Raw genomic sequence first — 144179 nt, 5'->3', positions numbered from 1 at the left:
CACTGTTTGGTGTCGCAGCTTCATAGACAGAAAATAATATGCAATAATATGCAAATAAATCCCAACATTTACATCATTTTAAAAACGTATTTCTGCAGTTTTCATTTTAATAAGCATTACATTTTTAAAATGATGTGAATGTTGGGATATTCGGCTTTTGATTAGTAGGATGGATGGAAATAAAAGAGGACTGTAAACATAAAAGTCAGTAAAACATTCAGCTATTTAAGAAAAATAATTGAGTTGGAACAACTTGATTTCATGACATGAAATGATAAAGACTACATTTGGCCAAATCCAGTCCATTAGATCTACCATTATAGACATTTCTTTGCTACAAAGCACCCGAATGGCACGTCTGAACGTCATGCACGTCATTCAGCTCTGCAGCGGCCTGATAACTCTGCACTCATTAGATTCATGTGTGATGGAGAAGGAACGCTTCTATAAGTAGCTCTTTCAGATTGCACCTAGTCGCCCTGACCTGCAGATATCTCACAACAGATGAGCAGATGGAGCCTGGAGAAGCCGGTGGAGACAAACACAGAACACACCAGTGACATCTAGTGGTCAACTGCAGCTATAGCAGCTAAAAACTTCACAGTTTACATTATTCTACCACCAACACAAGTGTTGACTAAAGCAGTCATGAGTTCATTCTGGAATTAATTGCTCAATTGGGAAAATATTATTTTTTAATGTAAATTTAACATTAAAAATTGTGTTGCTTTATCGTTGCTTATAATTACTTGAAACATGATTAAAAATTGATCTGACAGGTTTGTGCTGTGAAGCGAAGTAGGTAGGTAGGCAGGTAGGACGCTGATATTACAGCCTTAATGATTGGTTTACTAAACAACCAGATCTGTCAGAAACTCCCTAAACGTTTATTATTTTTATTATTAATAATAATAATAATAATAATAATAATAATAATAATAATAATAATAATAATAATAATAAATTATTATTATTATTATTATTATTATTATTATTATTATTATATACATTTATATTATATATAATTAAATTTTTATATTCTACCATTCATTCATTTTCTGCAGCCATTTAATCCCCACAACGGTTGCAGGGAGACAATCATAAAAGTGAAATATCCCATAATACAACACAAGGTCAACATGTGACCATGCACTGCTGGATTGATTTATTTCTCCATCATTATAGTTCTCTCTCAATCTGCCCTTTTTTGGTCACATGATCACAGAGATTTGATACAAACCTCGGGCTTCGGAGTCTTAGTATTACACAACCCATCTAGATCTCACAATTAACTGCAACACTTCTATGTTTTGGATAATAAATCATAAAGTTTCTGGTGAACGACCGGCTGTCGAGAAAGAATTTGGGAATTCAACACACAACACGTGACTTTGTGGTAGAAATCTCTGCAAAGACTCGTCGATGCATCTGTTAATGAAAGCTAACCCTCTACCATGGACTGAAAGAAACGAAATGTATAAATTCAGAAATATTGCCAATTTTTACAGCCTGACTCTCAACTCGGGCGATAAACTGAGGTGAAGAGGAAAACCGTCCAGAATGGCTGCGTTTCAGGCGGTGTAAGCAGTCAACCAACTCATTGTAGACCAGAGAGTGTGTGGTCAACATGATCACTGGAAAATACATCATGTTCACATCATTTGTCAGTGATGTAATTGTTCAAATCATGAAAATGAACAAGGTTATTTCAGGGGTCCTCATCAAGCCATAAAAAGAGAGTGTAGGCAAAGGATTTAACATCAAGAGGACCCACATGAGGAGTCACATCAGCAGCGACTGCTTAGTTAAACCTTCATAAATTACTTGAAAGGTGAGGTGTAAGAAAAGGTGTTTAAGACTTTCTCTGTTAAACTGTCGCTGCTTCATTGATGGTTGCTCAGATTAAAGCCAATAAAAAGCTCGTTTGAACTTTAACTAACTTTTTAGCTTCATCTCTAAGGAAATTCAAGCAATGTTTCTGATGAAGATGATGTAGGCTGGAGCCCTATGATTTTCAATATTTTCAAAATAATTTAACTAATAAAATAACTACAATCATAATTAGTTTTTTGAACATGTAGGTTCCAGTCTGTCCATATTTGATGCGTTATTAAATTAGAAGTTTAATTAATGACAAATGAATAAAAAAAGCACTTTTTTTTACTGGTAGGCAAACATTTAAGAAGTGTCTTTGTCATTAATTAAACTTGTAATTTAATAACACATCAAATATGGACAGACTGGAACCTACATGTTTTAAAAAAACTATCTAATTATGACTGTAGTTATTTTATTAGTTAATTTATTTTGAAAATATTGAAAATCTTACATACTCCACCTTTAATGATTAGAACTACCTGGAGGAACAGCGCCATCTACCTGTTATGCGCTGTAACACAAACTGACTCAGCCTGGATGAAGGAAAGTGCAGAAGAGGCCGATTACTGTTCATCTTTACTTACCACTATGTCATACTGGGGCCTGGTGATGGTGGGCAGCACATAGACACAGTCAGCAGGGAAGTCCCCTCTCTGTTTGGTCCTGTCGTTGACTCCATGAGCCCACCCTGAGTTCATCACGTGTTCGCCATCGTGCTCGTCCAGGATGATCAGATCCCCTTTAGAGAAACTCAGGAAGGTGGAATTACCTCCTGCTATCAGACAGATAACAGAAATGGTCACAATTCAGCTCATAAAAGCCGCATTTTCAATCCACCACTGAAGCTCACCAGGGTTCAGACAGTCCAGCAGTCCCACAACATATTTGGACCTCCTCCTGAGACCCTCGAGGAAGGCGACCACCAGGTCCCGGATGTCCTCTGCGTTGTTGGAGGTGAACGTGTACTCGTCTCCTTTGATGGTGGCCAGTGTGAAACTCTGACCCTGGAGTTTACCCCCTCTGGAAAATGTGTTTTCCACAGTCAAACAAAAGATATTAACGCACTAAAAAGGATAATCTGAACAGGGGGCATACTGGAACAACTCAAAGTTTTTTACTGAACAGAAAAACATGAAATGTCAATTAAACCAATTTAAATAAAGAGATTACAAATAAAAAAAGTTGGAACTAAAAAAAAAAACATACACTACATACACACTAACATACAGTTGCTCATAATAAAAGCAGGAATATAAAAGAAAGATGCAGGTAAACCTTTCGAGTGTGTTCCAGGTGAATTTACTCGGACTCAGTAACATATCTTGAATCGGACTCTGAAGTAAACAGTGGGGTGATCGGGCCTTTGCAGTGGCCGGACCCAAACTGGAACTCTGCCCCTGGAGATGCACTCCGCCGCTGACCTGACCTGTTTAAGGCTCCGGTCAAGACACACTTATTTAGATCAGCCCTTGACTTATTAATAATGTTGTCGCTCCTGTACTGATCCTCATTTTAATAAACTTCCTTAAGTTTAGTGTATTATAATTTATTTATTTGTTTTTATCTCTTTCCAGCACTTCGATCAACTGTTGTTGTAAAGGGCTTTATAAATAAATTTGATTAAAGTAAGAATCTCACATTTCTCAGCTTTCTGTAGAGACCGGCATTATTTAAACTCCTTGTAGTTGTGAAGATATATTTAATTTCTTGTGGGTTTGTCATTTTGGACAGGATGCAGACTAACGGAGGAAGATGTTAATACATGGAAGAAAAGTTTAGTCATAAGCTGTGTATGTATGTCCACACTATTCCTGAAGCCCTCAGTGACCACACAGGGCTACACTGTCCAGCGTGCTACAAAGTAAACTCATTCTACTGGTGATTCGGACACCAAGCTGGCTAATTTCTCCGGTCGCAAATCATGTGACTGCTGACTGTCACTATGGCAACCACCACACGTTTCAAATCCAATCCAAACTTGTGAAAAATTTTTATTTTCTTATGTTGTATTTTATTCTTTGTTTTTTGCATATTTATTAAAAAAATAAGGATATAAAATGTAGTAGACCTGTAGTTTTTTTCTTATTCAGCTTTGATGTTTGTGTGACACTTTGAGCTCCTGCCTGCAACGCATTGTGGTCTATATTGACCCGTCTAGTGACCATTGATGCTCACTACTTTTCAAGATGCATTGTGGGTAATTTTGAGTTAACTACTTTATCTCTCTGGACGTTCGGACACCCCTAGAAAAAGGCGTGGGCACCATCCAGAGCACTATGTAGGGAATAGGTTGGACATTCGGACAGAGACATGGTCGAAAATGGCATCAGGGTCCCTTAGAGCTTCATTAGAAGCCAATGTGATGTTCATCTAGGTCTTCATGTTGCAGACACACTTCTGGAATTTAAGTGACTGGTTTGTTTCTTCAGGTTTTATTAATAAATAAAACGTTATCATCAGCATAGCAGTGGATAGTGAAAACAGACTGGGCTGAGTCCAGAACCCTGAGGAGTACCATAACCGACTCAGGCTTGTGAGGAGGACACATCATTTATAATAAACTGTCTGATAAATCTGATCCAAACCAGATCAAAGCCAAATCCCGATGACATGTTCAGATCTTTGCTACAAGATTGTTTCATCAGTAGTGTGTATTGTGGCTTCCAAACCACCTTAGCCGCTGAGAGTACCGGTCCTCGGGTTCACTTATTTGTGACACCTAAAGGAGTTCTTGGACAGATACGCTGAAATCCAGGTATGTGTTTTGGTACATTTATCGCACGCTTTGCCAAGCAATAGCAGCGCAACTAGGATGGATAAATGGATTGATTTAACCAGTAAGATAAACAGATAAAAATAATGACAAGGTCAACAAAATTATAGCAACTCCCCCACCGAAACTCTCTTATCTGCCTCCTAGGGGAGTTTGTGCCTATATAAGCTTCTATGAACCACCACCTCTACCACACACACTAATGCACCGTGCACCTCCTCCTCCTACAGTGTGAAAAGCAGATACAAGACTAGTGTCCCAAATCCAGACCATTGCTCTGTAAATGAGCATTTAGTTGATTTAACACAACTGGCAACACCTACCTGCTGCTGGAAACTGCTGTAATCTCTGGGAAAGACAGCTCCAGAAGGACCTGCTCCTGTTCGTCCACAAAGTAAACCCCGGTCCAGTTGACTGCCACGATGACGTCGTTCTTCGGAAGACTGGGCCCTAAGAACGGACAGTTGAACCCATGAAAACAAAGCTGTAAGAATATAGTTCCCTTAAGAACCCTGACTTTGTTCTCCCAACCTGAGAACTTGAAGGCCTCGTAGAAGCGTGAGAAGAGTAAAGGCCACTTTAAGCGAGCGAAATCCACCACGTCCTCCTTCACCTTCTGTGTGTTCTGCCTCCTTTTGTTGTGTAATCCCTGAACAGCGAGTTGTTTTCATTTAAAGCGGCACAGCAAAAAAGCACAAAGTGATGGGTTGGATAATAACAGCAGCATGGGGATACCTTTTTATGGGCACTGATGATGAGATGAGCCCATTTCTCTGCTGTCTTATTAGCGGTGATTTCTCTGTCGGGGATGTAAGACGGGATGAGGCTGAGCAGACGTTCCTGGAGGATCTCAGAGCCATAATCCACATAGTACTGCTGAGAGGCCAGCTCGGCCAGATCCTCCTCCTTCAGGACACACAGGGGGAAGACGAAATCTGATGAGAAACTGATGAACTCTTCTGCAGATCGGAGCTGATCCAGTCACGAGGACAGGATCAATTATTCACTCAGCAGCCACTTGATCAGATCCACCTGTTCAGCTGCTTCTTAACACATATATGTAATCAGTCTATCACACCGCAACGACTCGTTACACTTAGTGACGTAGACATGGTGAAGACCACTCGCTGAAGGTCAAACTGAGCATCAGGATGAGGAGGACAGGAGATTTAAGAGGCTGTCTCATCATTGTGGAGACTCTTCTTTCTAACGTTGCTTCGGTTTGTTGAAGTTTCTGCAGCTCTCTGCCTTTCCTAACCAAGCACCTCAGCCAGTTTTAGGTCTGGACTCTGACTAGATCATTTCAGCACCTTGATTCTGTTGTAGATCTGCTGCTGTGTTTAAGATCAATGTTCTGTAGCTTAATCTGTCAAGACACATGGACCCACATCTGAGTCAGCATACTTTGGTATCCAGAGTTCTTGGACCACTCAATCACTGTAAGGTGCAGAAGAAGCCCAGATTATTATCCCTCCACCACTGTGTTGCTATGAGGCAATTGTGCTGGTATTCTGTTTGTCTGGTCTGTCCAGAGGACATTGCTCCAGACGTTTTGCTGTCACGTGCCGTGAGCTTAAGGGTTTGGTAAGCAGACAGTCGCAAATTGTACCACACACACAAATGATCATTTAAATGTGTAGGCGGGTAAGTGTCGGTTTAATTTAACATAATGGAGATCACAAGACCCCGTGAAAATGTGCAAAATAAATTATTCAAAAGCAGTCCCCAGGCTATTTAACTCTGTATGTTATGACAACCAACAGTGTTTGTTGATGTTTTTACTCAAAAGAAAGACTTGAAAAATGTTTAAGCCTCACTAGCAGGATCATTCCTCCACTGAGCACGTTAACCAACCTTGTGTGTCAACCAATTCATTCATTCTCTGTGAAAGTATGTAGACCATTGGCTTTCTGCAGTAAGGTAAAAAGACAGCGTAGGGATCTGCCTTTTTACGTATATATGAGTTTGGATGGGGGGAACGGACTGTATGAAAAGGGAACGTTGAGATTATATGAGTGGAAAAGGCAGAGCAGCGCTGTCTGTGCCTTCAAATAGAACAGGGGTCGGCAACTCCGGTCCTCTAGTGCCACAGTCTTGAAAATGTTAGGAGTTTTCCTGCTGCAACACACCTGGCACACATCAGACATAATCAGCAGACTTTTGCAGAGCTTGACAAAGAAACTCTGCACAGGTCTACTATATGGCCATTGATTTGAATCAGGTTTGTTGCAGCTGGGAAACTTCTAACATTTGCAGGACTGTGGCACTAGAGGACCGGAGTTGCCGACCCCTGAAATAGAAGGTGCAGCTTTGACTATAATACGGCGTAAGGGTGAGTTGTGCAGCACCTCTGCTTAGCCAGGTGGAGGTGCTGTCGAGTCACTTTTATTGAGCTATGAAAAGCACTAAATGCAATCAGTTTTAAATCGATAGGTACTCCATCCTAAAGGAAACTATCATTTGAAAGATGGCACTAAAGATAATAAGTATAAAAGAGCGTGAAAAATATATAAACTAATTATTAAAATGGAATGATTCCATGTATTTCTTTCTGCCTTGGGTTGGCACTGCCTGCCCTGCACACCCTGACTGCACACCACCAAAGTTTGGTGGTTTAAGTCGTGCTGCCATGTTCTTACTAGATGAGAGGTTTTCTTCTAAACAAGGCATACTGGTTCAGTCTTTTTCTAACTGGACCATCATGAACGTGAACACTTACGATGCTAACTGAGGCCTAGAGAGTCTGACATGTAGTTTCTGTTTTGTTTTTTTTTACAGTTTTTCCAAGTCTGAACTTGGACTGAACTTGCTGGGCATCATCTCCTGGCAAGACTGACAGCTGTATGAAATGACCTGATAACCTTATGATTTAGTTTCTGTTAAATAAAAATTAATGAAACATCGCAATGTGCTCATCTGAGTTTGTACTTACCCAAGTTGTCTTTTTTTTACTATAAAAAAAACACATGAAAGCTGAAAATCTTTTTCCTTTTCAAATGACTTAGTGTGTTAAAACACTTGAAGACTTTGCAGAAATATCCAGAAACCCTTTCAACATTGACTTCAGACTTGACTTCCAGGTGCCATAAAGTAAAAGCCCTGTCTGGTAGCCGTCCCAACCAGTCACTAAACCAGCTGAATTTAATCGGCTCAGCTCCACTGCGAGGAAGATGAGCCTGTTAGCGAAAACACCTGTTCTAAATGCACAGGTAGATCCAAGAACATGGCAGGACTTCTACTTTATGGCACCTGGATTATCCACCTCTGGACTTGGTGCCAGCTGAATCAACCAGTTAGTGAATGGTATCATGTGACTGCTCACCCTCTCACAGCGGTACTCTCCAAATTTCACCCCTCGGACAATCTGCTGATAAATGAGGTTTGTGGCAATGTAGTCCTCAGCGGGGTTGTGCCAGGGGCTGAAGATCTCCTTCCTGAAGAACAGCCTCCAGGGGGCGTTCCTCTCCTGGGCTCCCTGCTCCTTCGCGTACTGCTCACACTGTGACACAGCGTCCATCACGTGGTCACTGCCGCTGCCCAGCGACGATACCTGAAAGACAGCCTCCATCACGTCTGGCTGCTTCTGCATGGTGTAAGAACATCAGCAGGTTGATCAGGTTGTACCTTGTCAAACAGAGCGATGTACAGCGAGAAGCCGAAGCGATCCCTCAGGTTGATCTTGTCTGCCAATGCGTTGCAGAGCTCCTTGGCTGTGGTGGCGGAGTCTGCCAGAAGGGTCTTTGTGGTGCCGTCCATGAACGTTACGGGCAGCATGATGGGTTTCTTAGATTTTGTGGCCTAAATAAGGATTAAATCAGATTATAGTTTAAGATTTGTAAAAGTATTGTTAGGTCCTGCATTATTTTAGACCCAAAGAATCCATGCTGTGGAGACTAAAAGGAAGGACAATGCCCAAAAATAATAAAATGATGAAAAAAAACCTTAATATATTTTTAATATTTGAAATAATTCTTTCCTCTTGATCCATAATAATAAAAAATAACGAAAATCTGGTTATTTTTAAATAAAATAAACTGATTTAACCTTGAACACTTCAAGCAGATTCTTGCTATTTTTTGGTCTGCCTGTTTTATTTTCTTCATATTTTTTATGTAAATCATCCTATAGAGGCTGAGCCTCTTTAATCCCAGTCAGCATGTAAACATGATGTTTTAAGGCAGACATGATGTTTTCAGCTTTCAGATTAGGAGACTAAAATGATGTAAAATGAATGTATCCATCGATACAGCAGCATAAAGAGCAACCAGAAGAAGAAAACAGGATTTATTTCTAACAGAACTTTGTAGAAATAACACACAGATCAACAATAACCAAGCCTATTTTTAATCTGCACATCGTTCTCTCACGTCTTCACTTTCAGGAGAAAAAATACTGACACTGAAACAAACAGAACGGAAACTATTTACATATTTACACTTTTTCCTCGTTTCCACCTATTTCTGCTACTATTTAGCTGCTATCCTCACTAAACCACCTCAGCTGCATCAGAAACATCTTTTTGGCTTTATTTCAGCCATAGAGGATCATTATTGTTCTTCTTTTCGGATCACTTGTTGATCTTCGGCTGCACCTGATTGGACATTATTGTCAACCTATCAACCTCCTTGACTGGTGGAACATTTGACAGTAAGTAGCTTCATCATCATTTCCAGGTGAAAGTAGATGTCTCTTAGTAACATAGTAGTGATTAAGATGTTTTTTAGGATCAAAATGTGATAAATAATTGTTATTATCAAGCGGCAACCTCCGGTGGTTAAAAGTGAAGCCAATGCAGAAGTGCATAAAACTGCAGTTCCCCCTTCATCCACTAGAGGCTCCAAAACAGAGCAAATCCCCATAGACTCCCATGTTAAAAAGACCAACTTCACTGCAGAAATAAACATGTTTACAGCCTGGTTCAAAAATCCATTTTCGGTTTAATAGGTCAGGTTTACCTTCATGACAACTGTGGGGGGAGTGAATTTTTTTTCTAACTCGCCCGTTTAAAAGTAATTCAATCTCGAAGTTCGGCATATTTAGGGGCGTTTCCTTTTGATTGACAGGTACCGATTTCCTGCTTCAAGTAAGAAGAACGGAAAACAACCGCGGTTTTTAGCCGGTTAACAACGTGACTTAGCTTTAGCCCGCTTACCTCCGTTAGCTGGTTAGCTCCTGTTATCTCCGGGTTAGCTCGGTTAGCTTTTAGCTACAGAAAGCTCAGAGTTCGCTCGATGTCAATCATCCGCCATGACGCTCACGGCTCCCCTCTCAGCTCCACCTCTTTGTCCATATTTGTATTTTCCGGGCAAGACGACGCGCATGCCTCTGCCAACATGGCGACGGTAGGAACTGTCCACCGAGCTTCAATTCAGCGCTTCAGAAACCTACGGGTGACGTCATGGAGGCTCCGCCCATCTCTTTATTTACAGTCTATGGTTATCATGGATAATTCTGGATTTACCATATAGACTCTGTGAGTAAACGCTTCATGTTGTGGCTGGATTGCAAATTTGGGGATTAAAGGGTTGATTAAAGTTGATAACATTAATTATTCCATCTAAATACAAACTTTTCAGCAAACAGAAACTTGGTGAGAGACTTTAACTTTATGTAGGAATGTCAGATCTACATTTATGATAAATTTGTCTTTATTCACAAATGATATTGAAGCAAGCAGCAAACATGATGGTCTGTACCTGCAGCTCCAACCATGATGGCGGTTGTGTCCGAGTGCGGTTCACAAATGTCCTCCTCAGCCTTTCCTCGCAGTACGGAGCGTAACCAGGAGGACCGTTATTCAAAAATGTGCGTAAATACTGACAGAAAGAGGAGAAAACAGACAATAAAGCTAAAAAAAAAAACATGAGCAGTGAAAACTTTCACTCAATCAACACATTTGTGTGATGCTTCTTCTCCAACTGAATGCATGGTTCCCATGGCAACGGGATGCAGAGCCTGCAGTTTGTTTTCCTGTTACAGTAAAATAAACTCAGCAGCATTTAACCTATTCATCACAACATTTCATAAAATATTTAATGTTCAGGTTAACAAATATCAGATGAAATGGTGGGAAGACTGTTGTGTGTGGTTAAAATCTACTGGCTGGTTTCAGATGACATTTAGATTACTGATATTTAGTTGAGATACACAAAGTGATGGTGGCTGTAATTAGAAAGAAGGTGAAAAACAGAGAAAACCTCGAGGAATGAGGTGTGTGTTTGTGTCTTCTGTCTGAAGTTGGTAAGAGTTTGTAACTGAGAGGAAAATATCACCTGTGTGTGAAGCTGTTAGGATGTGTTTCACCTGCTGTGACTGAAAGATCATCATCACCTTCAACACGTGACTGCAGAAGTGAGATTCTTACTTTGACAAACTTCTCAGAGGGGGCGAAGCAGCCCACGCAGAGGGACAGCAGGATCCATCCACGGGCATGGCTGCTTTTGGACGGGTTCTGGGTGAGCTGCTTACAGATCTGGCAGTAGATCTCATCCCTGACGGACACAACAGGTAAACCAAACCATCTGAAGCACCAAATACAGCTCATCTGGGTCACAATCAGCTCATTTAAAGTTAATTTAAGTAACAGGACGATCCATCATTAGCATCTTAGCAAAATGCAGTTTTCATGTAGTGAAGTGATGAAAAACAACCATTAAAAACACAATAATGACTCTTTATGATACCTCTCTCTGACCCCTGATGTGTGTACATCTACGTATTTAAATTAACTTATTTATGGAAGAAAAACAATCAACCATTTAGTTTAATCCAGATCGACATTTTTAAGATGTAGATGGTTTATAATGACATTTACAGAACACAAGCATGATGGATTTCTGCTGCTGAGGTATTTTTATTCAACAATTTTGAAGTCGTTTCAGGGGCAGTGATGTAAAAGGGCAGAGATGTGAACTTGTGGGTTGCAGTAACAAGCGATCCATACTTAAGTTAATAATAAACATTGGAGACATTTAGACAGGATTTAAATTGCCAGATTGTAATGAAGGGTGTCTGAATTCTGTTTGCTGAGCTGTATGAAAGGAGGATCTCCTGCAGGGAATCATTTGTAAGAATGATGACTGTCTTTGTCTGCTGCTGCAGGATTCAGAGTCCAGATTATTTCTCCTGACAGGTCTGCTTACAAATGTCAAACTAACAACTGGAAATCTGGATGCATTTTGGGACAGATCTTCCTTTAACAGATCGTCTTCCTCACTTGCATTGATCACGTAAACTCTGTCACCACTAGAACCTGCTCAGACTCCCTTTTCATCCAAAACTGCCTTAAGTCTTGGTAGATTTAACAAGATGGAAACTTTACTCAGAGGTCACACAGTTGCTGCACATCATGATGAGAATCTCCCAGAGCTGCTCTGCTGGACTGAGATCTGCTGACTGTGGAGGCCGTTGGAGGACAGTGAACTCATCGTCATGGTGACGATGAGCCAGAGTCAGACTAAACCAGATCAGGTTTTATTCTGGACCACCAAAAACCAAATCTTTGAACATTTTTATTGTGTCTTGCTGGGTTATGATTAGCTTCTATACTTGACCTGATTTTAATTAGTATTATTAAAAAAAAAATCTATATTTTAAGTCTCTTTGTATTAATAATAAAACAGTCTCTGTAATGTGGAGGAAATTTAATCTTTTTTTTCATTTCTGATTTTTTTTTGCTTAATAATTTACAACTTAGATTTAATGAAAGACACCAAACTGTATTGAACCATAGTTTCAGACCTCTGTAATGAACACACACCTCCTGTAATCGATAAAAGAGTGTGTTGCTCTCCTGTGAGCAGAGTCCTCATTCAGATGTCTTGTGGATCTGTGTGACAGCTCTCCTTTTACATAAGTCTTAATAAACTTCTGTTTGATTTTTCTCATCAAGACTTGTGATTAGCTTCTTTTTTTCCCACAACAGTAACTTTAAAATCTGCTTATTTCGCAGATTCACCACACCGGCGTTTCAGAAAATGAATGAATCATCTTTTAGATAAAAGCAGGAACTGCATTGTCTCTGCATCAAATCCTATTAAAACTGAACTGATAATCATCTAAAATCAAGAAGGTTTATGAATAAAAATCTTCATTTCTGGTCTTTTTTTTTTGTTTATATTGTGATAATGCTCCTAAAGTGCCACCAAAGTTCCCATGATGGATTCATACGATGGAAATGAAGACCCACGCTGCACACAGAAGCCTTCACATGATGGGATCTCACCTGAGGGCGGGCCGTAAGATGCCGTTTCCGATGATAAAGTGAAGCTTCTCCAGGTTGGAGGTGGGTCGGTCCTCCAGCATGCTGTTCCCCTGCAGGCTGTAGTCTCCCCCCTCCGTCAGCCGTCTGGCGACCTGCCACATCGAGAGAGAAGTTCCTCAAACTGTGAGACGTTCCTGGAAACTTGTCCTGATTAAGCTGGATTAACTTTTAATGGATAAAGAAGGATTGTCAGCTTGTGGCTGCCTACATGAGGAAACTGTCAATAAGTAGAAAATGACGTTTCTTTTTGTGTAAACAGTGATTTGACAGCGTAACAGTGTGTGTGTGTGGAGTAATAAGTAAACTGCTGGTTGAACATCTGAACAGGTTTGTACATATGCTCCAGATGTGGCTGCATCTCAGGAGGCAGCACAGCTGGAAGGTCGGTGGATTGATTCCTGGATGAGACGCTCGAGGTACGAGTGTATGTGTGGACGTGAAATGAGCTTTGAGTGGCCAGCATGACTGAAAAAGGGCTTTATAAGTACAGTCCATAATTACACTTTACGGCAATAATATAGTGTTCCTAAAGGGTTCGCCACAGCGGATCATTGCACTGTGGAACATTTGGCACATTTTCTACGCCAGACGCTCTTCTTGACGCAACCCTCTCTAATATAATGTGTTTTAATCAAATGCGTTGCAGTAAAGTAAGAGGTGTGTGAAACATTGATCTGGTTCCGGATGGAAGTCGAGAGGTGGAGGCCTGGACGATGCCCGGACCTCGGCCATCGCCGTGCCGACCAACTCAGGCCAGCAGCCACACGCCACGCTTGCCTTGTCTTCCACGTGATTCTTATCTTTGCAACTGGACTAAAATGATGCATTAAACCAGTGGTTCCAAAACTGGATGGCGGGCCCAGAGTTATCACGGGGGGGGGGGGGGGGGGGGGGCGCAGCAAGGATGAATAAAACTTGGGAGTTTTGAAGATAAATTTGTAAAAGTACTCATAGGAAATGATGATAAATCAACAAAAGACACAAGTAATAAAAACAGAGAACAAACTATGATGGAGCATATCTGTCCCTGCTTGACCAGTAATAATAATCACCAATGGTGGGTAATAATGAGACCACAGTCTTTTGCATGGACCAAAATATTATCATCTAATATAATGAAGTATGAAGCCAAACAAGTTACAACACCACTTTGGTACAATCATCCTGAACACAAAGAAAAGCCTGCAGGTTACTTTAGAAATAAACTATCCAACTATCATATCTAGTAAAGTTGTTTCCCTAAAGCAGCATCGTCTCATAGAAAACTGATCTGAAGCAGCTCGCGGAGATTCCTGGTTTAAAATGTTTCACACTGAAGCAGAAGAATGGATAATAAGACTGACACGGTTTTAATTCTAGTTACCTACAATCCAGCCACTAAAACTAAAGATGCATCTCTTAGTATGTTTCTTTGGTTCATATGACGGGAGGGGGGGCTCGACGTTATTGTTGCTGATGAAAAGGGGGCCCTGCAGACAGGGTTTAGAGACCAGTGCAGTAAAAGAAGGTTCTGGTTTGGTGACGGTCCGAACCAGGAGCACCAACAGTTCTCCTGCCGCCTCCTGCAGTCACAGCCGGCTACGACCCACCTCTAATGCACATTTCAGTAGAATGACATCTAAGATTCTGTTTCTCCGTTTGGACTCTCACCTCCTCTGTGATCTTAGATTTCCTCTTCAGGGTGAGAGACACAAGTTTGTGCCGGATGCTGTTTCTCTTCTGCGTCTCCATGGAGCTGTTCTGTAGACGGAAACATCAGATGAGGTTCAGCGAACGGCCTAACAGACCTGAGTGTCTGCACATCATCGCCTCACCTCCTCTTCCACCTGCAGCTCCTGCAGCTCCCTCTTGTAGGTCCTCTTGCCCAGAGTTTCGTAGATCTTGGTCATGACGGGGATCTTTTCGCTGCCATCGTTGATGACCAACTGGCATTTGGGTTCTGGGAGGTCCCCCATGAACCTCAGCACAGTGATCCAGACCGCTAGCGCTGCCTGGAGGAGGAGACAGGGTGATGCAGCGAGGTGGAGGAGGAGCTTGCATGGCTCATTCTACACATCTGCTAGAGAAGGTCTCACCAGCTGGTCTCCTTCATCCTCGTGGAAAAGCAGAGGTTGTTTCAGCGGCCGTCTGATGTAGGTGTGAGTGGAAACGCCCTGAAAGTAAGTTGCAGCAAACTTGGAGAATTTGTACTCTGACAAATCTTCCTCCTCCTCTTCAGGCAGCGGCGGCGCTTCGTTCAGCATCTCCTCTTCAGCTTCCTCACCACGAGGTATCTTCTCCAGATCCTGAGAAAACACAAGGTGTTACATCACAACCAGAGCCGGGTGGAGCTGAAAGGAGGATTTAAATGAGGCCATCATGCTCTACGTGTGTTTGGATCTGAAGTGTGACAGAAGAGTCGACACGCAGTACACGAGCTGCGACCTGAGATGTGAATTAGTCCATGGAGGTTAGAAATGTTCTCCAGGACTTTCACATCTTCCCGGCTTCCTGCCTGTTCAGCCTGAATGTCACATCAAACCATCCCAACATCTTTGAGTCAGACATCTGAACAGGAAAATAAAATAATACATACTTCAAAGCCAGCTGGCGCCTGTCCGTCCTGGTTTGGTAACGGCCCAGAGTCGCCGAGGAAACCAAACATACGGTCCACCATGTCGGAGTGGTCGACTGGCTGCTCCTTCTCCCTCTCCATCTGCTCCAACAGCTCCTTCTTCCTCCGGGCCTCCTCCTTTTCCTCCCGCTCCTGCTCCTCCTGCTGCTGGGCCAGCTGGATCAGCCGCTCCTGGTGTTTCCTCTCGGCCTCTGCTTTGGCCCGCCGGACGGTCATCTGGTTGAGCAGCTGCTCCTCCTCGGCCAGGCGCTGGCGCTCAGCTTCCAAGCGACGCTGCCGCTGTGGACGGAGGAAACACAGGGTTCACACAGGCAGGGAGGGGTTCTCTCTGAATCTGACTTCTATTGTTAGACTATTAGTATGTTTAGATCTACATGTGCAGGTAAAGGGGAAAACATCAACTACCTCACACTAAAATACTGACTGGGTACATAAAAGTTGTTAGAAAGATAGAAGAGCCTTTCACTTATTAACTGGAGGTGACAGCGAATGCAACAGAAGCATAAATCGACTTTTGTCACCAATGTGAGAAGCAGCCTATAAAATGTGTCTAATAACTGGCATTGTGCAAAATATTTACAAAGTAAAATAATTTATTCACAATTTTGCCGAAACATTAGAATAAAATATGTACGACTAAAAATAAAAGAGACAGACTGGTAATGTTCAGAAATTATACAAATAAATTCTTTATATTAAAAAAAAAAAGCGTACACATTTAGGCCCAAATAATTTAATAATAAATTTATAAATACGTTAATGTACAAAAGTTAATTGATGAAACAAATAAAAAAGCTCATGTCATGATTTGGACAAAAAAAAACAAAAACAAAAACAAAAACAATAAAAGCCACAAAAAAGCATTTGACACTTCCGTCAGAAGTTTTGGTTTATTTCAGAAATAATCATTTCAGATACTTTAGATGCTACCAGATTTTACTCATTATAGCAAATAAAATTACAATATTAAAAAATCCAAACACCCAGAAAAAATTCATTTTCTAAAAGTCCCTTAAATCAAATAGAAAAGTATTTTTCTTTAATAACCCAGCTGGGTGGGCTCTCATCAGCACATCCCTTCATCATGACATCAAGTACGATAATATGACATTGATTTAAAAATAAAACAACAAAAGAACCAGATGTAAAATACTGCTTTAAATCAAACTAAGAACAGAAACAAACCATGAGGTAGAGAGTTTGTTGTCAAAATGGTAAAAAAAAAAAAAAAAAAAAAGAATGATATGATAAATTGACACTGTGATTTAATCTGTTTTGGTCCAGACATGAAATTATGCAGCACCAGCGAAGGTCTTTACTGCAGCTCCTGACTCCCAATAAACTAATTTCCTGAACTAAAAACTCCTTTCACAAACTTTCAACATCACATCAAATATTTTATCAAAGTACAAATATTTACACCAAAATGTTGGTATTTAGTCATTTCTTATTTCCCAAACATTTCTTTTTTGGGAAATGAACAGATCATAAAAGATGGTGAAACCGTAAACAACCACAATGCTAGACCAGTATGCTTGAGCTTGAATAAAGGTATCTGGGCTTCTGTTTCACCTGAATGCCTTTCGGATGAGAGATTTAATGTTCTCATGAACCAAGAAAAAGAAGTCATGTTGTTTGTATTCAAGCTCCGTTGATGCTGAAGGCCAAGTTTTCAGCAGACTGAGATTTTCCACCAGAATCCTGACGTAGTCACCTCATGCACTGGCTCCAAAACCATAGGCATTATACTGCCATCACCGTGCTGGAACATAGCAGCAGTGTTTTGGTGGAAAAATACCATTTTATTTGAATGTGACCAACGTATATACACTGCTCAAAAAATGAAGGGAACACTAAAGTAACACGTTGTAGATCTAAATGAATGAAATATTTTTATTAAATACTTTGTTCTTTCCATAGTTCAATGTGCTGACAACAAAATCACACAAAAATAATCAATTAAAATCAAATGTATCAACCCATGGAGGTCCGGATTTGGAGTTTTACTTTTAAGTGGAAAAACACACCAATAGGCTGATCCAACTATGGTGTAATTTCCTTTAAACAAGTCAAAATGAAGCTCAGTAGTGTGTGTGGCCTCCACATGCCTGTATGACCTCCCTACAATTATTGGGCATGCTCCTGATGAGGCGGCTGATGTTCTCCTGAGGGATCTCCTCCCAGACCTGGACTAAAGCATCCGCCAACTCCTGGACAGTCTGTGGTGCAACTTGGCGTTGGTGGATGGAGCGAGACATGATGTCCCAGATGTGCTCAGCTGGATTCAGGTCTGGGGAACGGATGGGCCGGTCCATAACATCAATGTCTTTGTGTTGCAGGAAGTGCTGACACACTCCAGCCACATGAGGTCTAGCATTGGCTTGCATTAGGAAGAACCCAGGGCCAACCGCACCAGCATATGGTCCCACAAGGGGTCTGAGGATCTCATCTCGATGTTGGTCTGTAAGCACAACCCCCACCTGTGGACGTCGGGCCCTCATACCACCCTCATGGAGTCTGTTTCTGACTGTTGGAGCAGACACATGCACATTTGTGGCCTGCTGGAGCTCATTTTGCAGGGCTCTGGCAGTGCTCCTCCTGTTCCTCCTTGCACAAAGAAGGAGGTAGCGGTCCTGCTGCTGGGTTGTTGTCCTCCCACGGCCTCCTCCACATCTCCTGATGTACTGGCCTGTCTCCTGGTAGTGCCTCCATGCTCTGGACACAACGCTGACAGACACAGCAAACCTTCTTGGCACAGCTGGCATTGATGTGCCTCCTGGATGAGCTGCACTACCTGAGCCACTTGTGTGGGCTGTAGACTCCGTCTCATGCTACCACTAGAGTGAAAGCACCGCCAGCATTCAAAAGTGACCAAAACATCAACCAGAAAGCATCGGAGCTGAGAAGTGGTCTGTGGTCACCACCTGCAGAACCACTCCTTTATTGGGTGTATCTTGCCAATTATTTCCACCTGTTGTCTATTCCATTTGCACAACAGCATGTGGAATTGATTGTCAATCAGTGTTGCTTCCTAAGTGGACAGTTCCATTTCACAGAAGTCTGGTTGACTTGGAGTTACATTGTGTTGTTTGGGTGTTCCCTTATTCTTTTGAGCAGGGTATTATATACAGTTGTGCTCATATGTATTTTTACCATTTCATTAAAGAAAAGGCTGAATTTACAACAGTCGCTCAAATAACTGGAGACCTAAAAAAACGAACAATAACTAAAAATTTGCAAAAATATAATTTAGTAAAATAAGACACTGTTTTTTCATTTAATTTAGTTGAAAAAAGATTAAAAAAAACAAACAAACAAACAAATTGGTCTTGGACAAATTAGAGCACTTTTCTGTTGAACAGTGGGACAAAATACCTGTCAACAGGTGCAGAAGTCTGACTGAGAGGAACAGAAAACACCTGACTGGAGTGGAAACATTAAAGGATTGTTCAACCAAATATTAGTTTATGAGTGATGTAATATGTAATAAATGATCTGATTTGTTTGCTTTTTAAAAAAATGTTTCGATTGAAACAGAATTATAAAATATTGTCATAATTTGCATCACAAAGTGATGCAGAAAAACTAGTTTGTGCTTATGTTACTGACAGATTGGACTATTGGATTAATTCATGATTATTCTGTTTCAAATATGCCCTGAAAAACCTCCAGCTCATCCAGAATGCTTTGCCAAAGTGTTCTGATGACAACTAGCAGGAGAGATCATATTTCTCCAGTTTTAATGTCTCTTCATTGGCTTCCTGGTAAATCCATAGTACAATTTAAAATTCATCCATGGAGCTCCGGTAGTAACCAAGCTGCTTTGTGTATTAAAGATCTCATAGTTCGATATTCCCAAGCACTTCACTCTCAGACGGCAGCTTTACTTGTGGTTCCCAGAGTCTTTAATAGGGCTTTTCGACCAAAGAAGAGCTGGTGCAAGAGCCAGCGCTTGGATGGTTCAGCTCCAATGCTAACGAAGAACTGGTTTTGGTTTTGACCGAAAGTCACCAAGAACAGAATTTAGGATGTGGAAATGTGGGTTTCTTTTTGGTCGTTCATTACTGTTTCTGGTCCCCAGAAATCTTTTGTAAAATTTGTTCAACTAATTTGTTGACCAGTGGTGCTCCATTTGTAGCCAGATGCAGCCATCTCCTGTTGTAGCTGTGCTTTCTCCGATTTACCTTGGACCTCTGTGGGCGACCAAAGAGCCAGGAAACATCGAGTCTCCTCCTCGGACCATTTCTGCTTGTTCTTGTAGTCAATATTGTTAGCTGGTATGAAGATATCTGTCCAACTTTCAATGCTCATATCAGATAACCCTGACTCCAGCTGCTGACGCACACAACGTGAAGTGGTTCTCAACTATGGCCCAGCAAAGAGTTGATGCCAGAATAGAATCGGTTTTGAGAAGCCAGTGCTTAGGCAGTTGAAAGAACCGGTGCTAAGTCTGGTTCTGGCTCCGAACCAGCTCTGCAACCAGCTTGGTCAGAAAGCCACCCCTTGTACAATGGGATGCGAAGCCTTTGGCTCTCAGGCTCCTCTCTTATGGAACCGGTTTCCAGGTTGTGTTTGGGAGGCAGACACCCTCTCCACCATTAACATCAGGTTTAAAACCATTCTTATTGATAAATCTTATAGTTATGGGAGTTGAGACATCTCTTAGTTACGCTGCCATAGGCTTAGACTGCTAGAGGACATCCCATGATGCACTAGGCTCTTCCCTCTTTTTATTTTCAATGTATAAATTTATGACAAAATCAGCATCATTAACTTATTTAGACTCTCAGTGGGTCTCCCTGGATAAAAGCAGCAGTGCCCAGTCCGCCCTAACCAACTGGTCCAGGCAGATGGCCGCCCATCCCGAGTCTGCTTCTGAAGAAGTTCTTCTGCAAACTGTTGGTTTCCTCAGCTAAACCATTTTAGTCTTTTTGTGAATTAAAATGAGTTTAGTTTAGTTAATATAAACTGGACAACTGCAGATTTGCTTTGGTTGCATCTTGTTAATTGGTTTGAATAGATTATCTTTGCAAAGTGTCCTGAGATGACTTGGTTGTGAGCTGGAGCTAAAAGTGAAAATGGCAGAAGGGAAGCCATAAATCGTTCTCTTTTCTCGTATCGTTTCAATTTGGGGATCCACAAGTTTAAAAAAAATGAAAGATTTCCTGATATAGAGACACGAAAAGATCCTGAATCAAAGTGTTGCTCTTTTCGCCACCTAACAAGCTAGGCTAGAATAAACTATCATGTAAACATGCAGAGATGTACAGCTCTTACAGTTCACGTTAACCTCAAGTTATATCCTGCACACACACCATGACTTTGTTTCATCTGTTACAAATGCAGCAGTCAGGAACATTAATGCATGAAAAACCACAAACCATTTTTCACATACAAAACCGTTTCCTTGCCTGGAAAGAGCCAAAATGTGTGAATAAAAGGGGTGTAACAATACGTCTAAACTGAAAAAACTGATCAAACATGGATAAGATAACCCATCTGTAAGGCGTCTATAATGAAGAACATATTAAATTGTTTCCATAACAACCAAAATTTAGGTAAAATATCAGTAATTATTTTCTGATTTTAATCAGATGAGGAAAGCGTAGATATAAAATATGTGTGACTGTGATAAAGTCAGACTGTGCTGGTAATGAGGTTTCACATCAGTCGCTTCTATGCCAAAGCTGAGCTCAGCGTTACCTCGATTTCATTCAGCATTTGGAGATGTATTAATATTCTGGAGGAGCTCATCTTGTGCTTATTTATCCAGCATCCAGCACATACACATATAAATGAGAAACCATCCAGAAGAGAGCAGAACAACAGCTGATACTAAAACTGTGTGAGGAGGGAAAAAAAAACTTTTCATATAATCTTGAAAATGTCACTATAAAAACATTAATTTAATTTAATTTAATTTAATTTAATTTGATTTAATTTAATTTAATTTAATTTAATTATTTCAAATCAGGGCATTAGTACACAGGTAAAGTTTACCGAACATTAACTCGGCTTCATCCAACATGAGATCAGGTTTGGCTTCTAAGCTCAATCTGCTTTGAAAAGTTTCACTGGAGGCAATAAAAAAAAGCTGTAATTTGGTTAGATTTAGAGGCACTGGTAATTTTGGGCAGAACCACACTGTTTTGCATCAAATCCACTCTTTGCGTTAAGCTAAGCTAGCTAAACTTAGCACAAAAAGTCGGTAAATTAGTGGGGTTTTTTATTCCTAAAAAGGCCTCTAAGTTCAGTAATAAATCTTAACCTGCTGGAAAGTCTGTTTATTTCCCACATTTGAAGGAAAAAAGCATGTGTGGGATGAGCAGCAGAGATGAGTATTTGTGGTTGTCATGTCTGCCAAACAGCTTATTCTATTATTGCCTCTTGTTTGGTGTCGTTTATTGCAGCGTGTCTCGGTTCTCGGCCTCAGGCATGTCTTAGATGTAACCTTACTTTAACACACTTGAATGAGGTGAATGGCTCATAAACAGGCTTGTAATGGACGAGGATGTTTATTAATCTGATTCCGGTGTGTTGGAGCAGGAACACATCTAAAACATGCAGAGCAGAGGGTCCTCTTGACCTGGATTGGGAAACATTGTTTATTGGATTGGAGGAACTCCGATAGGTTCGAGGTCAGGGTTATTCAGTTCGGTCCGCAATTCCACAGGTTATCAATGTATCCCTGCTCCAGCAGCAGTAGAACTACAAATACCCTTAGTCTATGCCACCAGAGTCCAACTCCAGTCCTCGAGGGCCGGTCTCCTGCAGGTTTTTTTTGTCTCTATGCTCCAACACACCTGACCAAAATTCACATATAGGTTGACAAGAAGCCGATGGATCCATTTGATTTGAATCAGCTGTGTTGGTGCAGGGAAACAAACAGAAACCTGCCGGATACCGGCCCTCGAGGACTAGGGTTTGGCACCCCTAGGCTGTTGTGGCTGTGTATGGTTCTCCAACATGCTGAAGCCCCTGTTTGTTAATAATTTGCAGACTTCAAATAAGCTGTTTGGCAGAGAATATTTGTAAAGTTTTGACACACATACTCATCTCTGCTGCTCATCTCACAAATGCTGTTTCCTTCAAATACGCTCCAAATAAAAAGGGAAATAAACAGGCGTTGCAGGGGTATACGATTTCTTGGCAAGAGGTTTTTATTAAAGAAATAATCCACCAAAAACTAACTTCCGAACTAACACACTTCATGTGTTCAGTTATTTAATTGCTAAAGTTATTATTATTACGAAATGTAAAAATCCTCTCAGTCATCTTGGCATATAGAAAAAAAAAAAGAAAGAACCATAAGAACCAGTGATTGTAAAACATCCCATAGGTTGCATCTTTCAAGGCATTAAATGAACAAATATAGGAAAGGCATCACAATTTCTGTGACAAAGCACATTTGGCTATTTCTCCATCTTTGGCTTTTCTCTCAGTCCGTCCTCAGCACCAGCAGCCTTCTCTCTCCGGCATGTCAACAACAAGTAAGTAGCAGAAGTAAATATAATAACTGTTTACCTCTGCCCTGAGCCTCTGGCAGAGGCGCCTGGCTATCATGCCCCTGGTGTAGGCCTGGATGCGCAACACGGCTCGCAGGCGACGACAAAACATCTGCCGGATGAGGAAACCTCGGCAGCGAGCTTGGATGACGGTTACACACCGGCGCGTAATCTGGTAGCTTCTGTAGTACTTCCTGGACCTGGAGACCGCCTGGAGGCGGATGAAACCCGACTTCATCTGAAGAGAAAGGTCAGGTAGCAGCATTATTTATTTATTTTAGCATTATTTTTTGACTCTTCTGACTGACTATTTGTTTGTTCATTGTATAAAATGTCAGTTCAGTTAAATCCTGATCTAACACAAAACTTTTAATACTGAATTTTTCAGAGAACATTTCCCATGTAAGGTAAATTAATGATAAATCTGTGGAGTAAACACGTCAGACAAGACAGGTCTAGAGGGTATGCACCAGTCAGCGGCAAAAAAACCCCATCAAAAACTGTTTGTTTCCATGGAAACCAAAAATAGGACTCACAATTTGGTAATTCTTCTTGCACTGATAACCCCGCCAGACCTTCTGAATGAAAGTCACAGCCCTCCTGAGTCTGAGGAAGTTTGTCCTGTGAAGGAAAAAGATATAAATGCAGAATTCTCTCTTTAGAGATCAATACAAATCATTAACATATTAACTCTGATGACAAAAGCAACTCAAACCCTCCACATTTCAAGGAAATGTCTGAACGTCTTCTTAGATTTTTTAAATAAAATATTTAGAGCAATAAATTGTCTGGGACAAAAAGATTGGGGGGTTATTTCAGGCTTCTGAGACGGGATTTTCCCACTTCTCTTATGGTAGTTTGACTCTTTTGGAAGAAACCAGTAGTTTCTCCCAGCAGAGAAATATCCAGCTGGACTAAGACGTGGAAGAGGTTCATCCTGCTGGTTATTCTGCAGACATGTACAGGAAGGTTGACTTCAGTAAATATCACAATAACCACAAGCTGCTGCGATGTACTGGTGAGCTGTCCAGGGTGTACCCTGCCCATCGCCCACAGACTGCTGGGATGGGCTCCAGCTTCCCCGCAACCCTTCATCGGATTAAGTGGTTAGGATGATGAATGAATGAACCACAAGCTGCTTGATCTGCTCCTTCCCTGATAAATAACACCATCATCAACTTCTTCATTTTTGTTTGGTTAGTTTAGAACAGGGGTGCCCAAGTCCGGTCCGGAGAAAGGATCCTTACAATTAAAATAACAGGACACAAGTGTTCGGTCTTCTCCACAGACTGAACCTTCAACCACAAGTTTAAAAGCTGGAAAAAAGTTGGAATACCTTTTTCACTGTGCTAAAATTAGCTAATACACCACCTGTTTTTGCTATGTTTATTACTTGAGGCAGGTGACGTGGAAAAGAGGGTTTGGAAGTAATAAGAACTCCGGACAACACCTTGATGAATTATAAAAAGGTTTATTACAAAAAAGTCTAGGATCTAAAGCAGCATTAATCATTAATCTGTGAGAACTCCTAAAGCCAAAAGTAGAAGTCCCACTAACCATCTTTAGTAGCTGTCCTTAAATAAAACACAGACAAAGACATTCACATCTGGACCAGGACCACACATGAGACCTGCATGCAACAGGTGTGGAGCTGGAATCCATGTAATCCTGACAGAGAACGGAGGAGCACAGCTGATGTAGCATCCGAGTTTGGTAATGATGCCTGTGTAATGCTAAAGCTCAGACACTTCACTAGCGACAATGGACACTAACTTGCCTTACGCTGGAAGCGATGGGAACTCTGTGGTTTTTATCTGTGCTTGTGGAAATGAAATCTTGAATAAAAAATCCAAACCTAAGTCGTCTCTGTCTGCAACAGGCCCAGCTGGCCTCTGAAGCTCCCGGTTAATGCAGACATTGTGTCTGTATCCTCTTTCTGTGACGGTTAGCGCGTCACAGAAAGACTGTCAAGCTAGCACAATGCCGACGGATATGTCACATGTATGGGCTCACTTTAAGGTCATGAATATTTTGCAGCTGTAAATGAATGTTTGCAAATAGTTTCAGAGTTAATATTTGTGATCTGGGACTCTTGTTTATCATCTGTACCTTAAAAAAACAGCCACAACCCGATCCGTCTTTAAAACACGTCTACTCGTCCTTAAGAACCTCCAGCGGTGCAGAAAAACAGAAAGGTGTTGGCTCTCTGATTGGACAATTTGATTAGTTTCCAGAAAGAGCCATTTTAATCCATTTACAGCTACAACATACTTGCGACTGTATATTGAGCCCATACCATGACTAGCTGTGGCTTACATAACGACACCTCAGCCTGGGGGAGACCTTCTGAAACTGGATTAGTAGAAGGACAAACAGGAGATGAAATATTTATTTCTTCTACCCAAACTGCTGAAGCATTATGCACAGATGAAAAAGAAATGTCTTTATAGGTCTCCATCAAACAGTGATGAGGTGTGTTCTTGAAAACCTACCAAGTATCAATCAATAATACAAAATAAATATAGAAATAAAATAAAATTCAGAAAGTCAAGGGTATCATTATATCTATAAAGCTTCCCTTGGCAGAGAAAATTTGCTCAGCAGAACACAGCATCCAGATCATCATTCTGCTTGCCTAAATGCTGGACAAGACAAAAAGAAAAGAAAAAAAAAGAAAAGAAAACCTACCTAGCTTTCAGCCCACGCGCGGCCTTTTGGATAAGGATGACCTTGTCTGTGATGGCTTTGTCTCTCTCAATCTCCAGCTGCATGTCATGGTGGTCCTGACAGAGAAAATACACAACAGAGCTGATAAATGAAGTGTAAACAAGACAGATTCTTCACTGGGGGATTTATCATCATCAGCAAGGAGCTGAGAAGCAGCATCTCTACCGGGTCTGAGAGAAAACAGCGTCTGACTGAAGTTACGGGAAAGTCTCGTACCTCCGAAATGTCAGAGTGAGGCTGCAGTGCTGAATGTGTGGAAGTATGAGCATCATTATGTCACCATATTCTGTGTCTGCTAGTTTCTCCATCCACAAACAAATTGTTTTGAGATGGTTTGTTTTGCCATAACAAGCTGCAGAAAGATCAGATTAATGGATCAATAATAAAGTCATGCAGGAATTCAGAAAGAGAATTAGGAACCTTTAAGAATATCTTGGTTTTCCCAATCTGCCAGTCATCGTGTCCCCCCAGTCTGGCCAGCACGATCTGCTGGCAGGTCCCCCGTAAGTCCTCCTGGATGGAGACAAAACTGGGTAAAATCCTGGACCAGTAATAATGACAGTGAATGTTTTCAGAAAGGCTAATACAGATGATTTCTAACAGGAAACACATAAAAAATGTTATTTCCAGATGATCTGAGATATAAAATCGACCTGTATGTGAGCAGGTTTGATGCCAGGCATCAGGACTCGGTAGCGATCCACAAATTCAGCAAAGCTGTATCTGATAGGATAGCCGGCTCGCCTTATCCGGATGGTCTCCATCATGCCCGAGTAGCGCAGCTGGCGGATACACAACTCTCTGTCGAACAGCTGAGAGAAACACACAGATGACGTCAGAAGCTGAGTGTGTTTTATAAGCGTCTTCATGTGTGTGAAACAAGCTGCGACTCGAAACCGACAGAAAAGAGAGCGAATAAATAAAGACTGTCAAGCTGAATGGTTTAGAGAAAATCCTCTTAAGAGCAGAGAACTGCTCATTTTTCCTTTTTTTACTTAAAGTAGTTTGTTCTGATGTTACCAGATGGGAAATCATTGAAATCAGTAGAGAAGAAAAGACATTTTATCTTCTAACTCTGGTCAAGAGAAGAGCTGCCCTTTCCAACACTTTAAACCAATAAATCAGTTGACGTTAACAAAACTTGTCACAAACTGTTGTCAGGAAATATTTATAATGACCAAGATGTCATATTTTAATAAAATAAATCCTTTAAAGCAAACAGCACAGTGGAAAGACAGAAATTAATATAACGATGGGGAAATAAAAACTTATTCAAGAGTAAAATGACCTAATAATTAAAGAGATCAAAAGAGAAGTGAAACAGAAGCGTTTACATCCAGTCGTTGCTGCTTAGTGACTTAGAAACACCTACCATTGGTTTCTTGAGCTCATTGGGTTTTATGCAGCGGACGAAGAATGGTTGGCACACACTGAGCGTCCTCATCAGCATCTCCAGGGAACGTTTGAACTGGCTGCTCAGAGTGGGAGAGCGTTTCCTCGTCTCAACACCCTGAAAACACACACACACACACACACAGTTACACACTCAGCTCTACGACAAATGAACTTCCCAAAAGGAGTTTGGAAATTTTATTTCAGTCAGTTCAACATCATCAACTGCTGTTGTATTATTGAGTACAAGGATGTGTGGACAACAACAGCTTTCATGTTTTAGGCTCTGCATGACACCAGACTAAAATGAACCATTAAGTTTATTTAACCAGCTGGGTTTAATTCAGGAGGTTGAACAAAAATATTTGATAAAGCGTTCAGGAAATGCAACCATTTTTATACAGTCTCCTCACTTTATGGCTCCAAGTAACTGAATGCTTCAACATTACTGTCAGTGAAATAGTTATTTCTAATATTTTGTTCAGAATCGCTCTGATTCCTGAAGTCTAGAACCATGAACATCATAAGATACTGGTTTTCCTCCCAAAGTCTGGAACCATAAACATCACCAGACACTGGTTTTCCTCCCAAAGTCTGGAACCATGAACATCATAAGATACTGGTTTTTCTCCTGAAGTCTGGAACCATGAACATCATATGATACTGGTTTTTCTCCTGAAGTCTGGAACCATGAACATCATAAGATACTGGTTTTTCTCCTGAAGTCTGGAACCATGAACATCATAAGATACTGTTTTTCCTCCCAAAGTCTGGAACCATGAACATCATAAGATACTGGTTTTCCTCCCAAAGTCTGGAACCATGAACATCATAAGATACTGGTTTTCCTCCCAAAGTCTGGAACCATGAACATCATAAGATACTGGTTTTCCTCCCAAAGTCTGGAACCATGAACATCATAAGATACTGGTTTTCCTCCCAAAGTCTGGAACCATGAACATCATAAGATACTGGTTTTCCTCCCAAAGTCTGGAACCATGAACATCATAAGATACTGGTTTTCCTCCCAAAGTCTGGAACCATGAACATCATAAGATACTGGTTTTTCTCCTGAAGTCTGGAACCATGAACATCATAAGATACTGGTTTTCCTCCCAAAGCCTGGAACCATGAACATCATAAGATACTGGTTTTCCTCCCAAAGTCTGGAACCATGAACATCATAAGATACTGGTTTTCCTCCCAAAGTCTGGAACCATGAACATCATAAGATACTGGTTTTCCTCCCAAAGTCTGGAACCATGAACATCATAAGATACTGGTTTTCCTCCCAAAGTCCGGAACCATGAACATCATAAGATACTGGTTTTCCTCCCAAAGTCTGGAACCATGAACATCATAAGATACTGGTTTTCCTCCCAAAGCCTGGAACCATGAACATTTCCAGATACTGTTTTTTCTCCTGAAGTCTGGAACCATGAACATCATAAGATACTGGTTTTCCTCCCAAAGTCTGGAACCATGAACATCATAAGATACTGGTTTTCCTCCCAAAGTCTGGAACCATGAACATCATAAGATACTGGTTTTCCTCCCAAAGCCTGGAACCATGAACATTTCCAGATACTGTTTTTTCTCCTGAAGTCTGGAACCATGAACATCATAAGATACTGGTTTTCCTCCCAAAGCCTGGAACCATGAACATTTCCAGATACTGTTTTTTCTCCTAAAGTCTGGAACCATGAACATCACCAGACACTGGTTTTCCTCCCAAAGTCTGGAACCATGAACATCATAAGATACTGGTTTTCCTCCCAAAGTCTGGAACCATGAACATCATAAGATACTGGTTTTCCTCCCAAAGTCTGGAACCATGAACATCATAAGATACTGGTTTTCCTCCCAAAGTCTGGAACCATGAACATCATAAGATACTGTTTTTTCTCCTGAAGTCTGGAACCATGAACATCATAAGATACTGTTTTTTCTCCTGAAGTCTGGAACCATGAACATCATAAGATACTGGTTTTTCTCCTGAAGTCTGGAACCATGAACATCATAAGATACTGGTTTTCCTCCCAAAGTCTGGAACCATGAACATCATAAGATACTGTTTTTTCTCCTGAAGTCTGGAACCATGAACATCATAAGATACTGGTTTTCCTCCTGAAGTCTGGAACCATGAACATCATAAGATACTGGTTTTCCTCCCAAAGTCTGGAACCATGAACATCATAAGATACTGGTTTTCCTCCCAAAGTCTGGAACCATGAACATCATAAGATACTGGTTTTCCTCCCAAAGTCTGGAACCATGAACATCATAAGATACTGGTTTTCCTCCTGAAGTCTGGAACCATGAACATCATAAGATACTGGTTTTCCTCCCAAAGTCTGGAACCATGAACATCATAAGATACTGGTTTTCCTCCCAAAGTCTGGAACCATGAACATCATAAGATACTGGTTTTCCTCCCAAAGTCTGGAACCATGAACATCATAAGATACTGGTTTTCCTCCCAAAGTCTGGAACCATGAACATCATAAGATACTGGTTTTCCTCCCAAAGTCTGGAACCATGAACATCATAAGATACTGGTTTTCCTCCCAAAGTCTGGAACCATGAACATCATAAGATACTGGTTTTCCTCCCGAAGTCTGGAACCATGAACATCATAAGATACTGTTTTTTCTCCTGAAGTCTGGAACCATGAACATCATAAGATACTGGTTTTCCTCCCAAAGTCTGGAACCATGAACATCATAAGATACTGGTTTTCCTCCCAAAGTCTGGAACCATGAACATCATAAGATACTGGTTTTCCTCCCAAAGTCTGGAACCATGAACATCATAAGATACTGGTTTTCCTCCCAAAGCCTGGAACCATGAACATTTCCAGATACTGTTTTTTCTCCTGAAGTCTGGAACCATGAACATCATAAGATACTGGTTTTCCTCCCAAAGTCTGGAACCATGAACATCATAAGATACTGGTTTTCCTCCCAAAGTCTGGAACCATGAACATCATAAGATACTGTTTTTTCTCCTGAAGTCTGGAACCATGAACATCATAAGATACTGGTTTTCCTCCCAAAGTCTGGAACCATGAACATCACCAGACACTGGTTTTCCTCCCCAAGTTTGGACCAACCAACTCTTGTCTTACAGAGATGGAAAAAGAGAAAACATCCAGCTGTTGATGTGAAGAGGAAACAGACTGGTTGGAGATGATAGAAAGACAACAGGAAGTCCAATAAGCACTGGTTCCATCCAAGATGTGCAGAACTTCATGTCTGAACACACAACACATCCAGCCTTGACGCAGATGGTCTCCAGCAGCAGAAGACCACACCGGGTTCCCCTCTTGTCAGCAAAGAACAGGAAGCTGAGGCTACAATTCACACAGACCCACCAGAACTGGACAATAGAAGATGGAGAAACGTTGCTGGTCTGATGAGTCTCCAGTTCAGCTCCACATTCACATGGTAGGATCAGAATCTGCTGGAAACATCATGACAACATGGATCCATCCTGCCGTCAGGATCAAGGCTTCAGGCTGCTGCTGCTGGAATGGTGGGGGGAGGTTTTCTGGTCCCACTTTGGTCCCCTTAGTACCAGTATGACATGGTTTAACCAGCACAGCCTACCTGAGTCCTGCTGCTGACCATGTCCATCCCTTTCGGAGCACAGTGTAGCATCGTCTGATGGAAACTTCCAGCAGGATGATGCACCATGTCACAAAGCTCACATCATCTCCACCATGACGATGAGTTCACTGTCCTCCAACGGCTCCACAGTCACCAGATCTCAGTCCAGCAGAGCAGCTTTGGGATGTGGTGGAACGGGAGACTCTCATCATGATGTGATGCTTCATGTCAACATGGAGCAAAATCTCTGAGGAATGTTTCCACCTTATTCATTTATCACATCAAGAATTAAGTCAGTTCCTACGCAAAAAGGGGTCAGACCAGGCACTAGAAGGTGGACCTGAAGAAGTGGACAGTTAGTGGATTTTACACCGTGTGCAGGCACAGTTGAATTCTCTGGACACAAGCTCATTTCAGACAGACAGGACAATTCCCCTGTTCTGTAGCCGGCTTGTCTTCCAACAACATTGCTTTGCAGACATTGAAGGTCTGTGTTTGACAAGTCAGTCTGCACTATAAGGCGATTCAGACAACAACAACAGACTGGAGAGCAGTTTAAATGTTGTAGCATTGCAGCAAGAGGAGACACAAGAGTCACCAGAAAAACCACAGAAATGACTGTCTTCACTTCCCAAAACAAAGCTCAGATACACAACACAAAGACAGGTTCTCCTCTACACTGGCACAAGATAAATCTGTCCTGGTCAGCAGTATTTACAGTCTGGTTTATAAACCAACAAACTGCACACATGTGAGGTAAAAGCTCGAAGAAGCAGAAGGATGCTAGCTGCTTCACAAAACTTTGGATTCACTTCAGCAAACACACACTAAAGGCTGTTGATTACCTTGGGAGCAGGGGTGCTGGGCTGCTGATAGCCACACAGAAACTGAAGTTAGAGGTAAAGATGAAGGAAAGAAAGAGAAGAAAACAGCAGAGTGAGATAGTGCTGAGGAGGACAGCTGGAGAAGATCACCAGCGACATTATCACCTTAAAGAACAAAACAATAGCAAGCCAAGTGTAACCACACGTAGTAATGTGTAATTGTAAAAAGATGTTTGCTGGCCTCACCATGGCAACATCAGCCTGGAAGATCTGCTTGATGAACTTATTCTTGGATGAGTGGACGAGCTGGATGATGTCAGTGTGGAGGCTATCTCGGTTTTTCTCCAGGAATCCTAAAAAAGAGAAACGCGGCGGAAATGAGCAAAACTCATTCATTGGGTTAACCGTGAAGTTCCCGCCATCAGGAAAATTCCGCTCCGTATTACAGGCCTCGGTTCGTAATAGGTAACGTTGGAATTTGGATTATCTGATTGACAGAAGTGGGACTAATTAACTGGAACAAAGTCCTGCAAAACAACAGTTAACTGGCGATGAGATCAAGTTACTGCAAACCAGTAGAGAGATCAAATCCATTAATAATGAGATGATTTTACCAACTGGGCCAGAAAACCACCCAAGATACACCATCCCATAAAGGCACATTCAAATTAATGTTCAAGTGCTGTATTTTTCCTTCTATAGTTTAATACGTCATGGGCTTACTGGGACGACTCCTGTCACACATAATGGTCAGTACACAAAAGTCTTCCTGAAAAGTTTCTATCAGTCTATGTAAGGATTTAATGCAAAGTGAGTGTAAGTATGACTTCCTATGAACATCTATCAAACTGTATACTTCTCTGTTAACTTCAGTACTCTGACAAAATGTCATTTTTGCTGATCCAAGAATAAAATCTGAGAGAAGAAACAAAAGAAACTAAATAAAAAGCACCATCTTTAGATAGAAGAGAACGTACCTCTGGACTCATAATGAACCACTCCAGCAAAGTGTTGGATACCAAACTGGGTTTCATAGCTGTTTTTAGGAGGGATGTAGTTGGAGTTGAGTTTGTGCTGCGAGTTGAGCTTATATAACATCGTCGCATCTGTTCCCTGAGAAAATGAAAAATAGAGAAATAACCCATCAATCTTTATGGGTTCTTTTACAGACTGGAACTGCTAACATTAGTAACTGCAGTTTTCCCCGTCCGCTGTGTCCTTGTGCAGGCCAGGATGTTGGATTGACTTACTGTCTTTAGTGAGCTATTTACTGTTATGAACATGTTTATATGACACGGTCATTACCTCTGCCAAGGAGGTGGTGGAGCCGCTTATCTGTTTGTTAGTAACATTATGCAGAAACTACTGGACAGATGTGGTGAACATTTCATATGGTGTCTCATTAAATGTGGTATTTCATGTTACATGCATTCACATATATGTACTCATTATGGAAATGTTATTCCTTAGGCATTGGTTCACTCTATGTGGTAAAAGGTTCTCTCTAAGGGCATTTCTAAGGTGGGGTTGGGTCGACCTTAGTTATTTTCTAAAGGGACATTATGTTTTGCAATCTGTTTTTATTCTATGTTAACTTGGGATGAGCCCTGCGATGGACTGGTGAGCTGTCCAGGGTGTACCCTGCCTGTCGCCCAAAGCCAGCTGGGATAGGCTCCAGCTTCCCCGTGACCCTGAATTGGAATAAGTGGTTCGGAAAATGAATGAATGAATGAATGAACTTGGGATGACAAGCATCCAGCTATGAAAAACTACTCCGATAGAGGTTTTTTATTTACCAGAAGAGAAGTTGTCTGACTGCTGAGAGGTGCCAGAGACTCAGAACAATCAACCTTAAATTGGACCAACAACTAAAGCTTAAAACAGGTCCTTATCTGTTTGTCAGATCAGAACCCCTCCAGACTTCTGCTTGATCAGACTTCTGAACAGTTCCTGCAATTGTGATTGTAATCTTTTGTTCATTTTTCATTCTGTTCAATAACTTTGTCAATCATTTTTCACTCCAGTCCAGACTCCTCATCTTTTGACTGTTTAAAATTTAGTCCATAACACAGATTTTACTGATGTTTGGTTTTGGTCTAACTTAAGGTGCATTTCCATTACACGTAGAATTACGCAAAAACTACATATCGAAATTAAAAAACGCTAATGGAAACATCCACATTTTGGAAAAAGTCTCAAATATTTCTATAAAAAGTTTTCATAATCTCATGAGGTGTTTTTCAGACGTTTCTTATATAGAACTATATCTGAAAAGTGTAATGGAAACACTTTTTTTTTCCATTTATGTGACCCTGGACATGACATGGAGGGCCATGACCAGTTCATTTCTGGTAAAGATGGCACGGTGTGGATCAAACAACAATGGATTTTAAAGTTTTAGAAAAGAAAATGAGGGAAAAAAGCTTTACAAAGCCATGTCAAATTCTCTGCAGCAAGAAGTAAAATCCATAATAACGCTTCATGGCTAACTTACTTAAACGGCAAGTCTCGCAAAATCTTGTCACCCACACAAGATTTTACAAGAACTGAGGCTTATATGTTAAACACTGTTCAAACACCCGCAAATCACAATTGTTGTTTGTCAAAACTTTGAAATATAACTTGTAAATAACCACAAGTATTTTCTTAATGTAATATTTTATTTTAGCACATGCTATTGTTAACGTTTCGTCAACGCTTTTATTTTGAAGGTACTTCCGCCCAGTGCAAGCACACTTAACTAAAAAGATGGTAATAATGTTACGGATTTACAGAAGAACATATAGTTTTCTTTTCTTTTGATGATTAGCAGCCCCCTTGTTAGAGGAAAAGGCATGTTTAATATGTTTATAACAAGACTATTTGGATGTTTATATTGCCACATAAATCAATTTCATGAGTTTACTAACAGATTTAAATTTATTGTAAAGGATGTAAGAGTTGAATTGTTACTTATTTGCCTTTTTTGTGTATTTCCCAGCTCTTACGGTGAATTTGCGGGTTTACTGCCATTAAACCTAAAACAAAAATCATCAGTAAAGTGTCATCTTTGAGTCGGGGGGTCCGCTACATAGCTTTTATTTAGCAAAAAAATGTAATGGAAACTCAGCTTTATTAAATGACTTCATTAAATGTTGGGAGTGATCCGGATCCAGATGTGGATCCACAAATGTTTTGAAGGATTAATTTTCATTGTGAGACAGGACCATTTTGAGTATATGTCCATGTAACTCTAAAATAAATGGTCAGAAAATCCACGAGAAGTTCCGAACAGGTTTTACAAGATATCAATGATGGATCTGGATCCTGCCAACATTCCGGATGCTACCATCCAGAACAGGAACAACTTTTCATCACTGCAAGAGAACAAAGAGGCAAATAAATTGGACTATTGTGGACTTCTTATAATGTGATTATAACTGGATAAACTGGATTGGACTGAATCTTTAAGTGTCTTAATATGGCTGTAAGTAATTGGTGTTATGCCAATACACTTGTTTGAACTGAAATTGAATTGAGATTCCATTTAAAGTTGACTAAAGGTTGCTCTATATATCAATATGCATATTATGGAAGCTACAGACTATGAAAAAATATCTTTAGTTGTCAGCATTTCTCAAGGAAATTTGCTGAAATTAGTTTCTGCATCTGTAGTTACATCAGGACCAGTAGGCAGCCATGTAAGTGGGGGTGAAGGTTGGGGGTTAATTGTAAATGGACTTGTACTTATATAGTGCTTTTGCAATCACTCATAACCACTCAAATTGGTTTACACTACTTGTCACATTCACACTCACACACACTTATATTGCAATAGGCACATCGGGGGGCATCTTGGGGTTCAGTGTCTTGCCCAAGGACAAGAGTTAGGAGAATCGATCTCCCAACTTTCCAGTTGAAAGACAATTCTTCTTCCTTTTGAGCTGCAGCTGCAGCTAAATGGCATGGCTCATGGGCCTACAGTAGTTTAGTTTACAGTAGTTTTTGCCAGTCCAGGGACTTTAACTACCGCTGCCTTAGACTAATAATTGATCAGCTTTTATAGTCAGATTCATGATTAGAACCTGAAAGGAGCTGTTCTTCAGCAACATAATGTCGTACCTTGGGGAATTTGCTCTCTTCATCAATGAGGGAGATGATGTTCATGGGTTTGTTGGCAATCATGTCCAGTGCCTCCTGGTTATCCGTGAACTCAATGTGCTGCCAGCTGATGTCCTCCAGGTTGTACTCCTCTTGCTCCAGTTTAAAAACATGGCGAACGAAGAACTGCTGCAGGTTCTCGTTGGCGAAGTTGATGCACAGCTGCTCAAAACTAGAGAGAAACGATTGTTAGATGGTAGGATTTCTGGTAAAAAATAGATTTTGCACAGCTTCTAATCAAAGACAAGTGTAACACTCACCTGTTGACAACAAAGTTTTCAAAACCAAAAATGTCCAGTAGCCCAATTGACCTTTGTATGATGCTGCTTTCACAGGATGGAGGCCGAAATATGGCAGCGTTGATCTTATCTACTATCCAGACAAAAAGTCTCCCATAGATTCCCTGGATGATAACACACAATGCCAGTAAACAAATGTAAAAAACATTTTCACAGCATTTTTCAGGGCCTTAAGAAAGGTTAGACACAGTATCCAAAAACAACACTCAGAACAAATAAGTAACCAGGAGAGACTCATCTATCAATGGTGGAAGCACCATCTAAGCACTGACATCACAGCTCCATGTCAACCTCGGTCAGGACAGTCTCCACAGAACGAGAAGGGCGGTACCTTGACGAAGGCGTCCCGGACGTCCAGGCCTTGTTCAACACTGAGAGGCGTGGTGACGCTTTCACCTCGGGTGATGAGAGTTCGAGTGGTCAAACACACCATCACATCCTTCGGCTCCACCTTCAATACAAAGTAATGAGACCTTTGTGTTGTTTCTCCAGACATGATATTGGTAAGACTTTTATTTTGACGAGCACACCTTTATTTTGACAAATGGTAACAAGCTAATTTCCTGTCAGTCAAACTCATGGAAATAAGCTAGCCTGTCTACCTGCTTTGTACTCCATCCACACTGTGAATGCTACAGAAGCAATCTCATGAGTACATTTCATTTTTTATATTTAGATGAAATTTAAAAATGAATAAATGTATTTCATTGTAGTTAAAAAAATAGTAAGTTAAATGTGTTTGTAATGGAGAGATTTGATGTAAACATGATGGTAATTTTTTGCTGTGCTTGTTACAGTTTTCTGTCTTAGTGAAAAGATGTGAAGAGCCATAGTGAAGAGAAAAGAGTGATGATTACTATGATTTCTTTTAATTTCTGCAAACAGGAGTTTAGCTGCTTGTATAACTGTAGTTCCTGCACTGCAGTGAGGACTGTACAACCTTTATCGGGTTGGTCAATGTTTGTGTTAATCTGCTTGATACACACTAAACCAGACTCAGACAAGCTCTGTAGATGTCTGCTGAATACACGTGTTGCAGCAGGGACACTTGGAAGACCTGCTGTACACCAGCACTCGAGGACAAGGATTGAGTATCCCTGGACTAAAGGGTATTTGTGTTTAGTAAAATTTACTGTCACTGTGTTACATTTGGTTAGTCTTACACTCTACTGTGACTAGATTAGGATGAAAAAAAACCCCTGATAATCCAATAGATGGTGCAGTAAAGTGAAGAAACTGCCTTTTAAGACAAAAACAAGATGCTAGCTAGATAAAAAACTAATGCACAAAAACAAAACTATGAGAAAATGTGTTGATAATTCAATAAAAGAATACAATGGGATGAAAATATTCAGATTTACTGGCTTAGAAAGGTGTGATGGTCTAGCAAAGATTAAATCAGAGCCATCATGAGGATGGAAGAATCGCACGTTTGATCTAAGATCGTACATTTGGCTCCAATGTACTCATTAAACTAATGCCTGAAAATGTCAACACCTGGGAGAAAGGGATGAGCGCATTTAATATGTAATAATAGTAATAATAATTTAAAAAAAACAAACAAAAAAAACGGCGAACAAAACATAAATCTTGCAGGTCACCTTGTAATCTACAGGATTTAGCAAGCTAAAGCTAACTTTATTTCATGAGCTATGAATGTTTTGCACAGCTAAAAACCTAGAGATATCACACCTGTCAAGGTAAAATTACTAATTAGAGAAGAGACCATTAACCTTTATCAGGGAAGTGACTATTTCTGATCACTTTGTTGTCTTTCATTTTCAACAAAAACACATTTAAAAAAAAAAGTAACAGCAGAATGGAGGTCTTGGTACACACCAGAAGGACAATTTTAGGTTAAAATTTCTAATTTCAAGGTATTTTATTGAGTGCTCTATAAAGGGCTAATCTGAGATAAAAATGAACAATTGACAGGATCATACTGACAAAAGAGGTGTTTTCCTCACTCATATCACTGTTTGACATTTTTCATTATAGCTGATAAAACCTCCTGGAGAATCAGTTGAATAAATGATTGTAATTGTGACTAAAACTACATGACAAATCAAAAAGACTAAAATGAAATTGAACTGAACCGTCTGACTGACAGATTTAACAGTTATCTTGGCTGGTCTGCAGCATGCTGCGGCTAACAACGCACTGCACAGGCCTGAGGTCAAGTCACACCTTATTTACATATCCGCGCTCAAATTAAGAATCCCAAACGTTGAAGACCACGTGCATGCTGACTTGAAAATGCAGGCTTTCTGATACTCAGTCACTAAACCAGGGGAATTTTTTAAAGGGCTGCTATTATGGTATTTGGAGTTTTCTGAGCTTTCTACAGTGTTACAGTGTTGAATCCTCATCAGACATGTGAACGGCACTATTTTTTATCACCTAAACGCATGTTTGAGTTTGAGTTCCAGCACTCTCTCCGTTCAGTTTCCACGGCAACGAAAAATGCGTCGTTTTAGAGAGTTTTTTTTTTACTTTGAAATCCTTGTTACCGTCATCTGGTTAACAAGGGATAAAGGATAAAGTTATTTCCAACGATGGCTGGTGAGTTTACCAAAGAGAGACATCCTGCTGCATTCGTTGCTGTGGGTTGCTGTTTTCCACTTCGTTTTCAGGGTCTGATTCAGGTTCCAACATGTAGGGCTGTATGCTATGTGTTGACATTGTATTTTGTTTTTTTTATTGAGTTCATATTAGCCTAATCCTTCTGTTTATGAGATGTTACAATGACGGCTAAAGCAGTTGTGGTGCGCGCTCCCGATGTAGTGCCATGGCAGCTGACCAGTCAGTGGCAACTTATATCTGGCGGGAGGCGGGGCTTAATGTGGAAGAGTCTCAATCATAGACTGTATATAAAGAGACGTCTCTGTGACGTCACCCGTAGGTTCTGAAGAGGTGAATTGAAGCTCGGTGGGTGGTTCCTACCCTCGCCATCTTGGCAGTGTCATGCGTGTTGTCTCGCCCGGAAAATACAATTATGGGCAAAGAGGTGGAGCTGAGAGGGCAGCCTTGAGCGTCATGGCGGATGATTGACATCGAGCGAACTCCGAGCTTTCTGTAGCTAAAAGCTAACCGAGCTAACCCCGAGATAACGGGAGCTAACCAGCTAACAGAGGTAAGCGGGCTAAAGCTAAGTCACGTTGTTAACCGGCTAAAAACCGCAGTTGTTCTACGTTCTTCTTACTTGAAGCCAGAGGTTGGTACCTGTCAATCAAAAGGACACGCCCCTAAATATGCCGAACTTCGAGATTAAATTACTTTAAAACGGGCGAGTTAGGAAAAAAAGTCACTCTCTCCACAGTTTTCATGAAGGTAAACCTGACCTATTAAACCGAAAATGGATTTTTGAACCAGTCTGTAAACCAGTCTGTATGTTTATTTCTGTCATGAAGTTGGTTTTTTTAACATGGGAGTCTATGGGGATTTGCTCTGTTTTGGTGCCCCTAGCAGATGAAGGGGGAACTGCAGTTTTATGCACTTCCGCATACGCTTCACTTTTAACCGCCGGAGGTTGCCGCTTGTTCTCAATCCACTCGTTTTGCCCACAGGCTGATCTGACAGCCTACGGAGAGGGTCGGTCTGATTTGTGTCTGATCCCAGCCCTTCTGGGCTCCGAAATAAAAATAAATTAGCCTGAAATGCACATAATAGTTCAACTTTAAGCTCAGCTCCACTGCAGGTAGATGAGGCTGTCAGCAAAGACACCTGTTCTACATGTATTTTTTTTACTTTTACATCTACTTTATACACCTCTGATCTTATGCCGGATGGTTGATCTCCGTCACATCGGACACAGTAAGAACTGAGTGAATGATTATGGCTGTTCTGCCATGTAAATGACGTGGGTTGGACAGAGAGGACACTCTTTTAGGACACATTTAGCATCAACACACTGACAGTACTCACACACCTCCATGAGTGAAGCAGCAGTCACAAGGTCAGGTGATCTCACAACCACACAGGCATCCAGGTTGTCATACGTGCGAGCTGCAAGACACAAGACACAGGATTAAAAATCACAAGACTTTTCTGATTAACGTGTCAGACGTGAGCGTTTATTCACACACCCTCAAATCGCAGGTTGCCCATATGCAAGATGGCTGCCAGCAGCTTGGAGATCTCCCAGTTCTCTGTTTCAGTAAACATGAGGACCTTCATGGCGGACAGGATGCTGGAGTATTCACTCAGGTCGTCTCGACCATCACACTCTGTGCAGTTACCCTGCAACGTGCAAAAGACAGAAAACTTGAGCTTATCGGGCTTTGATGCAAAGTGGCTAAAACAGCCAAAGACAGCTGATCTGTTGGTTGTTGCTGCTGGAGTCTGGAGGCTTCTTACGAAGAAGCTTCGGAATGCAGGTGTCTGCTATTCTACATAGTGACATGACAAGAAGCAATAGCTGCAATAAATCATGTATTTCAGCTACAACCAGAAACACACCAAGGAAATGGACTGAAAATGGATGTTAGTGAATAAACCTACAGGACACACAGTGACTGTGTCAGCATGCAGAACATGGAGACCATTTATAATGAGGCTTCGGCTTTTAGCACATGGATCAACTGAAGGTCCAGCTCTATCTCTCGGATCCTGGTTTAGGTCTTTGCTGGATTTCTTCAGAACATTCTGTTGATCTGCTGTACTTTCTTCTTTTGTGCTCCATTTGTGTACACACCAAGCCAAGTTAAAACTCTCTTGCAGCCGCTTGTCGTTGCAAAATTACTTTTACATCAAACTTTTAACATTTTTCGTAAGTGAAATGAAAGAAACGGGAACAAATGACGTACCTTTGTGACAGGCTGTCCCTTAAAGGGGCTCTAGGATGCTAGTTCTAGTTTTCTGAGCTTTCTACAGAGTTATGGTGTAGAACAGTCATCAGACAAATGGGCGGCACTGTTTTTTTTTGTTTTTTGTTTTTTTTTTATCACCTAAACGCATGTTTGAGTTTTACAATGCCTCTCTACATTGGGTTTCCATGGCGATGGAAACGATCGGTTTTAGAGTTTTTTCTACGTCAAAATTTTAGTGATGTCCTGGGGGAGAGACTCAGTGATTGGTCATCTTCTCTAGGTTGTGCACATTCACAAGAAAAAAGCCACACACACTTTCACTGCTCAGTATAACTCCTCCTAGCTGTTGACCAATCAGACGCAGTCTGCAGGCAGGACATTAGGCGGAGTTTTCTCTGTTTGCTTGTTTCTGGCAGAGGCTGATCTGAGAGGACCAATACAAGATGAATGAAGGGGTTTGTGGAAAATGCTTGATTATTTCTTGCCCTTCTGGGCTTGCATATTAAAATAAATTAGACTCAAATGCACAATAGAGACACTTTAAGATCTAATTTAAAATTGGTCATTTACTTCATTTGATGGGCTGTACGGTGATGTAGTGGTTAGCACAGTGGCCTCATGTCAAAAGGTCACTGGTTAAAGCGGGTGTGTGGAGTTTGCATGTTCTCCCTGTGTAAGCGTGGGTTCTCTTCGGTACTGCACCGTCCAAAGACATGCATGTCGATTGGTTATTCCAAATTGTCCCGAGGTTGTTGTGAGGGTTGTTTCTCTCTCTGTGTTGGCCCTGTGATGGACCGGGAACCTGTCCAGATGTACCCTGTCTTTCACCCAATGACTGCAGGGATAGACTCCAACTTTCCCGCAACCCTGACTTCGATTACACAGTAAAGAAATTGGATGGATACTTAATTTGAGATAATATGTTGATACAACACTGGTCCACCTCTTGAGCTGTGGTGTTTCTCTATATTTAAACTTATATTTAAGTAGCTCAAACAAAAAAGCAAATTCCTCTGAAAACTGAGACCCACTTGCTTTGTAAAAGCATGACTTTGTTTTTTTGTTTTTTCTTTGTTGTTGATTGTAAACATAAAAAACTAGAAAAGCACTCGGAGAGCGCAGACCCCCGCCAAGCATATTGTGGTTAACACCCAAGATAACTTCAAAGTGATCCAGAATCCAGGATCTCTTCCGGATCTCCACCAAAATGCAACAATTGGTTCCTTGTGACACCCCCAACATATCCTGAAAATTTCATCAAAATCCATCCATAACTTTCTGAGTAATGTTGCAAACAGACAACCAACCAAACAAACAAACAAACTCGGCAAAAACGTAAACTCCTTGGCGGAGGTAATTAAAAGACCAAGTAAACAAAATCCACAAAATACATAGACAAATATTTGGGACCCTGGTGTCCAACCAGCGCCATGGAAACGGACAAACAGCACCTCTACTGAAAGCACACATCCCACAGATTCCAGTCATACACGTTTAATGTCGCAATAACCAAGATTCTCTCAACCAGAGTAAAAAGAAGGCTGAATTTATGCATCACGTTTGAAAAACATCATTACATATTCTGTCTTACCTTTGCTGTTTTGCCTCCAAAACGTTAATCCACCAACATAAAACTACATTCAGTAAAGCAACTACGTTTCCCACTGTGCTTCAGGAGTAGTTAGGCGGATAAAATCACAGTTTTGTGCCTGGTAACATCAGTTTGATTGGACAACAACAGGTGTCAGTCATTCAGCGTCACAAATTTCCTGCTTTGTCTGTGCCGATTGGTCACATTTATGCAATCATGATGACATCAGTGTGATTCTACTGTATCATACAATTAGAAAGAGGGGTCGGTCATACCGATCGGCTAATCATCGCCAAGGTTACGCGCATTACACACACGCCTACTGCATACAATGACGTGCTAGTCAGTGGCGCGACGTCTGCTTTGTACTTTTTAAAAAAAAAACAGAATCCAGGATCTTTTTCCAGATCTTCACCAAAATTTTATCAATAGTTCTTCGTGACACCCCCAATATATCCCGAAGATTTAATCAAAATCCATCCATAACTTTTTGAGCAATGTTGCTAACAGACAAACAAACAAACTCCGACGAAAACTTAACCTCCTTGGCGGAGGTAATAATGGACACGTTCTAAACATTTCTATTTATTTACAGTAATAAGTCACATAAATTGAGGGTAAAAGTTAACCGTTTATGGTTTAATTTGGTGAAGAAAAAGAAAATAATTAAGTTTCTTTATTGACAAAAATAACTTAATATAAATTTATGCAAGAGATCAACTTTCATGAACTAAAACACAAGTATAAAAATCTTCAAATTTTGACCAAATTCCAGATTATCTTACCTCAACTATGAGGTTTTAATGGACGAGTAATAGCGTGAAAATAATAACAAAAACAGCAGTGCGCTTTCAATAACTAAAGAACAACAATGCTACTATAAATGTTCTCATACTTGCTGTCTAATACAACACCGTGACCTGTTTTAGTTTGGTTTACTTTAGTTTTTACAACGAGGCGTCCACTCACTGCTCCAGCTGCTGATGACCACACAGCTGTAGACTCACCATGGTGAGGTAGGAGTAGTCTGTTGCGAGACCCAGACCCAGTTTGGCTTTCATCTCCGGGGCCATGCCCTTCAGCATGCAGTAGAAAACATGGTAGTTTCGCTCATCATGAGCCTGAAGGAGAAGCAAAAACAAAACATTAACTTTTTATGACATAAAGCTCATTTCACACTACGATGCGGTTGTACACAGTCTGAATATCTATTTCAAAATATTAATCTATAAATATGTATTTATATATATGTATGGTCTATTAATTATGTAAGCTGTTGTGTTAACTGATAAATAATATCAGGAATAATATCAGGTCTCTGTTTGGGTTCATTGGTCCTTTCCATGGACTTGTTTAGACCAAAGATATAGATATATCATCTTTTCCTCACATCGGGGGGGATTGGCGGGCGTTAAATTACAGCTGCACTAAGAAGTGCTGCATGAGTGTTGTGTTAAAGTCCATTTACTATCATACAACGCATTGGTTGAGTTTTTTGTATCTGCTTCATAGAAGGGAAAATACATGGATTCAACCTTCAAACGCTGACTGTACCACATCCAGAGGTGGCAATTCCTGGTCCAGAAAGTAAAAGTCCTGCCATGTTTTGGATCTACCTGTACATTTAGAACAGCTGTTTTCACGAACAGGCTTGTTTACCTGGCAAATAAACTAAGCTTGTTTGGTGGCTGGTCGGAACAGCTGCTGGACAGGACTTTTACTTTCTAGACCAAGAATTGCCACCTCTGCCCACATAATAGTTTAGTAAATCCTGACAGGGTGATGACATCATTCTGTCTCACCTGTCGGCAGACACGAGATTTCTCCAGCAGGTACTGCTCAATTTTGGCTCCTTCGATGGCCCCTCGTTTGTTGAAGTGGATATCTATGTACTTCCCGAAGCGACTGGAGTTGTCGTTGCGAATCGTCTTGGCGTTGCCAAAAGCTGAATGAAATACGTCACAAACACAGAAACGAAAGTAAAAGTGAACAGTTTTACCTCACATTATGAAAAGACATACAAATAAAATTCTCAGAAAAAAGAGAAAATGGATGGAAACCAAATGCAGGAGATGACGCTGACCTTCGAGGATGGGCGTAGCCTCCAGAACCTGCTGCTCTATCCAGGAGTGCTGGCCGCTGATGGCTGCCAGGAACTGCAGAATCAGCTTTGTGCTCTCTGTCTTCCCAGCTCCAGACTCTCCACTGGTAAAAACAAACCACGGTTCGTTGCTACAGGTGTAGGACCAGCAGACACATGAAACTCTGACTTCTGTTCCATGTCCTCAGCCATGTGAATTAGAATTTTATGAGCTTCTAAACAAAAAAATATTTCTTGTTGAGGTATTTTCAAAGTTTATATAAATGTTTTGCATTTGATAGCTTAAAAAAGTTCAGCTCTGCGGTGGCATGACCCTTATATGTTATCTGATAGAGGTAAGCTTTAAATTGGACAAATATCCTCTTGTTTAGACCCAGGATATAGGTATACATTTTGTGTTTTAAACAAGTTTCTATACAAACAAGAGCATGGAAATATGGAAAATCATGGAGGTCTGGAACTTCTTCATGTTGCAAGACACAATCTTTTAGCATTATTTCTGCTCCTATAAGTTAAAATTTTGTTTTTTTCGATGGCTTTGTTGCTACAACAAACCATGAATGACCAAATTGGCTACTGTCCCTGACGGTAATCAAATTCAGTAATTCTTTTCTTAATAAAAGATAATGAGGGTAAGAACACTCTTGTATGAAAAAAGAATACCTTCAAAATACCGTAAACTGATTTGATTTTTAATAAAACTGTGATATGAAAACCTTGCTGTTCAGCCCTAAGCTGTAGTTTACCCATAAAACTAACAGAGATGGACTCCAACCAACTGAAGTGATTTAAAGGGACAGTGTGCAAAGTTTCTGTTGTTTTCTGGCCAAAAATAACGTTTGTAAATAAATATGTGTTATCATTGATGTATTATGACCTCTGCTAATATTCTCTGACACATTTTAGTGAGCAAAAATTTTACTACTGTTTATCCACACAACAGGTTAGCCGCTAGGGAAGCGCCATGACAGTCTGCCATCTTGAAACTACAGCTGTCAATGAGGGACAAATAGCACCAATGTGGAATAGGAAGGTGTTTTCCCTGCAAGCCAGCACACAGTGATTGAGGTGCTGAAGATTGGTGAGAGAGGTTTTCCTACCCTTCAAGTTGGAAAATGTCATTTACAAAAATGCAGGAGCCGTTTTTACCGTTGACAAGAAAGAGAGAACCATAACTAAAAAAAGTAGCGGGATTGGAGGGTCCAAAAGGTGGATTAAAATGGTGCTAGCCTTCCTTCGATGGAAGGAGCTCAAGAAGGAAAAGGATTTTGAAAGACACGCTAAAGCTGCACATTTCTCCTCCACATGTAAGTCAACTGTGCAGCCTAAATTAGCATAAAGCCAACAGTTTTTTTGGGTGGGGCTTTGTTAGACATTAGGTGTGTTTCTATTACACCTAGAAAAATTCGCAAACGGAAACACCTACGGTTTGAAAAAAACTCTCAACTATTGCTAAAAGATTTTTATGCTCTCATGAGGTGGTTTTTCAGTCGTTTCGACATGGAAACATATTACAAAAGTATAATGGAAACACTTTTTTCACATTTCCGTGTCCCATGATGTGACATGAAGAGTTATGACCAGTTTATTTATGGTAAAGATGGCATAGTGTGAAACAAACAAGAGCAAATTTTTAGAATTTTAAAAAAGAAAATGAGGGAGAAAAGCTTTGAAAAGCTTCAGCAAATTATCCGCAGCAAGTGGAAATAACTACGCGGCTACCTTGCATAAGCCGTAATTCTCGCAAAATCTCGTCACACAAACAAGATTTTATGACAACTGTGGGTCTTTCCACTGTTCAATGGAAACACCCACAACTCGCAATTGTTAATTGTTGAAACTTAGAATTATTACTTTTATTTTGCAAAAAAATGTAATGGAAACGCAGCTAGTGTTTATCGTTACCATGGCAGCATGACAGGAGATTCTGCTAAAACACACGGGCCTCACAAGTACAGAAGTCCATGTTTACATGGTTCCAGTAGGTTTTAAAGTGACAGTAAATGCAGCTTATAAACCTTTCCCACCTGCTTTCCTGCCACTGAAACCACGTAAACACAGTTGCACCAGAGGATGAAACCCAGATGTAACTGTATGTGTTATTATATGTAAACTTATTGAATAGCACAGGTTGGAATTATGTTTTCATCTCAATTACATGAATTTGTTCTGCTCATTTACTTTATGAAGTGCTGGATGACATAAATGGAACTAATTCTTACACAATGTACCTTTAAAAACCTTTGACCACTGAAACTCTGCCATGCTTTCACTGCTTTGGTCATATGGAAGCTTTTTTTTTTCTCCATGTTTTCATTAAATGCTGTTTTGTTTTGTTTTTTTTAAAAATACCTTTAGAAACCTACAAGTAACTACAGTCAGTTTTATGAATAAAACTATTGACATGATTAGTTATGACTTACACTTAAAACTAGATAAAAATTTGCTGTTAAAGTGAAGAAGGCTTCATTATGGTTTTCACGCTGTGGTTGCAGAACTGAGTAAAGAAGAACAAAGTCAACTTAAAGTTGATGTGTGACTTTAGGCAGCGCAGACACACCTGATAATGCAGCACTGGTCCTTGTTGTTTCGCTGCATGTTGAAGTAACAGTTGTCTGCTATTGCGAATATGTGCGGCGGCATCTCGCCAATCTTCTTGTTGGTGTAGAGGCGGATCTGGTCTGGAGTGTAGATGGGCAGCAGCTGGTATGGATTAACGGCAACTAGGATTGAGCCTGTGTATGTCTGCAGGAGCCCAGAGACAAGAGACAGGACGTTTGAAACAAGGAACATTTCCACCTTTTCACTAAAATGGTGCTTAGTTACAAAAAACAGCTTTCTGAATAATACTGCACTATGGAAGATGGCTAAATGTGGTTTCCATCTCGTTGATCAATTTCAATCAAAGCTCTGATTTCATGAGGACTATTTTAGCTAATGAATTCAGATTTTATTCTATTAATAGAATCAAACTGTGAATCTTGCAGGTCATTTTTAGTCTGGCTTTAATTTATTGTGCATGATTAGATTGCACCATAGTATATGACAGTGACGAAAAGCCATAAATTCTTCTACATTTTATTATCCTGGCTATAAGTCAGAGCACTACCAGTCTGTGACAGACCAGGCCATCCCGATCTGGGGAATGCAAGATTATTTCAAGGGGTTGCCAGATTTCTTTTAAAAAATTGGGATTTTTATTAGGGCTGTCAAAATGAACACATTAATGCACAAACAGCAAAGTTATCATGGAATATAACAAATTTGAATTTGGTATTATCTTGGCAAGAGAAGCAGATTTTCTCAATGTAAGTGTCATGCACAGCTGTAAACCAATTCCACCAAAAATCACCTAATTCATGAATAAATTTTCCTTTTTTTATTTTTTTTTTATTTATTTATTTTTTTACTAAGCCTTACATTTAGATGATGTTTGCAGGTTGACCCACTAGATATATAATACAGGTAATCACTCAGTCGTTGTGCTGGTGGAGGCGGTTCACAAAGTTTGTGAACCACTCATATAACCTTTGTTTTACCTTTCATTATAAACTACATTTGAGTTGTGTGTATGGCATTTTTCCATGTGAAACAGCATATATAAAATGTGAGCCCACTAGATTCCACAGCCCATCAGACACAGCTCTGTATCTCTGCATTACAGTAAAAAACATCAGTTTTAAAGCAGCAAAAAGCAGAAATTCATCATTTCTGAATTGTAGTGATTTAAAAACGTCTATGTGAAGAACTAAAGGTTCAATTCATCCATAGTTTAGTATGATGTCACCAAAGACTGCATATAAAAAGATGGACGGAGCCTCCGTGACATCATCGGTAGGTTTCTGTAGAGCTGAAAAAAAGCTTGGTGGGTGGCTCCTACCATCGCCATCTTGGCAGCGTCATGCGTGTTGTCTCGCCCGGAAAATACAATTATGGGCAAAGAGGTGGAGCTGAGAGGGAGGCTGTGAGCGTCATGGTGGATGATTAACATTGAGCGAACTTCAAGTTGCCTGTGGCTAAGAGCTAACCGAGCTAACCCGGAGATAACAGGAGCTAACCAGCTAACGGAGGTAAACAGGCTAAAGCTAAGTCACGTTTTTAACCGACTAAAAATCACGGTTGTTCTACGTTCTTCTGACTTGAAGTGGGATATCTGGTACCTGTCAATCAAAAGGACACGCCCCTAAATATGTTGTATTTTGAGATTAAATTACTTTTAATTTAATAATAATAAAAGGAAAGTAATAAGGGAGTAATAATAAAATTTAACTCCCCCACACAGTTGTCATGACGGTAAACCTGACCTATTAAACCTAAAATGGATTTTTTTTTACCAGCCTGTAAACATGTTTATTTCTGCTGTGAAGTTGGTCTTTTTAACATGGGAGTCTATGGGGATTGGCTCTGTTGGATGACCCGGTGGATGAGGGGGGGAACTGCAGTTTTATGTACTTCCGCGTAAGCTTCACTTTTAACCGCCAGAGGTTGCCGCTTGGATGTCACACACTGTCTGTCTCTCGTTCTGGATCATGTATGTTCATGTCAATTGCCGTTTCCTTTCACAGCTCTCTGCCTTTCCTCCCTTAAAAAGGCTCCCACAAGTTAGCAATGTCACTGTCCATTTTTGAAGCGAAATGGTTGTGACAGATGATCAAAGCACTCATCTGAAGACAACCAGGACATGACATTACTACTGAAATAGCCAAGATTGCTGATGAAGGACTTGTCAGATAAAGACTAATAAACATGTTGTAACTCCCAGTTACACCACGTTAGCAAACAGCTAATAATGTTATTGACATTAAATAAACCTCGTTCCTGGTTTACAGATCTGACAACCTGAAAGTTAACAGAACTGGATGTTTGTTGTCACGCTCCGCGTCTACGGTGGCAGTATTTACTTGATTCAATTACAATATGTTCACTAGGATGTAAAAATAACACTTTACACTTAACCAGTGTTAGAAAACTTGACTTCATTTGACAAAATCCTCAATATACCTCTACATGGGAAAAGTACTGTTATTTATAGAGCTAATTACAACTGGAACACATTGCCAGGCAATATTATCAAAGCAAACAGTAAATATTTGTTTAAAATTCTTTTAAAAAGGCATCTCCAAAATCATTAAAATATTGTGCCCTAAATATAAACTTGATGATGATATATACCATTTAGTAGCCATTGCTTAGTAACCACTCTTATTACTGGGTAGATAACTGTAAGAGACCATAATGACGAAGGCTATCCCTCCTTTATTGCAGGAACAATAACAGAGTGTGTGTGTGTGTGTGTGAGTGTGTATGTATGCATGTGTGGGTTTGGGTGGGGGTGGGATGTGCTAGTTATGTGCTATCACTGTCAAGGTTGTGTAGAAAACTGGTGTTATCATTATATTATGAGAGGAACGTTGTATTGACTCCAGGAAGAATAGCTGTATTGCAACAGCTAATGGAGATCAAAATAAATACAAATACAAATGACAAGCAACAAGAACATAAAGCTTCTAATTATGCAGATAACTCATGTTTAACTGTCAGGTTTCTGTGAAATACCTCATACATCAGCATCAGGAAGGTCCTTACATTAGTGTTTATATGGAACTGAGCATCACAAGTAAGCCAGTGTGTTGAGTAATAAGAGTTTATAAGAAGATATTCGCAGCTGCTCTTAAGAAGTGCAGAAGAAATGTTAGGAGACTGTGACACTACTGATTATAATAAAAGGTGTTATAACATTTTTGGTTCATACTCACCCTCCCCCCACAATTGGTCTACATAGAGAGAAAAAACAGAACAACCAGAAACAATTATAGCACTAACTGGAGGAAAACATGCTAGTTACGTTTTTACTTTATCCCCTTGTAATCCTGCTTGGCAAGGTTATGAGACACTGTAGGTTAGCTCAGTCAGAGTGCCAAAAAGTTTAACTTCTGACCAGAGAAACCTCATTTTGGGCCAGCGCAAGTACGTTACAGGGTAGCGCCTGAAATCAATGGAAGCTCTCAGCTTTTAAAGAAATAAAACAAATGTTAGAATCTGGTTTTTCTGTCTCTGAGTTCTCATTCTGTCTCTTTATCAGTGATCTTTCAGGAGACGGTCAAGGAGCAGAAGGAAAGATTCAGTTTTATTTATAGCAGCAAGTAAACGATGCTGCTGCAGGGCGCTGAAAGTACAGGTAAACAGATTAACCTGAATAAAAGCTGAACTGGGCCACCGCCAGCTGCTGCTGCTTGCATCAAACTCTAGTTGGGGGGTAAAAACCTGGATGTGACAAAACTTCAACCTGAACATTTCTGTTGTTTCTGCTGAGGAACCTACATAGATGACACATTCGTTGTAGCGGATGAGCAGGTTGCGGAGGATGCCGGCTTCGTTGAGGTCGCCCAGACGGATCATGTCCTCCACCCCGTGGATGGAGGTCGGGTGCATGGGCTTGATGTTGGTGGCATTCTGAGGGGAAATCCAGTGTTCCTGTGGGAACGGGGAAAGACCATGTCCATAAAGCCACACTGACATCATTTTAAGTTCTTTTTTATTTTAATTGCCATTTGTTCCGGTCCATTTTGTAAGATTCCACCTTGTTTTGGAGAAAGGTAAGTATACTGTAGTGAGCTAAATACGCATAAGACGCGAACAGTTCTGAAGACTTACCCGGCCTTCATCGTCCAGAACCTGGATCTGCCCTGAATCACAGAGTTTGACCACTGCTCCCACTGGGACGTCAAATTCTCGTCCTGTCTTGAGGTCCAACCACACATAGTCCCCCTGCATCATCAAACACAATACTGATCATGTTTATCAGCATTTTAAGACAATGAAAAAAAAATCATGTTTTTTAATTGAGGGATGATTTTCTGGGATCTTTCAGGTAAAGTTAACTTTAAAAAACCCCAAACAAAACTTCTGTAGCCTGATGTGTTCACTTTTACACATTATACATAACCTGTAGAACAGGTCACACACCATTGTCCAGTCGGTAAAGCAAACACAGCACAGAAAGAACCTGGTTGCTAACAGGTCAGTCCTGACAGCAGCCATCAGGATGTTTAATCCTTAAAACTTCAAACCATTCTTTATAGCAGTTTATGCATAAACCGGGTCACGTGTGCATGAGGGAATTTTAGACTCCTTTCAGTCTCCTCACAGTTTACAAAGATATGGTGTGTTCAAGTGCCAGTGGAAAGTTAATTCATCTAAATTTGAATTCAATTTTGTTCTACAGTTATAATAAAGTAGGAAGAATGTTGTTTTATGACAGAACAGTGCATCACTTTCTGATTACACAGTTTCTGCATATACTGTTACACACAATTTACACATATCTATAATACTGTTAAAAGTCCATGCAAATGCATTACTGTATATACCAGATAAGTTACATAACTAACTCTTCATCTGTTCAAATTATATGATGCATGCTCATTTTACAACTAAATAATTCCATCCAGATGCCAGCAAGACAATGGCAAACCACTTACTACACATAATATGACAACATAGCTCTGTTGGAAAGGTTTCCAGTTGCTAAACTGTCCAGAACTTTCACCCACTGAAAGTATTTGGCAGATTATAAAACAAAACAAAACCTGCTACCTTGAATTGGACAAAGAACAATGAATGGATGAATGAATGAAACATGAAAAAGAGAAAAAGAAAAGAAGATGTAGGCCTACTCCATATAGTTAAAAAGAAAGGTTATCACTGTCCATTCAAAGCAGCACAAAGTAATTTTTTGACGTTAAAAATCAGTGTTTCTGACTTGTTTTGGTGACACAGTGACATTTATTATGTGTTGTACAGGAACCATTATTGATCTGCTGCATTGTGAGGTGTTTTGCACTTTGCAGAACTGCATCATATGCTAACAACTGGATATCAACACATTGATGTTTTGAAAGCACGAAATGGCTGATTCACCAAAGAAACTTAGGAGAACATAATTACAGGCAGAGATGAAAAAAGAGAGAAAAAGATAAAGAGGAAGACATGAGATTAGAATCATCATCAGATTGACTTTTACTGACTGGAGGGATCTCAGAGAAGAGACAGGATCATAGACTGCATAAAAGATGGACAGAGCCTCTGTGATGTTACCTGGAGGTTTCTAAAAAAAAAAAAACCAAAACAATACAAAAAGTGGGCAAAGAGGCAGAGATGAGGGGGCCCGTGAGTTTGGTGGATGATTGATTCCTATCTAACTCTGACCTGAGTGCAGCCAAGAGCTAACAGAGCTAACCCAGAGCTAAGTAAGGGATAATGCCCGACGAGGTGTCCATTATAAGAAATTAATGGACGACGCGGGGGCGTGAACCATCCGACGGGAAGCGGAGAAGGATAGTTAGACCCCTCAGATTACTGTAAATCTGTAAAAACTCTGACCAATCCAAATGTTTGGGCTTAAATGAAGTTGTTAATTTCTTATATTTCGTAAGCTTGATTTTCTCTTCCTCCCGCTAAAGAGCCGAGAAAGAGAAAATCGTTGGTGGAAAAAGCTGCGAATAAAAAAAGCCTTGGATCACGCAAGGAGCAAAACCAGAGGGGGAGGAGCCAAGACAGGGGGAGGGGCCAAGACAGGGCGCCGCTTTCACATCTTGCTAGCTCCCCAACATTACCTACCCCAGCTTTAAAACAACACATTTATATGGTTATGGCTATATAATATCATCAGTTGCTCTGTTAAAATCTGCCTGTATTTATTTCAGTATGTATGGTAAATAACTATGAAGTATCAGAGTTGCATCACAGATCCAGAGTTACCTACTTTTTCAGCTGGCAGCTGAGAAAATGTAAGGATTTAGACTGAAAAGGATTTAAAACTGACCGACTTCAGCCAAAAAAGACTATGATGTAACATCTTTCCCCCGACCAGTACCAGTCCATCGTCAACTTGGGAGCCTGTGTTCCCATATCCTGCCTTTGACCATTTCACCCAGATCTTTTGTAAATAAACTCGTCTTTGTCCCTCCAATGCCTGTCCAACATGAGTCCTTCCTCAAAACATGACACTGTATTTTTTATGTTCAAACTTCAAAACATTCAGCAGGTTGTCTAAGTGTACAGTATGTTGCAACTCTATGCTTCACATTTGAGTTTTTTTGTGCAGCAACAGGACAAAGTCTGTTTTCCTCATTTCTCCACAAAGTGTCACTTGTACAGAGATCTGAACTGTTTGCTGCTCATATGGTTGATCTTTTGAGGAAATGTTTTAACTCCTGCATCCATCATGATCCTAATGAGTAAAAGAATGAAGGAAATCAACCTTTTATCATATTAACCTTTTATTTTCCTTGACATCAGTTCATTCCCTAACATAGAACCCCGTTTCTGACCTTCACTTTTGTAGTTTTCCCTTCTTATCTTGTGAATCTTCTATTTAGACTAAAGATTCCTGTTCTGAGACTTTGGCGTCTTCCTTGGTCTGCCTGGACGTTTCTGTCCCACAACATAGAACAACTGAATAACCTCGTTTTTATAATCTTTCCTTTCTTTCTTTCAGGATAAAACTGGGCCTTGTTTTCCAAGTGCTGCATGCCAGCTCTTACATGCACCAGCAGTTTCTCGGCTCCATAATCTGCTCAGATTTGATTGTTGCGCTGTTTGCTGACATATTTTCATTTTCCAATACCCACATTAAGTTTGATGACTATGACTGAACCCAATCCTGCTTCCACTGAAGCCAAACAGCTGAATTCCAATATTTTTATGAATAATTTTTAAATCTATCCAGAAGTGGAGAAAAAACATGGAAACAACACTTTGGATAGTAAAAAAGAGGGTTTATTGTAAATGTTGTGATCAGTAGGGCCAACAGAGAGAAACACACATCTGTTTACACTTGCTCTAGAGTGCCAACATGTATGTGTTTGAGAATCCAGAATTAACGCATACACAGGTAGAACATGCTAACTTTACACAAAAAGGCCGCTGTTTGAACCTCCCCCCAGCTGAGGCTTGAACCAGTGACCTTCTTGCTGTAAGACCACAACTAACAATCCTGCAGCCCACAGTGATAAACATCAAAATGTTCATGTGCACAAAGCTACCCAGCATTGCTGCATGTTTTGTTTATCAGTCGACATTAAAATGTCCTGAAATAAAAGGACAGACAGAACATAGAGTAAAATCTAGAGTATGTAGATTTGCCTAAAAACATCTAATCACATGTCATACAAACAGTATCAGTAAGGGGGCTTTTACACCAGGATGGTCTGGTGGTCTCTGTTCTATTGGGGAGCGATTTCCTCTGGTTTGGTTTGTGCTCAAACTGTAATTATGTGGACCAAAAAGCCTGGACAACGTAGATGAAACAACTACTTGCTATGATGCTCCCACAAAAACACAGTTTAGCATGAAAAATGACAGATTAAATATGACTAATAATCATATAAATATGATTGTATGTGGATATGGTTGAGTTATATAACTAAAATCTCATATCCCAACAACAGACAAAATCAGGGATGATGCCATCTCCAACTGTTTTCTTCAACATGACAATGTGCTCACTGCACTCCCAAAGGCCTCCACAGTCCCCACATCTCAATCCAGAACAGCTTTCTTGTTGGTATCACAAAAAGAGCTGAATATACACACTCAAAAATAGAGGTACCAGCTTGTATCTAAAAAGATCGCTGGGGTGTACTCTTTTGAGAGACATTTCTGTACCCTTCAGTTCTGGTCTATTTTTGTACCTTATCTAGTTCAGCCTTACCTTATCAAGTTGTGTTTTTCACATTTTTTACAGCATTAGGCCTGGTCCATGCCACTTAGTAATATTATCGTATCTTTAATCTAGAAATAATCTTCAAAAACTCAAAATACTGACATTGTGGGCTACAGCAAGTGTTGTGCGTCTAAACCGGTCTTAACAATACATTTCTTTCGAGGCAAGTTTTTAAATTTATTTTTGATAAAATCATCAAATATCAGTTGTAATATGTGGTGAAGTCGTAGGAGGATATACTGATTGCTGAAGAAAAGCTGTTAAAAGTCCCAGTGTGCACTATACGCTGTAAAAAATAGTCTCGGTACGCAAAAGGATAGAATTTAAAAGTGCCGGTACTGTGTACCGCTGCGTACCAGCCCACTTAAAGCACTGCTGCTAACAATAGTTTTTGTCACAACAAACATTTTTCAATGCTGCAGGTACCCTTATGGTTAAAATGGTACAAATTTGTACTTTATGTCACTTTGAACCCTTTTTCATACTCTGAAGGTGTGCTTCTGGTCTCTTAAAGACCAGTATTGTACTTTTGAGAGAACATTTCCTTAAAATGTAGGTACAGAAATGTCCCTATCTTGTACCTCTATTTTTGAGAGTGTATCTAATCAGGTTCATGAGGCCTGTGGATATTTTATCAGTGCAGCGTATGACAATCACAAAACATTGTCTGGAAGGTAGATGTTAAGGAAAGTCAAGCTGTCTCTTAAAATCGGTGGCGAGAGCTCTTTTCTAAGCTTTCCAGGATTTTTAAGCAGATCAGGTTCTTTTAGGAGCACATTCAAGTGTGGAAACACTCTTTTCCAAAATAAAGTTTGACAGCTCACAGTACAGGTGCAGAACCACCAATAAACATCTTCCAGACATCCTGAGGGTTTCAACTCCTTCAAACCACATGTAACTCAGCTGTGTGAGAATAAATGCTTCCATAAATTAAAAAAAAAAAAAAACACACAGAAACTGTAAAACGTTAAAATGTGAATAACTGTTAATGTCAGCTGAAATATTTGAAGCAGCCATATTTTCCTGGACTCAACCTACGGTTGCTCCTGCTGCATTAAAGCAACATTGCACAAGTTTCCAACTCCAAAACTCAGATCTCACAACTTGTTTTGATGGAACATTGACCTTTCATTCAGTAAAATTTCTCAAACTGTTGTTGCCCTGCAAGGTCCCGAGGCTAAAATAAAAATAGAAATATAAAAAACACCCTTTGAAGCATTTTGTTGCATTCTGGGACATCACACTTCAGCTGTGTTTGGCTTCACGTGTATTTTTCACATGTAGAACAAACTTAAAAAAAACTTTAAGATGTTTAATTTCGTTTTAAAGTTTGTTTTATAAGCTTCTTCTACGCCACGCTGCAACGCTTCAATGTTTTATGAAAAGCACTTTGAATTGTCTTGGGCATGAAATTTGCCTGTACAGCAGAACATCTCAGAGCAGCAAGTAGATATCAACACAGTGGCCGCGCTGAACATTCACATAGCTAATTAAGCTAAGAAACCCAAGAGGACATGATGAGATGATGGGGGGAAAAGAAAGAGAGAAAGCCAGAGATATAAGATATAAGACAAGTGACAACACCAAACTGACTTTTACTGTCTGGAGAGAACTCAGAGAGGAGACAGGATGCAAGATGATGCTGAATTTTCCATTGTTAGGGGGAGGACAGCGTGGAAATCTACCAAAGAATTAGACAGTGATCAGTCTGCTGAGAGAAGTCTGTGTGTAAACTAACCTTCCACACTAAGTGCTCCAGCTGTAAAGGCTGACACCTTTTTGTGGATGGACAATCCACGACTTTACTTAAAAAGTTGACAAACTTGTGTAAACAGTGTCCCGGCTCTTGTCAAGTTACATTTATCTGTCTTTTCACTGTGAAAGCGCTCCTTTCATCTCCTTGCAAACTGTAAAGTCCAGAAGGAAGCTATTTGGAGAAGAAACTAATGCGTCATCAGCTGTAATTCACTGCAAAGTCTTCTCAGAATAACAAGCAAGCTTTTTAAATATAAAGCAAATGGGACCCTATTTCTCTTCCGGTTCTCTCTGGTAACCCCCCCCCCTTCAAACTTCACACTGAACTTACTTTAAACTGAACTATAATCTTGCATATGACATGCATAAAGGAAGTTTAAGCATGAAGTGGAATTTCCTGTGAAAACTGAAACCTAGCCATATTGGAGAAAGTAAGATGAAAACAGAAATCTGGAGCAGATCGAGGTGTCTTTTGGGGGCAGACTGATGACATACCTGCTGCAGAATGACCATGGTTCAACTGCAGGTTGATTCCAGGACATCAGAAGTCGGCATGTGTCGGCTCTGCAAAGCAGACCAGACACAGAAATCACACAACTGAAACTGGAAGCGGTTTTCAACTTTCAGTCACACATTTTCTACACATGTAAAACTGAGTCTGCTGCTACAAAGGCTTAAACAGATGAAGAGAAGGATGTTTCCTTGCATCACCAGATCATGCAGTAGCTAGTTTTGTCACACTTCTAATGCAGATGAAAAAAAAAACACCAAGTTTGATCAGTTGTGGGTTGACTAACAAATTGTGTGATTCTCCAGAGGTTAGGCTAAAAACAACTCATAAATAAACCTTTGGTACTTATTCATTTGAGGTTTTGCTGAAAAAAATGTTCCTGAAACATTTGGGAAAGTAAAAACTCTAACATTCTCTCAGAGTTTCTGTGCTCTTTCTAAAATGTTTCGACCTGCTTGTGTTTTGGTATTTCTGAATACAACCATAACAGAATTCTGCAAAAAGCACCAAGATTAAACCATGCTCACCATTCAGGTCTGAAGGTGTGGAGTTTCTGACATACAGTGAATCACTCATCCATTTTAAGACTATAGTTACAAGCCAGCAGATTCCAGCTTGTAAAAGTCAACACTGCTAAGTAATATGACTGTTCCACGGAGTATTTGTAAGTCAGTGGATTCATGATCCCCATTTTAACCAAGCTTTCATACAGAGTAGTCACATTACATGTGTAAAGACGAACAAATGAGATATAGATGTTAGTTTTTAATCATGGTTCCAAGCAATACTATATATATATATATATATATATATATATATATATATATATATATATATATATATACATATTTATATGTATATATGTATGGAAAATTTACCCATCCATCTATCCATCTTTTGCCATGCATCCAGGGCCATTTTGTGGGGATGTAATCCCTCCAGCATCTTCAAGTTTTTTTTTTAAAATTTGGCATGGATACATATTATATATGAGTACATATGAACAGACTTTGGGTTTATATCTCCACAAAGGGTTTACAATAAGAAGCGCAACATCTGTCCCTTTCTTTATATGAATAGCTTCAGTGAGTCACACATCTTTAAGAGAGAAGATACTGTGAAGTCATAATGTGACAGAAAAACTGATTAGATGCAGTTTGTTTAATAAAACCCTCATTAAAAGTTATGTCTGTAGTTTATGATTAAACTAACAAGTCAGTCATTTGTTTATTAGCTATTGTTAGCATGATAGCATGCTAAACTTAGTGACTGAAAACAGAGTACAAGTAGCGTGACATTCAGTGACCAATTCCACCGACTATAGTCTAATTCTGTCGACTCAACAAAATGGAAAACTATTTTTTTAAAAAAGCACTTTATAACGACGGGTAAGAGGATAAAAATTCAGCGGGACAAACTGCTAATAAACATTAAATGTTAAAATAGCATTTGGGGCTTATTATTTTCTAAATATTTGTAACTATAGACAAAAACATAAACTACATTCGTAATGCAAAAGGAATGCATGATCAGCGATGTTAAGAACTTTCAATGCAGATTGTTTAATAAAACGGCTTGTTCCATAACAGGAAATATCTGATCAGATAAGTAATTATTCTATCATTTATTAAAAAGCATTCATCTTTACAGATTCTTACGATTTGACTTAAAGCTGCATTTAATGATTTACCGACCACTTAAGACCAAAGTAAGAGCTTCATGTTACTGTTGTTTAAAAAAAGTCCTAACGTTGCTTTAGTCTCCACCACCTCCTTGCAACATGTCCAGGGGCTTTGTTTGGATAATGACAAATAAAAACAGGAGCTAAAAAAGTCAGAGAGGGCAGAGGAAACATTTCATAAGATTACTTGATAAAATAAACAATTAGAGACGGAGTGGGATTAAGAGGTGCAGCTGTATGTCAGGTTAACTGCAGAAATTAATCTCCATTGTAAGATTCAACTGAAAGCCAGACACCAATGAGGGAAATGGGGGGTCGAAGGGTCTGCTTGAGGCTGTTAAAAGGCTTACTCGGATTCCTGGGGCTAATCCCATCGTTTAAGTACGAGGCATGGTTGTTGCAGTTGTGACTACTAAATCATTTCTCCCCTACCGAGTCCTGTTTCCTTTGTTTCTTTACCCCCCACAGTGTTGTTGTGGTGCCATACAGGGAAGGATGACCCTTCCGTTTCCAGTTTAGCAAATCAGTAGAAGACCTTTGAACCTTTTTTTCATCCTGTTTTGCAGTAAATTTACAAACTGTGGTGAATATGGAGATTGGCTGGATGAAAATCAGCTGATGTGGTCTTTTTTTCTCCTCAATTCCCATTTTTCACATCAAACAAATTATAGTGTAAGTCCTTTGTGAGACTAAAAGCTTCAAACTGTGAGCGATGAAGATAAGCCACATCATGGAGGGCAGAAGCTACATGTATTAATGAGCCATTAGTCTTTCTATAAGTACATTAACATTTAGGCAACTGTGGCATATTGCTAATGAAAAGATCCTGCAATAAACACTAAAATAATATGAGATTATTTTTCTAAGAAAAAGAAAAAAAGTAACCATTATTTTATCTAAGAGAATACACATTTCAGATCTAAATTCCAGTCATCCATATGGGACCAGTCACAATATGATGAGCTTATGCCAAGACAGAGCCTCTTATCCTCAACCACAGGGTGCCAATCTGGACACTGTTCCAAATGGACACTCGTAGATCCAGTCTACTTTTGACTGTTCAGACTCTCCACAAATTACAACCCAAATTATACTTGAAAACATCGACCCATAGAGCCCAACGTTACATATTTGATATGTTTTTGTTTCAGTTTCTGAGACATTTTGCATCACGTTATGGTAAAAACTTTGCTCAAAAACCTGTTGAACAAAATCTGATACTTGCCTTCTGCCCTGTAACACACACCAAAAGCAGATTACACCACAATAATTTTGACATATCACATAGTGACAAATGGTAAATATCCCTGTTGATAAATATGTTTTGTTAAAGGGCCAAAAAAATACTTCATACAAAAAATATATATATTCTTACCCATGACTTAAATTCAACAACTTAACAAAACTTTAACAAAAAATGTGCTTATTAAAAGATAAAATAGCAAACAGTGATAAACTCTGCTTACAAAAAATAAAATTTACATGAGTCAATCTGACTCAATGTAACGACACAGAATTTGTTATTAAAAGAAAAGTTCACTTTTGTCATTATTATTCTCATTTAAATATTTAAATGTACAATGTTTTAATATGGCCAATTTTTTTGTAGGAATCTGTACAAAACAAAAACGACAAACTCACAACTGTGAGAAGTAAAGCTCACCAAGAGTCGTCACCTTTCAGAAATTAAATTATGGGATGCCCACCCATACAGCCCCAATCCAGTTGGTGGGGCGCGCACAGCAGTGATATAATTTATTTTTTTTTGCTACCATACTAAGTAAAGAGGAAATTAATAAGCAATTAATCAAACTTAAAGATCTGAATACTTTTAGCAATGAAAAGTATTTTAATCTTTATTGAATATTAGCAATGAATATTGAATTATTGCTCATTGCTAACATTAGCAATGAACACATTCTTTATTGTGCAAAATTCTTGGATATAAAGTGTGGCTAATCAGGCGACAAAAAGCTGTGATTACATGATTCATATGCATATGTATACATATACATATACATACTTTGCTTTTATGTAATTAGTTAATCTAGTTAATACCATGTGATAATCGCATGGCAACAGCACTAGTGGCACTTAAAAAAGATTTCCGTGTATAGAGTGTGCAACATTGAACTTTTAAAAAATAACATCTGTGTCGCTTCACCTGCGGTAAAAGAGGGGAGGAGTGGGATGACGAATGGTTCATATACTAATTTATACCATAGTCAGTGATAATTCTAATGACAACAGTCTTCCTTGATTTTGTATATTCATACACATAGTTCGGCAAATGAGGTCACTTTAATATCGCTCTGTTATAGTATGTCACCATAGCAACGCATTAATCAACTGATTCAAATCCGCTGCTTTTGACAGGTGAATGAGAGAAACGCTCTGCAGCTTGGGCTCCACGGTGGCGTAGTGGTTAGCACTGTGGCCTCACAAGCTGGAGGAGGTTTGAACGGTGCCCTTTCCGTGTGGAGTTTGCATGTTTTCCCCGCGTATGCGTGGGTTCTCTCCGGGTACTCCTCCGGCTTCCTGCCATGCATGCTAGGTTAATTAGTTAGTCTAAATTGTCCCTAGGAGCGAGTTTGAGTGTGAATGGTTGTTTGGCTATTTGTGTTGGCCCTGCAATGGATTGACAACCTGTCCAGGATGTACCCTGGTTTCCCACCACCCGAAGAGCACTGGGATAGACTCCAGCTCCCATGTGACTTGATCGGGTTAAGCGGTTCGGCTAAGGATGACTCTGCAGCTTGTTTATCGTAAAAACTGAATGGAGGCCAACATAAAAAGTTGTCATACTTCAGCATATTTAGCAAGTATTGTAAAAAGGAAATAAAAACTTGTTATAAAATGTTTACTGTGTGGGGCCATAGTGTTATAGACTCTGCATCATGCATTATAACCATAAATTTTTTTTAATACTTACAAATACCATAGCCAGTAAGAACTTTAATGCCAACTGTAGTTAATTATTTTTGTATATGTACACACACAGTTCAGGCGTCATAGCAACGCCTTAATCAACTGGTTCAGATCAGCTATTTTTGACAATGGTTGTTTAGCATAAAAACTAAACCAAGGCTAACATAAAATAGCACCATATTTGTGAAGTTTTGTAATTAAAAATATATATTTGTTATAAAATGTTTATCGTGTAGGACCATGGGGGACGCGCAGCCTCCACTCATACAGCCTCCAGTATTTTCTCACCCCTGTTTTGGTTCACCTCTGTTTTTTGTGTTTCAGACTTCCTGACGATCAGACTAAGCCAGACCACCTTTGACACCATCATTTCAATAAATCTCTTTAAACATCCTTTTTGGCTGAGTTTTGGGTTCTGGCTTCCTAAACTGTAACATCTTGAAGTGGGAGATCGGGTACCTGTCAATCAAAAGGACACTTCCCTAAATATGCCGAATTTCGATATGAAATTACTTTTAAATGGAGGAGTTACAAAAAATTCTTACAGTTGTCATGAAGGTAAACCTGATGTATTAAACCTAAAATGTTTTTTTTTTTTTTTTGTGCCAGGCTGTAAACATAGTCACTCACCTTTGTGTCTTTTGATTGGTGGACAAAGTGAAGGGCGGGACTAACAAAGAGAGCGAACGATGAGAGTGGAGGAGACCGAACAGGTGGGAGAGACATGAGGGAAGCGAAAAGTTTACCGCGTGGATTTTAACGCGGTACAAAGAGGCTTCTCGCTTAACGTGTGCGAGAGGGAGAGAAGAGGACTGAATGCTCGTACATTTTACGAGTAGGAAGACGTGGATTCGGACCCGAAGCAGCGCGAGGACGTTCGGGGAAAGGAGCCTCAAGGAGGAAAAAAGTGCGCGGGAAGGCAGTTAATGGCGGACAACGCATCCCGCCTGACGTCGCACGGATTCTCCATACATCGGTTGGATGTTTCAACGCTCTCAATGTTTTGAAAGGGGTATTTTAACGCACTTAATGTTTTGCAAGGGATATTTCAACGCACTCAATGTTTTGCAAGATCTACAGGCCAGCAACGTGTTTTTCCCCTGATACCTCAGATCCGTGAGTTCAGTACCAGCACGAGTAACCGTGTGTGTGGGCCCACGACCGTTCAATAATGGGGTTTTCAGACCAAACGCGTTTTGGGCGTCAAAAACGCTTAAAAAAACGCTCGACGCCGGTCACTAAACTGCCACTTTTGTGTCCGAAGCCCAAAACACTCCCAACGCTCCTGCCGCATTTGCCGCTTGTCTGGAGCGGGCGGAAAAGAGAGGAGGGAGGCGGCGCTTTCCTTCCGGTCAGTCTGAATGATGGTCGGATTCAGTAGAGAGATGGCATGGTTTTATTTAATAAATAGAGCTAGAGAACGTTGTCGTAGGACAGTGATGGTCACTGTTAATGCCACAAGTGCACTCAGCAGAGAGCCCCCCCAACAAAGCGTTGCTGGGCAACGTATCCTGCTACCTTGCCAAATCAGTAACGTTCAGCTTTTTAGCAAGGAATGGTTATGGAGTAATGGCATCTCAGCCCCGTGTCTGGGTTCGCCACAGGAATCCTCCAAGAGCTGCAAGCTGATCACTCTGATTGGTTGACGCGCTGCGTTAAGCTGCCAAAGTTCATCTTTGCCCATCTCTGACCTTTGACGCGTGTTCTGCGTAAAACGCCGACGCCCAAAACGCGACGCGAGAAAGCTCGACGCCCTGCATGCCGCGCCTCTTGATGCTCAAAACGCGTTTGGTCTGGACACACCGTAAGAGAGGGTTAAATTGCTTTAATGTGGTTTAGCTTTGGTTTATATTTGCATGTGTAAGACTGTGAATACTGATGGTATTGATATGGGTACACAGAAATGAGAAACCAGTGAGTCAAAGACACTTTATTGTGCAGATTAGAGGTTTTGAACCAGCAGGAAATCTTTGGTTTATTTGTTTTACTTTCTGGCTAAAGTTTTACGTTTACTAGCTTGGCCTACTGTTCCTGTTGACAAAATTGCGTGGTTGTTCAATAAAGGCCAGGCAGTTTGTTAAACTAAATCATCTCCGTGTCATATCTGTGTGAGAGACATTTTTGTATAACCTTAGTTTACTTTTAAGTTTGGAAAAATCCACTTTCAGGTGCACCTTCGTGGTATCCACCTTTAGTTAAAATGAACCCAAGTACCCGCTACTCACATATGCAAGAGAGACTGAACGAACGGGTGCTACATCTATATTACCACAATCAGTTCTTGTTTCCTAACTGTGACACTGGGTATGTTACACAACGTTTCTTTATTCGGAGTTAATCATTTGGAATGATTTAATTCCAAATTAACATTATTCTCCAACAAGTTTACATAAAGATAATAACTGAATGGAGGATTGCATGAAACGTCCTTACTTAATTTCACTTCCGATTGGCGGGTTGGGAAGGGTTCGGATTGGACGGGGGCGGGCGTGACATACTTACGTCTACCGGAAATTTAAAAAAAGTTCACTTCCTGCTTCTCATCTTTGTGGTTGTGACATGGAACACTACATAATAAGAAACATTTTTGGATTTTTTTTATTTTATTATAATTTTGAGACACCATCTCCACACGAGCATACTACTTCACTTTTATCAGCAACTGAGAAGGAGAAGGAAGACAAACTACCGAACACGGGAGGCAAACCAGCGAGAGGAATCTGTGCGTCATCTGGATGGGACAAGGTTAGGAGCATGCACAGATGATGGGAATCAACTTAGAGCTGAATTAAAGTTTACATGATAAAGGAATTAAGTAGTGTGGATGTAAAATACGAATAAACCAGCCACTTACTTTCGAATTAAGTTAAATTCCACATGGACTTTTTCATCAGGAATTAGGTGTTAACATGGTCATTTTTCGTCAGTTTAAAGCGGAATTAACTTTTATTTGGAATTAAAGAAGAATTATAAACTCCAATGTAAACATGGCCACTGTGTATCATTATGACAGTTATCATCGTGCAGCTCAGACCAGTCAGGAGTGAAGAACATCTTAGGGCTTTATTGAGTTTTGTGGTACTGAGATGTTGAGAATGAAAAGAATGCTTTATTTGTCATTTTATTTGCTACAGATTATTTGGCTCCTGCAGGTTGTGGCATAAGTTCTTTTATGCAATCTGTATTTGAGGAGGTACACCATGATGGAGAATGAGTTCTGAGCACACTGGAATATCAGCAATGCTACGTTACCTGTCAGTAGTTTAAACTGAGAGACTGATTGATGCACAAATCTGTGACGGGAACAAATAAACTGTGGTAATCGCCTGCATTGCATCTTCAATGCAGATGGAAGACGCACCAAAATACCAACACTGGTTGCTCCAGTGCTGGTGTTCTGTTTTATGAGGACAGGCTACTATTATATGGACATTTGTTCTGAAAGTTAGTGAAGAAGTTAAAAAAAAAAAAAATGGGTGCAGATTTGGTTATTTTAGTCTAGGAATACATTCTCTATATCTCTCCCTGTTTATGATCAACTGACCTCAAACACAAACTGTTACTGTAAAACTGCAAAATCAATAAAGAGCTTTTATCATGTTCTTTTTAATCAATATAAAATTAAAATGAACATTTCGCACTGAGAAGCCAGGTCTAGTCTACTGTCTAGGTTTTAAGAAAACAAGTTGTAAATGCTTCTTTTTACAGAAGATTCTTTCAAATGATGCTGTATTTCCTGCTTTGTATACAGTACATAATATACTGTATATTGCATTTCATTATATCAAAGGCTTATTGACAGGGTAGATCTCCATGGGAAAACAGGATATTGTAACATTATTCCTTAAACCAACATGATTAAATCATTAAATAAATAGAACTTTTACTTTAAACTTTCCGTCACTAACAAAAGTTAATTAGGAGATGATAAAGACTTTCACTTAAAAATACAAACACAAATCATCCTGTGGAGGAAAAGTTTGCACCATAATTTATTTGTAGTCAGTTTAAAAACTGATGAAGTATTTTGCAGAGTAAAAAATCCTGCCACACCATCTGGAGACAGCGATCCATGCATTTATTACCTCAAGACTAGATTACTGTAACTTGATTTTTATTGGAGTCAGCCAAAATGGGCTTTCTCGCCTGCAGCTGGTACAGAATGCCGGCGCAAGATTTTTAACTGGGACAAGAAAACGTTAGGACATTTCTCCGGTTTTAGCGTCCCTTCACTGGCTTCCTGTTCAGTTTAGGATCAATTTTAAGATTCTCTTATTTGTTTTTAAGTGTCTTAACGGCCTCGCCCCTCCTTATCTGGCTGACCTGCTGCATCCCTACGCACCACAGCGTGCTCTTAGATCAGCGGACCAGATGCTTTTAACTGTACCTAAGACATGCTGGACATCCAGAGGAGACAGAGCCTTTGCAGTTCTAGCTCCAATCTGGAACAGCATCGCTCTGCAGGTGAGACAGATCAACTCCCTTGCTGTTTTTAAAAGCCGTTTGAAAACACATTTTTATTCTTTGACATTTTGGCAAGACTTAGGCTACGTTCAGACTGCAGGGCTCGCTGCTCATATCGGATGTTTTTGTGAAATCCGAATTTTTTTGAAAGTCCGTTCACAGAAATGTATGTGATCTCCCGTATGAACGTCATGCGCACCAGAAGCGTCCCGCATGCATAGAAGACACGGCAACGTGCAGTGAGCGTGTGTGTGATGTCTTTGTGTTTGCAGAAGTAAATAAGGATGGCAGCAGAGCATTTGCTACTTTAAAAGTTTTGTCCAGCCGTAGCCACAACATTGTGAATGGGTTCGTTTTAAGGAGACGTGACGCAGTGAGAATTGGTGGGAGAGTGATGTGAGCGCATTTACTGATACAGAGTTCATAAACAACAAACGCAGAATAATGATGTTTGTTGCGTGTCAATGACGCGTCGGTCGGATTAATGCGACCTGACCGTTCAGACTGAAGTCACATGGCAAAAGATCAGATACATATCAGATTTAGGACCACATATCTAAGCGGCCTGGGTCGCATCCGAAAATATCAGATATATGTTCAGACTGCTATGAAAACATTGGTTACAGGTTGCATAGGGGCTAAAACATTGGATTTAAGTCACTTCAGCCTGTAGTGTGACGTAGCCTTAGTTGTCATCTTTATTATCATTTTATTGTCATTTTATTTTCTTATGCTGTTTTAATGTACTTGCTGTTACTGTACAGCATTTTGGTCAGCTCTTGTTTATAAAGTGCTTTAGAAATAAATATGGTATGGTATGTTATGGTATAGTAAAATACTGTATATGCATCATTGTGTAAGAGAATTCAGACAATGCAGCGCCATAGTCGCCACTTCGCGTGTTTTACTTCATGCAGTTTTCATGCAGGTGTTGCTAATATGAACCTGGAGCTGCAGGGATGGAGCTCGTATCATTGCAAAGCAATATGGGATATACAGACACAGAAGTAAAGGACACTTAACTGCCCTATAAATAGGCCCACTGACTGATTACAAGACTGTAGACACCTGGGATGCTAATTAGTGGACATGCCTCGGATTAACAAGTTCCTTTGGCAACATTATTTTCAGTCTTTTCTATGGGGAGGAGGAAAATGACTTTTAATTCATGAAAATCATTAAAAGATTTCTTACCAACAACCACCCCATTCACAATAGTTAAATTTAATTAAACTAGAAGTGCTACTGAACTAAGAGCATTTATGAGTCAAAAGAGTCAATGGGACGTTTCAATCCGCCAGATTTCATGATGTCAGATTTGGTGCTGAAGGCAGAACAGCAAGCAGGAAACTAAACCAAATGATAGCTCCAACTCGACTGAGGCTGAAAACTTTCATAAATTATATTATTTGTTGGATGATTTTGTTGTTCACTAGTTTATTTTAATTAAATTCGGTAAGAAGTAAGATTGCACAACATGCTAACTCTGTACTAACTTCAGCAATCTAACTCCTCCAGCTTTAGTTTCTTGCTTCTTATTTGCTAATTCTCAGTCAGATTTCCATTTGTGTGTGTTTCCCAGATCATCCATAATGATGGGAGCGGACCAATAAAAACTCAGAAAATCTTAGACTGAAACAAACGCTTTAATCATTGCAGCTCACAAGACCCCGAGTCAACCCGTGTGGAGATTTTCACAACAGCTTGCTAATGCTCCGCCTGCTAATCTGTGTGTGTGTGTGTGTGGTTTGTCATGTTTTCCAAACATGTGCACTTCACACACATATCACTGCTGACTCACATGGCCGCGATTCAGAGGTGCAGACACACAGGTGTGTGAAACGTTCATCATCTGTTGAGAAATCTCACTTCCATGAGCTCGGTAGTTTAGCGTCTGAAAAACAGAAGAAATGTGGAGCAGATGGAGGAAAGTGTCGTTTAGCAACAGTGATCAATTATTTATAATATTTCACACTTTTACCAAATAAAATGAGCTCATAAAGAATAATTTACACATGAAACTTTCCATTTAAAACCAAATAATGCCTTGACTCGGTTTGTCAGGGTTAAAGAGCTTTACATGATCTCTGAGGAGGCAACATGCTCCACATCTGCACCGGCCATTTGTCCAGTAAATACTGCTGCAAGTTGCATTAAATGTATTCTTTACATTTCAGGGCACAGTTTCTTTTTCTTTCTTTTTTTTTTTTTCCATGTTTCTTGTTTAAACAAAATTCATGTTTTACAAATTTTATCACACAAAATGTGTGAAATGAGTACATTTAAAAAAAATTTAAAAAAGTAATTTGATTAAATTCTGACAGTTTAAGACTGAGATATGATCAGTTCAGCCATTTGTTCCTGTGACTCCTCCTGAAATGCTTTTGTTCACTTATTTTAAGTGAACAAAAAAGGTCCAATTTTATAGTTTAGGTTTTTTTAAAGTGTTATTCAGAAAATTTGACAGTTTGTAATGCAGTCGTCTACGAGACTGCAGGGCACTGAAACGGTGAGAAGAAATGAAATCACCTGAGAATGAACTGTATGAAAGATTTCTGCCTTGTTTTTATTCAAAAACAACAAACATGCTCTGATATCTGTGCAGTTGGAAGGCTACAAGTAGATGAACCCTTTTAAAATCATGCAGTTTTCATCTACAACAGTTTTTGATGAATAAAAGACTTATTGTAGACCAGCAATTTTACTGGACCTTTGCTGATGTAACCAGATTATTTGTTACACAGTATCACCTGCTGTATTATTTTGAAGGTACCTTACTTTTGCATTTGCATCAGGTCTGAAATGAGTGTTTACTGAAACTACAGTTATGACTGTAGCCTGGAATAACAGCTTTCCAGTGGTGTATAAATAACGTGTAGGTAGCCTAATTGAATTAGAAAATGAGTAAAAAACATGTTTATATATGAAATTACATCATATCCTACACTCAGGATACCAAGAAACTGATCAGTAAAACCGTCAAACAGCACCACTGCTGTACAAATGTAAACAGTGAGGAAACAACACAGACGAGACGAGTGCACAAAATGGGATATCAGTCCATTTTTTTATTTTTCCTTTTTAGATTAGAAAACAACAAACAACAAAATACAAGTTTGTTTTTTAGTTTTTTATATTTCCTTTTAAATAAAAAAACAAATTAAAATAAAAACAATCTGTTTTAAAAATGACAGACTAGTAATAAATAAAATGACTTGCCAGTCAAAATAAAGCCAATTCCAAAATAAAAGCATGTTTGGTAAGTGAATATAGTACTAATTTTAGGACAATGTTTGCATTTTGGATCAATCTCATAGGCTCATTGACCACATAACTTATGTATTATTTTCCACCTCTAGTTGGCACCTGTCTTATCTGTGAATAAGATTCTTTTACAAACACAAAAGTTGTTTTGTTCAGGTGTATTATTTAAGATACGACAGAGTTATCACCATGAAGCAGTCCCAGTAAATTATTCCCACCATAGCAAACTATGGTGTTACAAGAGCTTAGAAGTGACTTTTTTTCATTTGCCATTAACCATACAACTCTTACATTTATTTACAATTATATAAAAGATAAATAAATACAGAAAAAGAGAAAAAAAATGGAATGAAATTCATTACAATTAAATACTAAATAAATTCATAACACTAATTAGAATATGCATATTATAAACATAATAGTAAATTAAGAAAAATATAAGATAAAAAAGCAATCTTCCTTTAAATGTCAGAATTAGCATGTAGCTAATTAGCATGAATATATGTTATGGGGTAAATGGTCCTTAATAGCACTTTTATAGTCATGTTGACCACTTAAGGCGCTTTATATCCACAGAACACACTCACCCATTCATAAACACAACTATAAATGTTCACACACACACACACACCTCAACACGCACATTGGGGGCGGCAATGCAGGGTTCAGTGTTTTTTATTGCTTCTGGGTGGAAATTTATGTTTACTCGAAAACACTCAAAGAGAACAAATAATTATTCTTTTTTTGTGTGTTTTTACCTCAGAAAACAACAAACATACATCAAATCTAAACAACCATTGTGTGTTTGTACACTTTGAGAAGCTTAAACCGGACATTTCCTGTGACTTCAGGAAAAACTTCTGGATATTTGACTTTACACTCAGCAGGAACTAAACAATGTAAAACCTGCTGGCTCAGAAAGCGTCTGCGCTGGAGAGGTGTATGGTCTAAAGCTACAGCACTGAGGCACAGCCAACATTGTGCAGGAAGAGTCAGGGATTATGCATGAAGTGTTGTCTCTTAACATGCTCTTTACAATGTCTTTTCAACATGTATATCAACTTTATTTCCAGTGTATGAATTCATACTTCATAGAACAATAAATAAAAAAAACTGGAGTTTAACCTGCTGCCTGTTGGTTTGTTTGCCTCTAAAATCCTGATCTAAGCTTGAGACAATAAAAACTCTGGATTGGTCTGATTTAACATGATAAATAAGGTTCACAACCATCTGGTTATTCAAAGGCTGCATTATGGCTGCTTAAGTTCTGGCACGGGACAAAATAAGCAATAAGAGGCTTTGGCCTAAAGCTACAGCAGAGTACAGTGGCTGGACTACGGGCTAATAAGCCCTCAGGTTTGACCCATATACACCTTACCTCACAACACCGTGAAGCTTCCTTTCCTCCTGGTTTCCGTCTTGCTCGCTGTGTTATCTTGTGGTAAATGTCCCAGAGTTGACGGTGATGGTTGAGCACAGATCAGAGAAGATTTTTGTTCAGATCATTCCCCCAGAATTCACTGCCTTCGTGGCTCCTGCAGGTGGTTGAGTGTTGCAGCCCGCTTACAGTTTGGCGTCTGGGGCAGTGACAGGACTGTCCAGACTCTGTTGCAGGGTCTCATTCATGGCTGCTGATCCTGATTAGCTGGGAGGTGGAGCTTGTCGGTGTCAGATACAGAGACCAGCTGGGAGGAAGGTGGCAGGGGTCATGATTTACATGCTGTTTGCTGCATTGTGAATTTTCAAAGGGTCAGTTAACAAAACAATAAAAAATATCTGTTCTGTACATAAAAACAGGGGAAAATTAAACCTGTATCAACACCTTAACACAGTAACATCACTGAATATTTTATTGGACTTTTACACAGATTAGAGATGAATTATGTCCATCTAAAACTGTTCTAGTTATATATTGTGATGACAGATTTGCAGTTTCAAAACAAATCCATCATAATCTTGTACCAGCTTCTGAAGACCACCTCTTCTGAAAGCCTGATAAGCTGACTCCTGGAAGCCAAGGTGTTGGACACATTCCTCAGAGATTTTCCACCATGTTGACATGAAGCTTCACACAGTTGTTTCACATCATGATGAGATTCATAGATGTGCAGCAAGATGAGGGTTCTTATTAGATTTTTCTTCCTTCTGCTCCTTTGAATTTTTGTGTTGGAGCCTGGGTGTGTGGGTGTGTTTTGTTTCAAGAATGAATAGAATAAGTTCTGACCTGAAAATGAATAGACCAGTGTCAGTCAGTTTGGTATGAGTCAGCATAGGGCCGGGCGATGTGATTATGTATGTTCTTTGGACGATGGAAAATGCCGTATTAGGCTATATCGTTTACGCCGCGATTACTTGCTTTACTGCAGTATTTTATGCACTTTACAGCATGCACGCTGCAATACATAAACAAACATGGAGGAAGACGGTAGCAGACGTGTTTCAGAGCAGGATAATTCTCTAAAAGATGACCAGCCGACCCAAACTGAAGAGTTGGTTCCTAAAAGAGGGGAAATTTGGATCCGATTTGGATATAAAAAAGACTGACGTGGAACCGACAACAGACTAGCTCACAGTCCCAACAACAGACTCCGACACAACTAACTCATTTTATCACGTGTGCAGGAATCAGGATAAAGAATACCGAGAGTCAACGAGCAAAAGCTGCAAAAGCAACGTTGAGTGGTGGCGAAAGAAAAGCTGCAACAGGTGAAACGCCATACGGCTATAGTTCCCACAGATGGAAGGAGATCACCGCTGCTGTTGCCAAGAACATCTGACACATAACTGATGATGACTGACATAAAATTACACAAACAATTTTATATCTTTATGTATGTTTTTATGTGGATTAAAAATGAGCTAAATATGAGATATAAGATTTTGGTCATATCACGCAGCCCCAAGTCTGCATAAAATAACATATTCAACATATTCTAAGACAGTAATTCCTCCTGGAATAGCATGGTGCACATTAACTATTTAAATGCAGAATAATTCGCATATATTTGTTTTCATTCACAAAAAGGAATCGAAAATAGCAAATATTTAATACTGACTTCGTGCTGAGTAAGTGTTAACAAGCTGTCATTCAATGACCACAAACCCAAACAAGGTTTTCCCTTTTTATTTCAAAGTCATGCCACAAGTTGACATTAAATACAAAAGAAAATCAGTCATTTCAGATTGTAGCTATAAAATAACCACAGTGTAACCGAGAACCAAATATAACGAACACGCTTTGAAAAAAAAAGAGTAAAGCTCACACTGACAAGCACACAGTACAGAACATACAGCACGGCTCTCTGATACCTAGCTATCTGTAAACATAACGGTCGGGAAGGTCAACTGGATATAGAAAATCAACAAGCTTATAAAATACTGATAAAAGATACTTGTTATAAAGATGGTTGCATCTTCTAGAAGAGTCACCATGCAGTAGGTTTTCCAGTCTGCAGCTGATAAACGACGGCAGAAAAGTACAAGAAGAATCACAAGCTCATTCCTTGAGTGGACAAGACTTAATGGGAGATAAAAATGTTGGTGTTTTGATTTGTACACAGTCTGTGTGATGCAGTCAAGTGATGAAGGTAAGACTGAGTGAAACGGTCTCTCTGGAAGTCTGATCCAGCTAAACGCATGCAGCGATGTGGAAGCTGAGGAGGCATGCGAGCACTCTTTCTGGTGAGAAATGGGGAAAGAAAACTGATCATTTGAATCCTTTTATTTTTCCTACTTCCATCATATAAGGTATGAATTGTTCGATCTGTTTAGAATAACGTCCATCCGCCAAAGTTTAAGAAGCTAGCTTCTCAATAAGTCATTCATTCATAGGAGTCGTCACCTCCATTCTACACTTAATTTGAGGTTTCCTTAAACAAAGGGGTCAAAGCTACAATTATGGGCTAAGATAAAATTTATCGACATTTGTTCCTAAAATCTGAATGACTGAGAAGCTGTTAACAAGCTCCTGAAGAGTCCATCTTGCCAGACTTCTTGCTAGCAATATAAAACTACAACACAGTAGATGGATGAGTCGTCCTACAGGCAGCGACAGGCGGTTCTTAGATGCCGGCGTACCACCGGTTTATATCTAAACAGAAAGATTTTTCAGATGAAAAGACCCATCTTTTGCAAGTTGACTATGGCAACAATTCCAGCCATCTTATGTCACTGCTTCTCTGTGAAATTGAAGATAAAACAATCCAAACAATTGTCCAATTAGTTCCTATATAACAGCCGTTCGGATGGTTCAGTGCAGCAAATCCACGCATTGGGTTAGTTATCTGACTTTCCAAGCCAACACAACTGAGCATATTTCAACACATCCAACATCACTCTTAATCCCAATCCCCAATCTGAGGTCATATCTTCATTGTCTCTCCTTCTGTAAACTGTAGAGAGGGATAAGAATCGCAGTATTTATTACTGGAGGGGAATTGAAGCTGCTTGCTACCTGTAAACAATAATCACCTCAGTTCAGGACAAACTGATTCAACAACAGCATATAGTGACACATATTCCCCCAGTTTGCTGTCTGGTGAATTAAACTGAGTATTACATTTCTACAAAAGATAAAGATGAAACCAGTTCTTGCTGCTGGCCTTGTAGTCCCTTCTTTTAGCAGTAGCTGCCCTGCAGTGTCTTCAGGCCAAGAAGTCTTGAGCATCACGCTTAAGCTATGTTTTGCTGTCAAACACTACATCACACACCAGCAACTGGATATCAACGCACACTGATTCAGCAAAGAAACTCAATAGGACATTATCTGAGAACTTTTATTAACTGGAGAGAGCTCAGAGAAGAGACAGGATGAAGATAATACTGGATTAGCCTTTGTCAAAGTGCAAAAATCTGCTAAAGTTCAGTAGTGCGACTTCAATACTTTATATTGTAATTAATCTTTCTAGAAAAAGAGAAAAAGAACCATTTCTCAACCAGTTATCCGATAGGCTGGACTGAACATGACAGGACGACGAATGATTATCTCATCAATACTATAGGAGTGACATCTGTGGGATCAGCCGGAAGTTGAATGAGGAAAACTGAATCCCCGATGTCAATCACCAATTCTTTCATCTCACGGTTAGAAATTTATTTAACTTAGATAACATAATCTACATGATATATCTCTGAAGAATCTCTGAAAATCTGTAGCATTTTCTAACTGCTAATTACAAAAAATATCATAGTGTTAAAAACTGTACACAAGTCATCATGGGACGTTGTCTTTAGCTGATTATTTCAGCTGATTCCTCTAAATCTTCTAGTTCATTAGAAAGGAAAATTAAAAAAAAAAACCTGCTAACTGAGTCAAAACATGGAAAGCACAACAGATCATTCAGTTGCTGCTACTTTTACATACATACTGCATACTGCAGGTTATCGGGTACAAAATATTAGAAAACTTGATAATGTTTAGGTGCATGCAAGTGTGCAACATGAGCCTTTTATTCTACATAGTATGTTTATCAAAGTAGCAACAATGAATGATGTTTGAACGCTTGGTGGGAAACTAGAACATGTTTTATGATTTAAAAGCAGATGCAAGCAGATTTCAACGGATTTGTTTGCTACATGCACTGCAGTTTTTGGAGTCATACAACTGCTGTGAAAAGTTCAGCTTCACTTGAATGGTACAGAGTTATTCAAACCTGCTTTGGCATTTACATGCAGAAAATATATACAGGACAGATAAGCTCAGCTAATTAAAAAATCTCAAGGTACAAATGCTCCAATCAGTCCTGGTTAGTTCAGTAGCTGGAGTGTTTGTGTATGCATGTGTTTCTGTGCGTGTCTGTGTGTGTGTGTGTGTGTGTGTGTGTGTGTGTGTGTGTGTGTGTGTGTGTGTGTGTGTGTGTGTGTGTGTGCATTTGGGTGTGTGTCAGTGTGTTTATTTCTTAACAGTGAAAGCCGTAACACTTTTGGCAAAGGTTCACAATGTGCAACAATTACAAAGTGTAACATAACAACGCAGTAAAAATCAACTGACAGAAAGAAAAACATTTTGAAAAGCAAAACATTTGTTCAGCATTTACACAGCAAACATCTTTTCAGCTCACACATGCACCTCATCACAAAAGGGCCATTAGATTTTCTTGGCACTGTTGTGGCACAAATAGAGAAAGAAACGCCTCAAAACATTTTTAAAAAAAAGGCATTGACAGATGGCTAACTTTATGGTTTCTGTGGTGTTCGGAGTCATATAGTTAAGCCCGGATATCATAAAAGTGTCAGGTTGTAAATTAGTTATTATATATTTATGTTAAAACAGAATGAAGAGATGGAATAACAAATGTAGCCATTAGCAAACGCCTAACATAGCATTACACAGATCCACCCCAACATCATTAGAAAATAAATACAAAACAAATCAAGACTTCAGGAATGTTTAGACTGTCAAAACAAAATGATGATGTACATTCATGAATGCCAGTTCACACAAATTTGAAAGATATTGATGTGGAAACTGAAGGATTAGCCACAGCTAAGCTAAAGATACCTAGTGTTAGCTTAGCTTAACCTGTACACTGAAAGAAATCTGCATTAAGAGGAACATTAACAATGAAGACGGATGTGGTTCGAATCCCCCTGAGGGTGGCAGGTTTAGAGGGCGTTAACGTTTTACTTTTAGTGTAAAAAAATAACTAGTAATAAGTAGTTGATGACCCTCATGTCAAATTTATTTGAGACAAATATTAAACACTTAGATAAATAATCTGGTATTTACATCTGCTTCTCTAAATGTGAAGTCACAAAACATAATTTTTTTTCCATTGAACTGGAACTGGCATTCACAAATGAACCATGCAGTTAACAAAAACTTTCTCAAATGAAGAGTTATAATTTTGCCTCTGACACTGTATGCAACTTTTCTGTAAGTATGCATGGATACAAAAGACAATAAGTTGTAATTACACTGTAATAAAATACTCTGCTGACAAGCTGAACCACTTTACTGTACCCCGGTTGTAAGTCATCGTGTTGTGCTCACAGTTTTATAAATGTAATGCTGATGTTATCAACAAGCTCCCACAGGCTCAGCTGACAACTGATCGACATGCCGCATCAAACTGCAAAACTCTGGTTTACTTCATGGTAAGAAGGCATCGTTGGGCAACATATGAACGATAAAGAGAGCGATCCATACAGTGGCAATGGGAAAAACTGACCACATGCACAAACCTGATGCACAAACTGCATATGGTGTAACATAAAAGAAAATATTTGTCTGCATTTAGTTGATGCTAGTTCCTCTTTCACAATTTGTGCTTTCAGTTTATTTGAATCAAAAAGCTGAAGTTAATTTCTTGAAATACCAACAGGAACTCTCTCTGTAACACCATTAAATAAAGAAAATGTGAAGGCATTTCCAGAATACTGAAAAAGACTCTCCAATGATGCTGAATTTCACCCATTTTTCCAGCTGTGGCTCATCCAAGACCCTGAAAACATTTTCTTAATTTGTTGTGATTTTCTGACAGTAACAGATATACTGTCCATCATGGTCTCATTTGTCAGACTCTAAAACACTGGTAGCTGTTATTGTTTACCTGTATCTGCCCTTAAACATCACATTAACTCAGATCCAGACTCCCTCCCATGCAGGGAAGAGCTTTGGAGGCAGAGCTGAAGCACAGGAGAGAGGAAGGGGAAAGTCAACCTGCAATTATTTCCTCTGTCTTTCAGGAGTGACATGAGTCCAAATGGTTAAAAACCAGATATGCAACATCTCTCTGGCACATATACCTTTGGCACCGCTTATGTTCCCTTTTATCCACTGATCAGCTCATCTGTTGTTGGTTTTAATAAATACATGATACTGAGACAGTGGAAGACATTAACAATGGTTTAGGAAACTATAATTATATTATTTTAATGCTTTGCACCTGGAAACATTAAACCTTTATAGGGCACTCAATAATTAATACCTTTAAATTAGAAACCTAAAATTGTCCGTCTGGTATGAACCAAGACCTCCATTCTGTTGTTACATAAACAAAAAAATAGTTTCATGCTGAATATGAAAGAAAACAAAGTGATATAAAATAGTCACTTGCCCCATAAAGGGTTAAAGATGATTTAGGAGGGAGGGCTTGTTCTACTTCCTACATGTCTGCAAATGTAATTCACTGCTTGGCACTCAGTTTGTAACTCCAGCTCATTTTCTGTCAGACTAAAAAACAACAAAAGAGCACAGAGAAGATAAGTAGCACCTAAATAGTAGCCAACAACTGCTGCTAATGTTCACAAGTGCTAGAGGCATTATGAATGCATACAAGACCTAACTGGTTTAAACCGGTTGATATGATCAGGCTGACTGAGGTGCAATAGTGTCGACATGCTGACTCTTGAAAACTAGCATTTTAAAGATGCTTGAGATAGAAAGAACAAATATATATAGTAAGAATTAAACAGTACACAACAAGGCTGTGAACGCATTGAAAAAATAACACATGCAAGACACATTTATAAAGATGCTGTACACAAGTATGTGTGACCACTTAAATGCCATGTGTGACAGTTCAAGTAATGGAAAAGTCCACGAACCGTCTTACATTCAAAGGAAATGTCTGGATAAGGACGGTAACTCACATTTTAAACTCAGATTTCGAAACACAAAACTCGGATTGCCCTTCGAGTTCATGAAAACAAAACACAGGTGGTGATTTCTGTTTGGGCTTCTGTCACAAAAAGCCCACCAGGTGCTAGAAAACATGAGCTTGAGTGGTCACATGATCTACATAGGAACTGTCATGGTTAATAAGAGAGAGGATAAATAGTACCACTTGTGGTTCAATATGCAAAATCATCTCAGATCAGCAGTTCATCCATGCTGTTGTTCCTGCAGCGGAGGCAAAGCCAGGACCAAGGCGATAGCACAGGTTGTTTGGCAGGACGTCTCCTCTGCTAGTCCTCCTCTCTTCTGTCTTTCTGGGTCTTTTTATGCCTCAAACTAAAGTGCAAGGTGTGTTTTCCCATGAAGGGCCTTCTTTCCCCCTTAATTCACACCTTTCCACAGGTTTTTTGATTTTCCTCCAGATACAACGTGGATTAACAAATGAACATTCACCCACACACACACACATACGCACACACACACACACACAACACAATCTCACTGTCACACACACACACACACGCTCATGTCTGTTCTGTGCCAACAGCAGAAGCTGTCTTTTGGGGTCACGTGGCGCAGGATTGGGCCAGAAGACTCTCATCAGAGGAAGCGTCAGGCAGTGGTGTCGCCATTAAGAGAAGATGCGGCACAGGGGGTGGTGATTTGTAGCTCGGGCTAGACCAGGCCATGCTAGGCTAGGCCAGGCCAGGCCAGGCCAGGGCGGTCTAAAGGGGGACTAAGAGAGCGGAGGGCCTGGCTCGTCTTTGGTCCCATAAAGCACTTGATTTATGTGTGAACGCCTGTACTCCACCGGACGGGGAAACGATGCACATGGAGGATGGGGGGGTCGGGTCACAGAGTGGAACTATCAGAAGCACCGGTTGCTAAGCTACGACTACAGAGATGTGCAGCACAGGCAGTTTGTTTCTTATCTTTAAGCCATGCAGTTTAGAGATCGTCCATAGCAACCGGCGGCGAAGCATCTCGGGAGAGTTTCAAACGGGAGTCGGGAGTGATGGAAGACGAGACGTCACACACAAGCACACACACACACGGAACACAGGAGAGCTCTTAGGAGGAGGGGGAGGAAGAATCTGCTGTTGGCTCAGGGCTGCTTCGTGGACAGTAAAGGTGACAGACATTGCTGCATGCTCTCCAGAAGCACCGCAAACTGCTGAAGACTGCTGAGACAGTCAGCTGGGCGGGAGGAAGGAAAGATGGCGGGAAAGAGACAAAAAGCATGCAGGCATGTAGACGTTAAGGAGCCAACGCAGATCCTGTTAAATATAAACCCCCCCCCCTCGTCTCCTCAAGCTGGAGAGACCGAGTCAGCCTTAAGGCAACGCATAGCCCTTGGAAACATTGGCACATGCATGGAGAGTGCAGACATGTCTGCATACGTGTTAGACTTCATGTGGATGCGAACATACATGTGTTGGAGTTTTACAGAAGATGCAGAGAAATGAGCGACTTGATGACACTTCCAACTTTAACTGTCCTGTTCATGTGGTGCAGCCGGCTTCCAGCTAAACTTCCTGGGGAAACTCTGATTAATCACCAGTTTTGGCAGGAATGTGTTCAGAGATTCACCCCCACCCCACCCCTACTTCCATCTACTTTCTATTCACATCTAGACATGCAGGCCTTCAGAACCCCCAACGAAACCGGTCAGATTTAGGTACTAAGGTAAAGAAAGTGAAGCAAAGCATGAAAAGACAGAACGGGGGAACAAAGGGCAAGCGACAGAAACAAAAGACACAGTGAGCTCCCGCTTTGGCTGAGAGATGAGCAGCGGGCGCGCCTCCAGCGGCGCCTCCAGCGGCGCCTCCAGCGGCGCCTCCGTGGTCTGAGGGCGGCCTCAGATGTTGGTGAGCGTGGTGGAGGTGATGAGGCGCACAGTGAGCGTGCCCGGGAGGTCGTTGTCCTGGCGACTGCCCTTGTCACGGAGGTGAAGCGTGTGCTGCTCCTGCCGCTCGTTGGGGTCGCTGAACAAGGTCACCTGACCCAGGAAGGTGTCCACAATCATGTTCTTGTTGTAAATCTGCACGCCGCTCAGCGGAGGACGGCGAAGACCCGATGGACACGCAGACAGCAGGAAGAGAGCAGAGAAAAGACAAAAAGCAGGAAGGATGAGAGGGAAACCAGAGGAGGGAAGTTAGAGTCTGATACACACACACACACACACACACACACACACACACACAGGTTTCTGAGGCAAGCGGGACACATTAGGAAAGAGTTTATTCTGGGGACGAAGCTGCAAGAGCAAATGAACGAGAATTTAGGCAGAAAAAGTCATTTTCTAATAAAACTGAGGTAAGCAGGGAAATGTGAAGCGTAATTACACAACTGAAGCTGTGATCTGCAGCAACACATCCAGGTGTTCGGATCTTTTTAGTAGGGATGGGCTTATCGATACGCTGTCGTCAATATCTGTATGGAATCAGATTTGTTTCAGAATCTCCATGCAAAACTTTTAAAACTAAAGCAAAAAACAATTAAAACCAAAACTTTCTAAAACTTAAATAAAATAAATTATCTCAAAAGTTATCAGACATCATGAAAACTATTAGGCTTTTATTTAGTTAAATTGTGTAGTTTTGTTTGTAGTTTCCTCTTCCTCCTTCTCTCCTCTCTCTATTTGGTTGTGCTTCACAGTCTTTGGTTTTGATTCTCAATTGTTTGGTTTCATTTCTGACGCTGACTCTACAGCTGTGTCACTCCAAAACTCACCAGCCAATCGGAATACGCCCTGAAAGAGCCCATGGAATGTTTGTGTCAGAAATGAATCCAAACAATCGAGAATCAAAACCAAAGACTGTGAAGCGCAACCAAAATGGTGAGAAGAGAGAAACAGGAAGAGGAAACTACAAACAAAACTACTCAATTTAACCAAATAAAAGCCTAATAGTTTTCATGATGATTGATAATTTTTTAATTTTGAGATAATTTATTTTACTTAAGTTTAAGAAAGTTTTGGTTTTAATTGTTGTTTTTTGCTTGAGTTTTAAAAAGTTTTGCTTGGAGATTCTGAAACATCTGATTCCATATATCTGCTAGATAAAGTGTGGGATTCAATACTTTTTTTAGCATGAACATACCACTCTGCTCATATGAAACATTTTGCTTTTACTTCTGAGTTTTAGGCAATAAAACTCACAAAGCATATTGCATCTGTGTCACGTGATCGAGGCAGCCAATCAGATGTCACGATGTCAGTACAACGCTGTGATACTCAACTGGTTTACTGCAGAATATTGCACATCATGTTTTATCGTATGTATGATTTTACTGTTATTATATTTTCTTCCTTTTAATAAAGATGAAAAATCTTTTATTAATCTGCAGTTTAATTAATTTATCATTTTAAAAAGATTTATTTGATCTTTTTTGGTTTTAAAATTGTTTCTTTCAAGAATTAAAGTTCTACAGTTTTATTTTTATTCCATGTTGCCCTGGCAACAAAGATGGTCATGCACACTGTACAGTTGTGTTTTTCCTTTAAGGGGCACAAAGTATCAGTATTGATACCGGTATTAAAACTGATAATGATACTGAAACTGATATCAATATGGAAAAAGTGTTATAAAATAATGGGAATTTTTGGCATCGCCATCCTTTTGAGGCGCATCAATACAAAACGTATATTTTTCCTTTTTATACAATATGCTTTATGGGGCAAATTATACAAGGTTTAATCTTCTATCTGTGCCAATTCATGTATAACAATGTAAAGTTAAACTGAACATGAAATAAAATGAATAAATAAACAAATAAATACAATATTAAATAAATCTCCTCTTTGCTTTTATCGACTCACATCTTACTAAAACATCTGTTTTAGTTTAAAGAGAAAATAGTAATTTCATTTAATAGAAAAAAGTGAAGTAAGTGAAGTTTACATTTTTTTTAATCACAGAGGCTGTTTACATTAATCGTGTTGGTTAGTATTTATAAATAATCACGTTACTGTGGATGATTTCTGGAGCGTTTGTGGAAAAGAAGTTTCAGTTCTGCTTCGTGGAGCAAAATTGGGAATCCTGAGTCATTCTTCGTGTTTATCAGAAGGACTCGTTTGCTGCATCATTAATTATCCTGTAAGTTTAATCAACCCTGAGGAATACTGAATATTTTCCTTTATGCCTGAAAATATAAATTATTATAATAAAAACAACAAGCAACATTTTTCTATTTGACAAAATGATAAAAAGAAAAAAAAAAGATTATAAACAGGAATGTAACAAATGTCCATCCCATGAACGTCTGATAGTTCTGTCCGAGACAGAGCATGAAGGAAAGTGTGAAGCTTGGAGGCAAACGGCCGGCGTTTACAGAGCTGAAAAGGTTTTAAGGCAAACAGTTGATCATCTATCATTCACATAGCCGGTCCCGCTCTTCCTCGACCAACACCGTCTACTGACTCACAACACACAGTAGCCTCACTTTCCTCCAAAACCTGATTAATAATGTTGTTTGGTTGACCTGGGGACCAAAAATGCTCCACAGCTGCTGTAAAACGGCGGCAGATCAACGGCTCACCTCGATATGGATGCCTTCTTTGGGCTTTTTGCGGTAAAACAGGCCTTTGATGTCGAAGTTTGGGCACCGTGTGTCCTTTTGAACTGGTGAACGAACCCTCTCGCCTTCACAGGCGATTATCATGTAGGGATCGACAGCTGCGGAGGAAAACAGTGTTTAACATGCTCCATCTACAAGCCAGTTGGTTAATAAGTTCATTCATCATTTACCTACAAAACATAAAAATAAACATTGATAGGAATATTAGACTCAGATAATTGTGTATTATACACTATTCAATTTTCAATGAGTTATTTTAAGAAAAAAAAAAAAAAAGATGCAGGGCTACAGGGACCCCCAATCGTCCTGGAGGGCCGTAGTCCTGCAGGTTTTAGATGTTTCCTGCTTCAACACAAATCAATGCTTCATTAACAGGCTGGTGCAGAAGCTGAATCTATATTTGGTGTGTTTCAGCAGGGTAAGGGACACCAGTCCTTCAGGACCAGGACTGAAGATCCTGCTTCTGTTATGAGTAATGTTCTCTTTAATAAATACACAATGTTTTATTTTATGCATTTAAAAAAAAAAAACTAAAAAGAAAAAAAGTCAGACTTTGCTGCCATCTTGTGGTCACTACGAGAAACAACACTTCAATCTGATGAGAATAAAAAATCAACACTGAACAGCAGAATTCACAAAAGTTATCCTTTGTATAATTTATAATGTCGCATTCAGAAATGTTCAACTATCTCACCTCAAAACATTTTATATTCATAAAGACAAAAGATAATGAGAATAAACGACCCACATCTATAAACCGAAACTATATATTGACTCATCTTTGAGTTATTTTTAAAAAGTTATTTTAATAAGTGTTTAAATTAAAATAGCTTTTTTTTTCTTTTTTTTTTTTTTTTTTTACAACTGTGTAATATTATTCAACCTCCATCATCAACACTTTGTAGATGAGTTTTTTTTAGGTTTTATAACTTCCAAAAGGTCCAGTACTGAAGTGCGGAAAAGCTTTTTAACCTCAAACTCATCCTTCCAATGCAGAAATCTCCAGTTCAGTCGTGTTTGATGGGTGTCTGTGCTGCAACTTCCTTCTTTTAATTTAACCAAAGATTTCTTTGATCAAATTAAATCCTTAAAACTTCAGGCTATTGTCTCATAGACGTGATGTTTCCATGAAGCCATGACGTTTCCATGCAGATGTGATGTTTCCATGCTGACGTGACGTTTTCATGCAGACGTGACGTTTTCATGCAGACATGATATTTCCATGCAGATGTGACGTTTTCATGCAGACGTGACGTTTCCATGCAGACATGATGTTTCCATGCAGACGTGATGTTTCCATGCAGACGTGACGTTTTCATGCAGACGTGATGTTTCCATGCAGACGTGATATTTCCATGCAGACGTGATGTTTCCATGCAGACGTGACGTTTTCATGCAGACGTGATGTTTCCATGCAGACGTGACGTTTTCATGCAGACGTGATGTTTCCATGCAGACGTGACGTTTTCATGCAGACGTGACGTTTCCATGCAGACGTGATGTTTCCATGCAGACAGGATGTTTCCATGCAGACGTGACGTTTTCATGCAGACGTGACGTTTTCATGCAGACGTGACGTTTCCATGCAGACGTGACGTTTCCATGCAGACGTGATGTTTCCATGCAGACGTGACGTTTCCATGCAGACGTGATGTTTCCATGCAGACGTGACGTTTCCATGCAGACGTGATGTTTCCATGCAGACGTGATGTTTCCATGCAGACGTGACGTTTCCATGCAGACGTGACGTTTTCATGCAGACGTGACGTTTCCATGCAGACGTGACGTTTCCTTGCAGACGTGACGTTTCCATGCAGACGTGACGTTTCCATGCAGACGTAATGTTTCCATGCAGACGTGATGTTTCCATGCAGCCATGACGTTTCCATGCAGATGTGATGTTTCCATGCAGCCATGACGTTTCCATGCAGATGTGATGTTTTCATGCAGACGTGATGTTTCCATGCAGACGTGATGTGTCCATGCAGACGTGATGTGTCCATGCAGACGTGATATTTCCATGCAGACGTGATGTTTCCATGCAGACGTGATGTTTTCATGCAGACGTGATGTGTCCATGCAGACGTGATGTGTCCATGCAGACGTGATGTGTCCATGCAGACGTGATATTTCCATGCAGACATGATGTTTTCAGCCTCAGCTGTCAGATTATGAGGCTAAAATGATGTAAAATGAATGTATCAAAGATACAGCAGCACAAAGAGCAACCAGTAGAAGAAAATAAGATTTATTACTAACAGAAATACTAACAGAAATAACACACAGATCAACAATGACCAAGACTTTTTTCATCTTCACATCTTTCTGTCAAGTTTTGGCTTTCAGGAGAAAAAAGGTTGGCATAGAAAAAAACATATAGCCAAAAATATTGACATATCTAGACTTCACCTCCACGTTGGACCGTTGGTTACTGTGGTCCATATGTCCACACAGTTCAGTTTACTAGAACTCGCCCTAAACTCTGCAGCTGGACACAAACTCCTCCTGGTTTCTTCTGGTCCACTTCTTTGTGTTCCCTGTCACTAAGTGGAGAGTGAAGACCTTGTTTATGTTCTCCAGTGATGACTTCTCCCAGCTGTTATCAGGTCGTCCTGCAGGCGTCCTACAGTCAGACAGAGGCTTTTCTAAGCTGGACTTCCGGTTTAAACTTCCTCACAAGGTCAGAATTTCTTTGGAAATCTTCTTATACCAACATCTTTCAGGTGAGATGAAATGATCTTCTCTCAGAGATGTTGAAGCTCCTTTGACTGAAACTCTGCATCCCAGCCAAAGCAACGAACAACTCATCTCACAAAGCAAAAAACTTTGGTTGATCAATCCTTAAATCTTTGGAGGGGTTGAAAACTTCTGATTGCAACTCTTCTGTCATTATTTTCACCAGAGGCCATGATGTTTGTCTGGTTCGTTTGCTTTTTGCAGCTAGAGCTCACACAGAAAGGCAGAAGTTTGGAAAACATCTGAAACACTGCTGGGAGGCTGAGATCAGCTCCACTTACACGTTTCTTTATAAATACATCTGCAAAAGGAGACGCAAACCTGCAAAGTTCAGACAGTAAAGGAGAGACTACGGGAAGCTGTAGGCTATGTGTGACTAAACATTTCCACGTCAGATACCTCGTGCTTTTCCCAGGAGTCCCGTCTTTTGGGGATTGAGATGATGCAGCTCTGTCAATTCAATTCAATTCAATTCAATCTATTTATTGTCCTTAATGGGAAACTTCATTTACAAACAGGTTCTTCAAAAAATCCCACAATAAATCCAGTCACTCACAACAACCATAATTCAAACAATTAAAAAACAAAAACATTTAAAAGAATTTTAAAAGTAAATAATTAAAAATTTAAATAAAAGAAATGCCTCAAGGGGATAAAAACACAATCAGAGATAGTTAAAAAAAAAATACAACACACAAAAAGAGTAAAGTTATCTGAGCCTATTTAAAAATGTTATGGCACAAGGAACAAAGGAATTGGTGAAATAGTTCATGCAGGAGTTACAGCTTAGTAATAACACAGTCACAAACATGAACAGAATAATCAGAGTACTCCTCACCGCGACAGCAGTTATCCTACCTCCGTTGGACTCTTGTCCCTGCAGACCCTCTGCGCTCATCACGTGGACCTGAGTGACCAGCTGAGGGTAGCCACACATTCCCGTCCAACATGTCTGAGGAGGCTCGTCCAGAGTCAGCTCTCTGAGAAACACAGAGGACTCCGATGAGGTTACGTCACACAGCTGAAAACTGATCACTGATCCAGAGTCTGACATGGCGGCTTTCAGAGCTGCTCTGACTGGTCACATCGTCTCATCAGATTCTGCTTCCCAGAAAAGATCCTGCTGGATTCTGCTGTGATTCCAGATTAACTGGAGAGAAACTAACCGGGTGAAGATCACCGTGGGGAGACAGGTGGGACATTTCTGGACCATCACCGAGCTGGATTAGAACATCCATGTAGGATACAGCTGAACTGGATTTATTTCTGTTGTCATTGTGTTCCAGTCTTTTGTTGTTCTGCCTGGTTTCCTGTTTTATTTTGAAGTTTTGTTTTGTTTTCTGCTTCCTGTTCTTTAGCACACCTGCTTTGAGTTGCTTCACCTGCTCCCTGTTATCTCACCTGTGTGTTTTTACCCCTTGGTTTTATTCCAGGTTAATGCCATGTCATGTTGTCCAAAGTCTGTCCTACAGGTTTTAATGTGTCCCTGCTCCAACACACCTGGCTTCCATTAAATGGATCCAACAGCCGGTGAAGTTCTGCACAATGACTGATTCTTTTGAGTCAGGTGTGTTGGAGCAGGAATACATGGAAAAACTGCAGGATTGTGGCCCTTGAGGGCCAGAGCTGGACACGCCTGTGTTAACACATTGTTCCATGTGTCTGCTGATCCAGCTGTGTTGGTTTGATTAAAAACTTATTCCCTCCTGCCTTATCAGCCTGCATTTGGCTCCACAACCTCCATGAACCAACATAAATAACATTCATCTCCTGCTCCTGCACTTTTATAAATATGTTGTTTTTTTTTTTTAATTTCAATGTTGGTTGGAGGTGAATGAGTGAACTAAATCAAGGTGTTTGGTTTACTTTAGGCCTTGTTCACAAGTAGCAGGGCATCTCACAAAACGGAGATATGTTTCTACAATATTTTTCTGCCTGTCATCCACATGAAAGCAAAGATTCAGCATTTATAACAATTCTTTTTAAAAACCTGAGACCAAAGTAAAGAATTACCAATACGTTGTGCGTCTGCATGTCGACATACATGATCAGGGTTTTAGGTTTCCAGACGTCACTGCCGGTGACAAACTGCTCAACGTCGCATGTGCGACCAGGGTTTGCACTCAGAAACAGTAGAAATGCCCTCTGAACGCTCTAAACAATGTGCTTCTGCAGTTAGTTTGGACAGATTGGTTTTTAAAGACGAAGTGGTGTGGACTCTTTTTTGCAGGGGGATATTTTTTTTAAAAAAACAAAAAACAGCTGCCTGCGTACATGTATTTAATTTATTTGTGTCTTTTCCATCCCTCCAAAAGGACAATTAGCTTTGGTTCGAAGTATAAATAGACCCTGTTTCTGAATATAAATGATCATAAACATGGCGAGCAGCAGATTGAGCGATTTATCAATAGCTGATTACTCAATATCATGCTCCGACTGGCCTCCACACATTTGATGAAAACCTTTTGTTGTTCACATAAACATAATAAATTTATTTGTGAGACAGAGTTTAGGACACTTTCTAAAAACGGCAGATAAATGTCCAGGTCATGCGTGAAAATGATTCAAAGTGTTGATTTCTTTACAAGTCAGACTAATAAGATACACCTTAGAATCAAACATGGAAAAATTCTGCTTCTGAACAAACTAGAAGTGCAGAAAAGTTCTGTTCTACATGCTTTTATTTCGATGGGGGCACCACACTCTAAGCTTTAGGGCAGGGGTGTCAAACTCCAGTCCTCAAGGGCCAGTATCCGGCAGGTTTTTGTTGTTTCCATGCTCAAACACACCTGATTCAAATCTAATGGATCTTTAAGCTTCTTGTCAACCTGTTCAGCTGTTTTGGAGCAGGGAGGTGACAAAAACCTGCAGGATACCGGCCCTCTAGGACTGAAGTTTGACACCTGTGTTTTGGAGTGTTGTTTATTTACTTGCAGTCTGAAGGCACATCAGTGAAGACGCGGAGCAGAAAGTCGCCCTGCTGTCCGGGGTCAAAGGTTGTGGGGATGATGACGTAACGACCTTCTTTCAGCTCCTTCCTGAGGAAGACGCAGCGCGAGTTGATGTAGATGGAGCCTGCTACTTTCTGCTGGGCTGTGTGCATCCGGTACTTCCGATTCAGCTCCACCTGCAGGGTTACAGGGTGCAGCTGCAGCCATGTGGCAGGAATCTGCGGCTCAGTTTGCAGTTTGTGCGGGCGTGTTCCTACCCGGTGAATGTCGAAGCCGATGGCCAGGTTTTCCCCTTTGCCTTCCTTGGGTGTGGCTCTCTTTTCCTTCTGCTGTAAGCAGATCAGCACCTCGTCTTCCACCTTCTTCACATCAAACACATACTGCAAAAAAAGAAGCAAAAGAAGAAGAGAAGAGCATTTGGCACCTGAGCACTGGTGACGCTCTTCTCAACAGCAAGAGGAGCTGGTGTACCAACCTGAGGGTTCTGCAGAAAGGTGGCCTTGTGATTGATGCAGCCTCCAGATCGGTTGCGAAGGGGATCCTGGCGGTGGATCCAGGTGCCCCTCATCACCTCCTCCTCCCAGGTTTTGTGGATGCTCAGGTAGGAGGTGTTGATGAGTCGGCAAAGGATCAGATCAGTGAAGTACTGGCAGAAATCGTCAAAATTCATCCTGCAGAAGAACGAGTAGAAGAAAGACGAGAGGAAGTGAAGACTGAGGTGACGAGCCAGCTCACTGTTCAGAGTAGAAACACCGGCGCAGGTGATTCTGGTTTTACTACAACAGGAAAATTATTGGAAGATTGATGAAAACTATCATGAAAGCTCTTGCAGCAGAACAGATGTCATAACGGGTCATCCTGCTATAAATGTCCACAAAAACCCCACAAACTGTTGGTTTTAGATGTTCACTCAACTCAACTTTACTTATAAAGCTCTATAAAACAACCAGAGTTGGAACAAAGTGCTGTACACCAGGGGTCCCCAATCCTGGTCCTTGTGGACTGGTGTCCTGCAGGTTTTCCAAGTGTTCCTGCTGCAACACACCTGATTCAAATCAATGTGTATTTAGCAGACATGCAGAGCTGGTCTGAGTCTGAGTCTAGTGTGTTCCAGCACAAGGACCAGGACTGGGGATCACTGGTTAAACAATCAGCCAAAACAACAAAAGAATAAAACTGTTAAAAGGGAGATAAAAAAAAAAAAAAACACAATAAAACATTTGATCATACCAGGAAGAAGGAATTAAAACAATAAAACAAAATGAATAAATAATAAATTAAACCAAACTATAGAACAATAACTAGAAGCAGACTCACACTGGGCTAAAAGCAAAGGAATAAAAATGGGCTTTAATATAAGTTTTAACAATGGACAGTGAGGAAGCTTGTCTTATGTTGAGGAAAAGTTCATTTCACACTTTAGGAGCGTCAACAGAAAAGGCTCCGTCCCCTCTAAGCCTCTGTTTGAACCTCGGTACGTCCAGAAGCAGCAGGTCAGCTGACCTGAGGCCCCGCGCAGGACTGTGGGGTTAGGCTCAGGGAGGTGAGGAGGGGACAGACCGTTTAAAGATTTAAAAACAAATAACAGAATCTTAAAATGAATCCTGTAGGTCACTGGCAGCCAGTGGAGGGAGGCCAGAAAAGGTGTTATGTGCCTCTTCTTACGTACTCCAGGTAGGAGGTGTGCAGCCGCGTTTTGCACCAACTGGAGACATGCGAGGGAGGACTGCCTCACACCAAAATAAAGAGCATTACAGTAATCCAGATGTAACGAAGGCAGGATTACTGTTTCAGAGTGCCGTTGTGTGAGAAAAGGTTTGACTTCAGCCAGATGTCTGATGTGGAATAATCTGGACTTCACTCCAGAGCTGGTTTGCCGATCCAGTTTAAAATCACTGTCCATCTTAAAACCCAAGTTTGGAACTGTTGGCTTTAAAAAGCCGGACAAAAGACCCAAACCAACAGGCTGGCCACTGGGACCAAACACTTCAGTTTTTCCCTTGTTCAAGTTTAGCACCAATATGCCAGAAGAGGTGCATGGAGAAGACATTTTCTTAATTCAATTCAATTTTATTTATATAGCACAATTAAAACAGCCCTGCTGACCAAAGTGCTTCGCAGTACAGAAAATACAGATCAAATTATTTAAAGTACTATAAACATAGAAACATATAACTTAGAATGATTAAACTATGAAATCTCCTAATAAGATAGCAAAAATACAAAAATATAGTACAATACAGTATAAAAAGCCAAGGTTTACACCAAATAGGTAGTTTAAATGATGAAAGGCCAAAGAAAAAAAGATGAGTTTTTGGTCTGGACTTGGACTGGACTGGACTTTAGTCTTGGCCTACAGACTGAGCGGACCGGACAGAAAGAGGAAGACTGTTCCAAAGTCTGGGTCCAGCAACAGCGAAGCCTCACCCCCCCCCCCGTTAAGTAAGATAGGGTGGTTCCATGGAGTTTAAACACTTAAAAGCAATCAATAAAACTTAAGTGGCATATTCACATGTGAGAGAAGACACCGACTGGACAGTATCTGTGTTGTGTGAACCAGCAACCTGCTGCATGCAGCTCAGACATGACGCTAGTATTGATTCATCCATTTAATTTGAGGCAGAGAAAGGAAGAAGCTGATTGACTACTTGTATATATGTGTTACGTAACGATGACATGGCAACACAGCCTGAATCCTGACTCCTGAGCTGTATTTAGGGCCCCTCAACACCTTACAACTGTCTCCAAATGTCACAAACATCTTGGAAGGAAAAATGTCATGGAAATCACATCTGAACAAAGCGTGCTGTTTGTTTCTCCAGCTCCTAAATTCTGTGTTAAACCAGGTCAACAGGAAGTAAAGAGGAAGTCGATCCAGCAGCATCTTACAGCACAGGTGAAAAAAAAACCTTACAAAATAAAAAACAGGTTTCAAATTGACTTAAATTTGTTTACTAACACAAAGTTATGCGTCATTCCAAAACCATGACAATCAGGCTAACAGAGGATTAACGCATTGATTTCCTGACTTCTCACCAGAACTCGCCGTCGTCCTGCACGGTGACGCCCAGCTTCTCTCGCTCACTCTTGCTCACCTTGTTCCACTCCTCCGAACTGCAACCAACAAGAACAACAAGCAAGCTTGTCACTATAAACAGATATTACACTTTCATTTAAACTTTTGTCACATTTAATGACATTTTCCTGAAAGTCTCTGTAGTAACTAACTGTCTCCATAGATATTCTGCAGTTTTATGTTTTTCTTCCCACCATTCTTTAACAGAAAAAAAACCAAAAGTTTCTGGTGTTATTAAAAAATCTAACAGAAACAATTTATCTTCCAGTTGATAGAAAACCAACAGGAAGTCCAGTAAACACTGGATCCATCCAAGATGTGCAGAATTTCATCTCTGAACACACAACACGTCCAGCCTGGAAGCAGATGGTCTCCAGCAGCAGAAGACCACAGCGGGTTCCCTCCTGTCAGTAAGAACAGGAAACTGAGGCTACAATTCACACAGACTCACCAGAACTGGACAATAGAAGATGGAGAAACTGGTCTGATGAGTCTCCAGTTCAGCTCCACATTCACATGGTAGGATCAGAATCTGCTGGAAACATCATGACAACATGGATCCATCCTGCCGTCAGGATCAAGGCTTCAGGCTGCTGCTGGTGGAATGATGGGGGGAGGTTTTCTGGTCCCACTTTGGTCCCCTTAGTACCAGTATGACATGGTTTAACCAGCACAGCCTACCTGAGTCCTGCTGCTGACCATGTCCATCCCTTTCTGAGCACAGTGTAGCATCTTCTGATGGAAACTTCCAGCACTTCTCATCTCCACCATGACGATGAGTTCACTGTCCTCCAACAGCCACCACTGTCACCAGATCTCAGTCCAGCAGAGCAGCTTTGGGACGTGGTGGAACGGGAGATTCTCATCATGATGCTTCATGTCAAAGTGGAGGAAAATCTCTGAGGAATGTTTCCAGCTTGTTCATCTATCACAGCAAGAATTAAGGCAGTTCTGGAGGAAAAGACTTCCAGCCTCCAATCTGGTACTAGAAAGTGAAGCTGAGGAAGGTGAAGATGAGTTATGACTATAACGTACAGCATTAAAGTCAGCAGGATAACTGTGTGTTTGTACTTCATAGAACCTCTGATGTCCAGGCATTTCTGTAAAAATGAATACAATGTTTGTTTCTGTAAATCAGAACTGATCATGAGGCTTCAGTCGGATCGGAGGAGCCCAGGATGTGAATTCACTCTCCGTTTCCAGTGGCTTTTATTAAGCCACGTTTTTCCATCACGGTCAAACGAATGATTGAGAGAAGACAGATGACGTCTCTTTAATGATATCCATCTCTTCCAGCCACATCAATAATTCAGACTCCATTATCAATCAGCTTTGCCACCTCTCTGTTTGTTTCTTCAGCTGTTATCGCCTCTTGTGAGAGCTTCAGCAGAAACCAACAGCAGCCTTAACGGGCTGAATTCAGCCACTCTTCCTCGCTCTGAGGCCCATTACGTTGATTGGTTTTCATTTTTCATTGTCATCATGACATTTCACATTCAGCCGTTTTCCTGACAACAGTGTGTGAATCAAACACAAGCTGGTCTTCGTCCAGTCGCCTGTGTTTACTCATCCATCACATGCTGGATGAGTATGTCAAACTTAGCAGGACAGGGGATGATGCTCACTTTGACGTTGCAGAAATGTAATTAGTAGAATTGTTCAAGCTGATGAACAACAAGGTCCCAAACTGCAGGATTAATTCAAGATCTATGTTGTCATGGTAACGTGATTTTAGATGAGGAGAGCTCAATGAGCTTCTGAGACAAGACTAAACCACTTCTGGTCTTTTCTTTTCATTTCTTTTTATTGATTTAATTTATTTATTTACTTATGTTTATGTAATCATTTTCACATTATTTTTTGTTCTTTTTTCCTAATTTTTTATGTTACTATATCATGTAATTATAAATAAATAAGGGAGAAAAGATGTGAGAGTTGCAGTAGTTCCTCCCTGCCTGCAGGTGGCAGTGTAAGTATTACCTGTCGCTCCACGGGCCGCTCCACTCCTTCTCTCCCCAGGGGTTTCTCATTCGGATCATGTGCAGCTTCTCCGACTTGAAGAAGGCCAACAGTCCGTGTCCCAGCCGCACCTTCCGGACGTCCGTCACAGCGTAAGCGTGGCCTTTGACCAAACCGCAGTCCAACCGTGCCTCCATATCTTCCACCGTGGTCGCCTGGAGTAAAGCATGGCGGTCAAAATAAAGATACTTCTCTCCACCAGTCTGCAGTCACCTGAAATCAAACCACATCTTCTGTGGTTAGACAGAAGTGCAGACCTGTTGTCATGGTTACACAGTATAAAATGCGACGAACATAAAATGTGCTACAGAAGAAGTGAGTTAAACACCTAAAAAAGAAAATATGTCTTCCATAAATTCTAAAGTTTTACTTGTCAGGAAACAATGGGAGTGTTAAAACGGAGTCCAGCTGGACGTTAAACAGGTTGGCAGCAGCCAGGTGCTGCTGATCACGTGAACTAGTTAACTGATCATCAGCAGTGTGAAAGCAGAAGTTTGATCAGTTTGCTGCCCTGCAGGGAGAGAATAGTGATCTAAGCCTACGCTCACATTGCAGGTCTTAATGATCACTTCTAATTTGTTATACATGGTTTCCACTTTATAGTTTAAATGTGACCTCCTGGATTTATGGAGGTAAATATGGATGCTAAACACATTAGCATTCTAATGTCGCAACACAATCGAGGCAGACAAAATTATTATATATTGTTTCTTCCGATATTTACATTTTGGCTATTTTCATTATGCGTCCGTGTGAAATATCATCAGTTGAGGCCGAAGAACTGATGCAATTCCATGTATGGATCCAGACTAATGCGCTCCAAATAAACAGATAAGTACGTGCTCCACCTACATCATCTAGGATGCATCAGAAGTGACCATAAACTGTCTATAAAAGATGGATGTAGCCTCCGTGATGTCACCCGTAGGTTTCTGAAGAGCTGAATTTAAGTTTGCTGGGCGGTTCTTACCATCGCCATCTTGGCAGCGTCACACATGTCGTCTCTCTGGAAAATACAAAAATTGACAAAGAGGTGGAGCTGAGAGGGGGGCTGTGAGCGTGGGGGTGGATAATTAATATCTAGCGATCTCTAACCTGCATGTAGCTAAGAGCTAACTGAGCTAACCCAGAGCTAACAGAAGCTAACAAGCTAATGGAGGTAAGCGGCTAAAGCTAAGTTGGCTAACATTCTACATATTTCTACATTCCTCCTTCATACAGCGAGTTATCTGGTGCCTGTCAATCAAAAGGACACACCCCTAAATGTGTCAAATTTTGAGATGAAATTACTTCTAAACGGGGGAATTAGAAAAAAATTCAGTCCCTTCACAGTCGACATGAAGGTAAATCTGACCTATTAAACCGAAAATGGATTTTTTTTTTTACCAGGCTGTAAACATGTTTATTTGTGCTGTGAGGTTGGTCTTTTTAACATGGAAGTCTATGGGAATTTTTCTCTGTTGGAGCCCCTGGTGGATGAGGGGGGAACTGCAATTTCTGGCACTTCAGCATGGGCTTCACTTTTAACTACCGGAGGTTGCCACTTAGAGGTGATTCATGTGGTCTTCGGGTAGCCTACTATCCCAGAATGCAATGTGGTACAAACAGAAACATGGCAGAGGAGAAAGCTCATAACTTAACTTTTTTGGCCTATTTAATTTTCTTTTTTTACTTTTAGTGCTACTTTTTTGCGAATGTAATTCTTTGGTAAAAGCTTTGACATCATTAAGTCAAGTTCATACTAGCAAGTCTACAAAGCCAGTCTCAGTGTGCTTGGTACAGCAGAATGTCCTTAGTGTTGCTGCAAAGAGTCTGTCAGACAGAATGCAACGTGAGCTGTCAGACGGAGGTCACTTTGAAAAATGTTATAGGAGTCTGATGTAGTGCAACACATTGAATTACTTTATTTGCACACAAAACTAAATAATTAGATAAATTCTTAATAGTTCCACTGATAAGCAATGGCATGCCAAATGAGAAAATTTAGTCCAAACTGTAGTGACCCAGAATCAGACGAAGATGAAGAGTCTTAGCCTCGTGTGCATTTCACAAGAGAACAGATTATTTTATTCTGAAAAATAATTATTGGGCTGTTTAGGAATTTTTCTGTGGTTGACAAAATCTTATGAATAAAAATAAATCTTTGAAAAATACTGATTTCATAAACTCTCAAAATCTTGAGTTTCTGGAACAAAGAGGCAGAAGATGTGCTTGGCTCGGATGGAGATGCTGTTCCAACAAAGCGATTCTGAGCAGTAAAATCCTGTAGACCAGTGTTTCTCAATCCTGGTCCTCAAGAATCTCTGCCATGTATGTCTAGTCATGTTCCTACTCTAACACACCTAAATCATATTAATGAACCTCATTATCAAGTTCTTTGCAAGCCTGCTAATGAGGCATTCATTTCATTCAGGTGTGTTAAAGTATGGTTACCTTTAAAACATGCTGGGCAGTGGTACTGGAGGACCAGAGCTGGGAAATGATGCTGTGGAGAGTTATAGGGAAGATGCTCCCCCAGACCAAGTTGGAGTAGATGAGAAAAGGATTTTCATGGCTGTAATACAATGTGAGAAGACAAAAGGAGACCATGGTCCTCAGGGAATAGGGTGCATTGCCCTCTCCGAGTCGGGAGTGAGGTCCTGCCTCAAGTGGAGGAGTTTAAATATCTCTGGGTCTTGTTTACGAGTGAGGGAAGGATGGAGCAAGAGATCGACTGGTGGATCGGTGCGGTGTCTGCAGTAATGCGGACTGTATGCCGGTGTGTCGTGGTGAAGAAGGAGCTGAGTCAGAAGGCGAAGCTCTTGATTTACCAGTCAATCTATGCTCCTACCCTCAGCTATGAGGTCGTGACCGAAAGAACAAGATCTCGTATACAGGCGGCTGAAATGAGTGTCCTCTGCAGGGTGGCCGGGCTCTCCCTTAGAGATCGAGTGAGAATCTCGGTTATCCGGGAGGGGCTCAGAGTAGAGCCGCTGCTCCACCGCATCGAGAGGAACCAGTAGAGGTGGCTCGGGCATCTGGTCAGGATGCCTCCTGGACCACCCTGGTGAGGTGTTCCAGGCACGTCCCTCTAGGAGGAGACCCCGGTGAGGACCCAGGCTCCCTCTTCAAGGGATTATATTTCTCAGCTGGCCAGGGAACGCCTCGGGATCCCCCCTGCAGAGTTGGTAAATGTGGCTGGGAAAAAGGGAAGTCTGGGCTTCCCTGCTTAGGCTGCTGCCCCTGCGACCCGACCCCGGATAAGCTAAGTTAATATTTATTGTATGACATTTTCTCACTAAAAATGATAGAATCAAAATTTCTAAATATTTTGAGATAGTTTATTTAATTTGAACCATCCATCGTAGACAACTAGGTCCACGTTTGCATTCTCAGTAAATAGCAAGCGCAAACCTTTAGGCAGTTTAAAGTAAAGCATACTTTTGGGCATTTAGTTATAAAAATCGCAGTTTCCCACTCATCCACTAGGGGCTCCAAAACAGAGGAAATTCTCATAGACTTCCATGTTAAAAAGCCCAACTTCACAGCAGAAATAAACATGTTTACAGCCTGGTTCATAAAATCATTTTAGGTTTAATAGGTCAGGTTTACCTTCATGACAACTGTGATTTGAGTGAATTTAGTTTCTAACTCCTCTGTTTGTAAGTAATTTCATCTCAAAGTTTGACACATTTGGGGGCATATCCTCTTGAATGACCGCTAGCCAATATCCCACTTCAAGAAGGAGGAATGAGGAAAAACCGCGGTTTTTAGCCATTTAACAGCCCAACTTAGCTTTAGCCCGCTTACCTCCATTAGCTGGTTACCTCCTGTTAGCTCAGTTAGCTATTAGCTGCATGCAGGTCAGAGATCGCTAGGTGTCAATTATCCACCCTCATGTTCACAGCTCCCCTCTCAGCTCCACCTCTTTGCCCATTTTTATATTTTCCAGAGAAACAACACGTGTGACGCTGCCAAGATGGCGATGGTAGGAACCACCCACCAAGCTTCAATTCAGCTTTTCAGAAACCTACGGGTAACGTAACGAGACTCTGTTCGTCTTTTATAGACAGTCTGTAGTCAGTGGCAGAGATAGGGCTGTGTCATCTGCACACAGAACTGGTTTAGAACAATAAATAAGTCATTTCATTTTACATGAAAGTGATCTGGATCAGAATTGACATTTTGGACTATAATAAAAAGTTCTGTTAGAGGAACTACAAAAAACCCAAGAGATGCGTGTCAGGCTCTCCAGTCCTCAGTTAGCATGAAACAGGTGGTGCCAGTGACAGTGTAGTTAGACAAAGACTGAACCAGTATGGCTAGTTTGGAAAGGTTGAAGAGAAAAAAACAGGTTAGCTTAGCAAAGCTGCATCTGAAAAAACCACAAGACTTCTGGAACAATCTATGTCATTCATTCAGGTGAAAGCCAGTCTTTTTGTATCTTGTGTGGATGAGCCAGTGGGCCCTAAGTTGCAGGTAAATGCCCAAAAATGCCCATAAAAGGTAGAGACTTACAGGCAGTGTGCAGGCAGACGAGGAAATGAATGCAAATTAATTATAATAATATGTCTTTAGTTACCTCCCGTGGGCTCACCATCTGCGGGAGGAGCCGTAGGGGTCGGGTGCAGTGTGAGCTGGGCGGCAGCAAGGGGCGGGGACCCTGGCGGTCCGATCCCCGGCTGCAGAAGCTGGCTCTAGGGACGTGGAATGTCACCTCTCTGGTGGGGAAGGAGCCTGAGCTTGTGCGCGAGGTTGAGCGGTTCCGGCTAGATATAGTTGGACTCACCTCGACGCATGGCTTGGGCTCTGGAACCAGTACCCTCGAGAGGGGCTGGACTTTCTTCCACTCTGGAGTTGCTCATGGTGAGAGGCGCCGAGCAGGTGTGGGCATTCTCATCAGCCCCCAGCGTGGTGCCTGCACGTTGGGGTTTACCCCAGTGGATGAAAGGGTAGCTTTGATCTGCTTCCGGGTGGGGGGACGGGTCCTGACTGTTGTCTGTGCTTATGCGCCGAACAGCAGTTCAGAGTACCCACCCTTTCTGGAGTCCTTGGAGGGAGTGCTGGAGGGTGCTCCTTCTGGGGACTCCATAGGTCTGCTGGGGGACTTCAATGCTCACGTGGGCAATGACAGTGAGACCTGGAGAGGAGTGATTGGGAGGCATGCCCCCCCCCCCCCCCCCCCCCCCGTACCAAAATGGTGTTTTGTTATTGCACTTCTGTGCTCGTCATGGATTGTCCATAACAAACACCATGTTCCAACATAAGAGTGTCCATATGTACACCTGGCATCAGGATTCCCTGGGCCGCAGTTCAATGATCGATTTTGTAGTCGTGTCGTCGGACCTGCGGCCATATGCCTTGGACACTCGGGTGAAGAGAGGGGCGGAGCTACAACTGATCACCACCTGGAGGTGAGTTGGCCCAGATGGTGGGGGAGGAAGCCGGTCAGAGCTGGCAGGCCCAAACGTGTTGTGAGGGTCTGCTGGGAACGTCTGGATGAGTCCCCTGTCCCCTTCGAAGACCTCCTCAATCCTACCAACACGTCTTCCGATGAGGAAGCAGAGCTCGGGGACTCAGGGGTGGACTCTCCTATCTCTGGGGCTGAAGTCGCTGAGGTGGTCAAAAAGCTCCTTGGCGGCAAGGCCCCGGGGGTGGACGAAATCCGCCCGGAGTTCCTTAAGGCTCTGGATGCTGTGGGGCTGTCCTGGCTGACACGCCTCTGCAGCATCGCATGGACATCGGGGGCAGTGCCGCTGGATTGGCAGACTGGGGTGGTGGTCCCCATTTTTAAGAAGGGGGACTGGAGGGTGTGTTCCAATTACAGGGGAATCACACTCCTCAGCCTCCCTGGTAAGGTCTATTCAGGGGTCCTGGAGAGGAGGGTCCGCCGGATAGTCGAATCTCGGATTGAGGAGGAGCAGTGCGGTTTTTGTCCTGGTCGTGGAACAGTGGACCAGCTCTATACCCTCTCTGGGGTCCTGGAGGGGGCATGGGAGTTTGCCCAACCAGTCTACATGTGCTTTGTGGACCTGGAGAAAGCGTTCAACCGTGTCCCCCGGGGGCTCCTGTGGGGGGCGTTTCGGGAGTATGGGGTACCGGACCCCCTTGTGCGAGCTGTCCTGTCCCTGTACGACAGGTGTCAGAGCTTGGTCCGCATTGCCAGTAATAAGTCGGATTCGTTTCTGATGAGGATTGGACTCCGCCAAGGCTGCCCTTTATCACACAGAATTTCTAGGCGCAGCCGAGGTGTTGAGGGGATCCGGCTTGGTGGCCTCAGGATTGGGTCCCTGCTTTTTGCAGATGACGTTGTCCTGTTGGCTTCATCTCGTCGTGATCTCCAGCTCTCACTTGAGCGATTTGCTGCAGAGTGTGAAGCGACTGGGATGGGAATCAGCACCTTCAAATCTGAGATCATGGTCCTCAGCCGGATTAGGGTGGATTGCAGTCTCCGGGTCGGGAGTCAGGTCCTGCCTCAAGTGGAGGAGTTTAAATATCTCGGGGTCTTGTTCACGAGTGAGGGAAGGATGGAGCGCAAGATCGACAGACGGATCTGCGGTCTGCAGTAATGCGGACTCTGTGCCGGTCTGTCATGGTGAAGAAGGAGCTGAGCCAGAAGGCTAAGCTCTCGATTTACCAGTCGATCTACGTTCCTACCCTCACCTATGGTCATGAGCTGTGGGTCGTGACCGAAAGAACGAGATCTCGTATACAGGCGGCTGAAATGAGTTTCCTCTGCAGGGTGGCCGGGCTCTCCCTTAGAGATAGGGTGAGGAGCTCGGTTATCCGGGAGGGGCTCAGAGTAGAGCCGCTGCTCCTCCGCATCGAGAGGAACCAGTTGAGGTGGCTCAGGCATCTGGTCAGGATGCCTCCTGGATGCCTCCCTGGTGAGGTGTTCCAGGCACGTCCCTCTCGGAGGAGACCCCGGGGAAGACCCAGCTCACGCTGGAGGGATTATATCTCTTGGCTGTCCTGGGAACGCCTCGGGATCCCCCCCGCAGAGTTGGCAAATGTGGCTGGGGAGAGGGAAGTCTGGGCTTCCCTGCTTAAGCTGCCCCCGCGACCCGACCCCGGAGAAGCGGCACGAAGACGAGACGAGATGAGACGTCTTTAGTTAATATTTGGTCGTTAATTTCTCCTGAACTTATGCGTCAGCCTGCACTCTGGTCCATGAACACATCAGGACATTCTTGTGGTGCTGAGAAGGAAGTGGTACGCTGCAGAATAACTCTTTACATAACTGCTACAGCTTGCAAAGCAAATTTCCACTTGCAGCGTTCAAACACATCCAGCTTCCTGAAGTGATGATGAAGTGAGTGGAACTGATGGAATAAAACCTCCAGGTGGGTTTGACGGTTGATCTGCGGCGTTTTTTAACCAGAAGGTCAGGAAACCTCCAACAGCCAATAAATCTATTCATTCATTGTCATTATAACAAGTGTAGCATCGCAGCCGCTTGTCGGAGGTGGGTTTCCTCTGGAAGAGGACGAGACCACATTGAATCGGCGGATTTTGGGAGACTCAAGTGATATTTAATTATAGAGATATTTCCTGAGTTTGAAGGAACAGATCTCGTAAGATGTTTCAGTGTGCATGTGTGTGCACGTGTCTACAGCACCATGGCTGTAGGAAAACCAACAGAATTACATCCTGTAATGAATGACTGAAATGAAAGAAAAATAATTTTCCCCAGAAAGAAATTATCTGCAAGGAATATCTTGTTCTTTATTCAAATATAACAAAATCTAAAATCATCATTTTATTATAATAAACTGGACAGCAGAGGAAACACAGACACTGATTCTGCTCAAACATGCTGATGGTGAAACGTTTGTTACACTCTTATGAAAGTTGCCATGAATGCCACCATCTTCATAAAAAGTTCAGCAATCTGATTCGTCAGTCAGATGTGAGTCCTTCAGTCTGACAGAAGAACACTTGACTGAACGTGTGTCATGCGACAGACCAATGATCCCAAAGCAGCAGCAGATCTGCTGCGAAACATCTAAAAAAATGTAAAACATCCAGATGTTGACATGATCCAGTCCAGACCTCTACTGGACTGAGGAAACCAACAATGCAAACATCAATGGACTGAAGCAAAGTTGGAAAGAAGAGTGGAGCAAAGTCCCGGCACAACAAAGCTAAAGCTAAAGTTGCTTCTACAAGCTGTTGAATCAGTGTAGATTCAGTGTTTTTTTTCACTGCTTCTGCTTCAAGAAATAATTCCATGGTGTGAGATGTCGCGTTGCTGAGGAAGGAAGCCGTTCAGAGTGGAGCCATTATATTTCAGGAGAGTAAATAAATGATGTTAACAGTCCTACCTGCACAACAGTCACATTCTTCAGCTTGGGTGTAAATACATAGTAAATACAATACTCAGACATGTGGAAAATAGCTTTACCACTGCACCTGGTATCTGCACACCGATCAGGTCAGTTTGGCTGGACAGTGAATAAACCTTTAAAGAGATTTCCTCTTTGCATGCTCTAAAGACGCTGTAAGATTCAGTAAAAAAATCCACCTGGCAGAAAGTCAGTGTGAGCCCTGCAGCTCTCAGCTCACCCTGATGGAGCAGCTGATCAGGCCGTCTCTGTTGTGGACTTTCAGGACTCTTTCAAACAGCTGGTTTCGAGCCGCCTCATCAGTCGCCATCTGACCCTCCAGCAGGTCCACGGGCTCGGAAACCCCGCCGGTGAAGTCCACCAGCGCGTCAGCCGTGTTTCCTCCATCCAAAGCCTCGTAGCAGCCGTAAACCCTGCACGCAGGCGAGGACAGTCAGACTTCTGTGCTTTCTCTCATATTTTCATGTTTCTAGTCATGCAGATGCTTTCAGGAGTCTGCTGATGTGCTGCCGCTGATACTGACTTAGCGTAGGCTTTCTCCACCAGGGCGCTCCAGAACTCGTTGCTGTCATTGGAGTGGCAGTAGACAAGCTGGTTGTCCACTGTTGGTAGCCGGTCGTCAATCACCACGTCCACCCACTCACCGAAACGCCAGAAGCGGAAGTGGAAAATCCCGGCATAGGAGTCGGGCTTCTCTGTATCCCACTCCTGCTCCTTCCAGTCCGGAATGACCTGCAGGAGGAAGGTGGAGGAAGAGGAACAGAAGGGCAGGTAAACATTCAGCTGATGGTTCATGGAGCATGAATGATGTCAGGGTGGAGCGGGCAGCCGGGGCCAGACTGTGTTCCCTCATGTCTGCTGATGCATTAACGGTTAGGGAACAAATTTATAGCCTTGGCTCTCACAGTCATAAATCCAGCTGTAATAGGACGTGGCTGACATGTAATAACTGTTTGGCTGCAGTGTGTGTGGGTGTGTGTGTGTTGCATCTGCTGTAGTCCAGCAAACAAATAAAACTCAGCCTCTGTTCTGAGAGCAAACACTGAAAAACAACACAAATAACCAAACACACAGCAACAAGCTTTAAACTCGTAAAACTCATCAAGTTCAAATGTTTGGAGTTGTTTTTGACTCAAACCTGAGTTTTGAGACATAATTCATGTCAAGTCAATGCAGAGACTCTGACACTTTTCTCATCTGATCAGGACAGTCAAGACTTATTTATGTAACGCAGAAGAAGATGTCACAACCGATGCTACGTCAAAGGCATCCTGTCAGTTTTACAATTGATTTAAAAGCTCTGATATATGATTTTAACCTTTTAATGCCTTATCTATTAAAATGGGCAGAAAATTCCTTTTTTTTTATATCTTATGTTTTAGTTAAGCACTTAAACAAAATGTTAATACATACATATAACATATAAATATCAGGTCTGCATGAAAACGTCATGTCTGCATGGAAACGTCATGTCTGCATGGAAACACCATGTCTGCATAGAAACGTCATGTCTGCATAGAAACATCACGTCTGCATGGAAACATCACGTTTGCATAGAAACATCATGTCTGCATGGAAACATCACGTTTGCATAGAAACATCATGTCTGCATGGAAACATCATGTCTGCATGGAAACATCACGTTTGCATAGAAACATCATGTCTGCATGGAAACATCATGTCTGCATGGAAACACCATGTCTGCATGGAAACATCATGTCTGCATAGAAACATCATGTCTGCACGGAAATACCATGTCTGCATAGAAACATCACGTCTGCATGGAAACATCACGTCTGCATGGAAACATCACGTTTGCATAGAAACATCATGTCTGCATGGAAACATCATGTCTGCATGGAAACACCATGTCTGCATAGAAACATCATGTCTGCACGGAAATACCATGTCTGCATAGAAACATCACGTCTGCATGGAAACATCACGTCTGCATAGAAACATCATGTCTGCATGAAAACATCATGTCTGCATGAAAACGCCATGTCTGCATAGAAACATGTTTGCATAGAAACATCATGTCTGCATAGAAACATCATGTCTGCATGGAAACATCATGTCTGCATGGAAACATCACGTCTGCATGGAAACATGTCTGGATGCTGACAGGGATTAAAAACAGATTGACCAAAAAGGTAAAAAGATGGCTCAGAGTCTGAAGGGTTGTGTGTTTTATGTGAGCGGGTTGAGCTGGTAATGCTGTGTCTTCTCTGTCATTCCACTGGGATTCAGACTACCAAAGTCCAGCACAGGAAGGACTGGAACAGCACACTGGTGGACCTCCATCAGCATGAATATGGCACACAATTAAAAATGTAAAAGACGCAGCGAGTGACTCCACATGCGAACTAAATGGCACGTTTCCAGCGGGTGTCCTTGCAGATGTCAAGATGTGCTAACTGAACAGCAGTTCCTGTCAGACCTCTCAGCAGGAGATGACACGGTGCTGATGGAGAGAAACCAGCCACAGATCGCTGAGAGAGCCAGTGGAGGAGGAGGAAAACAATAAAAACAAAGCCCTGCACCAGAAATCTCCGAGTCATTTGTGAGGCAGTCTGTCACTATGCTGCTGGTTACTCTGTCTGTGTGCTGATAGCAGCTCCATCTATCTCAGCTTTCATCTGGACCAAGCGGCGCTACGCAGCAGCTGAACTCGCCTGATGACTGACCAGAAACTTCCTCTGCTGTCTGAAAAACTGCTCCCTGAAGGGCAGAAGGGAACGTTTCCCCGTTCTCTTCCTCATCCTGACACTGCCTCATCACCAAACCTGCAGATCTCCGTGATCCTGGTGGAACTTCAAGCACCAGACATGTTACAGTCCGGGATCCGTAACCAAGCGAAGTCCAAAACAAACAGTCCTGAACACAGCTCCCTGTGGACAAAGCCTTGTTTTCTCCCGGCTCCTGGTGTAAGATCCACCCTCTGCTACCGAGGCGCACACACAAACAATCTGAGCAGGTCTGCAGGAAGAGACAGATTCTGAGTTTCTGAACTACGCCAAGGTGAAGACGCATGGATCGGATCAAATCCAGCCCTGAAGTGGACACTGCGAGCATGTCTACAGAGATGGAGCTTCCCTTCCGGCTGGACACGCAGCTGACGGAGATGATGCGCCTGCGGGTTCAGTCTCTGCAGCAGCGCAGCCAGAAGAGGCAGGAGGGCGAGCGTCTGCTGCAGCCCAACGAGGCCGTGTACCGGCTGGACTTCTCCAAACAGTCCCTCAGATTTGCCCGCTGGACGGTGCGGCTGGAGCAGCCTGGGCGCCTCACCATCACGGCCACCTCGCAGCTCTGGACGCCGGACCTCACCAACCTCATGACGCGCCAGCTGCTGGAGCCCACCGGGCTTTTCTGGAGGGCCGCAGGCGATGCTTCCGCCGCCCATGTGCAGTGTTACGAGGCTGATGCAGCTGAGTTTGGAGAGAGGATTGCTGAGCTGGCCAAGGTGAGGAAGGTGATGTACTTCCTGTTTGCATTTGCTGAAGGCTGCAGTCCAGAGAGCGTTGACTGCTCCATCAACTTCGTACCTGACTCTTAGCAGCTCAAAAAGCAGCTTCTTCTGTGTTTGCATGCTTTAAAATGTTTTTAAGATCCTTCTACGTTTTTGTTTTTATTCTTTTAACCACAACAAATGATCCTTTATGTGTTTGCATCCTGTGTCGGGAAAAACTCAGAAACATCTTAATAAACTCAATAAATTTGCATTTTCTTCATTAACAACATGAGTGTGATTGTTTTTGGGCTTCTAGCCTTCCTCCCTCACCTCCTGCTTGACAAACAGACATCCCTCAAGGCTTCGCAGGAGTCGAGTCCCACATGGATGATGCAGGGAGACAGTGTGTGTGTGTGTGTGAGTATTCCCCAGCAGATGAGCCAACAGGTTCCTGCTGCCTCGTCTCTCTCCATCTTGTATGGTGAAACCAGGGAAAGAGGACGTGTGGAGACTCTTCCTCCCGCAGGCTCGCCCTCATTCCGATGCGCCTCCGCGGGGACGAGATGGTCAACGTGAACGTGTTAGGGACAATGAGGAGACAAATCGATTCCTTTCCGTCTGCACAACTCGTCGCCTGAACTGTCAAACCTGTTTTCCCTGAAAAAAAGCCAACCTGTTCTCCAGAGTCTCAATTAAACCCGCCTTGCCTGCAGTGTTTGAATGCATGAATACAGATTTTCATCAACTGTCCTCATTGGTATGCAGCCTCTTTGCTCACTTTTGCATGTCACCCTGTTATGAAAGTTAAACAAATGGACAAAATTTGGCCTGTTTGCCAGGATTTAAATCAGGGAAATTATACAAAACCTGCAGAATCCAAACTTCTTGCATTTCTAGAATCAGTTGTGAAAGCACTTTAAAGTCAGTTATCTAGATAATTACATTAAAGACTAAAGACAAAATGTTTTGCTGCAGCAGCAGTTTTTCACTGGGGAAAAGCATCTCCTGTGAGACATGGTCCAATGTTTGTTTTGTACTTATAACATGTAAAATTAGAGATGGAGCAGACGATTTAATGAGCAGACCTCCACCACACCAGACTTAAAGACAGAACAAAGTTTCTGCATGAACCTCAGGAGGTTTTCAGCTACATGAACAAGTAGATAAATAGGTTGTTAAGCCTCAGTTTCAACCATTTGGAGCACAAGCGTCAAACTCCAGTCCTTTAGGACCGCTGTCCTGCAGGTTTTTGTTGTTTCTGTGCCCCAACATGCCTGATGGGAAGTTGACAAGCTGTTGGAGTCATTGGATTTCAATCAGGCTTGTTGGAGCATCAAAACAACAAAAACCTGCAGCATAGCGGCCCTGAAGGGCCGGAGCTTAGAGGACAGAAAGAAAAAAAATCAAACATCAGACATGCAAGAAAAATTGGATATGTGGAATTTTAGGGATCAAATCCGCTCCATTCATCATCCACTATCAGGTCCACCTTCTAGTACCAGGCTGGACCCCCTTTTTCCTCCAGAACTGCCTTAATCCTTGCTGTGACAGACTGAACATGATGGAAACATTCCTCAGAGCTTTTCCTCCATGTTGACATGAAGCATCACACAGTTGCTGCACATCATGAGGAGAATCTCCCGTTCCACCACATCCCAAAGCTGCTCTGCTGGACTGAGATCTGGTGACTGTGGAGGCCGTTGGAGGACGGTGAACTCATCGTCATGGTGGAGATGATGTGAGCTTTGTGACATGGTGCATCATCCTGCTGGAAGTTTCCATCAGAAGATGCTACACTGTGCTCAGAAAGGGATGGACATGGTCAGCAGCAGGACTCAGGTAGGCTGTGCTGGTTAAACCATGTCATACTGGTACTAAGGGGACCAAAGTGGGACCAGAAAACCTCCCCCCACCATTCCAGCAGCAGCAGCCTGAAGCCTTGATCCTGACAGCAGGATGGATCCATGTTGTCATGATGTTTCCAGCAGATTCTGATCCTACCATGTGAATGTGGAGCTGAACTGGAGACTCATCAGACCAGCAACGTTTCTCCAATCTTACTTAATTCCTCTTTCTTCCTCATTCTGATGCTCAATTTGAACTTCATTCAGTCATCTCCACCACGCTTACAGGAGTAAATGAGTTGAGTTGCTGCCGTGTGATTGGCTGATCAGACCGAGCTGTCCAACATGCAGACCTGACAGGTGGCTGGTGAGTATGGGTTGATTTATAAGTTGCTATTCTTAAGAAGAGGACAAAATGGGCGCCCAAACAAAGTCTAGACTTCAAAATGGAGAGGATATAAACTGTAGTCATGACATCAGTGAGTCTGGGAGGGAAAAAGCAGAGAAAATGACATTTCTGTGGCGCATGAAGAACCTCGCTGCTTTCGTCTGCAGGAATCTGAAACAACAAAAGCAAAAGCTTTTGTAGGTGTAAGACTGCGAACACCAGCGAAAAGGTACACGGTAATATTCCTGTCAAATTTATGTTTGTGTAGTTAAAGAAAACCTGAAAACAAATTAAAAAACGTACATGGCATGAAGAGCTGCGAACAGTTTCTGGATCTGACTTCTTCTGGTTCATCGACAGTAGCCTGGTTTGGCATTTAACTATACGTTGAACTGACCAATGACCAATGATGGCGTCCTCCACTGAGATTTTCTGTGAATTTATACGTATGAGGAATCGGATTTTGAGCTTTGGTTGTGCATCTGTTCAGAGCAACAACCTCAGTCGTGTCAGATTTCTCCACTCCCACAAACACAAATGCAAATGAGCAGGCTTGAAGCTCACACAGTTCCCACACGTCCTTTACATCATCACCGTCATGTCAGTTAATACTTACAGGGAGGTTTTTACACCAGAAATATGACAGTCTGTCAGTTTTGCTGCTTAGATTTTGGTTTCATCTCCTTGCTTTGGCAGCTTCCCGCAGGACTTTTGGTCGTGCGTGTTTCAGATGTCTCCACTGTTTTGGGCTCTTACAAAATAAAGATTTGATCAACACCTGCCTGAAAATCTGCATGTGGTCTTCTTCATCTCCCACCATGACTAAAACCAGGCCTGCAGTCTTTCCTCTCAACCTGAGGTATGCAAACTCTTAGAAATTCTTCAATAATCCACCAGCATCTTTTTTCTCAATGCAAACTAATTTCTTTCAACAACTACAGAGCAGGATATGTTGAAAAAGTTCAGAGTTTTGGGGAATGTTGGTGTGAAAACCACCGTGGCCTTCAGGCGACACTGTCTGAGAAACAACCACATCACCACGGGAGTATGGTGCAGCTGAATCCTGAAATGTAACCCTGCAAAGAGGAGGCCACACACCAGCTCCTTCTCAGCCCTCTCCAGTTCCTCCTGGGGGGTCCCATGATGTTCCCAGACCAGAATGGACATATATAATCCCACCAGTAGGCCCTGAGTCTGCCCTGGGGTCTCCTCCCAATAGGACTGTCCAGAAAAGACGCCCAGAAGAGCTGCACCTCAGTGTCGAGCTTAGTGTGAGCGCCTCGCCAGGCCTCGTGTTGGTTGCCTCCATTCGAGGACATTCAGAGGTACTGATGATGTATGTAGATACTTAGATGCTTGATTGTGTTTCACCAGATAACATCAGATAACTCCTGTGTCTACCTGCAGCGAGTTGAGTTAACAAGTAAACACAAAGATGATGTGTGACGTGTCTTTAATCCTGGTTACATATTCAGAACACTTTGAAACAGCTTTATTTAATAAGCACGCTGATTAGCCACAGGAATCGGTGCAGTCTCACTTAGCATGGTGCCTTTCAGCGGCAACATGGTTAGTTGGCTTCCAACTGGAAAGTTGGGAGATCAATTCCAGACATTTCTATGCAGATGTGATGTTTCCATGCAGACGTGATGTTTCCATGCAGACGTGATGTTTCTATGCAGACATGATGTTTCCATGTACACATGATGTTTCCATGCAGACGTGATGTTTCCATGCAGACATGATGTTTACATGTACACATGATGTTTCCATGTACACGTGATGTTTCCATGCAGACATGATGTTTACATGTACACATGATGTTTCCATGTACACGTGATGTTTCCATGCAGACGTGATGTTTCCATGCAGACGTGATGTTTCCATGCAGACATGATGTTTCCATGTACACATGATGTTTCCATGCAGACGTGATGTTTCCATGTACACATGATGTTTCCATGCAGACATGATGTTTCCATGTACACATGATGTTTCCATGCAGACATGATGTTTCCATGCAGACGTGATGTTTCCATTCAGACGTGATGTTTCTATGCAGATGTGGTGGAATGAGATTCCTCCCTCCCACGTTGCACCTCCAAGCTGCAGCACATTGCCAATCATGACTGGGCGGAGCTGGATACCTTTATATTCAGCAAGGTGGCTCCTTTGCAGATCTTCCTTGCCTGGAGTCGCAGACTGGTAGCTGTGGCTAGACTAGCCTGACTGCTCTGCATGCCACTGGCAGCTTTATAGGGCATCAGCGGAGTTAGGCGGCCTCACTCCTGAGGGTTTGTGGACGGCTAAGTTGGAGCCGGTGCCGGGACAGCGGTATTCCTGTGCTCTTCCTTGTGGGAGAGGCAACATTGGGTAAGGGCATGTTTTTCCAAATCAACCGACTATTAACCCAGGTAATAAATAAATCTGTGCTTCAACAGGCCTGAGGAACTGCTGCTGTTTTTGTCTCCCCTGTGATCCCTGGCCATTCATCCAGACTGCGGCTGGTCAATGACCAGGTTTTGGTCACGGGTACTCTAGCACTGACTGTGGTTAGAGCCCAGGTTTTAACAGGACTTTTTGTTGTTTGTTATTTGTGCCTGCATTTCTAATAACCATACTGAGGTGTGCTGTTTTATTTTTCTTTGCATGTTTTCTGTTTTCAGGGCAAAACCCAAGCTAATTGTGCCTGTGTACAAAAAGGGTGGGGGATTTTTAACACTTTTATTGAATTGTTAAATAAAATATTGTTTTAACGAATCTGTCTACCATGGTGTATGTAATCGGACCTGTGATTCATTTCTGGTGACACCCCCCCCCCCCCTCCCAGTCTGGTGTTGTTGGACAAAGTTCTCCCTTGGCTCCATGCCACACAGACGTGATGTTTCCATGCAGACGTGATGTTTCCATGCAGACGTGATGTTTCCATGCAGACGTGATGTTTCCATGCAGACGTGATGTTTTTCAGCCTCAGCTTTCAGATTTTGAGGCTAAAATGTAAAATGAATGTATGAATAGATGAAGCAACATAAAGAGCAGCCAGAACAAGAAAATAGAAGTTTGTAGAAATACCACACAGATCAACCGTGACAAAGACCTTTTTTTTTTTTTAAATCTGCACATCATTCTCTCACATCTGGAAAAAACTATTTACATGTTTACACTTTTTCCTCATTTCCACATATTCCTGCTATTATTTACCTGCTATCCTCACTAAACCACTTCCAGCTCAGCTGAATCAAACATATACAAGGATCACTTGTTCTTTGGCTGCTCCTGATTGGACATTACCATCAAATTAGGCTCTCTGAGTGGAAAGTTTTACATTTCCTGGTGAAAATAGATGTCTCCTAGCAACATAGTGACAGTAATGAACATCCAATAAATGATGTCATTGTGTATCGTGAATTGTGTGTATCATTGTGGATTTTCCGTATAGAGTCTGAATAAACTCTACATTTAGTGGTGGAATTATAAACCTCCTGGACATATTTTATAAAGTGCAAATACATTTCTAACTTTCTTTTGCAAAAAAATTAGTGAAACTAAAATAACATTTTTCTTCAGTAATCTTTACTTGAAGTTAAATGGCAGAAATAGAAAACTTGAACAAAAAAATGATCCAGTAAGTTTCACATTGACATTTCTTTGTGTTTGACATTGGATTATATGTAGATTTGATGTTTTTCACATGCAGAAAGAAAAAAGGTTTCACATGTAAATACCCTGAAATTGTTCCAACACCACGTTTCCATCGGACCAAATATGTGTTCATCATCATCATGACCATTTTAAAATGAAAAAAACATGTTTTATCTGTGAGGACATCCATCTGCCTCTTATTTCCATTAATCATGTCTCAGTCCATTTGTCCATTTCCACCGGCTGCTAGTAGTAGCGGTGGAGATAATTCCCTGCTGGCTCCACCCTGATAACAATCCCACTGAGAGGACATCCGTCCAGCATCCTCTCCTCCAGCTCTTCCTCATGACTTCACATTAAAACTCACTAATGAACCGTCAGCTGACTGAGCCAAGACAACACAGAGGCTTTGATGCTCAAATCAGCATTCTGGTGTTTACTTTCCATCTTCCAATAAAATCCCTTCTCTGATTCTAATCAGACATTTGACACGGTGGGGGGTCGAACATATTTATGTTCATGCAAACGCTGTGATGTGGTGAGAAAAACGGGCTACATACTTACTTTCTGCCAGAGAGACTCCCTGGAGGCCAGACTGGAGCACGCGGCGACGAACCAGCAGTTTCCCAGCTGCCCCTGATGGAGATCGTGAGCACTGATGCCATCTACAAACAGGTGAGGCTCCTCACACAGCTCCTACACCCCGACACACAAACACAAACAGTTCAAGGATCCGACTTTTCTGGAAAGTTCTTCCATTAAAACGACGACCTGGCGAAGCAACATATTCTCCTTTGCAGGGGTGTGAAGGCTCGCAGCAGAAGATGTGGGCTGTTCACGAGTCCGACCATCTGTCCGCGTGCACCCACGCATCACGGCCATGACCTTCTCCTGGCGAGCGGGAGGCCAGCGAGCGTTCGGAGCTTCACATCTCTGCCGCCGTGCGATCAGACGCCACGCACACGCGCAGACACACATCTGCTTTCCTCTGCTTCCTGTCAGGATGCGAGGGACAGGAAGTGGAACGTTTCCTCCTCCGTCCTTCCTCTGCTCCTCCTCTGTTTCATCCTCCACCCCTCCCACACATCCTTCCCTCTGTTATTCCCCATCCCTTCATCTCTCCGCCCCCTTCCTCCCTCATCCCTCCATCCTCGGTCCTTCTCCCATCCTGCTCTCATGCATCCATCTTTTCATCCCTTATCCATTCATCATTCTGTCCCTCATCCTTTCCTCTTTCCATCTTTTATCCCTCCCTTATCCTTCCATCCTTCTCATCCATCCATCCTTCCTTTTCTCCTCCATGAATCCTCTCATCCTTGTCCTCATCCAATCACTTCTCCATCATTTCTGCTTCATCCCTTTATATTTCCTTCCTTTATCCTCCCCTTCCACTTCCTTCCCTCCTTCTCCACTCCTCCATCCACCTTTTCATCCCTTATTCATCCATCTTCGTCCATCTCTCCCCATCAATCCTCCCCCTTCCTTTTCTATTCATCATCCACCCTTCTCTCCATCATCCACTGCTTCAGTTCTTTCATCCCTTCATCCTTCCATCTCTCTCTCTCTTATTCATCTACGCATTCATCGACCCATCTTCCTCCTTCTTCTCCCACATCTATTCATCCTCATCATCACTCATTTCCTTCATCTTGCAGCAGCAGCGACCACCAGCTCTGTGAAGCTTCATCAGCGCCGATGTTTCTATCGAGGCTCAGATTCTCTCTGTTACGGCACAAATTTTCTTCTTTTGTTGTTACAAGGCGGTTTGACAGCACACACACACACACACACACACACACACACACACACACACACACACACGTCTCTACAGGAGTAAGCAAAGTTCTAAAAGAGCTTTCCAGTCTTCCAAAAGAAAGGGATGCTATCTGAGTGCAACTGGATCAGTTTTATCTCCAGTAATGAGATTTTTGAGCGTCTCAAAGCCTCACGTTTTACTTCTGGTTTTGTCTTGTTTATTTTGGTCTGAGCTGCTGCTGCTGCTGGTGGTGGCACATTCCTCAGGTTGTACGTTCAACTCCGACACATCTTACACATCAGTATCAGCTTGTTTTCAAATGGCGCCGTCGCAGGCTGCAGAAATGATCAAACGGACAAAAGAAATGCAGGATAAATGCTTTCCTTTGGTTTTTATTCTCCTCTGAAGTCCATCTCATAAAGCATGAGAGGGGGGAGGATCTTTTACCTGAAGTCTACCTTTAAGTCACAGGGATTTTCATCCTGTGGACATTATTACCCACCAAAAGCGCATTCTTCCTAAATAAACACGAACAGTTTAGTGTGTTTTAGTGCAGTGGACCACGCATGCTGAAGTCTGCATAATGTTTTAGCCCTGCAGGCTACAGTGTCCTCCCACAGTTCCCACACTGCAGATGGAGTGGAGTGGAGATTTAAGACATCTTCCATGGGGATTGTAAACATGAATGCATTTATTTATCTATTTATTTACTTATTTATTTATATCTCTGTGATAGCCTGGAAATCCTTCCTATGTGAGCTGGAGCACACCCAAGTCCACCATATGGCCTTAAACATAAATATCAGCACCATTACCAGCCTTTACATCACATGGCAACATATCTACACACAGCGACACACACACACATGTACACAAACGTATGCAACACAAGGTCAGCCACGTGCTGACTCTGCAAAGCTGAATGCCGCAAAAGCTAGCTTTTATTCCAAAGAGGTGGCCGCTGCAGCGCTCCCTGGAGGGCTGCAGACTTCAGCAGCATCCACAGACCAGCAGAGAGGCGCTTCCCATCTGAAAGGAGCTTCTACGGTTCCTCTGAAGAGCAACGTTCAGACATCGTCTAGCTGAGCTCCTTGGGACTTAATTAAGATATGGAGGCAGGTTTCTCCTTCCTGTCTGCAGCAGCATTAATTTGTGGAGTCTGAGCAGCGGAGCGGCTCCCTGTGGTGGCCTGCCATCCACGGATTGGCTCAGGTGGAAGAGTAATAGAGTATCGATCAGGGCCTGGCCCTGCAGACTCTGATGTAATGTGAATATTGTGGCTGAGCACACCCTAATCATTTATCCTGCCACTGAAGACTTTTCAACCTCACATCCCGAGCATCAGTCATGTGTTTGGCTGAGGCGGGAGGGAAGTGATCTGCCACACATGCAGACATTTAACCAGCCACAGGTGCCATTTAGCCGACGCTGACATGCTCCTGCTCAACAGAGATCAGTTAAAGGTGGAGTATGTAAGGTTTTCAATATTTTCTAAATAAATTAACTCAAAAAAATAACTACAATCATAATTAGTTTTTTAAACATGTAGGTTCCAGTCTGTCCATATTTGATGCGTTATTAAATTACAAATTTAATTAATGACAAAGACCCTTCTTGAATGTTTTCTGACCAGTAAAAAAAAGTACTTTTTTTTCACCAGTTGGGGGAGTATAAGCCCATTTATTGCAGAGCGGCTCTGAGCTACAGCTCACAAGCGATTCCTGCCCTCATTGGAGCTGGCAAGGAGGAGGGGTGAGTTTAGCTCATTACTGCCAACCTGTGGTGGTTTGTGGAGGTAGCAGTTTAGTGGTTTTGCTCACGACCTGGTGTTTGCCACCTGGTGGTGGAAAGAATCGCCTTGAAATCTTACATACTCTGCCTTTAAAGGAAGAAAGGAAATTCTTTCAGAAGATAAATAAACTTTATTGCACTTCTTTTAACACAACACACAAAGCTGAACCATCTTCCTCTTCCTCATCTAGCCCTGTTTGCCACAGGCTGCTAAATTAGAGACTGTTAAACTCCTGGTCTGCAAATCAGACTTTCAGTTTAGCAGGTTCTGTGACCCGAGGCGCTAATGACAGACATTTATTCACGACAGTACTTCATCTGCTGGTATTCAGTCCCATGAATTTTGGAAGCTCATTAACTTCTGTCACACAAAATGTTGGTTAGATAAACCAAAATGTTCAATGTTGTGTAAGAAAGGAACAAGATGTTGAAGTATTTTCACAGTTTCAGGTCAAGTTGTAGCAGTTTAGCTACGAACGGCACGTATCTCTGTTCCCGATCCGAGAAAGATCGTCTGTCTCTTCAGGTAGTCATATCTCTTTCAGTCAAGCCGGTGAGATCTTCCTGCTGTGTGGAAGGTAAACGCAGGTGTGACTAAGACCCTTCAGGACTGCATTGTTTCTGCTTCCATAAGGCACAACATGATGTTTCTACGTGTGTTTAGTCTAAACGAACATCCTCCAGCTGTTTCATTCCACCATGGCCTGGATTCTTCGTAGGAAACCAGTCTACATCATGGTGGCGGAAGCAAAAACATTAGCTCAAGTTAAAACTATCTCATGTTGTTGTTGGGTTCAAGCATAGCAACTGCAATCCTGACAAGTAAAACAAGAAAACAGCTCCAGATTTTACCGGAACAGGAGCTTTAATTCAGCTGCAGCACAGCGGAAGCTACCAGAGAAAGATCCTCACAAACCTCTATCCAAGATTTCTGTAACCAATCTACCACAGCTTTAAAATACAAACTAACAAAAGAAATTAAATCAAACTTATTTACTGTACAGAGCATTTGTCATACATGGAATTGCAAGTCAAAGTGCTTCACAGTAAAAGTGTGATAAACACACACTATCCCCTTTCACGTCAAATCTCCCCGACCACAAGCCCACAAGTCTCTCATATACAGCACATATTTATCCACACACACACACACACACACACACACACACACACACACACACACAAACACAAACACAAACACAAACACACAGAGGTACGTAAAGCATTAAAACAATGTCTCAAAGTGCTGTTCTAACCCCACCCCTTGCATCAAGGAAACTAATACACTCAGGCAGAAAAGTCATGTTAAACAACATAAAATAGAATAAAATAAAACAGGGCTGCGCGGTGGCCTGGTGGTTAGCACTGTGGCCTCACAGCAAGAAGATCGCTGGTTTGGTCAGTGGCCTTTCAGTGTGGAGTTTGCATGTTTTCCCTGTCATGGTGTGTACACCATGCCTTCTAGTGAGTAGGTGAACCAGAATGGTGAGTGTCCAAATACCTTTATAGAGCAGGTGAAATGGCATGTACCATGTGTAGAGACCTTGAAGGGGTGTTTCCTGTTAATGTGACTGATCTTTAATGAATAATCTATTTTTTATATGTATATAATGAGCCATGTTGGAATGTTTATATCCTTGGCTAATACATAGTATAGTTTGTATCTAGGCATTGTATTAATTGTAAAGTGAATGTCAATTAATATTGGTTTGTCTTGTAGGAGGGGCCTCCAGTATAAAGCTGGAGGAGAAGCTTCAGGTGCAAGAGAGCATTTTTGTTGTGATTGAGCTGCCATTGAATATTGCTTGTCCAACTGCTCACTGGTGCATGGCTGACTCATGCGTTTTATTTTTGGTGACTAATAAAGACAAGACAAAGTTGAAGAGCTGAGCTTCTGCAATTTTCTCCCACCACTATAACCAACCATCACACTCCCCATGTATGCATGAGTTGTCACTGGGTACTCCAGCTTCCTCCCACCGTCCAAAGACATGCATGTTAGGTTAATTGGTTACTCTAAATTGTTCATAGGAGTGTGTGTGAGTGGTTGTTTGTCTCTGTGTGGCCCTGTGATGGACTGGAGAGCTGTCTAGGGTGTACCCTGCCTTGTGCCCAAAGCCAGTTGGGATAGGCTCCAGCTTCCCCATGACCCTGAATTGAATTAAGCAGTTTGGAAAATGAATGAATAAAACAGAAAAAAATGCAATTATATAGAATAAGAATACAAAATGCAAATTAAAGTTTAAAAATTATTCAGTTAAAAGCTTTTGTAAATTTTCAGACCTACAACTTGAAAATGTCGGGGTTCCCAGCTGCTCTCTGGTCGTCCGGAAGGCTGTTCGGCAGGCGAGGAGCAGAACAGCTAAAAGACGCTTTTATGTGAAAAATCCTTTCTATGATAAAGTGTATAATCTAGTCAAGCTTTTATTCGTCCCTAAAAGAAAGAGTAGCAGGACCGACTGACATGCTCTTCTTCATCCCCACGTTGCAACTGGACTTCACAGCATCTGCAGCCTGGAAGCCTCTGCTTGCTGATAAGCATGATCACAACCAGCTCAGAGGGGTGTAAGACTGAATATTCACCTGAACACACAGATTTACATTTTCACTGAGGAAATGACCCTCACAGGCCACATAAAGACACATTACAGAACTTTCTGACCTTAAACCTTCATGTCCTGGACTTGTCCGATGACACAGTGACATCTATCGTGCATTTCTAGAGCTGCTGCATCCCGAGGCTTAGACCCTGCATTACACAACTTTTACATCCGGGATGCTGCATCATGCCATAGCCAGAGGTGTATAAAGTAGAAGTAGAAGTAAAAATAAAGTAGAAGTCCTGCCATGTTTTGGATCTACTGATGCATTTAGAACAGATGTTTCCACTAACAGGCTCGTCTACCTGCGGTGGAGCTGAGCTGGTTACATTCAGCTGGTTTAGTGACTGGTTGGAGAGAGCTGCCAGGTTCTACTTTCTACACCTCTGTTTGCATCAGAGAGATAACAGGTCAGGAATCAGGACGGACGGTGAATTAGCCGTCGATAGGAGGAACATGATGGGAAAAGTTCTGTAGTGTCTTTAAAGCTCTCAAATGTTTTGTTTGTTTGAAAGGAGCTTCAGTTTCATTCTGCTTCATTCTACAAGAACAAAATCTACTTTTTTTTTTTTTTTTTTTTTTTAAAGGCAAAATTACAGCAGTTATTTATTTCATTTCATTGAATTTTTTACGATTAAAAACAATTACAGGCAGGTTGTGGGTCGGACTAAGAAGTGTGTAAAGTAATAACTCTGGTCTGTCCTGATGGGAATACACCCTAATGCTCAATAATCTATTTAACTCTTAATGGGAATGCAATTTATAAAACAAACATTGTACGCTATGTGATAAGAAGTGTAAAAGGAGATAGATCAATTAAGTGTTTACTTATATCTTGTTCTGATAGGCTAACACACAAACAGGCTTCTAAGGGATCAAATTCCACCTGAACATATCCTGAGCTTGTTCGTCATTGGCTGATTTCAGATGTTGCAGCTGAAAATGGAGCTTTGACACTTTAACCTTTAGGACAGGCGTGCCCAAGTCCAGTCCTCAAGATCTACCATCCTGCAGCCTTTAGATGCAACCCCTGTCCAGCTGAGTCAAATAGCTGAGTTCCTCTTCTGCATGTCATCCAGCTCTGCAGAGGCCTGCTAACGAGCCACTTATTTGATTCAGGTGTGTTGAAGAAGGGTTGCACCTAGAAACAGCAGGATGGTAGATCTCCAGGACTGGACTTGGGCACCCCTGCTTTCGGACCTTCAGGCAAGTGAAACCACCTGCCCTCTAATTGTACAGTTTGATACTTTACCCAGTTGACCCTGACCAGTTTGAGATGGAAAAACTGACCTGGAACTCATATTTGTGCCTTCAGTCACATGTAATGTTGAAAATCTGTGTTTTACAGTCAGTTGTTACTTCTACAGTTACAACCTCTAGGTTGATTTGAAGGGTTGTAAATGATTCAATGCATTAAGCCACGTAGACATGGTCAAGCCAGCTTGTTTAGGTTCAATGGCTCATTGACTGAACCCTCTGACAGGGTAGGTGTTAACAAAATGACCTGTGTAAACATCTCACTCATGTTTTTAGTTACACACCATTATGTTTGGAGGTTTGTTGTCAACCCTCCCAGTCTCAGTTGTCCAGCCATGTTTCCTCCATGTGGAGGCATAGAAGGTCATTTGTTTTGTAGGAAGTGGAGGCCAGTCGGTCTCATCACTAAATTCATCTCAATGTGACCAGTCTGTGATGCGAAATCCTCCTTTTTCCAAAAACATGATTAAAACATGACAATTCCATGGGGGACATGCTTGTTCATTTCCTGCCTGTACCATAATCCGGGAGTTTTCCGGGGAAGTAACAATCCGAGAAAGGCGCGTGAAAGACAAGTAAAAAACTGGAGTTACCCGGCCAAAACGGTAGAGTTGACAGGTATGTCATGCACAGAGGCTGCTTCTTTCTTGGTCGTGTTATCTGTGCCTTTTAACCGCGTGTTAGCTTGCTCACCTCCACGGTTTTTGACTCAACGGCAAAGTTGCTTCATTTCCATACAGTTTATTTACTTCATCATTGACTTCAAGGTGGTAGACTTTCACCTTCAGGTCTGTAATCTTCTTATATAGGTCTTGGTAGTGATCTGGGGAGATGGAAAGCATCTCGCTGCCAGTTAGCACCTTTCCAATCTATTTAGCTTTAGCTGGGTGCTAACTGCTAGCTTCAGCTGTGTGTAGGTCATGCTAACAGACCACTGAAGATAAAAGGAACTATTAAAACATTGCATTTTCTCTTAAAAATGCTTCATATCCAGTAGTTTAAAGGAACTCAAAAGCTGCTGTGTGAAAGATTTTAAGTAAAAAAGGAAAAAGATCAGAAGCAAGGTCAACATAAGTAAAAGCTAAGAGTGAGAGAAAGCAGGAAGCAGTCGGCTGCTGCAGGAGGGAGGTTTTCTCGTCCCACTTTGGTCCCCTTAGTACCAGTATGACATGGTTTAACCAGCACAGCCTACCTGAGTGTTGCTGCTGACCATGTCCATCCCTTTCCGAGCACAGTGTAGCATCTTCTGATGGAAACTTCCAGCAGGATGATGCACCATGTCACAAAGCTCACATCATCTCCACCATGACGATGAGTTCACTGTCCTCCAACGGCCTCCACAGTCACCAGATCTCAGTCCAGCAGAGCAGCTTTGGGACGTGGTGGAACGGGAGATTCTCATCATGATGTGCAGCAACTGTGTGATGCTTCATGTTAACATGGAGGAAAAGCTCTGAGGAATGTTTCCAACATGTTGAATCTGTGTCACCAAGAATTCCAAAAGGGCTTCATCCCTGAACCTGCAGGTGGACCTCATGAAGTGGACGAGTGTGGTATCTTCCGTCATTTTTCTATAGTTTCTCCAGCAGAACTCCTCAGATCTCCTTTACTACAATCATTTTGCGTGTGAATGATGTTTTATTTGATCTATTTTTAAAAATTCACTTTTTAAAATGACAACAGAAAGGCAAAAAAACCCTATTTTTTGAAGACTAAAAGAAAACGTAAATCTGCTTGACTTCCATTAGTTGTTATTACAGACAACAGTAACAACAATACCACTAAAATATGCAAAAACAAACTAAAAATAGATTAACTAAAGTTTTTTTTCCTTTAGTTTTTTTCAGTATATGTTAAAAACAGAAACACAACTCGCCAGACATTTCTGACCATTCTGGGTCTGCAGTTAAAAACATCTAAATGTTTAACCTTGACCGTGCAGAAAAGCACTTAACAATGAGTCTGCTCGGGAGTGTGATGCAACATTCTAAATGAGCTTTTGAAAGGACATTCATTAAAATTTGATTGTTCTGAAGATTTTATTCTCTCTGAGTCACTCTGGTCCCATGTAGTTTGATGCCTAACTCCATTATGTTGCACTCTGCCTGAATAAAACGCTGCATTGTAAATGAGGTTTCTTTGTCCATCAGGAAGAAAGCAGAACCAAATCAGTGTTTTATGGTTTCTGCCATTTAGTTCTGATAAGTAAAACAGCCCATTTTTATTCTCATTAAGGCATCGGAGTCAGTTTCTTCTTCTCATAGGGTTACATGATGGTTTTTAATTCGGAATAGATAATTTGGAATTAAATAATTCAGAATAAAAAATGATCTCGTACAAGTTGGAAATAGAAATGGAAAAAATGGAAATAAAATTTCCAAATGGAGGTTTACATGAAGACCCGTCCTTACTTAATTCCGCTTTAGATCGGTGGGTCGGGAAGGGTTCTGGTCATGATATGTTTCATGTTGTCTTTAGTTCTAGTTTCCTGTTTTATTTTGTAGTTTTCCTTGTTTAGCTACATTGTGTCTTGTTTCCTGTTTTGCTTTCCCATTTATTATATTCACCTGGACTCATTAGTTAAGTCGTTCCCAATGTGTCTTGTTCTGTTTGTGTCTATGTTTACTACTGGCTTTCTGTTATTCATTGCTGGTTCATTGTTATCTTGTTAGTTTCGTCGTGTGTTTTCGTTAGCTTCACGTTTTTTGCTTTACATGCTAGTTTGCCTTCAGTTTAATTTTTTTTGTATGAAAAACATCTTCATCCAGCATTTGGGTCCACATCTCCACTACCCCATCGTCACACTGATTGGACAGGCGTGACGTACTTACGTCGACCAGAAATATACAAAGTTTGTCGTCTTTTTGGTCGTAACATAGAAAACTACATAATAAGTACCAGTTTTTCTGTTTTTTTAATTATAATTTTGAAGCAGCAGCCCCACACAAGCATACTACTTCACTTTTTCAGCAGCTGAGAAGGAGAAGGAAGATAGATACCGAACACAGGAGGCAAAACAACTCGTGGAATATGTGCGTCATCACAGGAGAGGGTAAGGAGTCTGCGCAGAATGACTGGAATTAGCTTGGAGCAAAATGAAAGTTTATATAACACAGGAATCTATCATAAATTAGTCACTTACTTCAGAATTACGTTTAATTTCGAATTGACTTTTGCATTTGTAATTTGGTGGATTTAGGTGTTTACATGGTCAATTTTTGTCATTTCAAAGTGGATTTAACTTTTATTTGTTATTAAAGAGGATTTATACTGTGGTCTGGGTGAACAACCAGAGACATTAAATAGTCCGCTCAGCCGCTTCATGTTAAAAACATGATTTTAACAGTAAAAACATCATCAGTGATTGATCTTCTGTTATTTCCTTTGTGAGTGGGCATGCTCTAAGCAGGACAATGTCCTCCAAGGTGTCCATTATCAGAAATTAAAGGACGGCGCAGAGGTATGAACCGTCCGATGTGAAGCTTCGTCGAGCATTATCCCTTAGTTAAAACTCCCATTGTCCATTGTCATTAATACGACTTCCTCGTGTGTTCACGTTGTCGTCAACTGGAAATGGATGTCTCGACTATTATTGTCACCTCAGTCTCTTATGCAGGCTGATTAGTTGATCCTTATCTCTGAATGCTTCCAACAAACCTGCCCAAATAATGAAACTAACAAGATGGTTTGATGATAACTCAGGTCTTAATCAGAAAAGTCTATGTTAAATTTAAAAAAAAACAAAAAAAAAAAAGAACGGGAGGAAATTTAACTTTCTAAAGATGGCCTGAGAACTGAAATAGTGTATGAACTTAAGTTTCTGGGTGTCGGATGATGAACTAAAATGAAAAAAAGGAACTCAAAGGTAGTGTAAATTTTTTTTAAAATAAAAATAAAGACAACATTAGTTGTCAATTTTTCACAAATAAATGTGATATTTCTAAAATTTTGACAACATACAATTGCATTTTGCAGGTTTGTCCGTTGATAATTTAGTGCATGAGTTGTAATTTTGGTAAAGTCTCGTCTGCAGGATGAGTTTTTATGAGAATTGCGTCTAATGGCAGGTAGCGTTGTTTCAGTCTTTTCCACTTCCTGCAGAGGATTTTTTTATGGCTTTTCTAAGTTCTTCTCCCAACATTTCTCTAATTCCTCATTAAACTCTGCACTTTGCTGTTGTTTGCTATGAAGGAGGTCATATTTTTCTCTTTATTTGAAAAAAGATGTCCGCCTCCTCCGGACCCAGTGCCCGGTGATGTATACATGCAAAGAAAGTGTCCCCATTACACTTTTGTGACATGCTTCTATGTGGACATGTCTAAAAGACCAGCTCATGAGAGCATAACAACTTTTTAGAGATATTTCAGTTTTTTTCAAATGCAGCTTTTTCCATGATCACTTTTTATTTTAATATTTAGCAAATGCAGCTGCCTAGAATGTTGTAAAATGCACAGGTTGAACCATATTGTACCTGTTCGGACATGTGGGACAACACTTAAAATAGTAGTGTCACCCCCAAAAAAGAGTCCTTAGAATAATTTATAAAGCTGGTCATAGAGAATATACATACACTTTTCTTTTTTTTTGTCCGGTTCATTGAAAACAGAGCACTTGGTTGAGCTTCAGACTTTTAGAATGATGTATAAAAGTATAAATATTTACCAGAACATTTACAGTAATTGTTATAATTACAAGATTACCTTTAAAAATAAATGTATTTCTGCTGCAGGTGTTAAATTATAGAATTCTCAAAATGATAACTTGAAGAATTGTAAAATAAATCCTTTGTTTTCTTTGCTGCTTTTAATGATTTCCATCTTGATGATCCGCATTCGTTCATCTTGTGTCTTCACCTGCCTTTAGCTTCAGAAACGTCCTGCCTCTGCAACACCATTATATCTTCAAATACATCTTAGGTGTTTTTTTTCCCTCTACCTGCTTCCTGTTTCAGATTACAGATTTCAGATTTATATATATATATATATATATATACCTAAATTCATGCTAACGGTGGTTGTTTATTGAACAGAAACATAACTGTAGTTTAATAAGAGTGTCATGTTAGCTTTCTGATCTAAGTTACACACAAACAGATTCTTGCTTTTTCTGCTGATTCATATGATAATCCGTATTTCTAAATCAATGATGTATCTTCAGAAATGGTTGCCAGGTGACGAGTTTGGAGCTCTTAAAACAATAACAATAATAAAAAAAAAAAGGCATGTTTTTAGTTTTAATGCTTGTGGCAGCAGCAGCTCTGGGCTGGAAACGCGACAGTGTTCAGCAGCTAGTCTGGATTAAAGGCTTTATGTCTGTAGCAGTGCAGTGAAGAAATGCCAACTAGAGGGAATGAAGATATTAGGGCTGATATAGCAGCTAAGACGTTATTGGGTGCTAATTTGTAGTTACAAATTTACACAATCAATACTATTTCAATACAGTGGTTTGTCCATTAAATTACATCTTGATAAGTTATTTTGGCCAAAATTAGGCTGGTCAGAGGTATAAAAAGAGAGCCAGTTTAGAGCCAGACTATGCTCTAAACTATGATCTAACACTCATGTTGCCAAATAAACACACAACTTCACGCACAATCTTCATCTGTTCATTTTTAAATCCGTTTCTCTCATTACAAAAAACTTCAGCAAAACCCTTATGTACATAATTAAATAAATAATTTAGCCACATAACACTGAAGTGTGTTGTGTCAAAGTACTTTATAAATAAAGTTGTTCCACTTCAAACTGGAGGTGTTTTTCTATCAGAATAAAGATAGTCAGATAACATTTTTTATTTTTATCAAGTAGCTGCAGTCGACAGGAACTGTGTGGAAAAGCAAGCAGCTAGACACGATTCAGGAATCTAATAAATTCTTAACAAGTCCAACACAGGCCACATAAACCTGATATAAAACCATAAATTTTCCTTATCCAGGGGGAGGAAGCCTCCTTTTACAACCCAACTTCAGCAGATCTGATGATTATTAGACACGAATGAAAAGACTAAATGTGTCATGATGTGGTTGTTTGTGTTTTTCCTTAGTTCAGGTTTCCTGTTTTATTTTGTAGTTTTTCCTGTTTGGTTCCCTTGTTGTTTAGCTTTATTGATTTCCTCATTGAGTTCACCTGGTCTTGTTTCAGTTCATTCCGTACACCTGTTTCTTGTTTGGTTCCCCCGTGTATTTATACCCCTCAGTTTTAGTTCTTGGTTGCCGGATCATTTTGTCGTACTTTGTTGTTTGTTCCCTGTTGGCCTCGGTTAAGGTTAAAAGCCGTCTTCAACCTGCATCCCAGTTCCCTCATCTCTGCATTTGGGTCCACACCTTCCACTTCCCCACTGCCACCGTGACCAAATGGACTCTGGACTACGGAGGGAATTAGATTCAATATCTAAATTAATAACATATAAAAATGACTATCACTTAAATGAATAAATCACTAAACACATAATTAATTCAATTAAAATAAAAGTTTAAACATAAACATATTTTCACCATTTGATCATTTCCTGGTCTCAATCAGCCTCACCCGCCATGCCTGGTGGGCGGGGCTTAAGTTGGGCTTCGATTACTTTGGCCTGAAATTTAGGAAATTGCTCAAATTATGTTTTTGTTCCTTTAAAAATAAATTACAGTAATAATTGATATAACCATCAAACAAATACATAAACACTGCCACCTGATAAGTTGGAGCATTTCCACTGGCTGAGCGGGGATCTTTTATCAGGGGTCACTTTCCATTAACTTGCAGAGCAGGTTGACCAATCAGATCACTGTAGCTCAGAAAAAAAAAAAACCAATAGTCTTAAGCATTTTACATAATTTAATTCTAATTTATGAACAATTTATTAATTTTTTTAGTCATAAATTTAGGTAATTATATATTTATCTGCATTAACAGTAGCAGTTAAAAGTTTGGACACACTTTCACATTGGAATTAATGGGGAAAAAAATGTGTCCAAACTTTTGATTGGTGCAGTATTTCAAATTTTATTGCATTAAAACACATTCAAATAGCTATCAATATCTGTATTTATTTATGCCATGCTTTATTACCAGTTTTACTAAATTAGAGACATACCTCATACATTATTAAATGTTATTTATGGATTTAATTGTGACATTTATCACCTCAATATCTGACAAAGTAAACAGAAACCGGCATCAATGAAGAAACAACCACTGTGGGAATAATAATAATAATAATAATAATAATAATAATAATGCTTTAAGAGGTGGACATATAACGAGACAGGTCAGAACTTCTATGTAAAGCTTTTTCTGAATAAAACTGGTTTGCTTTCCTTAAAATTCACAAAACCTACTTAAAAAGCTCCTTGTCTGCAAACCGTTTGTCTTCTTTGCCATAAAACTAAATCAAGCAGAAGTGAACGATGCAATGCAGATGGAAAACAAACTGACTTTATTGTTTTGGATCCTGCAAGCGTCCAACGTCAAAGCCCAGCACCATCAAAGTTGATCTATTGGCAGAAATTTAACAGTCAAAGTTCACCAAATTCACAATGAATGCAGAAATATGATTCACTTATTTTCTATTCCATCTGACTTCAGACACCCCTGACATATGGCAACTAACAGTTTTGTTCCATTATCAATTCAATGAACTAGTTTCATCCTGAAAGAAATATTCTCAAGGCAAAGTCAGCAACTCCTGGTTCTCCATGCACGTGCTTGAGTAGAAATCTAAAAATAGAAGGACTGAAATTTGCCTCTTCACACTTCCTAACCTCCAGACACAGACCGCCGTCGCTAAGGACACAAGTCGTGCTCGCCGTGTAAACGAAGAGCCTCCTCCTCCCGCTCGCTCCTTCCTTGACTTCTTCCAGTTCTCTGTCTGCATGAATGACATCAGCACAGACCAAAACATGTAATCTGTGTGACCCAGTTTCCATGGCGATGCACACTGGCTGTCGCTGCAGCAGGACGCAGGCAGAAGGAGGTTACACCATACAGAACCACAGCCTGCTGGGCGAGGGGAGGGGGCTCCACCAAATCCTGAGGCTCTGCATCTGATATCATCCTCAACATAAACACACACACACACACACAGCACCGGTGTGTACCGGGAGACTGAGGAGCGCAGCAGAGCAATTACTGATCGCTGCTGATGTTAGCGGTGAATTATAAATGATTAGTCATACTGTAGGGTTATTAATCTCCCATCCTGCAGGGACCTGAGGCTTAATAGCCGGATGGGTTTGATGCCTTTAAGGGTGAAAGTACTTCTCATTATTTATGCCCAGTAACATAAAAAAGATGTATCTCTGCAGGGGATTACCTGTGCTTCACTGACTGACCGGGGAGTGGGATCTGTTTATGGACATATGAAATAGCTTAATTATTTTGAACACAGATAACGACCATGTATACAGCGGGAAAGCGTGAGTCCTGCTGCATCGGTTGCTGCTGAAGCTGAGGTTGTTTAAATGCAGCAAAACAAAGAAAAATGTCTGCATCTTACAATTTACAACGACTGGATCAGTTGGCAAAAACAGTTGGATACCTGATAGCTCCATGAACACAAATAAACTCATAAAATATCCTTTGTCAGCAAGAACCAGGACAAAAGTCCCTGAAAGCGGATCTCTGCGGTGTTTACATGCATGTGGACAGAAATACACTCTGACATGAGACGAGAAGGATTCAGAGGTAAGTTTGCTTTAAAATATTTAAAGAAGAAGAGATATTTTAGTAGATATATTTTAGAGAAATTAGCTGATTGTTACTGATGCTGTACCTCACTGCTGCTCCATCCGAACCACCATTACCATCACCGAGGCAGTAATCTTCATCACCGAGGCAGTAATCTTTATCACCTCGTATCTGCTGCCGCCTGCGGACCAGGACAACTGGACCAAAGATGTACGACGCCTCGCCACAGTTACTGTTCTGTTGATCTCACACTTTTCTGGCTTTTCATGTTGTTAGACATCAGAGCATCGGTGTAAACTCTGCTTTCTCTGACAGAGGCTGCTTTTAAAAACCGACAAGCCGCTCTGGAATATAAAACATAAATCTCATAATAGTTATCCTTTGTTAAGAAACAGCTTCAAACTTTTTTAAAGCTCTTTGTTTTTTAATATGTTATATATTTGACATAGTTTCTGCTTTATTTTAGATGCTGCTGCTGTTTGTGGATCTATGACTGTCTCTCTGCAGGTGCTCTTGATGATTATCATATTGTCTATTGGAGGTTGTACGATGTTTTCTGTTTGCTTCATTGACGTAGCAGCTAAATGTTATACCTGCTTCTAATTTTACTTCTATCACTGTATATAATTTTAAAAACTTCATTTCAGGCTTTGTATGAATTAATCTTGATAAATCGCATTTTAATTGCACAATATTTGCCCCAAAAAGAAAAAAAATCTATTTAAGTGGATTTTGGTGGAGGATTAAATCAAACAGACACAGATATTAATCTTGTAAACTTTAAAAATGCATTTTATTTTAAAACCTTAAAAATAAAAATAAATGTAACAAATAGAAAACATCCCTGACCAAAACTGAACAGACCTAAAGTTAGTGTCATTTGAAATACTTTAACTAAAAGCTCCAGTCTACAACGTGTTACAGTACTTTTATCTTTTTAAATATTTTCGTCCAAGTCTTCATTAATGGACATTAAAGACGCACTACGTAACTTTCTGCCTTCAACACTCCGAGTCCTGGACTTGTTTGAAAACACAGGGACATCTAGCGGTGAGGAATCTAATAGAAAAAAATTGAATATCAGGATTTTTTGCTTCACAATTTTAAAATCGATATTTTTGTTTAACAAAAAAACCAACATTACAAAACTTTTCATTCATTCATTTTCATTCATTCATTCATTCATTCATTTTCCTAACCGCTTATTCCAATTCAGGGTTGCGGGAAGCTGGAGCCTATCCCAGCTGTCTTTTGGGCGAAAGACAGGGTACACCCTGGACAGCTCGCCAGTTCAGTCCAGGATTACAAAACTTTTGTCAGTTTTAATAGTTTTTTTTATCTTTTGACTTTCCTTCTTGGGCCTCATAGCAGCAGAAGGATTGTCTGGCTACTGTCTTGCTTTTTTTTACTAACTTAAATTAAGAAAAATGACAAGTAAATAAAGATTTGTACTTTGTTTTTGTTTTTTTCTGTTTTTGGTCTCTACAAAAATTTTAAGGTGTAACTTATCCCAAACACTCCTGCAGCTCCTATCAAACAAATATCAACAAATCGCAAGAATCACAATTTAAATCGAATCAGTAACACAAAAGAAATGTATCATAATCAAATTGAATTGGGATGGAAACATATCATTGCAGCCATGGTGACATCTATCATGTATATTTGTAGAGCAGCTGCTACCCAGCAGCCTACTGAGGCTGAGAAACCAACACGATACAACTTTCACAACCGGCCTGTTTTGTTTCCAGCCTAAAGCACACCTGTGCAATAAACATGCTGTCTAATAGCATCCTGATATATTCCACACCTGTGAGATGGGATGAATTATCTCAACCAAGAAGAAAGGTTCACGGACACAGATTCAGACAGATTTGTGAACAACATTTGAAGGAAATATTGTGCATGTAGATAAAAGTTTTAAATCTTTGAGTGTAGCTCATGAGAAATTGGAGCGAACCCAAAAGTGTTGTGTTTATACGTTTGTTCAGCATAACTATTATAATGATTGCTGCAGGCTAATCCGTTTCCCCTTTCCATGTTTCATTTCAGTTAGTTTGTCTTTCTTTTCTACCCTTCTTTTAACCCTTTTTTACCTTTTGTTCAGCCTGTCAGGTTCTGAATTAATAAATCAGTTCATCGCTCAACAAACATTTAAAACTAGGATTTAAAGTATTAAGGGCAGGCCTAACTTCGCAGAGTTAATGATAGCTAGTTTGGAAGGTTTGTTTATCTAAAGTCGCCTCCCTGATTGAACAGATTCATGTTTGGTTCTTTTGGTCCGATGTTATTTCTCTTATTTACACAACATGTAATTTCTCCTCTGCTCTTTGTTTGGGCGATGATCCACCCTGATGCGCCAACACTGCCACCAACATTCACAACCCAGCCACACTAAATGTTTTCCACTGCAGCTGAAACAAACAAGGACTGCTCCAGTCCTTCCAGTCCTTCCAGTCCTTCTAGTCCTTCCAGTTCTTCCAGACCTTCCAGACCTTCCAGTCCTTCCAGTCCTTCTAGTCCTTCTAGTCCTGCCAGTCCTGCCAGTCCTTCCAGTCCTTCCAGTCCTTCCAGTCCTTCTAGTCCTGCCAGTCCTGCCAGTCCTTCCAGTCCTTCGAGTCCTTCCAGTCCTTCCAGTTCTTCCAGTCCTTTCAGTCCTTCTAGTCCTTCTAGTCCTGCCAGTCCTTCCAGTCCTTTCAGTCCTTCTAGTCCTTCCAGTTCTTCCAGACCTTCCAGACCTTCCAGTCCTTCCAGTCCTTCCAGTCCTGCCAGTCCTTCCAGTCCTTTCAGTCCTTCTAGTCCTTCCAGACCTTCCAGTCCTTCCAGTCCTTCTAGTCCTTCCAGTTCTTCCAGACCTTCCAGTCCTTCCAGTCCTTCCAGTCCTTCTAGTCCTGCCAGTCCTTCCAGTCCTTTCAGTCCTTCTAGTCCTGCCAGTCCTTCCAGACCTTCCAGTCCTTCCAGTCCTTCTAGTCCTGCCAGTCCTTCCAGACCTTCCAGTCCTTCCAGTCCTTCCAGACCTTCCAGTCCTCCAGTACGGTACTGATGGAGAATTCAGCTACAAACTGGAAATCTGAAATTCCAATTTCCAGCAAGCCAAGTCGGTCAGAAGTCAGACTTCCATGTCAGGATGGGAAACGTTAAAGTTCTAGCTGGACATTATCAACTCTTCAGTGCTGCTAACTTACCTGGCCAAACTTCCTCCAGACAGTTTCGTGTTTGAAAGGATCCGGCGTCCTGAGGCGCGGCGACGAGCCAGTCCTCGTGGAGCGCTGCCCCGTAGGTGTTCCATGTCTCCCTGTTCTGACACACTTTGCTGACTTTAAATGAAGTTCAGCACAATGACTGATAAATGTGTCAGATGTGTTGGAGCGGGGAGACATGGAAAACCTGCAGGACCGGAGCTGGACACCCCTGTTCATGGAGCTTTTTAAGGTGTAACTTATCCCAAACACTCCTCCAGCTCCTATCAAACGAAGCTGCCGCTGCAGATTTAAAGCTTCACACAAGGACTTGTTTGTCCATTCAGAGACGCCGTAGTAAAAATGGTGGCAGCAGCATGTGTGTGAACCACGGCAAGTAGATATAAAGCGATTAGATTCCAACATAAACACAGCTTTTATACCTTTAAAGCCCAACTTAAGAACTGGGGAGGAAAACTCAATTTTTTTTAAAACTGAAGTGTTTATTTTACGCTTTAACAAAATCTTTAAAAACAAAAAAAACATTTTTTACCTTGTGATAGATAAGAGCGATTGCAGTCTAGTTTTCTGCTGCTTGGTCTCCACCAGGGTGGAGGAAACCAGTATCTCATGGTGAACAACAGGATGATGTTTCTACCATAAAGTGATGTAAAATGTCTCAGAAACGGTGTGGACATCATACAAACGTTGGGCTTTAAAGGGTTAATCATTTTCTGTTGTTGACTTTTTGTTTTGTTTAATATTTACCAAATGTGAGCAATTCAGGCAGGAAACTACCTACCCGTGGCCTCTTCCAGACGACACGCCCGATCCTGTTGCCCTGGTAGAAGAGCGAGTCGTCGGTGGCGGGGAAGCGGGGGTCCTCAAACAGGAGGCCACTCTGCAAGCACTGCCTCTTCAGGGTGGAGTACTGCTGCCCCTCGAAGGCCTTCACTGAGGTGAACATACTGCAGCCCTGAAGGACACAACCCAAACGAGAAGGAGGGATGACGGTCAGTACGCGTCTTCTACACCGATGCTGCACTTCTATCCTTCACTTCCACTTCCACACCCAGCGGACTGCAGACTGGAAGACATGATGAGCGCCGGATGCAGCATGCATTCATCAGGTCAAAATGATTCATCTGTCCATTCACCGATATCCTCCAGGGCCTCGTTATCACTTCTATACGTTGACGGAGCCGTGTGGACATTGATCAGTTGAGGAGATGCTGAGGGGCCGGTGAGTCAGGACGGAGGATGATCAATACTGAGGCAATGGATAAATGGCAAATGTTTCCACTGATCGCTAAGCGTGTCCCACAATCCAGCAACTACGATACTGGTTTCACTTAAATAAAGCGAACTGAACTGAACTACGTACTACTTTAAAATAAAACTTAAAATGACATGCATGTTACAAGAAAAATGCCTTTAAAAGGTCTCCTATAAAAAGAAATGCAGTAACTTCATGTCACGGGCTTCTCTGCTCTTCCCAATGATGATGGCACAGTCGGGGTTTTGTTTGAGGTGGTTTATCCTCCCAAGTGCAACAATACATACAGTTGTGTTCATATGTATTCATCCCCTTCCATTAAAGAAAAGGCTGAATTTACAACAGGCGCTCAAATAACTGGAGACTTAAAAAAGGAACAGTCACTAAAAAATATAATTTATTAATATAAGACACTGTTTTTTCATTTAATTGAGTTGAAGAAAGAAAAAAAAACAAACAAACAAATTGGTCCTGGACAAATTAGAGCACTTTTCTGTTGAACAGTGGGACAAAATACCTGTCAACAGGTGCAGAAGTCTGACTGAGAGGAACAGAAAACACCTGACTGGAGCGGAAACATTAAAGGATTGTTCAACAAAATACTAGTTTATGAGTGATGTAATATGTAATAAATTATCTAATTTGTTTGCTTTTCTATTGAACCAGAATTAGAAAATAATGTAATGATTTTCATAAAATTTTATTCCTTATTATTTTAGTCAATTTCAGCTTATTTTACAGGCAGCTGTTTTTTTCCTTCTTTAATGAAAGGGGATGAATAAATATGAGCACAACTGTATAGTCACCCTAAGCAATATGTACAATATTTACAATATTTACACAGGTTTCTCAGCTTACGTCTCTAACTGCCAGCTCTGCAACACAATCCAACCTACTCGCCACGTCAATCAAGTCAGAATGATCTTCTTTTAACCGGTAGCTCCTCCCACACAGAAAGCTTCCCAATCATCCGTGAAAATAAGATTTCTCTAAAATGACAGTTTTTCTGCATCACAACTCAACATACCAACACAATCCGGAACAGATATACATTCAGACAAGCCCAACATCATGAAACCTTTTTTTTTTTTTTTTTTTTTAAATTCGTGTCTTGTCCAGCATTTAAGCAGCAGAATGATGGTCTGGATGCTGTTTTCTGCTGAGCAAATTTACTTTGCCAAGGGGAGCATTACTGGTATGATGATCCCCTTGATTTTCTAGATTCTTATTTTATTTCTTTATTTATTTTGTATAATAGTAATACAGAGTTTCTACTTCTGGACCAGACTGGAGAAGATAGAAGAGAGACAGAAAGACAAAGGGAAGAAGAAAGAAAACACTTCATAGAGAGAGAGGAAAAGAGAGAGATAGAGAAAGGAAAAAAAAAAACCATCATGATACGAAAACTTGATACGAAAACATGATAAAACGCCATGATGAAGCGATTCAGTGCGGCGTGTAACGATGACATCACTGCCGCGCTGTGACACACGTCTGCGTCTGAAGCGCCATGCGGCCTCGGTTTACACACATGACCAAACTACATGGAGACCAGTGGTTAGTAAACACATTCACAGTAGCGTTAGTGTAAATATCAGGTGTGCACCCCGAATAACATGCTGACAGGCGACAGGTAGAATGTCTTTCTCCACTTTAGTTTCTAAACAACTTTTAACAGCAGTTTACAGAAGTTAAACTACTTCTACTAAATTTCATCTTAAATATTATTATAATAAAATAGTAAAAAGGTGACAAGGGAATTTAAAGCCTGCCAAACCCAGAGAAAACTGTCTGAGTTTCCAGCCATCAGGTGAACAGAAAGCAGGAATGGAGTCTCAGGTTTTCTAGATTCTCAGGTGAGATAAATCTTCACAAAACATACAATAACTTCCATCCATGTACGTTTAGTGTTTACATTGTTAGCTTTACTGTTCATCTCCCCCCCCAGCCCGGATCCAGGATTAAAAGGTTACATCCTGTTTCAGGAATGTAATGTTAACATAGACGTGTGTTGTATCTGCAGCAATCTCAGCTAAAAGCCCAATAAAAACATTTCTATGACCAACAAACACTTAAAATATTCACACAAATTATGGATCCACATGTCCACTCGATGACACTTCTACTCATACTGCTCACAGATTACACACCTGCAAGTTTCATCTCTGAACCAGAAGCAAAATGTTGAATTTGTGCTTCATGTTTGTAAAACGTGGTAATAAAATATGTTTGCCTTTGCAGTCTCGTCTCCAAAACTTCTATCCACCAGGATAAAATTTAGTTCGAAAAACAATGTTTCTCATTGTGCTTTGGGAGCAGTTTCCTACGGTGGCCCTGAAGTGTCACAGCAAAACAAAAGCCACAACACAACACATTAAGCCACAACGGAAGTGATTTTTTTTTTTTTTTTTTATTTCTCGGGACCACCATAATGGAATTTACATCATCTGAAGTGAGCAGCGACATACGTAACATCACGGGAAGTCAGCTGTTTTCAGTCCTTACAGATGATAAACGGGAGATCGTTTGAAAAAGTCCGTGAAGAAAAGAAAACACTGATGGTAAAATAAATAAAAATAAATGATTAAAACAATGTCAGTATGCATTATAATTATTGTTTCAACTGTGTAAATCGGGAGTTATTGTATGTTGGTGGTATGTGGATATTGACCAAACCGTCTCAGCCTGTTGCCTGATAAAGTCCCAGAAACGGAAACTGGTCGTGGAAAAGACGGGGATGCAAAAAAACAAAGCAAAAAACAAACCTTTGCTGATTTCAGGGTGACCAGAAGTACTCTTTTACCCAGATATGTCTTATTTTTGATAGCGTAAATAAGAGTTTGACTGGAATGTAAAAATCTACCGGGATTTTGCGCTACGTAGCCGCATCCGATGCAGAGTAAAATACTGGAAGTGTTGATGACACTGCATACTGAAATTAGTGAGCATTGCTGGTCTAGACGGGTCAATATAGATCAATAAATTGGAGACAGGAGCTTTAAATGCCGCAATGAAGACAGCAACAAACTATAGATAGCTTACTTTATTTTTAATAATTGTTTTATTGAATAGCAACACAGAAATAATAAAATGCAATACAGAGAAATAAAATATTTTCAAGGATTAGTGTACATATCACAGTTGAGACAATAATGATAAGGTAATACTTACATTAATAAACGTTTTAAATCATTTTATTCATTTTCATTATTTTTTACCATCAGTGACTGTTTCAAACGATCTCCCGCTTGTAATCTGCAAGGACTGAAAACAGCTGACTTTCCGTGATGTTACGCTACGTCGCTGCTCACTTCAGATGATGTCAATTCCATTGCGTTGTGTTGTGTCTTAAATGTGTTGTGTTTTGGCTTTTGTTTTGCTGTGACACTTCAGGGCCACCGTAGTTTCCCGTCCAAAATCCCAGTTTTCTGCTCAGTTCCACGAGTTGCTCTGACACACATTTAAACGTTAATTATGATGATGTTATTATCATCTGTGGTAATTACCACAGATTACACTGATGCACGGTAGGTTTCTGGTAAAAACGTGGCACCTTGCCGCTACATAGCGACTTTCCAGGAGGGACTCTATTTAAAGAAAAAGCAAAGATCAACGAGTCCAACAGGTTTTTCTGATGTAAGTGAAGACTTTTGGTGAGTAATGTGAAAGCACGTGTTGTTTACGCTTCTCTGTTAGCGGCAGCTCAGTAAGCTCCTCCCCGTCCAGAAGAACACAAAGGATGTTTGGTCTTCCTGCAGCTTCAGAGAAGCAGGTGATCACCTGAGCTGCATGACCAGGCTGAAGCCACAACACAGTCTGCTTTACTGTCACATATTACTGTCTATAAAAGCTGGGGGAGGTAACATCGGGGAGCTAGTAAGGTGTTAAAGTAGCACCCTGTCTTGGCTCCTCCCTCTCTTTTGGCTCCTCCCCCTCTGGTTTTGCTCCTTGCATGATCCAAGGCTTTTTTCTTACCTCTGCCAATGAGGTTATGTTTTTACCACCATTCATCTGTTTGTGTTTAGGATACCTCAAAAATTTATGGACGGATTTGAATTAAATTTTCGTGAGTTGTTGGAGTTCTGTGTGGAGTTTGCATGTTCTCCCCGTGTATGCGTCGGTTCTCTCCGGGTACTCCAGCTTCCTCCCACCATCCAAAGACATGCATGTTAGGTTAATTGGTTACTCTAAATTGCCCATAGGAGTGAGTGTGAGCGTGAGTTGTTGTATGTCTCTCTGTGTGGCCCTGCAATGGACTGGCGAGCTGTCCAGGGTGTACCCTGCCTTTCGCCCAAAGCCAGCTGGGATGGGCTCCAGCTTCCCTGCAACCTTGAATTGGATTAAGCGGTTCAGAAAATGAATGAATGAGTTGTTGGGAATGTGAAAATGAAGAACAGATCGCAGCTTTTTCCAACGATTTTCTCTTTCTCGACTGTTTAGCGGGAGGAGGCGAATAAACCGAGCCTGGTCAGGGAAATACTTCCTGCATTTTCTCAGTCGTGAAGCTAACAAAATATAAGAAATGAGCAACTTTATTTCGGCCCGAACGTTTTGATTGGTCAGAGTTTTTACAGATTTACAGTAAACTGAGGCGTCTAACTATATTTCTTATTGTTCATTATTTAAAAATGTACAGACTACTATCAGGACGAGGAACCACTTCACCCAGAGTAAAATGTCTCTGAGCAACATTACCTTCCCCAGCTTTATGAAGAGTGTGGACGAAAACATTTAAAAAATAAAAAGTTCTGTAACACGTTGTAGATTAGAGCTGTAGGTAAATTCAGTGGTGTAGTCCTGGGTATACGCGGGTATACAGAGTATACCCACTTCTTCTTCAGTCAACATAGAGCAGGGGTCGGAAACTCCGGTCCTCCAGTGCCACAGTCCTGCAAATGTTAAGAGTTTCCCTGCTGCATCATACCTGATTCAAATCAGTGGCTAATCAGCAGACTTGTGCAGAATTTGATGTCAAGCTCTGCAGAAGTCTGCTGATTGGGTCTGATGTTTACAGACAGCTCTTGTAATAGTGACGAGTTTTGGAAATGGATGTTGTGTGTGACTTAAAGAGAAGGACTGGAAAGGTTGGATTTTTCTTCGTCATGCTTTTTTGATGCGTAAAGCACTTTGTTACATTTGTTTGTAGGAAAATGTATTTTAGGACTGTGATGATATGCTTTTGTCCCGATTTGATTGGATTCAGATTTTTGAGTGCCGATTTGATTTAAGTTGCAATTCTCACAATTCTTCAATATTGCTCATTTTTGTAGATTAAAAACAAAATAAATGTATAAAACTTTTTTTTTTTCACGTAATTTTTCTTAATTTCTGTTAGGAAAATCGAACACAGTAGCCAGACCATCATTCTGCTGCTATAACGCCCAAGAAGACAAGTAAAAAGATCAATAAAACCAATGAAAATGACAAAAGTTTTACAATGGAATATTTTTTATTAGAAAAAAAAAAAAAAAAAATTTTAACAAAAAAAAAAAAATCAATTTTAAAATTGTGAATCAAAGAAATCCTGATTTTTTATTTTTTATTTTTTGATTTCCCACCCCTAATGTATTTATTCATAAATAAAGTTTGGTTGTAATCTGGATTGAGAAGAACGTTGATAGTTTGTAAGACATCTGTCATGAGGTGGACCGAGCCTTATAGTGAGGAGCTAAACCAGAATGGTGGGTGTCCATGTAGCTTCATAGAGCAGGTAGCGTGGCATGTACCATGCAGATACAGTGAAGGGACGTTTCTTGTTGACGTAACTGATAAATTATATATATCGAGCCATGTTGAATGTTTTACGGTCTTGACTTATTGTATTGGTGGGTCGATGTTTACATCCAGTTTTTATGTCTGGATGTTGCATTAATTGTAAAGTAAATGTCAATCACTGGTTTGTCTTGTAGGAGGGGTCTCCAGTATAAAGAGAGGATTTCTTGTTATGTGTTGACTGGTGTACAGCTGCACACGCCTTTTTACTGGTGACCAGAATGAAGATGAGAACCAGGATGAAGAGCTGACCACAACCTGCCTCACAGCCTCCATGTGTTTTACCAACAACATGATGCAAGCATGGAGCTCTAAACGGAGCGGTGTTAAGCAGGGGTGTCCAGGGCCTCAACGGCCACAGTCCTGCAGGTTTTCTATGTGTCCCTGCTCCAACACACCTGACTCAAATGAAAGAATCATTGTGCAGAAATACATAGGTTGTTGGATCCATTTAATGTAAAGGGACCTCACGGACAGACTATGGACATCCCTGGTGTGAAGTCAGGATTATTCCTCCGTTGTCATGGTTTCCACAATGTGAACATGCAGAATGTTGCACACACACACACACACACACACACACACACACACACACACACACACACACACACTATTTATGTTCAAAGAATAAGATTCTATTTGAGGTTTTTTTTTGTGATTGGATATAAAAACAGGAAGTGATTCCATGAAATCATCTGAAACTTACAGCTGGATTCTAAGCCAATCAAATCATTTCATGTGTGAATATGTGATATTATCAAACATGATGCTGCAGCAGGATCAGCATGCTGTTACACAGAAACAAGGAGAGAAAAAACATATTTTCTAACCCGGAAATATCAGTTTAAAATGTCTGGTTATTTTCTCATCAGTAAAACTGGAGAATCTGTGATTAATATATTTCTAGTAATCAGCATGATTCAGAAATAAGCACAAAAATGTGATGTTATGATACGAGACACAGCAGATGGACAGAGCTCATTAAATCCTGCGTTGAGCTCAGAAAACGACCTGATAAGACTTCGTTTCACCTCCTGACTCGCTGAAATCAATATGTTCAGGATGAGATTCATCAGCTGCAGCGAAAGAAGTAAAAGCTTCTCAGATCATCTGATGTCAACACTTTTCCATTAGATCTAGTGGGAAAGTGTGTCCAAACCAACGTTAGTTTTCTCACCTAAAATCCCAGTTTGTCAGATGAAACGTTGTTAATATAACACGATGTTGTTCAGGATGTCAAGTGGAAAACTGCCAGAAGACTTTCTGTTTGACTCTTTACTCATTGTTCCGCTGCCTGAGATGTTTGACCACTTTGACCCCTGACCTTCTCATACTGAGATACGTTGATCCATTTTTCATCCAGAAAAAGAGAAATGTGTCGCACAGCAAGCAAAGGGTCTTTGGTTCACTGCGCTTCATCCAGCTGGAGGAGGCGGGACCTCGCCGCTGGGAATCACTGAGATGAATAAAAGTAGAAAATCTTGTAAACTGAGGCAGAACCAAGAGCGTCTGTTGTTACATCTGAACCTCACGGATGATCCGATGTTCCAGTATTTATACACCGTTCAGAAAACTATCATTTCTTTCATTTACCAACAAATCATGAATAAATGTATCGGGGTGCTGCAGACAATGTTTTTACTGCGTTTTTTTTTTTTTCTTTCTTTCTGACGCATCGGCACCGCCATCTTTGTTACGCCTCTTCAATCCTCCGCCAGAAGCAAGAACGTTTTAGTCAACAAGGCTGAAGATCTTACAGGTCGGTGGAGGTTTCCAAATGTTTGGAGGCAGGATGGGAGTCAGACCTCCTTAGCAAGTTTTTCATGTCAAACAGCAGCGACGGACAACGTTCACTCATTCATCCATTTTCTGCACCACTAAGTCCAGTTAGGGGTTGCTGGGAAGCTGGAGTCTGTCCCAGCGATGACTGGACGAGAGGCAGGTCCACCTGGACGGGTCTCAAGTCCATCATAGATAACATTAACATGATGGAAAAGTTACAGTTGACTCTATGTACTATTGAGGAGTTATTTACGGTGGCCCTGAAGTGCAAACCACAACAACAAAACAAAAAACACAAACTACAAAACAAAAAAACGCAACAATAAATTAAGAAAAACAACAAATTGAAAATGACAACAATTACAAAAACCACGATGACAAATTAAAAAAACACGACAAATTTAATGAACACTACAAAAAATTCTAAAAAACACAACAAATTAAAAAAAAAAAAAAAAAAAAAAAATGGTAAAACACAATGACAAATAAAAAAAAGACAACGAACTTAGAAAAAGCACCACGACATTAACATACCAGAAGACGTAGGTACCAGCAGGCAACAGGAGAAATCGCTGATTGGACGATGGCACCAGACGGCTTCTGAACCGGAAGTTGTTGTACTTTTGTACCTCGTTCAGTTTGGAGGAAAGGCTGAAGTACTAAATTCGTTGTGTTGAATACTATAGAAGTGTTGGAAGTAGTTTTAGTGTGCTGATTGAGACACATTTTGTGTAAAGTGTGTAATAATCAAAATATTCTTGGATAGCAGCAGCTATGTTTGGGCTCCGGGTTACGTTCATGTTTTAAAAACTGCGCTACAAACACAACAACTTCCGGTTCAGAAGCCGTCTGGCGCCATCGTCCAACCAGCGATTTCTCTTGTTGCCTGCTGGTACCTACCTCTTCCGGTGTGTTGATGTCGTTGTGCTTTTTCTAAGTTTGTTGTCGTTTTTTATTTGTCATTGTGTTTTATCATTTTCTTCATGTTTTTTTTTTATTTGTTGTGCTTTTTAGAATGTTTTGGTAGTGCTAATTTAATTGATTGTGTTTTTTAATTTGTCATTGTGTATTTTTATTTTTATTTTGTTATTTTCAATTTGTTGCTGTTTTTTAATTTTGTGTTGCGTTTTTTGTTTTGTAATTGTGGTTTGCACTTCAGGGCCACCGTAGTTGTTGATATTTCACACTGAAACCTTTTGCTGCTTCACACCAACAAAGTGCCGCTACACACAGCTTACACACTCCCAGTTATCTGGTCTGATGGCAGCAACGCTTTTAGATCATCGTTCAGCGTCAGCAGGAAGTCTGGAAAGTAAAACTCCGTCGATGGGAACGTCTGAACGAAGCAGCGTCATCAGAATTATTTCACTAAAAGCTCCAGTCGTCCTCAGATTCATTTCTAAACTTTCAATAAAGAAAAGGTTTAATTTAAAACAATCAAAAGAACAATAACTAAAAATCAGCACAATTATAATTTACTGATATAAGACAGTTTTTTTCATTTAATGGAGAACAAAGGATGGTTCAACAAAATATGACAATAATATTTTCTTAGCGATACTCAATGAAAGAAGAAATGATAAATCATTATCATAGCATGCCATATGACTGAAGTTTTTCACTTTATAAATGAATAATTCTCCGCATTTTAACTGCTTGTGATCATTTTTACAAATTAAATTAAATTTCTCATACATATAGTTATGTACAATCACATATACATGTACATAGATGTATAAACATACATACATGTACATGTATAAATATGCACACATGAAGCATGTACATATAGAGACAGAAATGCATACGCATACATACATTATACATAAATCAAAGTACTTCTGTCCTGTATGTTTGTAATATATGGGGTTTTTTTTAGGATATTTTTCAATTTAATAAGAGAAGGACATGACTTCATGTTATCACTTAAGTTGTCCCACAGTTTAACTCCAGTGGTTGTGATAGAATGGTATTTAGTTTGTGTGTTTACTTCATCTGTTTTTAGGATGCATGTACCTCGTCGTGCATATGAACTCTCCCCCATCTGAAACAACCTCTGGATACTTCGTGGTACTTTTTTATGAATAAACGTGAGGATGACTGTAGATGCTAGCTGCAGCCGCTGAGCTTTGTTTGTCTTTTCGCCACAAACATCGTCGACTTTAAAGTCACATGATCGACATGGACGTTGCTGCCTCGCCGCGCCGCGCCGCGGATGAAGAGTCTCGCTCAGTGTGACATGCTCAGTTGGTCATAAAAACACCCCCTCCCCCCGTAAGCTCCAGTCACTGGACCGGCACGTTGTATCCTTCCTGACTGGGACCGAACTGGGAAGAAGAAGCGCGACATGATGGAGGTCATGAGCAGACAAATCCACACCACGCAGTTTAACCCTTTAACGTTCACACTAACAAAAAGATCAGAGAAAAATGTTTGTTTTTGGACAAGAATAAACAGAATAAATGTTTTTTAGCAAACAGCTGAGATGTTAAAAACAAGAAGTTTATAACAACAGTGAAACCCTAAACACAGTTTGTGTTTTACGTTCCCAAACCAGCTGCTAGAGATGCTCAAGCAGGTTTATCTCCACTATTATTAAAGTGGAACTATTCTGTGCATTTCAGGCTAATTTATTTTTATTTCTGAGACCAGAAGGGCTGGGATTGATGGAGTTATTGTCACAAATGGCTTTATTTACTTCAGACCGACCCTCTCCGTAGGCTATCAGATCAGCCTGTGGGCAAAACGAGTGGATTGAGACTCTTCCGCATTAAGCCCCGCCTCCCGCCACTGCACTACATCGGGAGCGCGCACCGCACCTGCTTTCGGCATCATTGTAACATCTCATAAACAGAAGGATTAGGCTAATATGAACTCAATAAAAAAAACAAATACAATGTCAACACATAGCATACAGCCCTACATGTTGGAACCTGAATCAGACCCTGAAAACGAAGTGGAAAACAGCAACCCACAGCAAGGAATGCAGCAGGATGTCTCTCTTTGGTAAACTCACCAGCCATCGTTGGGAATAACTTTATCCCACGTTTTCCACCCGCCTGATGTATTTGTACATGCCCTTGTTAACCAGTAGAAGGTAACCAATCACCGAACCTTATCCCCCGGGACGTCACAAGGATTTCCAAGTAGAAAAAACTCTCTAAAACGACGCGTTTTTTGTCGCCACGGAAACTGAGCGGAGAGCGTGCTGGAAGTCAAACTCAAACTCAAACATGCGTTTAGGTGATAAAAAACAGTGTCGTTCACGTGTCTGATGAGGATTCAACACTAACACTGTAGAAAGCTCAGAAAACTCCGAACACCATAATAGCACCCCTTTAATGAAATTATTCAAAGTCGCAAATTTACGGCGACCAGATGGCAGAGCAGGACCTGAAAGGGTTAATACCAACCTGCTGATGTGGCGAGAAGCTTTGTGTGGACTTTATGTCACCTTAGACCAGGGATGCCCAAGTCCAGTCCTGGAGATCTACCATCCTGCTGTTTCTAGGTGCAACCCTTCTCCAACACACCTGAATCAGATAAGTGTCTCGTCAGCAGGCCTCTGCAGAGCTGAACGACATGCAGGAGAGGAACTCAGCTATTTGACTCAGCTGGACAGGGGTTGCATCTAAAGGTTTCAGGATGGTAGATCTCAAGGACCGGACTTGGGCACCCCTGCCTTAGACCCTTTAAAGGCCAAAACGTCTTCTGGCCTTCATCTGTTTTATTCATTTTAAACAAACTTCTTTCTTTCTTTGCTTTCATTTCCATTTATATTTTATTAGTATTTATTTTTATTCATTTAGCAAATATTTATTTGATTTTTTTGTGTGTGTGTTTTGTTTAGTTTCTCTGTGAATGGATGCAAATAAATTCAGGCGTTATGAAGTTAAAAACATCAGAATCTGCTTCATATCTGTGTCACCAAACATTTCAGAAAGTGAGAGAAGAAGAAAAAAAAAGCACATTTATCAACAAAACAACTTCTGTTAAACTCAGAGCGGAAAGTTGTGGTTTTAATTATCATGTTGCCATCACTGCCAGATGAATTATCACATCAACTTTGCCAGCGAAAGCGACGGTCTGCACGCCGCCAAACATCCACGCCTGTATTTTCCGTGCACGAACACGAGGTTTCGTGTAGGACTGAGCTTTTAATGAGAGCTGCGCTCCAGCAGAGAGGCAGGGGAGATGCTCGGATGATGTGGGAGGAATATTCCCTCTAAAGCTTCTTAAACTCTTCTTAACCCTCAAACGAATGTTCTTGTGGAGCTGTTTGTGACAGCCTGAATAAAAACAGAAAAGAAACACTGCAGACCAGAGCAGATGCACCAACTTTCCAGCTGGTAACCAGTATATCTGAAACAAATGCAGAGTGGAAAAGATGCAGACACACAGATCACTGCATCTCTCAGCTCATCCACTCTGAGCAGACTGCAGCTCACTGGGAAGGATGTCTTTCTGAAAAAAGTAACCTCAGTGATTCATCTGTAAGACAGGAGTCCAACGTTTATCAGGTTCTTTAATATGCAGAAGCTCAGAGACCAGCTGGACTGGCTTTGACCAGCTGCATTTTGCTCCTTGATCCTTCTGCTCAGTGAAGAACGAAGGAC

General features: G+C 40.9%; 3 protein-coding genes across 3 annotated transcripts in view; 1 reads left to right on the top strand and 2 right to left on the bottom strand.

Annotated features, from left to right (window-relative positions):
• Nucleotides 1-51297, bottom strand: part of myo7ab (myosin VIIAb) — a gene marked incomplete at both ends in the record, with an annotated part of 63598 nt that extends 12301 nt beyond the window's left edge. Inside the window, 35 exons of the mRNA XM_079247976.1 lie at nucleotides 2463-2653; nucleotides 2729-2898; nucleotides 4975-5101; nucleotides 5183-5300; nucleotides 5387-5557; nucleotides 7974-8201; nucleotides 8276-8449; nucleotides 10348-10467; nucleotides 11016-11142; nucleotides 12876-13006; nucleotides 14565-14654; nucleotides 14729-14905; nucleotides 14990-15199; nucleotides 15490-15807; nucleotides 23053-23271; nucleotides 23570-23654; nucleotides 25722-25816; nucleotides 26181-26273; nucleotides 26414-26572; nucleotides 27133-27270; nucleotides 31606-31647; nucleotides 31831-31937; nucleotides 32562-32697; nucleotides 35686-35896; nucleotides 35985-36127; nucleotides 36355-36474; nucleotides 39952-40028; nucleotides 40109-40262; nucleotides 43430-43543; nucleotides 44225-44367; nucleotides 44506-44627; nucleotides 47084-47268; nucleotides 50280-50297; nucleotides 50845-50997; nucleotides 51178-51297. Of these exons, the coding sequence (XP_079104102.1) occupies nucleotides 2463-2653; nucleotides 2729-2898; nucleotides 4975-5101; nucleotides 5183-5300; nucleotides 5387-5557; nucleotides 7974-8201; nucleotides 8276-8449; nucleotides 10348-10467; nucleotides 11016-11142; nucleotides 12876-13006; nucleotides 14565-14654; nucleotides 14729-14905; nucleotides 14990-15199; nucleotides 15490-15807; nucleotides 23053-23271; nucleotides 23570-23654; nucleotides 25722-25816; nucleotides 26181-26273; nucleotides 26414-26572; nucleotides 27133-27270; nucleotides 31606-31647; nucleotides 31831-31937; nucleotides 32562-32697; nucleotides 35686-35896; nucleotides 35985-36127; nucleotides 36355-36474; nucleotides 39952-40028; nucleotides 40109-40262; nucleotides 43430-43543; nucleotides 44225-44367; nucleotides 44506-44627; nucleotides 47084-47268; nucleotides 50280-50297; nucleotides 50845-50997; nucleotides 51178-51297 (4986 nt within the window). The remainder of the gene's footprint in view (nucleotides 1-2462; nucleotides 2654-2728; nucleotides 2899-4974; nucleotides 5102-5182; nucleotides 5301-5386; nucleotides 5558-7973; nucleotides 8202-8275; nucleotides 8450-10347; nucleotides 10468-11015; nucleotides 11143-12875; nucleotides 13007-14564; nucleotides 14655-14728; nucleotides 14906-14989; nucleotides 15200-15489; nucleotides 15808-23052; nucleotides 23272-23569; nucleotides 23655-25721; nucleotides 25817-26180; nucleotides 26274-26413; nucleotides 26573-27132; nucleotides 27271-31605; nucleotides 31648-31830; nucleotides 31938-32561; nucleotides 32698-35685; nucleotides 35897-35984; nucleotides 36128-36354; nucleotides 36475-39951; nucleotides 40029-40108; nucleotides 40263-43429; nucleotides 43544-44224; nucleotides 44368-44505; nucleotides 44628-47083; nucleotides 47269-50279; nucleotides 50298-50844; nucleotides 50998-51177) is intronic.
• A 29030-nt stretch (nucleotides 51298-80327) lies between these two features.
• capn5b (calpain 5b) lies at nucleotides 80328-131700 on the bottom strand (the record flags this gene model as incomplete). Its single annotated transcript, XM_079247237.1, has 13 exons — nucleotides 80328-80510; nucleotides 83009-83145; nucleotides 86183-86233; nucleotides 86642-86763; nucleotides 88714-88910; nucleotides 88992-89114; nucleotides 89210-89405; nucleotides 91771-91848; nucleotides 93791-93984; nucleotides 102374-102566; nucleotides 102677-102885; nucleotides 112043-112174; nucleotides 131536-131700. The coding sequence occupies 13 exons, from the start codon at nucleotides 131698-131700 to the stop codon at nucleotides 80328-80330; spliced, it is 1980 nt and encodes a 659-aa protein (XP_079103363.1).
• ompb (olfactory marker protein b) lies at nucleotides 105227-105709 on the top strand (the record flags this gene model as incomplete). The annotated part of the gene is made up of 1 exon (XM_079248038.1): nucleotides 105227-105709. The coding sequence occupies one exon, from the start codon at nucleotides 105227-105229 to the stop codon at nucleotides 105707-105709; it is 483 nt and encodes a 160-aa protein (XP_079104164.1).
• Nucleotides 131701-144179: the final 12479 nt, after the last annotated feature.

Source organism: Telmatherina bonti, assembly GCF_933228915.1.
Source record: "Telmatherina bonti genome assembly, chromosome: 10".
NCBI lineage: Eukaryota > Metazoa > Chordata > Actinopteri > Atheriniformes > Telmatherinidae > Telmatherina > Telmatherina bonti.
The sequence above is the reverse complement of the archived record's forward strand: the minus strand, read 5'-3'. Positions and strand labels throughout refer to the sequence as shown.